This window comes from Elephas maximus, chromosome 9, assembly GCF_024166365.1.
Source record: "Elephas maximus indicus isolate mEleMax1 chromosome 9, mEleMax1 primary haplotype, whole genome shotgun sequence".
Lineage (NCBI taxonomy): Eukaryota > Metazoa > Chordata > Mammalia > Proboscidea > Elephantidae > Elephas > Elephas maximus.
Window position 1 is genome coordinate 124,777,342 of NC_064827.1, and position 144,179 is coordinate 124,921,520.

The 144,179-nt window shown below is 41.0% G+C and overlaps 1 protein-coding gene and 1 pseudogene across 6 annotated transcripts; both read right to left on the reverse strand.

Annotated features, from left to right (window-relative positions):
- Window positions 1-25,194: 25,194 nt before the first annotated feature.
- Window positions 25,195-114,202, reverse strand: SPIN1 (spindlin 1). 6 transcript variants are annotated; one of them, XM_049895587.1, is made up of 7 exons: window positions 113,582-113,792; window positions 109,224-109,395; window positions 77,075-77,282; window positions 47,797-47,845; window positions 32,033-32,286; window positions 29,170-29,403; window positions 25,195-27,972 (listed from the first exon to the last, which is right to left on the reverse strand). In XM_049895587.1, exons 3-7 carry the CDS (start codon window positions 77,124-77,126, stop codon window positions 27,773-27,775), a joined length of 789 nt encoding a protein of 262 aa, XP_049751544.1. In that variant the 5' UTR covers window positions 77,127-77,282; window positions 109,224-109,395; window positions 113,582-113,792; the 3' UTR covers window positions 25,195-27,772. The 6 variants fall into 6 exon arrangements, with proteins under 6 accessions (XP_049751544.1, XP_049751545.1, XP_049751541.1 ...); XM_049895588.1 differs by lacking the exon at window positions 113,582-113,792 and adding an exon at window positions 110,235-113,159; XM_049895584.1 differs by lacking the exons at window positions 109,224-109,395; window positions 113,582-113,792 and adding an exon at window positions 114,118-114,202.
- Window positions 85,429-90,425, reverse strand: LOC126082726 (60S ribosomal protein L35-like; annotated as a pseudogene).
- Window positions 114,203-144,179: the final 29,977 nt, after the last annotated feature.

The window sequence follows — 144,179 nt, forward strand, 5'->3', positions numbered from 1 at the left end:
GGCTGTGTGTTGTTGGGATCCACGCTGCACGGGCTGTGTGTTTGGATGCACGCTGCATGGGCTGTATGTTGTTGTCATGCATGCTGCACGGGTTTCAGCAGAACTTCCAGACTAAGATGGACTAGAAGAAAGGCTTGGCTATCTGAAAATCAGCCAACGAAAAACTTACGGACCACGACAGTCTGATCCACCACTGATTGTGGGATGACGCAGGACCTGGCAGTGTTCCATCTGATGGCAGCTAACAGCAGAAAGCCAAAGGAGATGGTTTACAGCCTCATTCTGCCATTAACTAGCTGTAAGAATGAAGAGTCATTGACCTAGTGGAGATGTAGCTCTTTGAAAAAGGGAAGGACCCAGGAACCACCAAGGATCATCTCCAGATCTGACCCGGTTCTGGGTTCCCAACTGGCTCACTCCAGGCACTGAAGTGAGAAGGAAACACCTCATTTTTTCTTCTTCCAAGCCTCTAGGCAGGTTTTTCTGGAAGTCACTCCACTAGCTTTCTTAATGGATATGGGACACACAGCTGCCCACATAGTGTTGATGCCAGGATACTATTTGACTTCTTGATCCCCAAATCATAGTTGTTGTAAAATATTTTTTTTTTAAAAGAGAACCCCACATTTGTGAGCCTTTCCATTTGATCAATGCTGTAAACCCTGCAGTTGCTACAAGTATACACGTGTTCTTAAGAGTGTGAGCATGACAACCTATGACTGCCCTGACAGGGAACACAACAGAGAACCCCTGAGGGAGCAGGAGAGCAGTGGGATGCAGACCCCAAATTCTCATAAGACCAGACTTAATGGTCTGAGACTAGAAGGACCCCGGTGGTCATGGCCCCCAGATCTTCTGTTGCCCGAGGATAGGAACCATTCCCGAAGCCAACTCTTCAGACATGGATAGGACTGGACAATGGGTTGGAGAGGGATGCTGGTAAGGAGTGAGCTTCTTGGATCAGGTGGACACTTGAGACTATGTTGGCATCTCCTGCCTGGAGGGGAGATGAGAGGGTGGACGGGGTTAAAAGCTGGTGAAATGGACAGGAAAAGAGAGTGGAGGCAGAGAACGGGCTGTCTCATTAGGGGGAGAGTAATTGGGAGTGTGTAGCAAGGTGTATATGGGTTTTTGTGTGAGAGACTGACTTGATTTGTAAACTTTCACTTAAATCACAATAACAATTTTATATATATATATAAAAGGGTGAGCATGGACTCTTTGCGAAAGCAGCCATGTCTCTACGGAATGGCTGAGTTCTGGATAGAGCCCGGTGTGGAGATTTCTCCAGCTGAGTTACATTTACAAACTTTCAGATTTCAAAGCAGTCTCCTTGCAGTTAATATGGCCTCTGGGGGACAGCTTAGGGATGGATCCACCCCCTAATTAGCAGGCTGAGAGGGGATGCTATGAAAAAACACAGAGCCTAGAGCAGTGCTCTTTTTGAAGGTAAGAGAAAAAATCCTAACTGTATTACCTTTTCCTCCTTTTCATTTCAGAAATGCTTGCAGGAGGCTTATTCCCCTTTCAAAAGTCCCCTATTTCCCTTTTCCAACCAGCACCCCCACCCTCCACCACACCCACAAACACATGGAACTTTTCTGCTTTGAAAAAGCAAGTAGGTTGTCAGCGGAAGTGTCTCTAAGGGACACTGGTTTTCCCTGTCAGGATAAAAAGCATCAAAACAAAGGCATTTCTGTCTATTTGCTAGCAACTGACAAGGGGAACTTTTGTTAATTCAACTGACCAATCCTCTGGGGTTTTCCCTGAGCTCTGACTTTGGGCATGGGGGAGGACGCAGGTGTGTAAAGTAAGGAGCAGCTGTCAGCTGTAAGGAGCAGCTGGGGCCTGGCTCATCAATGTGGACCGCTGGTGGGTGCTGGGAGCCAGCACAGACAAGGCCTCCTGCGCACGAGGAGAGAGACTGGGGAGACTCAGGCCAGCCAGGGGAAGGTGGAAGAAACCAGCCAACATCTCAGCCTTGGGAAGATGTTTCAGGTGGATACACAGGCATACATAGCCAGGCCTGCTGGAGAATTAAGTCTAAGCAATTCTGTTTTCGGGACAAAAAGTTTTGAGGTTCATCTTGTGCATTTCCTGCCCCAGGTCCAGAATCAGCCATTTCTCCAAAGAGCCCTGTTCCTTTGAGAGGGAAGTGGTATTTAGCAACCAAACTGGGCATTAGAAGGGCCCATTGCTACTGGGTTATCATGGTCAGAGCAAAGAAATATGCATGTTTTAAAAAAAGAAATATAAATCCCCGAGTTCTTCCTGAAACTTCTAAGTCTGACTTCACATTACAAAAGTTTTACTTAACTTTTTCATTTCACTCCTGTGTCTGTTTTCTTTTGCACTTGAAATCTTTGTTCCTAATGACTGGTTGATAAATTTTCTTTGTTACATCTTCAGACTGTCCTTCATGATGGATCTTGTCTTAGTGTGTTTTCAGTGAGATTGTTCTGGGGAGTCCTGTGGGCCTTGTGTTGAGGAAGAGGTCCTATAACTTGTTTCCTTTTCTCTTTGACTGGGTGCTCCCATGTCCCAGGTTTTTCCCATGTCCTTAGAGAGGTTTTTAATTAATTCCTCATACAAACTCCTCAGTCACAGGTGGTACAGGCCTGGGGCTATCATTTCCTATGGAAGGGTTCCCCACTCACACATACCCCTTCCCCTAGAGGCATGGCCAGAGACAAACTGCCTAGGCCAAAAAAAAAAAAAATTAGGCTAGTGGGTGAAATTTTTCTAATTTATCTTTGAGAAAACAACCCATCCAGTGTTCTGGCTTTGCAAAGGAATCTATTTCCCAGTTTTCTGCTTGAATGGGCCAAGGCCACAGCCCCTGTCCCTGTGAATGCTAACTCCAGTCCCTAGGACCATTGCCCCATCCAGGAAGCCTCAGGGTCAGTCCAGAGCTCACTGCCCTGGCTCTGGGTGTCTTTGTTTCTGGCATGCAAGGATGTCTCTTTCTTCCTTACAAGCTCAGCTATGTATTTTTTAATTGTCCTATTTTATCCAGTTTGTGTGTGTGTATATATATATATATATTTCTCGTAGAAGACAGAGATCACCTGTGCCATCAGAACTGCCAACTCATCATCTTGAAACTCTTTTTTGTTTTTGGTTAAGTTTATTGAAACTCTGGAAAAAAGCATATATCAGAATTTTATTTTCTGACTCTTTGAGGGCAACTTAGTTCATTCAGGTTTCATATAAGTAATATTCTTGGTTTTATTCTTCATATCTTATTTTCTGAATTATATACTATTTATTATTCCATGTTTTCTCTTTTTCCATTTTCCGATTTCTGCAGACTTAATCAAGTTTCTTTTCATTTCTGACCTTATCCACCCCTCTCACACACAAACATACAAGTCCCTGCATATAATAGTGTATTAGTCGGGGCTCTCCCGAGAACAGAATACATACACACACATAACAAAACCATTGCTGTCAAGTTAATTCCAACTCATGGCTGATCACCATGAGTCCATGCTCACGTTCATGCTGGTCACCATGCTTTCTGAAGCAGGTCACCAGACCTTTCTTCCGAGGTGCCTCTAGATGAGCTTGACCCTTAAGTCGGTAGTCAAGCGCTTAACTGTTTGCACCACCCAGGATATACACACTCACATATGTATATGTATGTTATGTGCATGTGTATATATACAGAGAAAGAGCGAGAGGTTTATTTTAGGGAATCGCCTCACCCAGTTGTAGGGTAAGCTGGCAGAATTTCTTCTCTGGGAAACCTCAGGTGGGCCTCAATTGACTGGATGAGGCCCACCCACATTATCGAGAGTAATGGCCTTAAAGTCAACTGATTATAGATGTTAGCCATATCGCAGCAAAACCTAGATTAGAGTTTGGCTAAATAACTAGCCAAGCTGACACATAAAACTATCACAAACAAGAATTGGAAAAGTATTTTTCCTTTTACCCTAAAAAGTTTCTGTTAACACCAGGGGTGTCAAAAACCCCTTCTTAAGACAGCCCCCAAATAACTGGGGGTCAAGCACCCCTTTAGGGCTTATTAAAGTGCAGCTGGATCAACTTTACTTCTCTTGCCCATCATGCCAGCCATTAGCCTCCTTCAAGATAATATAAGCCAAAGGCTACAATGAAGGAGAGGCGTGGTTTACTATCTTGGCAAAAGTACATACTGTGGTTTTGCCTTTCCACTCTCTGCCCTGATCTGTCTCAATCCATTACTAGTTAATCCACCACCTAGGAAGGTGTCCCACCAGAGAATGTCACTTTCCTCATGAATCTAAGTGATCCTTTTGAAGTCTCCATTTTTGGACTTGGGGTGGAGGAAATATGTACCTCCTCGCCCTGTGAAAAGGACTTTTGCTAAGGAGAAGGCAGCCCACTCTCTGTCCACTAGAGGAGCCCACCCAGAAAATGAGGGCAAAAAAGGGAGGAAGGGGCAGACCATGTTTCCTCCCTACTCCAAGACCTGGCTGGAACTCAGCAAAAGGGAGGAAAGTGTTGGGAGGGTGGTCTGCTGGAGCCCCTGCAACTCTCACCAGGACTGCCTAATCAGAAGCCTGGAGCCTGGAGCCTGGAGCCTGGAGCCTGGAGCATTCCCTGATAACAGGGGCTGGGAATTAAGTTTCCCTCTCTCTTTGGTAGCCTGGGTCAAAATTAAATAATAGTACCTCCGTTAAAAATAACATTTGTGGACTCACACCCTCCCACCACACCTAGAGGATACTTTTACTACCTTACATTAGCACTCCCTTCCAAAATACACACAAAACTCTTGGATTTTATTGAAATTGTGTAGGATATTTATTTGCACATTATTGCTGAGTTTTCTTTTAAAGCATACCTCTTCAGTTTTGGGTATGTATCATTATTGAACATGCCTATTTCAAATTTCTTGCCACATATTACCATTCTTTAGATTTAAGTATTTCTATAGCCAGATTCTTTGCTCATTTTTTTTCTGTCTTTATTTTACCTTGGTATCTTCTTTTTGTTTTTTGATATTTGTCACCTATGGGAGAGTACTGCTTTGAGAATTTTTCTGTTGGGTATACGTTGGATGTCTAAAAATACCTTTCCTTTGCCCTGAAGCAACAGTACCTTAGGACTGACGAGGACTATAGGGCCGCTGAGTCAGAATTGACTCGACGGCAATGGGTTTTTGGGGTTTTGCCCTGAAGTCCAAATGTTTAGGTTAGGTATCGAATTCTTGGACCCATGGGCTAGGCAATGAAATTTAGACAGAAATAAGGCCTTGGGTTTATCATTTAGTAGGGAAAAGAGACACAAACACAAACAGTGGCAATACAGGCAGACAAGTGCTTCACCAGGCCCTCAAGGGAACAAAGCAAGGTCATCTTAAGAGGGGACATGAGCTCACCCCAGGCCTGGCATGACCCGGCTCTACCAGGCTGTCTCTGTGACCTGAGCCTGGTTGCTCTGTTCTTTTCATCAGGAGTCTGATGGTTAATTTTATATCCCAACTTGGCTAAGCTACAATTCCCAATGGTTTGGCCAGATAATAGGGTAGTTGGTGTTCCATAATGTAATGACTTTCAATAATGCAATCAAATCAATCAGGCAAGTTTCCTGAGGGTGTGGTCTGCCTTCAGACTATAAAAAAATATATTCTGGCAGATCTCTCTCTCTCTCTTAACTCCGCACTTATCCCATTGCCTGACATACAGATCTTGGGACGCAAGCCTGCAGAAGTCTCCAGCCTACCGTCTGACTTACAGATTTTGGACTTGCTGCTTCCCTGAGCCAGCAGGAGCCTCCAGCCTGCCACCTGATTTTGGACTTCCTAGCCCCTATATTATGTGAGCCAATCTCTTGAAGTAAATCTTTCTTTCTAGGTAGAGAGAGACAAAGAACCCTAAGAAATTTTGGTATCAGGAGTGGTTCTAGAAGAACAATCTTGAGTTTTCTGAATTGGTTTTCGGGTTTCTGGAATTGATTCTCAAATCTGGTTAGATTTAAAGGCACTAATTACTCTAATGGAAACCCTGGTGGCCTAGTGGTTAAGTGCCACAGCTGCTAACCAAAAGGCTGGCAGTTCAAATCCACCAGGCACTCCTTGGAAACACTAGGGGGCAGTTCTACTCTGTCCTTTAGGGTCACTATGAGTTGGAATTGACAGCCACAAGTTTTTTTTTTTTTTCTAGGAGTAAACATGGCACTGTTAGTCCATAGCTTGATGTGGCAATAGAGATACACAAAATTTCACCATTGGACACTGCTAATTAAATACTTATGAGAGTCAAGTTTGTGGATGATCATGTATTTGATACCTTAGAAAACTGTCAAACTTCTAAGTATAATGATGTTGGCTAGTTGTTCCTACTTTTAGTGAACAAAGTAGGAAAAGAATAAGCTCAGGGCTTCAAAGTCCCAGCTTAAGCACTGCATAAATGACCTGAAAGTTGCTATGTGTGCCCTGATGTGCTCTTATCTCCTACAGACACAGAGCTCAGATTGCTGAAAAACCCAGAGTTTTATCTTAAAAGTGGCTGAATTACAATGCCAATTGAATTCCCAGCCTCAAAAGGTGTCTGAGTTAAAGTCATGGCCTTGATTGGGAAGAAATGGGATCCTGAAAATTGTAATGGCAACATATGGCAGATACTAATGAACCTAGGGACATTGAGCCCTTTAAAGTGTGTTGAGTCACCTTTGCTGGTACAATCAGCCTTCTGCCCCCCACCTGATGAAATTAATCTATCTTTGTCTGAGGAATCTTTGCCTAAGGTATCTCCTAAGGCAGATGTCTTACAAGACGTTTCTGAATATTCCCAGGACCCACCCCCACCACCCATTTTTGCTTCTAGACCTATAACTAGATTCAAGTCCCAGCAGGCCCAAAAAGGTGAGGTACAAAGTATGACTCATGAGGAGGTGTGCTACACTCCAAAAGAACTACTTGAGTTTTCTAATTCATATACACAAAAATCCAGGGAGTATGTGTGGGAATGGCAATTAAGTATGTGGGATAGTTGTACGAGAAATGTAAAGCTGGATCAGTCCAAACTTATTGATATGGGCTCACTAAGATTGTGCATTCAATGTTACAGAATGAGGGGTTAGCAAAAGACCTAACAGTTTATTTGGTTGGTTGGCTGAGATGAGGACCAAAAGGTGGCCTACACTAAATGAAATTCAAATGTCATAACTGCCTTGGTATACTGTAGAAGGTTATCCAAAGTCTTAGGGAAAATGGGAATGTTAGAACGGATTTATCATGTCTGACCCACCCACTCACCCACCTGGGACTGCCCAGAAGACACACCTTTCACCATAACAGTGAGAAATAAATTTGTGAAGGGATCCCCAACATCCTTGAAGAATGCTGTGATTGCTCTTCTATGTAGGTCAGATGTTACAGTGAGAACTGCCCTCACGGAATTGGGCAACCTACCTACAATGGAGGTGATTGGATCCAGGGGTGGCAAAGACCCAGTAGCAGCACTTAATCGCTGTCTTAGTCATCTAGTCCTGCTATAACAGACATACCACAAGTGGATGGCTTTAACAAAGAGAATTTATTCTCAGTCCAGTAGGCTAGAAGTCTGAATTCAGGGTGCCAGCTCCAGAATGCATAACTGGAATAGACATGCTCAGCAACTAACAGAACCCCCACATTAGATCCCTGACTGTGGAGTGAGGGCTTGTAACAGGGTAGCGGTAGTGTCGTCCCTTGTCTAACTTCAGGGAGAATGAGAATCAGCATTGGCCTTGGCCCAAAGATGATTCCTATGAGGTGGAGGTCAGACCCTCCTCCACTCTCCAACTTTTTTACCAGTTCTGACAACAGCCATCCTCCCGATGGCAATCTCTATTTCTCTGCTGGGATGAATAATTCATGGCAATGGCCACACAGAACTAACAAACCATACATACAGTTATATGGTTCATTAGGGAAGTAACATGGGATCAGGATTAACTTGGAAGTAATGGGAACAGGATCAATGTCAGAAAGCACTCAGGCAAGGTCTGAAAGTCTCCCCCAAAGTGAAGAGCACATCCTGCCCTTCTTTTGCATAGGACAGCTCCCTCCCTCCCTTCGGTTATGCAGGCCTTCACTAGGCCTCCCTGAGGACAGGTTCCTCTCAGCTCCCTCAGGACAGCCCCCTTTAGGCCCCCTCAGAACAGGCCTCATCTTGATCACCTCAGGACAGGCTTCCTCTTCGCCATACATGCCCCCTCTCAGCCACGCACACTGCTGGACTCTCTCAGCCTCTAACCGTCTTTAGTATTAAGCCCTTGACCTCTATTACAACGCTTTTAGCTCCTCCAGGAAGTCTTCTACCCAAAGGTGCTCAGCGCGCTCTCTCTCTCTGCCTCTTCTCCTCACCTCTCAACTATCTCTGTGGGGTTGGCTCTTTATAAAGCAAGTGGCTCAATACTATTGGACAGATTTTATGTACCTTTTTTGCATCTTAACTGACCAATCCCCTCACAAGTGGCTCCATCTATTTGCATAATAACTAACATTTTCTACCAGCAGGGACTGGCTTCTTCCTTGGGTAACTAATATGGACAACTGTAATAACTCCTCAGTGCCCAGGGGGAAAAGTCTCCCAAGTTGTTTTCTCCTTTCCTCTTTTTCACAGAACCAAGACAAAAGGCCTCATAAAGAAACTCATTTCACCACAGGACTATTATGGTAGGAAAGACCAAGTAGAAACCACTACAACTGCCTCTACCTAGGAAAACAGTAAACCAAAAGTACTATCACATTCCTGGAAGGAATACAGACATTAGCGACCCCGTCAGGGATTTGAAGAACACGGAGTAATGATTCCCACCACATCCCCATTCAGCTTACCTATTTGGCCTGACAGAAGAGATGGATCTTGGAGAATAGCTGTGGATTATAAACTGAAACAGGTGGTGCCTCCAATTGCAGCTGCTGTTCCAGGTCTGGTTTCAATGCTTGAGCAAATTAATACGTTTCTTGGGACCTAGAATGGAGCTGGAGCACTGGTGGCGTAGTGCTTAAGAGCTTGGCTGCTAACCAAAAGGTCAGCCGTTTAAAACCACCAGCCGTTCCTTGGAAACCCTGTGGGGCAGTTCTATTCTGTCCTATAGGGTCGCTATGAGTTGCAATAGAATTGACAGGAACAGGTTTGGGTTTTTTGTGTGTGTGTGTGTGGAGCTATTGAGCCGGCAAATGCCCTTTTCTCAATTGCTGTTTCTAAAGACCATCAGAAACAGTTTCATTTCAACTGGCAAGGCCAACAACATACCATTATTGTCCTACATCAGGGATGTATCAACTCTCCAGCCCTAAAGATAATTTAGTCCAGAGACCTTTATTGCCTTTCCCTTCCGAAAGACATCACAGTGATCCATTACATTGATGACATTATGGTGACTAGATCTAGTTGCAAGAAGTATCAACTGTGCTAGACTTACTGGTAAGATACTTGCATGCCAGAGGGTAGGAAATAAACACAAGAAAAATTCAAGGGCCTTCTACCTCAGTGGTTTCCATGGGTTCAGAGGTGTGGGGCACGTCAAGATATTCCTTCTGTTGTTGTTTGCTGCTATTGAGTCAGTTCCAACTCATTGGGACCCTATATACAATAGAATGACACGCCGCCCAGTCCTGTGCCATCCTCACAATCTTTGCTATTTATGAGTCCATTGTTGCGTCAATCCATCTCCTTGAGGGTCTTCCTGTTTTTCACTGTCCCTCCACCTAACCAAGTGTGATGTCCTTCTTCAGAGACTGGTCCCTCCTGATAACGGCCAAAGAACATGAGATGAAGTCTCACCATTCTCACTTCCAAGGAGCACTTCGTCCAAGACTGACTTGTTTGTTCTTCTGGCAGTCCACAGTATATTCAATCTTCTTCACCAACACCATAACTCAAATTCATCAAGTCTTCTTCAGTCTTCCTTGTTCACTGTCCAGCTTTTGCATGCACATGACACAATATGCATGCAAATATCATGGCTTGTGTCAGATGCACTTTAGTCCTCAGAGTGATATCTATATTTTTCAACACTTTAAAGAGGTCTTTTGCAGCATATTTGCCCAAAGCAATACATTGATTTCCTGTTGTTTCTATGGGTGTTGTTGTGGATCCATGTAAAATGAAATCCTTGACAACTTCAATTTTTTCTGTTTATCATGATGTTGCTTTATTGGTCGAGTTGTGAGGATTTTTTGTATTATGTTGACGTGTAATCCATACTGAAGGCTGTGGTCTTTGATCTTCATCAGTAAGTGCTTCAAGTCCTCTTCACTTTCAGCAAGCAAGGTTGTGTCCTCTGCGTATCGCAGGTTGTTAATGAGTCTTCCTCCAATTCTGATGCCAAATTCTTCTTCATATAGTCCAGCTTCTCAGATTATTTGCTCAGCATACAGATTAAGTTTGGTGAAAGGATACAACTCTGACATATACCTCTCCTGATTTTAAATATCACTAGTATCACACACAAGTTAAATTTTGCTGAAGATTACTGAAAAGCAGTTGCACCAGTACATCAACAGGGAACTGCGAAAAAATTCATGTTATCAGGAGGGACCAGTCCCTGGAGAAGGACATCATGCTTGGTAAAGGGTCAGCAAAAAAAAAGAGGAAGATCCTTAATGAGACGGACTGGCACAGTGGCTCCAACAGTGGGGTCAAGCATAACAATGACTGTGAGAACCGTGCAGAATGAGGCAGCGTCTCGGTCTGTTGTATGTAAGGTTGCTACGAATAATGTCTCAAATTCACTTTGGTTTATCTGACTTCACATTTTTTTTTTGTCAGTCTAGCCAGTGGTTTGTCTATTTTATTAATCTTTTCAAAGAACCAACTTCTGATTTTGTTGATTCTATTTTGTTTTCTATTTCATTTATTTCTGCTCTGATTTTTTTTTTATTTCCTTTCTTCTGGTAGCTTTGGGCTTCTTTTGTTCTTTACTATTTGTTCAAGTTGTCACTTTAAGTTACTGATTTATAATCGTTTTTACTTTAGGCATTTATTGCTATAAATGTCCCTCTCAGCACTGCATTTTCTATGTCCAAAGGATTTGATGTTTTCATTTTATTCTATTTTTTTTATCTCACTTTTGACTTCTTCTATGACCCATGATCTTTTAGTAGCGTGTTTAATTACCATGTAATTTTTTCCCCTTTATTCTTCCTGTTGTTGATTTCTAGCTTTATACCGTTATGTTTAGAGAAGATACTCTGTGTGATTCCAATCCTTTAAAATTTGTTAAGACTTGTTTTGTGGCCCAGCATATGGGCTGTTCTGGAAAATGAACCATGTCCACTGAACAGAAATGTGAACTGTTCTGCTGAGTGGGTGGAGTGTTCTATATATGTTCATTAGGTCATACTGGCTCATGGCTTAAAATCCTCTATATGCTTACTGATCTTTTTAGATGTTCTGTTCAGAATCAAAAGTGGTGCATTGCATCCTTATATCTAAGGTATGTTTCTTTTAAGCAGCAAAAGGATGGATCATGTTTATGTTTTTATTTTTAATCTATTTTGTCATACTGTGCCTTTTGCATGGGAAGTTTAGACCATTTACGTTTAAGGTTATTACTGAAAACAAAGTATCTACATTCATTTCATTCATTTTGCTGTTTACTTTTTGAGCGTATTTTATCTTCTGAATTTTTACTCATTTTTCTATTATTTTTGTGTTTAGCTTTTTTTTGTGTTGAGTCTCTAGATTTCTTCTGTTCATTTTTTTTTTTAGTGGTTACCACACACCTTACATTACACAACTTGGAACTGCAACATTTAACAAACAAAAATTAACATACATTAACACACTATGATTATTCCTGTTTTGCTCCACCCTCCTGCTTTTGTTAGTAAGTCTCCACTGGCATCATCATATTTCTTATATCCGATAGATTTAATTTGTACTTATTTCTTATGCATGTGATGTTGTATTGTTTGTGGAACTTAACTACTTGTATTTATCCCCTGAAAATACCGTATGCTTGGCCCTATATTTGCCCATGCCTGTATTTATTTTTTTTGGAGATTTTATTTTTAATTCCCATGTGTAGAGTCGAGTGTTTAATGTTCTTTCTTTTCCTTTTGGAGAACTCCATTAAGTAATACTTTTGTGCTAGCCTGGTAGTGGCAAATTCCCAGAGTTATTTGGTAATGTTTGGTTTCCCCTTTATTTTTAATAACTAATTTGCTGAGTAAATAATTCTTGGTTGGCAACTGTTTTCATCCAATATTATATACATGTGGCTCCATTGTCTTCTGGCCTCCGGAGTTTCTGGGGAGAAATCTACACTAATTCTTATGGTGGAAACCTTGATATATTACGTTATTCTCTTGCTGCTTTCAGAATTTTCTCTTTGGTTTTCAAGAATTTTTTTATGATGTGTCTTGGAGTGGATCTCACTGTATCTCTCTGTTTGAAGTTCATGTAGTTTCCTGTATTTGCAGGCTTGGTTCCTTATTCAGGTTTGGGAAATACTCTGTGTTTCTTGAAAAATTCTTTCTATGCCTTTAGTATCATAATGCTCTCGTATTCCAAAATCTCTAATGTTAGATTTCTTAATGGACACCTACATTCCATTTGGTTTTGTTTGCTTCTTTGATCTGTTCTCTTTTCTTGAGACAAATTCTGTTACTGTCTTCTAGTTCACTTATTCTGTCTTCTGTCTGCTTGAATTTAGTGTTGGATGTTTCTCTTGCATTTCCTTAGTCTTCGGTTTCCTTTTTTTTTTTTAATGTCTAAATCTCCTTATTGAGTTTCTCTTTTTGTTACCTGATCTCCCTTAGTTTGTGTCCTTTGATTTTATTAAGCATATTAACACTATTGTCTGGAAGTGTCCTATTTTTCCCCATTATCCTGGTCTCTCTCCACTAGCTGCTCCTTGGAAATCCTATGGGGCAGTTCTACTCTGTCCTATAGGGTCGCTATGAGTCAGAATAAACTTGACTGCAGTGGGTTTGGTTTGGACTCCGTAGAACTGTTTCTTCAGGATTTCCTTTTGATTGGGCTTTCTTATCTTGTAATCCTGTATGTTTTATTATTTTTTGTTGACCATGTGGCATTTTAATGTTATTGTGGGCTGGATTCCTTCATTTCCCTTTGTAGGACTGGGGCATGGCTTTCCCTCTGTGACTAATTGTGCATGTGAAGGACTTTTTCGCTGGCCATGGGTAGAACTGGTGGTACTTTTTTTTCCCAAGGTGAGGGAGGGGAAGTCTTTTACATTCTTCCGTAACAGGGAACCCTGAGCACACTCTCCTGTGGTGCCTAGTTTATTTCCTGCTGTGTTGCCCATTTGATGGATTTTTCCTGCTCTACGCAAAAAAAAAAAAAAAAAATTTTTCCCACATGCGATAGATGAATCCTGCAGCTCTTCTGCTGCCCTGGGTCCTAGTGACTGTTGGCTTTGGATCTCAGTGAGATTCAACAGCGCTCACTTGCAGCGTCTTGGTTTCTCTGTGCACCTTCCCAAGTGCATGGCTTCTCAAGTCCCACAGGCAATCTGCGCCACCTTAACTGGACTATACTTACCTCAGTTTAGCTCCCATCCTGCATTCTTTGTTCAGGATGTTATTGGCCCTGTCCCAAAATGGCCCCAGTAAGCCAAGTCCTTCAGATGCCAGCAGCCAGAAACTCCCAGCTTCTCTGCTGGGCCCATTCCTCCTCTCCCTTTTTGTGACTCACCTCAGCTCTCAGACACTTCGACTGCCTTCCAAACCTATGAGATCTCAGTCTGCGCCTGTTTTTACTCGTTGTTCAGTGGGTTAATTTCAAGGGGATAAATAGAATGACTTTTTACTCCATCATCTCACCTTCTTCTCCCAGTATAGGTATTTTTTGGGAGCTTGAATTTTAATATAGATTTTCAAATGAATACCAAGTACTCATGGGGAAAGCAAGTTCTCCCAAGAATAAGTGGGATCTCAAGTTGCATCCGCAAGGACAGCAAACATAGTCACATTAAAACAGGGGTCCACTCACTGTCTTGAAAGTAATTCCTATCCAAACATCTTCCTTTTACTGTGATTCTTGGCTGTATCTCAGAGAAGGGTGCACATTTCAAGTCTGAAGGGAGAGTGTGTCTCCATCAGGCAGTGGTGGTAGAATTCTCACCTTCCATGCAGGAGATATGGGTTCAATTCCCAGCCAATGCACCACACACACTGCCATCATTGTAGTGGTGGCTTGTGTGTTGCTATGATGCTGAGCAAGTTTCTCTGGAGCTTCCAAACTAAGACAGCCTAGAAAGAAAGGCCTGGTGATATACTTCCCAAAATCAAAGAAAACCCTATGGATCACAACAGTCTGATCTGCCATCATGGCAACAGCACAGGACCAGACAGCGTTTTGTTCTGTTGTGAATGGAGTTGCCATGATATTCATGGCAGCAAATACCGGAAGAGCCAGATTGTATTCATTTGGACACCGTTGGTGTCATTTATTAATTTAAGAGTTGTGCAGTGGCCACTGTGTCCAGCACAGTACCGAAAGGGCAACCAGTGCATCAAGGCCCTCCAGGTGCAGGTGGGTATCATGACTTCCTAACATTTGAGTGCCACTTCAGTCAGTCAAGAGCTGCATTTCTTCCTCAAGGACTACAACTGTTACTGGTAATCAGGCCTGAACTGCTCCTTGGAGTTTATGAAGGACTTGATAGGTGATGATACCAGCATTCAGGCCTGTAGCACCAGTTATGACGTTATGGGAAATGCTGTGTTTAACGAACAACTCTGCAATCAGTCAGAGGACCTTGATCTGGGTGGTGGGGGGGGGGGGGGTGGTGGAGGGGGTGGAACTTGACCAGCATGGCAAGCAATTGTAACTTCAACATGAGTCACTGCCTCTGAAGGCCTCATATTTACAGACATTGCACAGGAACCTGGGCTGTCATTAAGATGTTGAGTAGACAGTGTGTTATGGAGAGCTCTTGAAAATCAACTGTTAAGATGAATTTGCTTAAAGTGCTTCTAATGCTTAAAGGCATCCTAGGCACTGTGTGGATTAACTGTTTTTTTTTCCAACAATGTATTTTCACGTTTTCCTTATCTGGGGTTTCCCATCTCAAACACCCTCAAGCCCAGAATTTTTTCAAAAGGTTACTACCCTAGATAGATTACATCCCAAACAATGAACTAGGACTTAACAGTCTGAAAAAATTACTGACACAGGATTTTTAAAATCTAGCCTTTAAAGATCATCATAGTAAATAAATCAAGCACAAAATTATATTAATATGCTTCAGGATCCTTAATGAAGATATGAAGATTTTAATTCATAGACATTATGATTTTCAAAAAGTGCAGATATTTGGTATTGTTAGTTATATAAGGAGCTTCGTTTTCTTAGAAAAATTAATAATTAGCCTCTTAAGATAAATTCATTATTTAAAGGCCCCTCAAATCAACTTTGAAAAATTTCTAATTCGCTTTCAGTTCAGTGCTGAAACAGCATTCAAGCTGGTTAAGTCAAACCCAGGATTCTTTCCACAGGAAAACGAAGCCATTAAAATACACTGGTTCATGAAAGCACCACTGTAATAATTTCTTTCCTCAAAAGATTCTAAAACATTGTTGAGCCTGGGGTTTTAAAAGATTCTAAGTGGCCATCCATGATGGCCTGAAACAGCAGAGGAAGGAGACCCAGAAGTCAGAGAAGAAACTGGGCTGCAGGTCTAGCTGTGTCCACGAACTGCTGCTACTTCCTCAGTCATGAGACCAGACATCCTAGACAGTGCCTGGCTTCGACTACTAAGCATTTTGATCAAGGAATCAACGTGAATTCTGATCAAAAGGGGAAAAAATGTAGAACAAAATTTCAAATTCTTACAGAACTCAGGCTTACTGGATCTACTGAGACTGAAGGAGCCCCCGAATCTAACATTCTGAGAAAATCTTCAAACCTGGAACCAAAGTTATCACCTGAAGCCATCTTTAAGCTAAAAAACTGTTTAGCTAAATCAGTAGGGAATGTTTGCCATGACCATTGCTCTCTAATTTTCAGGAATCATCTATGAGATCAAATTATCAACAGTAACTCTAAAGCACAGGTGAGAAGTTTAGGGGATAGTAAGTGTATGTCAATGGTGGTGAAACAATATGGACAGAGATAGCGAGAATGGTGACACAACATGAAAAATGTAACCAGTGTTACTGAATTGTACTTGTAGAAATTGATGAATGGGTTTATGTTCTGCTATGCATATTTTCAAAAAAATTTTAAAAAGTTTTAGAAATCCACTAATCCCATAATATACCCATCAAAAAGATAACACTGGATTTTTCCCAAGAGGAGGTAGCAATAAGAATACAGCGCATGCCTGAGTCGGTGAATCATCTATCTAGTTGCTTTAAGATGGGGTGCCTAGTCTGTCAACTTAGTACCTCACATTCCCCTATTCTAGCTTGACATGAAAACTAAAGCTGTTTTTAAAGATTAATAAAACTCAGGAAAAACAAATTTAGGAAATTTTAAATTGTGAAGACATAGAAACAAAAAAGGTTTTGAGTTTCTCTGAGAGTAATGAGATACAACTTGAAAGTTCACCTTGCAATTAATGGTAAAACTATCAGAAAGTGTACACATAAAACCTGAGAATTAGCAGACAAAACGTAAGGTCCTGAGCCAAATGGATCCTCCTCCAATGCCAAAAGCACGCTTGTGCTGTCGAGAGGGCAGAAGGCCGCCTCACTTCTCAGGACATTGTGCAGAAACAGCCACCGTGGGTTGCAATGTATTAAAGTTCAGTTTGCTAATGGACAGCTGGGAGAATTCTGGCTGTAAACTGAGATTAGGCTACTGCTTATATTTTTTCTCTACAATATGCTTTTTCATTCCACAAAGAGTTAAAATAGCTAAGAGGCAATCTTTAGATTTTAGCTCCTTGGTGGAGTTTGGAGCAGTGAGGAAGAACCAAAAAACAGCAAATGCCTGTATTAGCTTGATGACCACAGTTCAAAGCCCAGACATAATTTATGCTTTTAAGAAACCAGCAGTGAAAGTACTAAGTGAATAATGTAAAGCTTATGACAGTAATACTTAAAATAAACACCAATGATTTACAGGCAACAAGAGCTTGCTAACTACTCAAATTATCTTCCTAGTTTTACAAACAAAAAGCCAAATGGACTATCACTTATTCTGAGGCACTTTGGAAAAACAAGTTAATTTTTCCAACATGTTTTTAAGAAACATAAAATCATATTATTATTCTGGATTTAAAAAACTGCATCCAGAGATGATAAAAAAGAAAATCACGCAAGGAGGGAAACAGAGGCACAGAGATGTTTTAAAAAGGAAGTGGCAACCTAACTGAAACCCCCACCCATGGCAAGTTCTATCAGGCCTTGTTGATTTACCCAAAAGGTTCAAATACTACCTCAGCACAGCACCCTCATTCCCAGATCCCCAAATCACGACCACCTATATCATCATGCACTGGGGAATTTTAATCATTTAGCAGTGACCACAGATTTTGAACTGCTACGGTAACAGCATCTCTGAGGTCAGGTGGTGGTACACCGTATCAGTTCACATTTAGCAGGGAAGAAAGAACAATGTCAACATTGCTTAAAAATTTATAAAAGTATAAAAGTTCACAGAAGAATGACAGAGAACTTCCAAGAAAGACAAAGTTAACTATATCTAACTTGTTCCGTAAAATATCTTCGCTGGCCTATTTGTACATACTGAAGTTATAAAATCTACTAGAGGAAAAGGTACATTTTTGCTATTATCTGAACAGCATTCAGGCTGAATTAAATTAGGACTGACATGTTTTTAAATTTAATAATAAAGACATGGAAGGTTTCAAAATCTGAAATTACATTCTAAGGAAGTTTAATTAAAACTTCATCTCCAGTCATTTTCTAAACCAGAAGTCCAGAATGTCCCCTAAATTGTTAACCATATAGGATGTCAGCCTACTATCTTCACTCTACCTAGTATCTTCACTTTTGAGAAGGGAAAAAAAAAATGTAGGTTTTCTCCTAGGCGTGTATTACTGTCACAGACACCGCTCTACCACTCTACAGAAAGGCATTCCAGCGCCATAATGTAATCATGATTCTATTACAGTCTGGGTGGTTTTATTTTGAACCCATTAAAATACAATGAGATTCTGTTGCAATTCAAATAGAGCAGTTAGCTTTTACTGAGACACAAAGAGTATGGGGGACCAATGTTAAAAACTCGTACTAGGAATATAATTAATGATGAGATGCCAAAAACTAAAGTGCATTTTAACACGTGCAAACTTTTCCTGGATATAACTTCAAATTATATTAGAAAGGGGGAAACGGTTGTAGTTAAATAAATACACAATGCATCAAAGGTCTAAATGTGAAAATGAGGACAGTGATAGTTACGCTTCCTTATAAAGGGTGCTACTCTTTTTGGCAGCAATACATTCTGAAAGTGGATCTGCTATTTTAATTACTACTAACCAGCCACTGGCTTTACATTACAAACTCAAGTAACATGTTTTATAAAAGCACCAAGGGGACAATTTAGTCTTCACGAATGCTATGACAATGTGAAAGCATAAATACGTTAATGAAATATTGTAGAACAATCTCAGTCACAATAAAATAGAAAATGTGAAGCCTCCTATTAACCTTTCCCACACTGCTTATGACAACAATTTTTACAAATGCTGCTGTTCTAAAGAAACCAACACTGAAATCTTCCTGACTGGTATCGTATCATCGGTGAAACTATGTGGAACTGGAAGTGTGATCTCCAACATCCAAAAGCGATCCACAGTAAGGCCTTCAAAAACAAACACGGTTCTCTCTTGACCTGCATGGAATTACTTTGCTGTGAAACGTGGTGGGACTTGCTCCCTCTGTTTCAGGCTTAAGGTCTCCAGCATCTCACTTGAAACTATACACAGGGCTGCATTCTACTCCATTTTGCAGATGAGGAAACCAAGTCAGAGAGGCTAACGGTTTGCCCGAGATCGCACCAACAGCTGAGCTAGATCTAGAACTCAGCCAAACCATCAGTATTACTAACAATAATTAGTCTCTGTCAAAAACAATGCCCTGCCAATATTCTTTTCCCTTGTAAGGTTTACAATAGGATAGCCCAATTAAATTTTAAAAAGGTGTGCAGACTATGACCACAGAGAACAATTTGTTAGCAGTCTACCACATGTATTTGGTTGGCAGACCACGATCATTTAAAAAACACACAATTACCAATCACAACAGGCCGGTGATAATCAGTGACATATTTCTCTATTTTTATTTCAGAGTGTGTTTGTTAACCCCATGGACACCTGGGTAATGGTTACTGCCCGCAGACAGGTATTAGTTTTCTGTGCGGTAATATAACTCTCCCCATACAGGCCACTTGGAGGCCACGGTTCTAGTCATGGTACCGTGCTGAGTGTGGACTCTACTGCCAAGAACTTGTTCTTTGTTTTTAATATACAGCTCTCCACTTGCAAGACGGCTCTGGAAATGACCACAATCATGTGACAGAGCAGATTTACACTGCGTTAAGAAATGGATTCAGTGGTTAAAACTACTTTATCACAGCATAAGCCAAAGCAAGGTTTTCTTGCAAAAATACACACATACATAAAGAACAGCTCTAGGGAAAATAGCTTCAGTTGATGCCATTTCTATTACGTCACCAGTGACCACCTTCCTTTTGGTTTTCTAGCAACAAAGCCCAGGCACTTTCCAACACGCACGCACAAGTGTGTGAATGCAAGGGAAAACAGTGAAAAGCAGCTATCAAGCTTCTTACAAATCCTTAAGGAGATAAATCCAGGTAAAAGCTCTAAAGGTCTTTTCAAAAACTATATTTGGGGACAATTCAGAATTTTAAAAATTCAATCCTGAGTTATTGATAACTTGTTTATGTTGACCTCAAGTTTTTAAAGGCCTTTTAACTGTTCTTTTCCATAAGCACCATAATCTGCTTCAGCAGTTTCAACATAAAAACAGAATTTTAGTTATATTCAATCTGTCCTATTGTATAAAAGATTTTAGGCAGTTCACATGGTGCATAAACCTTTTCCCCCCTAGAAAGCATACATTTTAGGGAACAAAAAAGCATGATGATAAAAACGGAGCTAGGAATAAGCCTAAAACATACATGTAACCGATTCACCTCTGCTAACAGCCAGAGTAAAAGCAGAATGCAAGGACATACCCCACTTCCACCTCCTTCACAGTCACCAAGGCCAGAACTGGAAGGGATCACCACACTCCCTGTGCAACATGACCAACTAAGGACAGGTGGAGGTTATCTAGGACTGTCTGGAGGATGACTAAACTGTACAGCATGAAAACTTACATGACACAGACCAAACCAAGTAACAGAAAAATCAGACATGAGACTGTGTACTATCAGTATAGGAAATTTAAGTTTTAAAAAATTACTAACTTAATGACATGGTTAAAGTAATCTTTGAAACATAAAAATATATTTTGGTGATGGAAAATCATCACTGAAATTTCTTTCTCTCAAAATAAGGGACAGCATTTATTTTCCCAGGATAAAGTAACTTTGGGTTTTAATTCTTAGGGTACAAATACCAAGACTTCTACCCACCACCTGTCAGTTTGTTGTAGGGTGCTGGCGTGCATGTTGCTGTGATACTGGAAGCTTTGTCTCCAGTTTTTCGAATACCAGCAAGGTCACCCTTGGTGGACAGGTTTCGGCGAAGCTTCCAGACTAAGACAGACTAGAAATGTTCAAAAATGAGATAAAGACCTGGAGTTAGAAAACCAAAAGGAAGAACATACTCGACATTTCTCAAGCTGAAAGAACTAAAGAAAAAACTCAAGCCTTGAGGTGCAATTTGGAGGGATTCTATGGGCAAAATATTGAATGACACAAGAAGCATCAAAAGCAGATGGAAGGAATACACAGAGTCACTGTACCAAAAAGAACTGGTTGGGGGTTGTATGCTTTCACCATACTTACTCAATCTGTATGCTGAACAAATAATCTGAGATGGGCTATAGGAAGAACAGGGCATCAAGATTGCGGAAAACTCGTTAACAACCTGCAGTATGCAGACGCAACCTTGATTGCCAAAAGTGAAGAAGACTTGAAATACTGATGAAGATCAATGACTACTGTCTGTAGTATGGATTATACCTCAGCATAAAGAAAACAAAAGTCCTCACAACTGGACCAATAAGCAAATATCACGATAAACAGAGAAACGATTGATGTTGTCAAGGATTTCATTTTACTTGGATCCACAATCAAAACCCGTGGAAACAGCAATTAAGAAAGCAAACAGTACGTGCTGCATTGGGCAAATCTGCTGCAAAAGTCCTCTTTAAAGTGTTCAAAAGCAAAAATCACACCTTGAGGACTAAGGTGCACCTGACCCAAGCCATGGTATTTTCAATCGCCTCATATTCATGTGAAAGCTGGACAATGAGTAAGAGAGACCGAAAAATTGACACCTCTGAAGTATGGTGCTGGCCAAAAAATACTGAATATACATACCATAGACCTCCAGAAGAACGAACAAGTCTGTCTTAGAAGAAATACAGTAAAAGCCCTCCTTGGAAGCAAGGACGGAAAGACTTCGTCTCACGTTCTCTGGACATGTTATTAGGAGGGTCCAGGCCCTGGAGTCAAGCTTGGTGAAGTAGAGGGTCAGCAAAAAGGGGAAGACCCCCAACGAGATGGATTGCAACAGTGGCTGCAACAGTGGATGGGCTCAAGCATAACGATTGTTTGAGGATGGCACAGGACCAGCAGTGTTTGTTCTGTTGTACGCGGGGTCACTATGAGTTGGAACTGACAGACAGCACCCAACAACAAGATTTCTACATCTTAGTGACCAGTGCAAAACCTTTTATTAGTCAATGTGGAAATAAGAAAACACTTTTTTGCTAACATCGACTTATGAGACAAGGTTACAAAAATTATTAATAGAAAATATTAGACTACAGACTACTCCAATCACCCTACTGAAGTAATTTAATTCAGTGGTGTCAGAAGAGCAGACCGGGCACAATGTGTGGTCAGGCAGCCCGGGTCTGACTGTTAGCTCCACCCGCTTCATCAACCCCTCCCCAGTCTAAAAGTAACGTTGTCCTCACAGCACTGTTAAGAATTAAATGCAACCATGCACGTAAAGCGCTTCGTATGGCACTGATGAGCACTTATTAATGCTTTTATTATCACAGAGCTGTAACTGTACTAAGGCAAAGAAAAAGCCCATCCCTGCAGTTCTCCAATAGAGTGATGACTAAATGCTGACCCAACTCATGAGTTTACAGATGCCAGCCATGAACATCTAACCTTTAAACTTGCTTTGTTGTTTTCTGCAAAAATATTTAGCAAGCTGTACCTTCCGTAACATAGGCAGACAGTGATTAACTTACCTTCAGCAAGGAAGATGAAAAAATCTAGACTAGATTGGAATCTGGGGTCTTAAAAATTAGCGAGCAACCATCTAAGATGCATCAATTGGTCCCAACCCACCTGGAGCAAAAGAAAATGAAGAACACCAAAGACACAAGGAAAATATGTGCCCAAGAGACAAAAGGGGCCACATAAACCAAAGACTCCATCAGCCTGAGACCAGAGAAACTAGATGGTGTCCAGCTACCACCAATGACCGCCCTGACATGGAACACAACAGAGAGTCCCTAATGGAGCAGGAGAAAAGTGGAATGCAGAACTCAAATTCCAGTAAAAAGACCAGACTTAATGGTCTGACCGAGACTGGAGGAACCCCAGAAAACATGGCCCCCAGACTCTCAGTTAACCCAGAACTAAATCTATCACCAAAGCCAAATCTTCAGACAAAGAATAGACTGCACTATAAGACATAAAATGATACTTGTCAAGACCGTGCTTCTTAGTTCAAGTATATCCATGAGACTAAATTACTAGCTCCTGTCCGGAGGCGAGATGAGAAGGCAGAAAGGGACAGGAGCTGGTTGAATGGACATGGGAAATCTGGGGTAGAAAGGGGGAATATGCTATCTCATTATAGGGATTGCAACTAGGGTCACCTAACAATGTGTGTATTCAAATTTCTGTATGAGAAACTAACTTGAAATGTAAACTTTCACCTAAAGCACAATAAAAAAATTTTTCAGCGGCGGGGGGGGGAGGGGGCGCGCGGGTCTAGACTAAACACCTGTGCTTTCGGTCATACAGCAAGACTCCAGTTGTTCATTTCCCGCCCAGAACTGTAGCATTCTACAGGAGCTAGAAAGGCCCTAAAATCATCCCACTCGCGAATTCCACACTCAGCACTTGTCTCAGTCATAGCTACTGGACCACGGACCACAAGCTTAGAAGCCAGTTTCCTGAGGACCCAGTTACAGTTTATTCCATCACCAGGCATCACCCATTCTCATGAAAGCAAGAAAAAAAGTGATCTTTCCTATCCTAGCCTTAACCATGAGTTCCTTAGGCTCAACTGAGAAAGGGAACCAAAAAAAAAAAAAACCTAATTAAAGGCAGGAAACTCTGGTGGCGCAGTGGTTAAGAGCTACAGTTGCTAACAAAGGTCAGCTGTTTGAATCCACCAGGTGCTCCCTGGAAATCCTATGGGGCAGTTCTACTCTGTCCTATATATAGAGTTGCTATGAGTTACAATCGACTTGAGGGCAACAGGTTTGGTTTTTTTTTTTTTTTTTTTTTGGTAATTAAAGGCACATCATAAACTCTACTTTTAACTTTGCTGATTAAAATTACCAAGTAAAATAAAACATAGAACACAAAGGTTTTAATATTACCTTCATTTATCCTTACCACTGAAAAAATGGAGATTTTTCACTATAGAATCTCAAGTGAATGGTACTGAGTATGAATAAAAGTATTACAGGCAATATTCAAAGCAAGAATAGATGTGAAAGTTTAAGATACAAATTATCGCACAGTAAAAACTGCAAAAGATGGAATCCATGTAAGGTGAAAACCTGTCAGAGAAGGAAAACACAAATATTTTCCACTAAAACAAGAGATAAAAAAGTGGTAAGACCACACCTGTCAAAGGCAGAAGGAAAACTTGCGAAACCGGAAAAAACAAGGCAGTCCTGTTGAGTTTCAGCTCTCACAGGTTTCACTGTACTTAATTCTACTTAAAACCACTCTAAGTTTAAAATTTTACGATAAATTTAAAATTCTCATCAATGTCAAACCACAAACTTAATATTTTGGACTATTTAATATATTTAGGATACTGATCATTGCCCCTGTCTGTCCACTTTTAGGTGTTATTTAAATGCTATCATGCGAACTAAAATTCTATTTCTTTCCCTTTCTATCTTACGAGTATCAGACATTTACACGTGGTAAAAAAGGAAAAAAAAAAAAAAAAATGTTACCTGACTTAAAAACTGTCTTCAAAAGCAAGTTTCACACATCGTATTTGCTCACGAGCACAAAATTTACAGTCAGAAGTTGCACATAAAGGGTTTATTTTAAATGTTTTGAGGATAGGATAGGATAGAGTTACATCATAATTATAAAAATTACTTACAGAATTAACAGATTTATATTGTTTATACTTCTAAATGCAGAGAACAGGGAACTGTATACACATTGTATAAAATAAAATGAAAATTAAAAATGGACTCAAGCTCTAAAGATGAGGTCATTTACCTAATTTTAAAATGTGAACACGAAGACCTCTGAACTATACACTCTCATTCAAACTGCACTAATGATGTAAAATACAAAAAGCGCAGCATTTCCAAGGAACCACAAACATTTCAGCCATAATTACTTTTGTTGGAATAATTGTTTCTGTTTCGTCTTTGGAGAACTTTCATTTTTTTTAAGACAATCAGCTTAAGAATGATTTTAGGCACTACAATTTGTGACAATCAAAACAGTCTTCTAATGGGTCTACAGCTTTCAAAAATTCAAGTCCAATGCACTTTGGGGTTTGGCACATAAAACAATAAAAGAAATGAAATCTGTTTTTAGAAGTAACTGTGATTTTTTAAAGAATCCACAGTCCCTTCAAATGCTGCATGACACATACAAGTGGAAAACTACCTTCTGTTGGCACTACATTTGCTTCACCAGTGCATTTTTATCCTACGACCACTAAACGGCACAGTAAGCAAATATACAGAAACTGAAAACAAATGAAAACAAAGAAAACAAAAAACCTAGATATCTTTAACATGCAATTTTAGTTAATTACATTGAACATTCTACTTAGAATAGAGCATGCAAAAAGGATGGTCTGCTTTTAAGATTTTTCTTTGAAGCTTTACATGGCAGCTTGACATCTCTCTCTCTCTCTCACACACACACACACACACACAATAATACTATAGCAGGTAAATGAGAAAGGCCAATAAGTTTCATACACAGATCCATGTCTTGTGTCATCATCACAAGCCCCATGGTAATTTTGGAAGTTAACGCTGAATTCCGAGAACAAGAAACCAACATTCAGACCAGGAAAATGCAAGCAATGCATGCAGATCTGAAACAGGAGCCTAAAATGAAGCCAAAGACGCAAGCGCCATGGAGCAGAGTAAGTCACAGCATTGATAAATGTGGTTTAAGCCACCAAAGGAATGGGAAAAAAAGGGAAAACAAAACAGAACAAATATCCTTCCTCTTCCCTCAACCCTAAAAGCAATAAACGGAACAATTATGAAAATAATAATCACATGTCACATTCATCTACGATTAGCAGATCATGTGGTGTATTAAAGTTGCTCAAGTGGCTTGTAGAAAATCCACAATGCAAGTCATTAGGTAATGCTAAAAACGTTTCAGTTGACCCAACCCTCAGGATTCTTCAAAATGAACTTTATTTTTCACTGTACCATGTTATATACATATTGTGTGTGCTGGATACACTCACTGTTGTGTCACAAATATCAGCTTGGGCTCATGGAGCCAGGCTCAGCCTTGAGATATACATGCAGGGACTCAATAGAAAATGGAGGCAACAGAAAAACACATACCAGATCTGTAGAATGAAACTCGTTCAAACACACATCAAACATTTATGACCTGGATACTTAGTGCTTTCATACTGCATTGAGAAGCTTGCCTTTGGTTACCCAGGGTAGAAAACTGGGCCCAATGGAGCCATGAACAGTAGTAGGTACCCTCCAACAGCATGATGAGACACACACCTTAAGGCTAAAATGGGAGTCAAGCAAAACATGCGTAGAGACCTTTAGACTACTGACTCTCTAACACGAAGCAAGAACGGCCATAGCAAAGAGGCCCCTTGGCCCTCTGATCCAAAACCTTTCGTGTTGGTTGACAGCTCGCATGGTCAGCCTTCTGCACACTAAACGGACAAGGTCACACCTCAGGTCTAAGCCCCTCCATTAGAGAGACTGGTTTCACATACTGCGTTTTCTCCTTGCTTTCAAACCACCAAGGTGCATCCAAAACAAAGCGACATATGGCAATTCTGGTGCTAAACCAACCATTTTTGCAGTTCTATTTCGGCTTAAAACTACTTTGCAGGAACAAACCATAAAAGGATTCTGTGGCTAAGGGCTGCTGCTATCACTGACACCCGGAAGCTAACATAGATGATGGAACCTTATGTGGTAAAATATCACTGACATGCAAAATCCTAGAGTCCACTGAATGGAATCCACATTAACAGCATACTGTAGGCAAGGACATACAACACCACAAAAGGCATCAATATATTTAAGCTGTTATTTGTCAAGACATTCTTTGTGGGGAAAAGCCAGGGTGAAAAAGCTTTCTGACCATAATCATATATCAATAATAATAGTAATAAAAATAAAAGAATCCCAAAGAACTTGTTAGAAGGCAACAATGCCATTCTTAAAACTTACATTTCTAATATAAAAGTATTGTGTTCTTCCAGGAACTCAGAGCACATACACACAAATCACTGATGTAGTGTTACCTTTTAAATTCATATTAAAATCCAGGTTTATAATTTGTACAAATAACGAGCCAAACGTGCCATCCAAAGTACACCTACATTATACTTTGCGGACCAAGTACCTGGGTTTTACTAAAAGTATTTATGATTTAAAATGTAACAACAACAAAAGATTAAAATGCTTAGAATTAAAGGCAGCCTTTTAGCCAGATGGCGGACCAGTCTGTAAAATGTCTAATGTGGGTCATGAACTGTTCATAAGTGATTCAGATTTTGACTTATCATTTAAAGCCTCCAGATTTAAAAGGTGCACTGCACTTTCACCTTTCAAAAAAAGTTGATCATTCCTATGTGCTTCTTGTGTCCAAATTTCAGTTTAAATAAAGAAGAGTGATACAGTATATGACTGACTTGGGTCAAGCACTCCTGTTAAACTGGAGAAAATTATTTAACCCCTTATCCAATCCACAAAGAAAGGACTGCCAATAGAGAGAGAGAGAGAGAAAAAATATATATCTATGTGTATAAATATGTACTCTCTACATATACACACACAGGTATATAGATAGAGAAGTAGGTAGATAGGTATAGATATATATCTCAAAAAGGCAGTAACAAAAAATACCAAACTATACTTGCATTGTGGCAGCAGAATAAGAGAGTTAGGGCGAAGGAGAAAATGATTAAGATCATTACAGTTTTAGATGATTATGATATTAGCTTAACTTTTACCAAATTTGCCTGTAACTCCTCTCCAAAGAAACAGACTTCTTTTAAGAGGAAGGAGTTCCTTACACAAAATGCTTTGTGTTCACATAAATCTGTACTATTGAGAACAAAACAGTTTCGCTGGCAGAGATTGTGGGTTCGCAGGGACATTTAAGCTTTCATAAACTGGAAAGCAATCAAGTCTTTATGTCTACAAATTATACATTTAACAGTTCCACAAATTTGGCAAAGTTCGCGATGACATCTAGGATGTTTTCACCAAATCGTAGACATAAATATGGAAATCATCATCAAACTTGATGAAATAGACAGATGGTTTGGCTTCTACTTGATGAATGACCATGCCAGTCCTTTTCGAGCCATCTTCTTTGGCATATTCCACTTGTTTGCCCACCAGGCTGTCCACAACTTCTCCTGGTTCCCTTTCTGCTGGAGGTGAATCATCTGTATTTAAGGGGGGGGGGGGGGGACGTAAAGTCAATTTATAGACAAACGCCAACTCGTGTATTTCTTGTTAATATCTGAATTCATCCTCGATTATCTAAATATTCAGACGTCATTGCATTCCACATCATCTTCCTAATCCAGTTTCAAAGGACAAGGGATTTCTGATGCTTTAAAAATACAAGCTAGTTGAACTTACTGCACTGTGCAAATCTGCTGCAAAAGACCTCTTTAAAATTTTAAAAAGCAAAGATGTCACTTTGAAGTCTTAAGTGCACCTAACCCAAGTCATGGTATTTTCAATCACCTCATATGAATGTAAAAGCTGGACAATGAATAAGTAAGATCAAAGAAGAACTGATGCATTTGAATTACGGTGTTGCTAAGAATATTGAATGTACCAGGGACTGCCAGAGAACGAACAAATCTATCTTGAAAGAGGTACAGCCAAAATGCTTCTTAGAAGCGAGGATGACGAGACTTCATCTCACATGCTTTGGCCGTGTTATCCGTGTTTGAGCCCTGGAGAAGGACATCATGCTTGGTAAAGCAGAGGGTCAACGAAAAAGAAAAAGACCCTCAAGGAGATGGCCTGACACAGTGCCTGCGACAACGGGCTCAAACATAGCAACAATTATGAGGTGGTGCAGGACCAGGCAGTGTTTTGTTCTGTTGCACACAGGGTCGCTATTAGTTGGGACCAGCTCGATAGCACCTAACAACAACAATAAAATGATGTAAAAGAATAAATACAAAAATGAAATTCAAAACACTGGAGTAAAGGTCTCCAGGAACTGAAAATATAGACACCCGGATCCTTGCTTACCAAGAAGTGCTCTCTGTAAATACTTGACATTAAGGAAAAAGAACCTAAATGCATTTGTATCGCTAGCTGCTGATTATGAAGGAAAAATCACAGCAACGGGAAGCTTCAAATATACACTGAAAAACAGTCAAAAACAACTAACCTCTATTTCAGTACGGAAGTCAAGCAGCAACTGATTATCAAACATTTTCTTATCTACAATTTTTGGCAAGAGGAAGAAAATTTTCACAACCTATGACTAAGAAATAATCACGTCCCTAATAATTAAAATGAAAAAAGAAAGTATTTGTAAAACAGTTAATCAATATCTTGTTCTAAAATCCAAACTCCTTTTAAATGACCAAAGACCAAAGCTGCCAACGTGTACTCACTGGAGTCAGGCATGATGCGCAGGTCGCCTTCCTTATAGTCATCTAGGAGCTGGTACATGTACAGGACGGGGTCCTTCTCGTAGGTGATGTAAAACCACGTGTTCATGATGGGCGCGCGTGCTAAGACCATTCCCCTCCACTCATCTTTAGAACCGTCCTCCGTCTCAAACATATGTTCCACAGCTTTGCCAATCATCGTGTCTGCTAAGTGTGCATCACTGATTCGAGATGTTGCTGGGAATTAAAAGGGGGGGAAATCCCAATGGTGACAAAACGTTTCAATGACTATTTATTATGAAGACTAAACTTACTGAAGAAGACAACCTAATTTGTCTCCGCAATGTATGAGCAGGCATCAGAATTACCCAGAGGGCTTATTAAAAACTGCTGGGCTGCACTCCCAGACGTTGATCTAGGACCCCCGAGGTGAGGCCAAGAATCTGAATTCCTTACAGTCCCAAGTGAAGCGGATGCTGCCACTCCCTGGAACTGACTCATGTCTGAATTTCAGAATACTCTCTTGTAGCCACAGAGACAGCTATCTTCAAAAAACAATTAGAACTCCTATTTCATTAATTAATCAGTGCTTCTACTGCTGTTAGCATAATAAAGCCAAAGGAAGAAGAGAATTCCTTGATAAATGTAATGGGTATCTTAAACATTATGGTAATTTTCTTTATGTAAGTATGTGTTAATTATCATAAATTACATAGAATTAGCTCTTCTCTGTGCCTGGTATTTAAAAATTCCACTGGTTTCTTCATGCCAGAATTTATCAACTTTGTGACCTCAGGACTCCTTCACATTCTTAAAAGTTACTGAGGACCCCAAAGTGTTTGTTTCTATAGACTATTCCTATCAGTGTTTACTATTTTAGAAATAAAATATGAGAAATTTAAAATTACCAACGTAAAGAATGTACTTTTAATGAAAAACATTGTTCCTAACAAAAAAAAAAATTTTTTTTTTTCAGTAAGAATGGCGCTGCTTTACATTTTTCTCTCTTTAATGTTTAGTTTAAAAACCAGCTAGATTCTCATATCTGCTTCTGCTTTTAATCTGTTATAAAATCCAGCCTCTCAAAGATACACTGTTAAAAAAAGAGGAGTATCTTAACAGTCTTTCAGATAATTCTGGATAGTCTTCTATGATACTACATCAAAGCTCAGTTAAGTGACAGTTCCGGTAGGGTTCATTGCAATGCGTAATCTAGAACTATTATCAACAAGTGTGTCCCACTCTGTTACATTAAAAACCATTAGTCTGTCTTGTATTCTGAATGGATCTTTTACCAGGACATAATTTGGCAACGTTTGAATTATTCGTGTGGAAAATATCGTGTCTGCAGAGTTAGCAGATCTAAATGGACAGCAGAAAACCTCACTGTACATTTGTGAAACAGGTAGATTATGTAGTATTATTATGAAAACAGCTTTGACCTCACAGCCCCCTGAATGGGCTTCATGGAACTCCAAGGATCCCCAGAACTTGTTTTGGGCATTATTACTTTATGCTACCCCATGCTTTTATGTTGATTAACTTGTTACTCCCTCTCTCCTCCACCTTTAGTTTAAAAAAAAAAAAAATTATAACTATAATCTAATGTACTACCTGAAGCAAATAAGGAAGACTGTTTTCTTTCTATACGGAATATAAAGGCCAAAAAATGTTTGTTTGTTTTTTTTTTGTCATGAGGAAGAATGACGTGTCCAGTCATGCTTAAAATAGATAAAAATGTTAAAAATGTCAAGATTTATACTCCACAATTACTTTTGAGAACAATAAAGATTTCTGTGAAAACTGAACTATGTTTATATAAGATGACAAAGACTCAGCATTTGATATTTCTAAAGGGAAGATGAAGTAACAAAACAATTCACTGCTACGGCGAAGAACGAGCTTGCCGGGCAGATACGTCGGTCCTAGGAGCACAACGGCACGGTCTCGAGACACACAGAGGGAACAACTGGACTGGTTTCTTCCATAGACAACTTGATTCCAAAATTTCATTTTAAGAAAGAAAAAAAAATTTTAAGTTTTTATGATATCCAATCTCCCCTCAAAGTCTAGATCTGCTGAATCTTTCTTTTTTTAATGGTACAGGCTTCTAAAGACAATTCTAAAACCAGAAACCATTATCTTAAGCAATAGCAGCATCACTGAAATAATAATAAAACATTTCAAAGTAAATACTCTGAAAAAATAACATTAATTTGACTGTATTCTACATGATTGAATAATAAAATTCAGTTGTTATTTTTAAGTTTCACCTTATGCCTTCAGAATATTTGCCAGGCAAAACTAATAGTGTATGACAAAAAAAACAAGCTATTCATTTCCATGAGCACTGTACAAACAAGCCCTAAGTTATGTATAATAAAGCTCATGTGTTTTAGCTACTTAAGTTGTGGCTCGAAGTATAGACAATACACTGTGTACTGTCATTTATGTACTACAGAATGAAATCAACCCTTCGCGGACTCTGTAATAAGCACGTAATTTTCTTAGGTATCACAATATGATGAAACTGACACACAGCACGTCTCAGCTAATGGTATTCCTACCCATCAGAATCCAGACAGTGAGCAAAAAGTCTAGAAATAACCATACTAGGAATTATTACATTTACATTGTAAACTTCTTTGGGGAACAACTATATGCATCTTTACGTCCCTCACAGTTCCCTGACCTGTGGTTTTCAAACATTTACTCATCAATTTTTGTGGTTTCTAGGTGGCTAACTTAAACAGAGTCCTTGAATTCCAATAAAAATAAAAATACCAGTAATGCAAAAGAATGGTAAAAAGCATCCATTTCAATGATTTTTAAAGCATATACAGCACAAATAGTGAAAAGAACTTACCAACTCTATCAGGGAGGACTTCAAGTGCAGAAACTCTTTCATCTTTATTAAGTTCTAGTCCATAAACACAGTCAAATCCATCGTATTTTATAAGATACAATGAAGGATTTACGGGAACCTGATCCAGAACTGTTCCTTTCCACTGTGTGACGGGTCCATTCCCTTCTTTCCACCCATGCTGAATTCTGCAGCCCACGATGTTCCGCCGGGGCTGGGAAACAGGTTTGCTGGGCCCCACACTGCTCCGATGTTTTCTGTATTCACACATATATACACACAATGGATAATCTCAAGACCATGCATTTGTCGAGGCCACAAAACTACTGGCTGGCATGCTCTCATTACAGACAGCCCTGAATTATACGCGAACTAACGCTTGCCACATTCATCTTTCAGATGGCTCAAGGTGTTTATGCTCTAGCCCCACAACAGTGGTGTTCCAAGGTGGAGGGCCTTCTCCATCATGTGACCCTCCCACACAAACATGTGTAACATGACCTGTCAGCAACAGGTGCTTGCTGCGCACCTGAACTGTGTACACATAGAACAGCAATGTAGAACTACTCCTATTCAATAGCAACTTAAGCCTTGACATTAAGCATCAGTTTTCCAGCTTTCTGAGTTTCCTTTAATTTAATCAACTTGCCATTATTATCCAAGTTAATCAACGAAAGAAAAGGGCCAACCATATGAAATATTTCTTTTGGTTATACATAAAGTGGTTATACACTGTGAGTTGGAGCCAACTGAAAGGCAGTAACAACAACATGACTTTATATAGTATGAACCCATTTCAAAAGAAATGTGTAACTATTCAATTTTCCCCGTACTAATGACTGAATAATTCTGCCCCCACTAACTTAAACAGGAACACACTAGACATGTGAAGAGTCCAGACAGCTTATATTTATGTGTTATATCATCATCACTCCCCTAGCAAACATATAGTTAAACACTTAAGAAGTTTACAACACGTAATTTAATATTAAAAACCACTGACACTAAATGGAACTACATTCTTTCTGGAGTTATTAGCAATTAAAAATCCTACATATAATGTTTAGAAACAATACACCTGGCCCTTGGTAAGAGGATAAATCCTTGCTTCATCTAGAAATCTAGTGACATAGGACAAATCTTGACTTGAATGCAACCTGAAGGCCAAAACTGACAAGATAGATGTTTATAAATGCCAAGGATTAAAAAAAAAAAATCAAGAGGGCAAGACAATTTCCTTCCCAGTTTTCTAAGTATAAAGCTCCCATCTGGTACGCCATGAATAAAAGTGATTATCACCTAATATATTATTTTGAAAGCAAATTATTATAAATTATAATACTTAAAACTATAATTATACATATTCTAAGTAGAATAATTTATTCTGAATTGGTTAGGTAAATTTGTTTGCGAAACAGAAAAACCGGTTACAGCAAATTATTGGGGCTGCCTCAATGAGGCCTTAGTGCAGTACTCAGACCTAATGGACAGAGCAGTTGAGATGGTAGTAGTATCATAGTTTTGTCATCTCCCCAAATCTCACAAAACAGAGAGTGATTGGGATACCTACGAACTCCACCCCCAGAGAATCACCTTTAATACAAGTAGGTGTCAGGGATCCTCAGAAACCCCAGAACACAGGCAGGTGCGGCCAAGTTGCCAACTTCATCAAGAACTATGGTGGCAGCAGCCATGTCAGAGGTGTTGGAGAGAAGGAAAAGGGAGCTTCCTGTAATCCTGAGAGCTGGGGAGCACCAAATCATGAAGAAGTACTCACCGCAAAGGAAAACTTCTCCACGTGCAGTGGAAAATTCAGCAAGCGGATCTGAGAACAACCAGGGCAATGGCAAAAGGGGTTACAAAGGTTAGTAAGTGCAAGATGGTGAGGCCAGAAAATGCTGCTTCTGCCTAAGCTCTCCCAACTCCTGGAACATCCAACAAGAGTTCCTTTCAGGAAGGTTGAGCCCTGCACCGAGGACACACAGCTGGGAATAAAATTTAACGGAGCAGGGCTGGAACACAAGGGTAAAGAAGACAGAAGTTCAGACACTCACGGAGTGGGGGCCCAAAAGAGGCAGATCTCAAGAAGTATGACAGAAGTGACTACGCATACAGGCTATATTTTTAAGTATGTCACAGGACAACAAAAGAGGCTACCCTAGAGCTCTGAAGCTAGGTAAGCTGTCCTGGAACACTCTTGCCACTTAAAACAGAAAAACCTTAAAGGATAGGAAAAATCTATCTCATTTGCATGAGTATCAGAAAAGGAAAGAGTCTGACAATCTGAATGATGTCCTGAAAGGCAGACCAGAAAAATATGCCCACGAAGCAGATGAGAACTATTACCCCGTGTTAAACAAACAACAGAAGCCACGAAAGAGGAACATAAGAAACCGAAATGCTCAGAAATGAGATAAATGAACAGAACACAAGGTAAGGAAAAAAACTAGACAAGGGAAAGAAACAATTAGCAATTTGAATACTTCTCAGGAATGAAGACTACACCAGAACATAAGAGCAAACAGACACCATGGGAGCACACAGATGTGAGATCAAAGGAAATACTGTTCTCATAAATGCTTCCCAAAAAATTTATAGGATGAGCTTCAGATAGTCAAGGAACAACTGGAAAAGTCTCAGCATAATAAGCAATGAATGTATTTAACTGTAAAACTAAGACAAGTGGTGGAGATAGGAGATTGTTATATGCTCTGACAACGTGGATTAAACTCAACTCTCAGATATGGGAAAGGAACCCTGGCAGCACAGCAGTTAAGCACTCAGCTGCTGACGGAAAGGTTCAAACCCACCAGCCGTTCCAGATGGGGAACGATGCGGCAGTCTGCTTCCTTAAAGATTACAGCCTTGGGAACCTTAGGGGGTGGTTCTGCTCTGTCCTGTAGGGTCGCTGACAATGCAGATTTAACTCAACTATCAAATAAGGGAGGAACGAATATGGAAAGCAAAACATGCTTGCTGACCCGTGATACAAAGAAATTGTTTCGGCCTTTGTCTTTGGTTCCTGATGGTCCTTGGAATTCCCCAGTAGTTGCGGTGTCTTTGTCTTCTAAAACACCCAGGCAACCCTTCTACCTGTCCAAATGAGTGGGGACCACACAGGCCCCACTAGTCAGCTAACCTCAGAAAGGGAGGGGGCACGCCGTCTCCCAATCTTCCTCACAGTGAAGTCCTAATCCTGACTCCGCATCGAAGCCAGTAAAAAGCCAGGGACACAGAAGTTTGGGGGCTTCCTGGATTGGCGAGAGCATCTGCCAGGGAGGGGGCATGTCCCTAGGGACAATGGAAGTCTCACAGCCGGAACCCTCCCAGAAGGCACCCCATGGGTCTCTTCCTTTGTACCCTCTCTGGGTATAATAAATGGGTAACTGTAAATTTACTCTGAGAATTCTGTGAGCGGTTCCAGAGAATTAACAAGCCCACGGGGCGCGGGGGGCGGGGGGCGGGCAGTGAGAGCCAGCAGGAGCTGGTGACCGCCTATCTGGAAGTCTGAAGTACTATGTCTTTTTAACTCGTGTGTTCTAGCTTGGGGTGGCTAGGATCAGAGAAAAGAGACTGGTCTGAAGTGGAGGAAATCATGTGGATTTCCCAATTTGCTGCCAATGCCCACTGTCCTGAAATGCAGAGAGTCGTGTGGATCCCTTTGTTTGCAGCTGTTACCCTTGACCTGGCCCAGGGTGGCTGAGAATGAGCTTGGAGCTGCTGGACAGAGATGTGGCAAGGCAAGGACTGGATCCACTTTCAGTGGGAACTGGATTCATGCTGGTCCTTAGCAACAAGGGTGGGATTTATCATAGGGTCGCTACAAGTCGCAATGGACTCCACAGCAGTGGGTTTGGTTTTGGCTTTGGCCCTTGCTTAGTGCAGTTGGCACACTCCCTTATAAAACTTCTAACACAAGACAGAGAACGAAGGAGAAGGCAAAAACCTAAATTCAATACTGTTGATGGTTAAGAAACCAATACACACTGTCTAAAAAAAATAACAGAACATGCAAAGTAAAACTTAAGAGAGAAAAACATTTAACAAGGCACAATAAAGTCTGTCAAAGGAATGCAACACATACTCAGAACCAAAAGAATGTGACCTTCAAGACCTTTTCATAATTTATGGGAATATGCAACTACGTCCGATTGGCCCTCTGTGGGAAGATCACTGGTGAAGGTAAGTTTCTCCTCTGGAAAAGAACGTAGGAATTCTTTTTTAGCATTACTTTTTTCTTCAAGTAGACAATCAAGTATGTATCTTATTTTGATCATTCAGCAAAATTCCCAGTGATTCACAATTCCCTCACACCTTTAGCAAAGGTTCCTAAACCTCACTGAGGAAAGTATTCAATCACACATGCTATTTTGTAATTTACAGACATTTAGTTATTACTACCAAAATTATAAGCAAATACAGCATGTGCACTAGAAAAGGTTCTTTTCTACACTTACTGGAATGCATTTTTCTACCACCTTCATTTTCAACAAAACCAATATAAACTTAGCCAATGATAGCAGAAAAGGGCAATCAACAGGCTCAGAATGGTGATTTTCTGACTCACTCATTACCTTCAATACGTTAAAGAGGAGTAAGATAGAGAGAGGCTTGATTCTTTCCCCTTTTTCTTTACCAAATTTAAAAATAAGCAGTTTTCATAATGTTCACCTCCAATGGTATTAACTAAAGCTTTCGTCCGTTTTTTGAGTATTAAATGGACTCAAACATGCCTTGTAGGAGTTCTTTTAAAACCAGCTCCTATGTCCTTTAATTCTGAAGATATGTGATCCTTTCTTTTGAGGTGGGTTCTATTTTCTCTTTTAATAAGGGAATTTTCATCACTAACTTTTAGCTGCGATAGGTGATATATGTATGTTCAGTCTTACTGACTTGGATGAGGTTTCTCTGCACCAAATGAGGCTTCCAGTGGAAGCTGTGTTTTATTTGTAGTTTTCCAGCACCACCTTTAACTTTCAAAGCAACATATTTAAACTTATATTTTTTTACTATAATCTACAATTAATCAATACTTTCCCGTTCCCACCCTAAGAAAAACTAAAAACAAACAAGAAGCTTTCATCAAAAGGAGAGAAAGGGGTAAGGAAGACGGAAAACCACCACAGCACATTTTAAGTAACCTTACCTGGCCGCTTCCATTGTGCTGTGGAAATTTAAGCTTTGTTCCAAATTGTTATTTTTCATTTTGCTACTTTCTTAAGAATGATTATTTTTAAAACAATTGCCTTATTTAAAAATAAGCAAGGAAGGCTTTTTGTCTCAGGTATATTTAGTCTTTCTAGATACACCCTCTGGTGATTCTTTCAGATGCCATTGTTAGACGCCGGTGAGCTGCACAACAGGACGGAACACTGCCCAGTCCTGCGCCATCTTCACAATCCAATACGAGCCAATCCTCACTGGCTACATTTGGGCCACTGTGATACCCAAAATATAACTTTCTGAACTCTTGAAAGCCCCAATTATTATTTTGCCCTCAGTCCTGAACTGGCTAGGTATATAATACAGGTTTAAAGTCACTTTCCCCTCAGTACTTGAGGGGGAAATGTATTTCCGTCTTCTTCTATGATCCAGAGCTGCAGATTACCAGATGCCAATCTGATCTCTCTTCCTTTGAGGGTACTCTTTGTTTTTATCTTCTTATTGTTTTTAGGATTTTCATTATTCTTGGAGTTCTGACATGTCACCATGACTTGTGACATATTTTTAATTATCCTAGCAGTTAGTCAATCTAAAGATAGCTATACAAACTTATCTTCCATTATTTATTCTGATTACTTTTCCCTTACTAGATGAAAGCTAGAATTTCTAGAGTTATTCTCCATGATCAACTTCCCTCTCATAATTTTCATCTTGATTAAACCCTCAATTTTTCTTGAATTAGGTAAAGCCCTACTTTCATACTTGCATAATATTTTTAATTCCTAAGAACTCAATGTTTCTTTTTAATCCCTGCCCCCGCCCCCCAATTCTTCCATTAACTCTTTGTGTTAAGCCTGGTGCCGTTCTGAGTGTTGGTTTCTTTACATATTTGGCAACTCCTGGTTAGTTCTTTGTTATATTTAGTGACTTTCATGCTGTCAGTTTTCCTTGGATGTTTAGTGATTCTTGGTGTTCATATTTGTGGATACAAGTCAAGATTAAGTGCTATTTGCAGCTACAGTGCATTTCTTTAGCCCAAGTGAGAGTTCCTGGTCTCTTAATAATCTATGTAGGGTCTGATCACAGCATCCACGACCCAGGTTGCTGTGTACTACCAAGGAAGTGCTGACCTTAAGGGAAGGTGAACTCAGCATCTTCCATTTCAACACCAGCTCTGTCCAACTAATGTGGCTATTTTATTACCCTTCAACACCTTTGATTTCACCCCCACCATTCCATGCTCCAGTCCTTCCTACCTCTGCTCGCAACAGTCTCCCAGCTATCCACTTCGAATATTGTTTGGCGGTCTTGTCTGTCCTTTGTTAAGTGGCTAAGAGCACCTCAGCTCAGATGCTTTGTTCCTATCTACTTTAGAATTTCCAGAAATTTCTCACTGCCCTTGTCTGCTGGTAGGATGGCTATTCTACCTCAATAGAAACCAAAACTGCAAATTGTGAGGATTTATTTTAATGCAAAGTATGGTGAGGTACCATGTTCTATCTGCTTATAGATACACCCTTTCTAGAGAACAATTCAGCAATATGTATCCAATGCCTTGCCATTTGGAACATCCACTGTCCCAGTAATTCCACATTTAGGATTTTAACAAAAGAAAATAACAAACATTCTTTACATCGTTAAGAAACAGAAAATATGTTCAGTAATCCCCACTGATTAAATAATTAATAGTATATATGATGAAATTACTATTAAAATCATGGAAAAGAATTTAAAGCAATTTTAAAATCCCACAATTTAAAAATATGATCCAGTGAAAAAAAAATTTATACATACACAATTATCCACACAGGTGTGTTGAAAAAATACACATTATATTATTAACAGTTGCAATCTCTGGATGATGACATGAGAAATAATTTTGTTTTCTTCCTTTGTGTTCACCTGTTTTCAAAATTTTCAATAAGTATTTCATTTTTACAGTCAGATAAAACACAAGTTGTAATTTAATTACTACTAAAGTAATATGATGGATATTCAAATTCTACAACAAATTATATTAAAAAAAATCATGTGTTAAATAATATAAATCCCTACATTTTATTTCTATTGCCTTTTTTTGGTCAAAAGAGTTCTACCTTTAGAATGTCATTTCATTAGTTCTAAAAGGAGAATCAAAGAGTATCTAATCTAGATACTGGAGCCCTGGAGGTGCAATAGTTAAAAGCTGGGCTGCTGAGCAGCAGTGTGAATCCACCATTCACTCCTTGGAAACCCTATGGGGCAGTTCTCCTTTGTCCTACAGGGTCCCTGTGAGTCAGAACAGACTCGAAGGCACGTAACAACAACAATCTAGATACTATTTCCAACCAACTTATTTAATGAAGGGAGCCTCTGGGTGGTACAAACAGTTAATATGCTTGACTGCTAATTCAAAGGTTGGAGGTTTGAGACCACCCACAGCACCTCAGAAGAAAGGTCTGGCAATCTGCTTCCAAAAAACCAGCCACTGGAAACCCTATGGAGCACCGTTCTCCTGTGACACACATTGGGGTCACCTTGAGTTGAGACTGATTTGATGGCAACTGGTTTTTACTTAATGCAGAACTTTAGATGACTGCAAAGGCGGAGGAAACAAAGTAAGATTTCACAGAGAGCAATCTCCTCCACCTCCAATGAATACTGAAGGTAAAGACTTGAAAATCAGGAATCTAGCTTTTCAATTATTGGGCTTTGAAAGCCTAAACTGCTCTGTAGCCAAAGTTTATAAAGAAGAGTTTAAAGAACAAATAATAAACAGGCCATACTCAGTACTGACAGTCTAGAACCATGTAAGCTGTTAAGAATTAGCTTAAGCTCTTCTAACCAGCATCTACTTGAAGACAAGGTTTAGAACTTCCCTAAATAACAAGTCGTATTTTGAGAATATCTAATATTTGCAAAATGTCGATAGTTGATGAAGCTGGGTGATAGACATGCAAGATTTATCACAGTATTCTATTTCTGTGCATATTAAAATTTTTTCTATATTAAGAAGTTAAAAATTATGTATTAGGTAAGTTCTTAAATTTCATTTAACTTCTAATGCTAGGTAAGATTTAAAAAACCAACAAGATACACTCTAATAATAAAAATTAAAGATTGCTTATATGAGTTAAAATAATACACAGAAATGCAAACTAATAAGACTATGTCAAATTACTGGAAACGGTATAACGTTAAAACACCCTTTGGTCATTACTATTCAGTTCAATCTAAGAACATCAGAAACAGAGAATTGTGATTAACAACTTAAGATAACTTTTTTTAATTAAAAATGAGGGCTTCTTAAACATACTGATTTTGATTTAAAACAACTCCCTGCACATACGTATTTTTTAAAATAATTTTTATTGTGCTTTAAGTGAAAGTTTACAAATCAAATCAGTCTGTCATATATAAGCTTATATACACCTTACTACATACTCCCACTTACTCTCCCCCTAATGAGTCAGCCCGCCCCCTCCATCCAGTCTTTCCTTTCGTGACAATTTTGCCAGTTTCTAACCCTCTCTACCCTCCTATCTCCCCTCCAGACAGGAGATGCCAACACAGTCTCAAGTGTCCACCTGATATAATTAGCTCACTCTTCATCAGCATCTCTCTCCTACCCACTGTCCAGTCCTTTTCATGTCTGATGAGTTGTCTTCAGGAATGGTTCCTGTCCTGGGCCAACAGAAGGTTTGGGGACCATGACCGCCAGGATTCCTCTAGTCTCAGTCAGACCATTAAGTATGGTCTTTTTATGAGAATATGGGGTCTGCATCCCACTGTTCTCCTGCTCCCTCAGGGGTTCTCTGTTGTGCTCCCTGTCAGGGCAGTCATCAGTTGTGGCCGGGCACCATCTAGTTCTTCTGGTCTCAGGATGATGTAAGTCTCTGGTTCATGTGGCCCTTTCTGTCTCTTGGGCTCTTAGTTATCGTGTGACCTTGGTGTTCTTCATTCTCCTTTGATCCAATTGATGCATCTTAGATGGCCGCTTGTTAGCATTTAAGACCCCAAACGCCACATTTCAAGATAGGATGCAGAATGTTTTCATAATAGAATTATTTCGCCAATTGACTTAGAAGTCCCCTTAAACCATGGTTCCCAAACCACCGCCCTTGCTCTGCTGACCTTTGAAACATTCAGTTTATCCCGGAAACTTCTTTGCTTTTGGTCCAGTCCAGTTGAGCTGACCTTCCGGGGGAATTGAGTATCGTCCTTCCCTTCACCTAAAGTAGTTCTTATGTACTAACTAATCAGCATATGCGTACTTTTAAAAGTCCTTCAATCTATTTTCTCAGGAAAGTATCTAAAATGCTCTTAATTACCACTATACACCAGTTAGTAACACCCCTTCACAAGGCAACATTGTAAAACAAATACTAATATACTTCAGTCAATCTAGGAATGCCTAACTTATAGCTAGCTGCAAATAAAAGGCTACGTCACGTCACAATTAAAACAACCCAAATGGTGAGAGTAGAGAAACCAGAATCAAACATCTGAAATCTCTTTACTTGTTGCTCATCGTCAGAAGCCAGTGTCTCCAACAAAACACTGATTCAAGAAGAAGGATAAAATGTTGAGAAGGTATTAGAGTCCCGAGTGATGAAATGGTTATCTGTAACGAAGAACAGCTTTTGAGTAGTTTGAATGCAAAAAAGTGGTGACCACAGCAGGACTTTTCATTGCTACAATTTTCTGTACTAATTTCCACACAACCTGATTTAGTTCTCCATCCAGTTCCCTAAGAGATCACTTCAATGATGGTTTGGGCCAGAGTTTCTCAAGATTCACAGACATCGCCATCACCTGAAGAACTTGCTGAGAGAAGTCCAGGCACCACCCTAGGGGTTCTGACTCGGCATGTCTGGATGAGAGATGCCCAGGCACCACCCTAGGGGTTCTGACTCGGCATGTCTGGATGAGAGATGCCCAGGCACCACCCTAGGGGTTCTGACTCGGCATGTCTGGATGAGAGATGCCCAGGCACCACCCTAGGGGTTCTGACTCGGCATGTCTGGATGAGAGATGCCCAGGCACCACCCTAGGGGTTCTGACTCGGCATGTCTGGATGAGAGATGCCCAGGCACCACCCTAGGGGTTCTGACTCGGCATGTCTGGATGAGAGATGCCCAGGCACCACCCTAGGGGTTCTGACTCGGCATGTCTGGATGAGAGATGCCCAGGCACCACCCTAGGGGTTCTGACTCGGCATGTCTGGATGAGAGATGCCCAGGCACCACCCTAAGGATTCGGACTCAGCATGTCTGGATGAGAGATGCCCAGGCACCACCCTAGGGGTTCTGACTCGGCATGTCTGGATGAGAGATGCCCAGGCACCACCCTAGGGGTTCTGACTCGGCATGTCTGGATGAGAGATGCCCAGGCACTACCCTAAGGATTCGGACTTAGCATGTCTGGATGAGAGATGCCCAGGCACCACCCTAGGGGTTCTGACTCGGCATGTCTGGATGAGAGATGCCCAGGCACTACCCTAAGGATTCGGACTTAGCATGTCTGGATGAGAGATACCCAGGCACTACCCTAGGGGTTCTGACTCGGCATGTCTGGATGAGATGCCCACGCACCACCCTAGGGGTTCTGACTCAGCATGTCTGGATGAGAGATACCCAGGCACTACCCTAGGGGTTCTGACTCGGCATGTCTGGATGAGAGATACCCAGGCACTACCCTAGGGGTTCTGACTCTGCATGTCTGGATGAGAGGTGCCCAGGTACTACCCTAGGGGTTCTGACTCGGCATGTCTGGATGAGAGATGCCCAGGCACCACCACCCTAGGGGTTCTGACTCAGCATGTCTGGATGAGAGATGCCCAGGCACTACCCTAGGGATTCTGACTCAGCATGTCCTGAGAGGGACCAAAGAATTTCTAACAAGTTGCTGCTGCTAATCGTGATTGCACACTGAGACCAAACACTAATTTCCATGTGTCCTTGTTCCTGAAAAGGTAAGCCAGACTATGTGGGACACATATGTATTTAAATAAGCTCTGGAGCATACCATTCTAATTATTTTGTCATCAAATAAAAAACAATCCTTTTTTGAAAGATCTTTTATCTAGACTAATGGCTTAGAATGGCTGCTATTCCTCATTAATATTTAAACTTTGGCTGTCAATATATAAAGACACCATGTTCATTAGCTTTTCAACTACTAGAATTCCATTACGAACTAGTAAACGCCTATCACACACAGAATGGGCTCTGTTGTACGAATCAATTATTGACTGACAGTCTCTTTCCTATTCTATGTTGGTACTCTGATATGTAGAAACAGTTCTCTACCGTTTCGGCAAATTTCTGAAGCAAAAACTGATTAAATCAAAATAATTACTTTTGTTCTTGCAAGGTGGAAACCAACACAACTAAATAAAAGTCATATAACTGATACTGTCATTTCCCAGCTCAGAGTGAGAACATAAAAACGGGATGAAGGAAGCCGTCAGTCTTCCATCCAAATTACTATAGTTTCTTATTCCATCTAAAGTATTGCGTACTCTGAGAATACCAGATGTCCATGGTAAATATTCAAATGCCTTGAGGATTTCCAAAGCACTATTCATGCTGATTTATGTGAATAACAGTAATTGCACATTGGTTAAAAAGTATTATATCCTTTGAAAAATTTAGGATTGTCAACACCATGATTACACTTAGATGCATGGTCTAATACTTTTCCAATTTGCAAGTTTATGACTGAAATAATTCATTTTTCAGGTGTGAGCTAATAAAACATGCGCTTCAGTAAATATGCTGTGGTAGTTAATACCATGGGTTCTAGAGTAAGACTGCCCTGTTTTTGAATCCTACCTCAGTCACCTGTTAGTTGGTATGACTTTAAGCAAATTAATCTCTTGGATGACTTAATCTCTCTGTGAATGAGTTTCCCAATCTGTAAAAAGGGCTCCCAGCTCCTACTTCACAGGATTTCATGAAAACTAAGTGTGACCACACAAGGGAAACAACAGTGATGGTGGTGGTGATGGGTACAATGACACCGTCAATGAACAATATTTTTATCTTGTAAGAGAGAAGCAAAATCCCTGGAAATGCATCTATTTGGTATTTAGTAGGTCCTGGTCCATTTTCTAGGAGCCCTGACGGCACAGTGGTTAACAGCTTGGCTGCCAACCAAAAGGTCAGCAGCCTGAATCCATTAGCCGTTCCTTGGAAACCTTTTGGGGCAGTTCTACTCTGTTCTACAGGGTTGGTATAAGTTGGAAGTGACTCAATGGCAATGGTTGTTTTTTTTTGTGTGTTTTTTTTTTTCTGGTCCATTTTCTAAATATTAGTGTGAAATATACTGAAGTACACTCAGTCCTTGGAACAGTACCTTTAAAGGGAAATCAACCCACTATTCAAATTGGGGGGTAGGGGGGAGCACATTAAATTTGAAAATGAAAACTAAGAGCAGCTCTAGCTAAATTCACCTTAGACCCTGCCCCTCAACTGTATTTTTCCCTTCAAGATGTACTTTTAAGGCAGAAGCATTTCCCAAGCAACTTCATGGCAATGTCAGAAAGGCTTGTCTAGCAGCTTGTGTCCATAGCACAGCGTGATTCCTGATCCACAAAAAGCACTCAGGTTTTTATTTACTTAACAAAAACCACATCCAGCCACGTGTGTACTCTCAGCTAGAGGCACTGGTCTGATGCTAGTCTAGGCATTTAATTTACATGAGCGAGCCATTAGCAGTGATTAACTGAATCTTCCTAACAGCCACAGGGATGGGTGCTCCTCCCATCTGAGGTGATGGCTCTGATGAAAGGACAGGTCTCCAGTGTAACTCTCAGCTTTTTTTCAAGCAACCAGAAGCATGTGCAAATGAATTTCCCAGCATCCTGTAAGAGCACAGAAAGGCAGGAGGCTTGAGCAGTCTCCAGGCACCAATCTTCAAGTCCACGGTCAGCTGAGGAGCTTTCATACTCTTTGCAGCTTCCTCAAGACCCAGATAATAGGAAGCAACAGAGGTGAAGATATACTTCTGGTTATTTTTTTAATATAGCTGATGTCCATAAAAATTTCATCTGTAGATACAGATCTTTTGGTTAAAAGGCGAAACTCCACTGCTGTAGTTCAGCCCCATTATTTTAGACATGAGAAGGTAGAGACCCAGAAGGATTAAGTAGCTTGCTGTAAGGTCCCACAATGGAGCTTAGCTGGGTCCCAAACAGCCCCCTAGGAGCGGCTGCCTCTCAACCACACTGCCTCATATAAGCTCAACTCGTCCATCCCTGCTTCTTCTATTTGAAAGGGAAACATTAATAACCATCATTTGTAAATGCAGTAGCTTGTTTCTGCCTTTTTTTTCCTCTTTTATCCATCTTCAGATTTATAGTTATAATATAAAAAAACAGGAAAATGAGGAAAAATTGAATTTATAACTTTTCAACTTCTCCCTTTTGCTCCATACCAAGTTTCCCAAAGTTGGAGCCATGGTGGTACAGTGGTAAAGGTGGTACATGGTGGTACCAAAAGGTCAGCAGCTCAACCCCATCAGCTGCTCCTGGGAAACCCTATGGGGCAGTTCTACTCCGTCCTACACGGTTGCTATGAGTCAGAACCAACTCAATGGCACCTACCAAGAAACAAGTTCCCCAAAGTGTGAGACATGCAGGAGTAGAGATTCTTTTGGTTGTATACATATGAACTTTTAAAAAATTTTAATAGTTATGTGTTTATTTGTGTTTTAGGAATAAAAGTCTAACTAGTCCATCAAACCAACTCGTGAGTTAAATTAATGAATATAATTGCTTAGGATGTTTGTCATAGGGCGGTGGCTTGTGTGTTGGTGTGATACTGGAAGCTATGCCCCTGATATTTCAAATACCAGCAGGATCAGCCATGGTGGACAGGTGTCAGTGGAGCTTTCAGACTAAGACAGACCAGGAAGAAAGACCTGACGATCTACTTCTAAAAAAACTGGCCAGTGAAAACCTTACAAATAGCAGTGGAACACTGTCTGAGCTCTGTTGTACACAGGGTCACTGTGAGTCAGACCCAACTCAACGGCATCCAACAACAGGATGAGGCACATGAAATCCCCCTTGCATAAAATGCACAAACGACAGGCCCAGTGTACAAACCCACGGAATTTAATCACAGCCCTTGGAAATATGTGAGGATGGATTAAAAAAGACACATTAACATCAAAGCCTTTTATTTTAGCCTATTTTAGAAAAATCTACTTGGAATTAATTGTTTTGGTTTAGTCTTGCAGGTCAAAAAGTATTTAACTTGCTTTTTTTGCCTACTGTATTTAAGTTTTTATCACTACCTAATATTTATGGCTTACACTTGTTTTTTCATTACCTTCTATTTATGGCTACAGAGGAATTACCACTTATGGCAATGATATGGTAATGAGTAGAGACAGACCACATAAATTATCAGCTCACTGGATACAGCCAAACTGAAGGTGATGGGCAAATGGATGAATTTCGAGAAAAACTTTATCAAACCTCAGGGATATAAGGGAGTACTTATTTTACCTTCACATTTTTTCTTCCCAAGTCATTTCTTAAACTGAATATTACAAATATTTACATTATGTATTCACGTATTCATGTATTCACTTAAATGGAAGACGTGATTTGATCATCAATTACTTAAGGGCACTTTTATTCACCCGGGCTTTCCTTGAGGCCTCTCACAGTCTTCACCCACCAGACACAAGGCTTTCAAAAAAATGGATAATTTGGAAATAACTGGTATAATGAGAGCCTGAGGAATGCTAGGGTCAAGGAGGGTCTTTTCCATATTTAACAATATAATATTAATAACATTCTAATGATCAAAACTCATTATTAGAGCAAAATTCCCAGGGAAGAGCAGCAGAGCCACAATCCACATGGTGGATACTTGTAAAATCACTTAAATACAGTAAAATAAAAGCTGATATTTAATTTAAGATAGTGCCTACGTTTTCTTTTTGGATGAAACTCACTGAAAAAAAAAGATTTCAAGTAGAAAATACATTCTGGAACCTATGGAATTTAGGATTTTAACATGTTTATCACTTAAAATATATGGCCACTTAAGTTACCTGTTAGCAAGTATGTATACGCTTTTCTAACTTACATGCTTTTCACTCGTTTAAGAATGTTATAAAGCAGTTAGAGTGTGCCAGACAGGCTCTCGCAGTGTAAAGCTATGGTCTGTGTCTTCAGGAGCTCATCATGGGACAGGGGACGTAAGACACAGAAAAAGGACCGCTGCACAGCAAGAATGGGCAACTTCTCCAAGGAGACCAGTGAGCAAAGTCACACTGTGCCTCCCACTCTATGACTGATATTTCCTCCTGTGGCACCCAGCTCCCATTAAGCTATAGTGAAGAAAAAAAATTCCTGACTCAGAGGCTTTTAAAGGCTGAAAAAGAGACCTAGGCTGACTGAGGTCTAGTCAAGAAAAAGAGAAAAGACAGGGAATATGATTACACACCACTACTCAATGTACACTGAGGCTATGTGAAGCCCCATCTCCTGTGAGCTAAGAACCCTCTCACTCACAGGTGCTAGAGTCTCATACAAGTGGATCTTGTATCCTCAGTAACAAAAGGTCACTGCATTGTATCTAAAAACAAATTCCAGAATTGCTTACTTGTGGGAAGTCCTTTTCTTCATCATGTTTGCAGACACACCAGCATGTCCTATAAGAGAGGGAAGTGTACAGTCAATGAAAACAATAAAAATACATTGGAACTGAGGAAAATATTAATTTCTGGAAAACTATTATATAAAACACTAAATAAACTGTTAATCAGCAAATCAGGAATACAAAGAAAGTCCTCAGCATGATAAAAGACACACTGGAAAAACCCACAGCTAACAGCATACTCAATGGTCAAGGTCTGAAAGCTTTTCCCCTGTGATCACGAACAAGTCAAGGATAACCGCTTTCACCACAGCTATTCAACACCACAGCTATTCAACACTGTACTAGAAGTTCTAGCCAGAGTAATTAAGCAAGAAAAGGAAACAAAAGGTATCCAAACTGGAAAGGAAGAAGTAAAACTGCCTCTAATAGAAGATGACATGATCCTATACACAGAAAATCACAAGAATCCACAAGAAAGTTACTGGATCTAATAAATGAATTCTGTAAAGTGGCAAGGTCCACGATCCATACACAAAAACAAAAACAAAAAAAATCTGAAAAGGAAATCAATAAAACAATCGCATTTACAATAGCATCAAAAAGAATACCTAGGGATAAATTACTTAATGGAGGTGAAAGACTAGTAAACTGGAAACTATAAAACACCGTTGAAAGAAATTAAAGAAGACCTAAATGAATGGAAAGATATTCTGTGCTCATGGATTAAGAAGGCTTAATATTGCTTAGATATCAATACTACCCAAAACAATCTACAGATTCAATACAGCCCCTATCAAAATTCCAATGGTCTTTTACGGAAAAATAGAAAGGCCAATCCTTAAAATTCGTATGGAATTGCAAAGGAGCTTTTTATGGATTGAACTGTGTCCCCCAAAACTGTGTCAACTTGGGTAGGCCATATTCCCACTATTATGTGGTTGCCCTCCGTTTTGTAATCTGATGTAATCATCCTATGTGTTGTAAATCTTAATCTCTATGATGTTAATAAGACAGGATTAGAGTTAAGTTATGTTAATAAAGCAAAACACAATCTTCAGGATTAAGGTGTATCTTGAGTCAATCCCTCCTGAGATACAAAAGAGAGAAGTGAGCAGGAGGAGAGGGACCTCCTACCACGAAGAAAGAAGAGCTGGGAACACAGTGTGTTCCCTGTGCTGAGAAACTTCTAGACCCAGTAAAAACTGATGCCAAGACCTTCCCCCAGAACCAACAGAGAGAGAAGTTCTTCCTCTGGAGCTGGCGCCTTGAAGTCAGACTTCTAGCCTCCTAGACTGTGAGAGAATAAATTTCTGTTAGTTAAAGCCCTCCACTTGTGGTATTTCTCTTACTGCTGCACTAGATAACTAAGACAGGCCCCAAATAGCCAAAGCAATTTTGAAAAAGAACTCACACTTCCTGCTTTCAAAACATACTATAAAAACTATACTAATCAAAATAATGTGGTACAGGTATAAGGACAGACATATGATGGGAACGTAAAACGGTATATCCCCTGTGAGAAACATTTTGGCAGTTCCTCAAAAAGTTAAACACAGAATTACCATAAACCAAAAATCAAACACATTGCTGTTGAGTCTATTCCAACTCATAGGGACTCTGTATGACAGCGCAGAACTGCCCCATAGGGTTTCCAAGGAGCAGCTGGTAGATTTGAACTGCCAACCCTTTGGTTAGCAGCCAAGCTCTTAAAACACTGTGCCACCAGGCTCCAGAATTACCATATGACCCAGCAATTCCATTCCTGGCTATACATGGAAAAGAACCGAAAGCACAGACTCAAACAAATACTTGCACACCAGTGTTCACTGCAACGCTATTCACAAGGCCAACGGGCTGAAACAACCTAAATGTTCATCAAGAGATGAAAGGATGAATAACATGAGGTTTATACACACAATGGAATATTACTAGCCCAGAAAGAGAAATGAAGTCCTGCTACATGCTACAACACAGATGAATCCTGGAAACACGCCAAGTGAAAAGGCAGTCACAAAAGGACAAACATTGTATGATCCCATTTATACAGAACAAACGAAACATACAGAGACCCAAGCGTATTAGTGGTTCCTAAGGGTAGCACGGAGGAAGAAAGGGGGGATTGCTGCTTGGAGGGCACTGAGTTTCTGTTTTGGCGGTAGAAAAACCTGAAAAAGGATAGTGGTAATGGTTGCACAACATGATGAATGTAATCAATGTCACTGAATGTAAAAACTGTTGAATTGGCAAATGTTTTACTATATATATTTTTACCACAATAAAGAAGAAAAACTGAGCTGAAAATTAAGGAGTCATTAAAGGTCTACTGGACCAAACAATAGATTAGCTTAACTAGGAAAGCATTATGCTCTTAAGATATATATGTGACAACATCAACTCACAAAGTTAGTTATCTTAGGGGGCAGTGAGTTTATGTTAATGGGAGAAAAACAACTCAGAGAAGGAGGGTGCGAATAGTTGTATAACTCAGAATGTCATCGTCACTAAACGTACGTGTAGAAACTTGAACTGGCGTACGTTTTTGCTGTGTATACTGAACAACAAAAATAATTTTTTTAAAAAAAGGTATATTAGAACTGCACCACCCTCCCCACTTTGCCTTATTACTCAAAGCACACATAGCCCCACACTGAATATAATGAGCACCGGTTACCAGAAAAGGCCACCTTAGTTTAGCATTTGGGCACAGCCAGTTAACAGACTGCTCCCTGTCCCTACAGCCTAAAGCACAGCCTGTCAAGCCTCCACACCCCCACAGTAAGTTCCCACAAAGCTGACTTTCCAATTTAGGAGATTATCATGGCAGCAAGAGAATCTCCTATGTATCAGTCAAAGAAATGTAAGCCACTCGTAATCAAATAATCCTTTAACAATAAAAAAAAAAAAAGCCGTGTTTAAAAAAAAACTTAGGATAACTGGGAAGACCCAAACAAGCAGCACCACTGTCCTCGAAATGATCAGAGAACTAAAACTGGTAAAGAACTGACAACCTTAAGGAAACTGAAGGTATTGTATTACAACAGGAACAATAGGTTATGAAAAAAGGAAAACAAGAGCTCTTGAAAACTAAAAAATGAATACAAGTACTACCTGTGCAACTTCTGTAAAATCTAAAATTATTTCAAAAGAAACAGGTAAAAAAAAACTTAGCCTAGACTCATTCTTCCATCATCAACACTGAAGACAGGAGAGCGAGTGATATCTTCAAAGTATGTGAAACAGGCTGAAAGACCTAGTACAGATAGGAGTAAGAGACCAGGAACCAAGGAATAATGCCTCCAAGGAGCTGAGGCCACACAATAGAAGGTCCAAAACCCGTTGCCACTGAGTCGATTCCGAATCATAGCAACCCTATAGGACGGAGTAGAACTGCCCCATAGAGTTTCCAAGGAGTGCCTGGTGGGTATGAACTGCCAACCTTTTGGTTAGCAGCTGTAGCACTTAACCACTACGCCACCAGGGTTTCCAATAGAAGGTCTAGGAAGATAAATAACTTACATCACTGACAAAAGGCTAATAATATTAACAAAGATACAGCTTCTAAAAGTAGAGAGGAAAAATAGAAACTGAAAAAGGAAGAGAAATTAGCCCTTACACGTAAAACAAGGTATTAGGCTCACACATAAAACTACACTCAATACTGGTGAGGAGTGAGCTTCTTGGATCAAGTGGACACTTGAGACTATGTTGGCAACTCCTGCCTGGAGGGGAGATGAGAAGGTGGAGGGGGTTAGAAGATGGCGAAATGGACACAAAAGAGAGAGCGGAGGGAGTCCCATTAGGGGGAGAGTAATTGGGAGTGTGTAGCAAGGTGTACATGGGGTTTTGTGTGAGAGACTGACTTGATTTGTAAACTTTCACTTCAAGAACAATAAAAATTATTTTTAAAAACAACACTGAGACACCATCAGGCACCATTTCTCACCTACCAGGCTTACAAAAATCTGCGTTTGACAACATACTATACTGGCAAGACTGTGGGGAGAGTCTTACGTATTGCTGGGAGGAATGTAAAATTTCAGGAAGTACATGGAGAAGAATCTAGTGGTATCTCACGAAATTACATGTGCATTTAGTATTAGACTCAATTCTACTTCTACAAATCTAATGATTCACTGGCAAGACTTATGGATAAACCTATTCATTGTGGCTATTACTTATAATCATGGAAGAGGGCGGGGGGAAACAACCCAATGTCCAGTAATAAGGGACTAATGAACCAACTAACAGGGTACATCCACACAATGGCGCACTGTCCTTACCTGTTGTCATACCCAAGTGCGATCTGATAGCAACCCTATAATGGCACACTAGTCAGCTGTAAACAGCAATGACGAAGAGTTCTCAATACTAGTAAGGAGTGGTCACTAATACCTACTGTTAAGTGCAAAAATAAGGTACAGAAGAGTAAGTAGGTACGCAAACATTCAGTGGGCACTAACGTATCTTTGTCACTAAGTGGGGTGATACCACACCTCTGAGAATCACTGATTTTCCAGTGGAAAAACAGTAAGATCCTTTGCTAAGTAGCTACATCTACATCTATTTGTTTAGTGAAGAGAGAAATGAAAGAGAACCATAATTTACAATATGAACCGTTCTATGATTCTCAGATAAGCTCTATTAAACCATGACATCCAAGAGAAATTATATACATTCAAACTGTTTTAACAGAGACTCATCCAGACACATTCCAAAATAAGACCAAAAACGAAATTTTAACTTAATTTCTGTGGACTCAGATATTCCAAAGACAAAAACCAATGACCGTTCAGCAACTCGCTGAGATTAGAAATTCCAACCAAGCCCCATCCAGACCATACTTACTGACGCCCACCTGAAACCACACAGTAACTAGTGTTCCTCCTCCATGAGTACATTTCCCTCTTTTGACATTCCACTGAGACTCTCTCTGTCAAGGTAGTATGCTCCCTGTTGCTCTGCAAATTTAATAAACCCAGCTCTGAATCGACTTGATGGCACTGGGGGGCTCTGAACGAGCAGGTTTCCCTGGTGGTCTCTAGGGGTACATCCTCAACAGAAAGTAAATGACCATGACTTACAATTTTAAGACAAATCAGAGGGGCAGGGCCAAGATGGCAGAGTAGTCAGATGCTTCCTGTGGTCCCTCTTACAGCAAAGACCCCAAAAAACAAGTGAATCAATTATATATGACAATCTTGGAGCCCCGAATATCAAAGGAAAAGTTGACGAATCTGGCCAAGCAGCAGGGGGAGGGACAGATGGTTCAGAAGCAGCAAGGAGTTGCCAGACCTGACCCGGAGGGAACCAGCACCCTGTAGTCTGGGGTCGTCTGGCGCCAGCCATGAGACAAGCAGTGGCGTTTACGACGTGTTTTCCACATCAGGACAGACAGTGGCATAGAGTTCACTCACGCCCCAAGATTCAGCGAAAAGCAGCGCTCGATCGGTAAAAGGTAAGTACATGCGTCTAACCTACCACACAGATCAAAAAACATCCCTTTGGGAAAAACCTCTCTTCCATTTACCTGATCCCTCACCACCCTTCATTAGGTCACGAGGCGACTTCAGCAATAGCCACGTTCCCTGGGCTGGAAGTAGGACCCGTGGCGTGCCCTGAGCCATTCTCCCAGCCTTGGAGAGGGAACAAATTAACAAAAAGGGAAAAAATAATCTGCCGGCTCCCCTAAGCCAGGAACGTAGGGCAGAAACACCTCCTTTGCCTAGGCACAGGCATAAGGGGCCACGGACTCTGAATGCCTTGTATCCCTGCGTACACCAGTGTCGGCCCATTTCAACAGCGCAGGCCCTCATTAACACAGTACAACAGGATATATACTTGAAGTCTAACTGTTTCAGCTATATGGGACAGAGGCAGGTTTGTGATGTTTGACACTGCTCTGCATATAAACCAAGGTCCTCACCTACTCACATCAGGGGGCTGAACACTGGTGGTTCCACCCATGACAACTAGCCACTTGTGACAAGGAACCAAAATAAGTGGTGCCTCCCAGGCTTACAGCCAACACCAATGGGTGCCCATACTCCGGCTGCAAAACACACCCAACTACACGCTCTAGGGAACAGGGGCATACTTTACTCAGACACTAAGGGGTGGTTGTCAGCCCCTTGTCTTGCTCAGGATGTGACCCCCTGCCTACACCAATCACCCCTGCTCATCTAGGACTGTAGGTGGAGAGCCTGCACCATACACTGGTGACCTATTACCTGGACACTTGAGCTGAATCCACACAAGTAAACAGGCTCCTGGGCTCACATAGCTAGTAAATGCCTCTAACCACCTGGTGACAGGATGACAGAGCTTCAAACACACCAATAATCAAACTAGCTCACTTGAGCAGCCTATTTGAGCATATCACAACGAAACAAAACAAGAAGTTAGGACAAGTAAGCAAAGATAACATAAATTAATACAATAACATATTAATGTCTGTGAGCAACATCAAATCACATAAAGATGCAGACCATGATGGCTTTAGCAAGCTCCCAAAACAAAGAATCGAGAAATCTTCCAGATGAAGATAAATTCCTGCAATTACCAGAGGTAGGATACAAAAGATTAACATAAAGAACTCTTCAAGAAATCAGGAAAGAGATCAAGCAAAACACAAAACAAGCCAAGCAGCACAAAGAAAAAGCAAGAGGAAAGTTAAGATTAGAGAAGAATACAATGACAATTTTAATAGGCTGAAGGAATACAAAGAGAGATGGCAAACAGAAATCCAGAAGATTAACAATAAAATTTCACAATTAGACGACTCAACAGGAAGTCACTGGAACAGAACTGAGGCAACGGAAGCAGAATTAGTGAGACTGGTGATAAAGCAATTGAAACCGATGTATTTTGAGTAAAAATAGGAAAAAGAATTTTTTAAAAATGAAGAAACCGTAAGAATTATGTGGGACTCTATCAAGAGGAATAACCTAGGAGTGACTGGAGTACCAGAGTGGGGGGTTAACAGAAAAAACATAGAGAATTGCTGAAAATCTGCTGCCAGGAAACTTCCCTGATATCATGAAAGATGAGAAGATATCTACTCAAGATGCTCATCAAATCCCACATACGGCAGATCCCAAAAGAAAGTCATTAAGACATGTTATAAATAAACTTGCCAAAACCAAAGATAAAGAGAGTATTTTAAGAGTGGCTACTGGGTAGGGATAAACAAAAAGTCACTTAACAAAGGAGAGTCAATAAGACTAAGCTTGGACTACTTAGCAGGAACCATGAAGGCAAGAAGGCAATGGGAAGATATATATAAAGGCCTGGGGGACAAAACTGCTAGCCAAGAATTATATACCCAACAAAACTGTATCTAAAATATGGAGGCAAAATTAGGACATTTCCAGATAAACAGGAGTTTAGGGAATTTGCAAAAACCAAACCAAAACTGCATGAAATACAAAAGGGAGCCCTCCGGTTAGAAAATCAATAACATCAGATAACAACCCAAGACCAGAACACAGGCCAGAGTAACCAAGTATCAACCCAGATAGGGAAATCCCAAAAATGAATCAAAGCTAAAACACTCACAACGGGGAAATAGAGACGTCACTATGTAAAAGATTACAACATTAAAACAAAGAAGAGGGACTAAAAAATGTAGTCATAGATCTTTCATATGGAGAGGAAGTCAAGGTGATATAAATAAAAGATTAAACTTAGAAAAATAGGGGTATATATTAAGGTAACCACAAAGGAAACTAACATTTCCTACACATTAAAATAAAAAACAAGAAAAACATAAAGACTCAGCAAATACAAAATCAACAGCAATGAAGAGGAAGAGAAATATATAAAGAAAAACAGCTCAGCACAGAAAATTAAGTGGAACAAAGAAACTGTCAACAACACCAAAAAAAAAAAAAAGAGAGACCAGAATGACAGCACTAAACTTATACTTATCAATAATTACACAGAATGTAAAAGGTTTAAATGTACCAAGAAAAAGACAGAGAATGGCAGAATGGATAAAAAAACATGATCCATCTATATACTGCTTACAGGAGACACACCTTAGACTTAAAGAAACCAACTAAGACTCAAAGGATGGGAAAAATATTTCAAGCAACAATCAAAAAAGAGCAGGAGTAGCAACATTAGTTTCTGACAAAATAGACTTTAAATTAAAATCTACCACAAAGGATACGGAAGGACAACTACATAACGATTAAAGGGTCAATGCACTGAGAGGACATAACCATAATATTTACACACCCAACGACAAGGCTCCAAAATACATAAAACAAACTCTGAGCAGTACTGAAAAGAGAGAGAGACAGCTCCACAATAATAGTAGGAAACATCAACACACCACAATTGGTGAAGGACAGAACGTCCTGAAAGAAGCTAACTAAAGACACGGAAGCTCTAAATGCCACAAATAACCCATCTGATCTCACAGACATATACAGAACACTCCACCCAACAGCACCCAAGTATATTTTCTTTTCCAACGTACATAGAACATACTCCGGAATACAACACATATTAGGTAATAAAGCAAGCCTTAACAGGATCCAAAACATTGAAATGTTACAAAGCATCTTTTCTGACCATAAATCCATAAAAGCAGAAATCAGTAACACAAAAAGAAGGAAAAAAAATCAACCACATGGTAACTGAACAACAACTTGCCCAAAAACTACAGGGTTATAGAAGACATTAAGGACAGAATAAAGAAATTCACAGAATCAAAAGAGAATGCAAATACATCCTACCAGAACCTTTGGGACACAGCAAAAACAGTTCTCAAAGGTCAATTTATAGCAATAAATGCACACATACAAAAAGAAGGACCAAAATCAAAGAATTAACCCTACACCTTGAACAAACAGAAAGCAGCAAAAGAAGCCCTCGGTCACCAGAAGAAAGCAAACAATAAAAATTAGAGCAGAATTAAATGAAGTAGATAATACGAAAACAACTGAAAGAGTTAATAAGACCAAACGCTGGTTGTTTGAAAACATCAACAAAATTGATTTAAAAAAATGGCCAAACTGACAAAGGCGGGAAGCAAATAACCTCAATAATAACTGAGATGTACGATATCACAACAGACCCAACTGAAATTAAAAAAATCGTAACACAATACAATAGAAATTGCACTCTAAGAAATTTGAAAACCTAGAGGAAATGGACAAATTGCTAGAAGCTCACTCCCTACTGAAACTAACACAAACAGAGAGAGAACAACTAAATAAACCTATTAACAGAAGAAGAGATTGAAAAGGTAATTAAAAAACTCTTCAACGACAACAACAAAAAACCCCTGGCCTGATGGCCTCACTAGAGAATTCTACCAAACTTTCACACAAAGTTAACACCACTACCACTAAACATATATCAGAGCACAGGAAAGAATGGAATACTCCCTACTCCAAAACTCATTCTGTGATGTTAGCATAACCCAGATACCAAAGCCAGATAAAGCCACCACAGAAAAGAAAATTACAGAGAAATATTCCTCATGAACTTAGATGGAAAAATCCTCAACAAAATTCTAGCCAACAGAATTCAACAACATATCAAAAAAAAATAATTCACCATGGTCAAGTGGGATTCATACCAGATATACAGGCATGGTTCAACATTAGAAAGACAACCAATGTAATGCATCACTTGAATGAAATAAAATACAAGAACCACATGATCTTAACAATTGATGAAGAAAAGGCATCTGAGAAAGTCCAACACTCATTCATGATAAAAACTCTCAACAAAACAGGAATAGAAGAAAAATTCCTCAACATAATAAAAGGCATTTATACAAAGCCAACGACCAACATCATCCTAAATGGAGAAGAGTCTGGAAGCATTCCCACTGAGAATGGGAACCAGACAAGGATGCCCCCTTTATTACCATTCTTACTCAACACTGGGCTAGAGGTCCTAGCCAGAGCAATGAGGCTAGAAAAAGAAATAACGGGCATCTGAATTAGTAAGGAAGAAATATCTGTATTTGAAGATGACATGATCTTATACAGAGAAAACCCCAAAGAATCCACAAGTAAACTACTGAAACTACTGAAAGAGTTCAGCAAAGTACCAGGATACAACATACAAACATCAGCTGGATTCCTCTACACCAACAAAGGGAACGTCAAAGAGGAAATCACCACATTGATACCATTTACAATAGCCCCCAAGAAGATAAAATACCTAGGAATAAATCTAACCAGAGATGTAAAAGGCCTATATAAAGAAACTACAAGACACTACTGAAAGAAACCAAAAGACACCTACATAATTGGAAAAACATACCTTGCTCATGGTTAGGAAGACTTAACATTCTAAAAAAGTCTATTCTACCCAAAGCGATCTATACATACAATGCAATCCCGATCCAAATTCCAATGGCATTTTTTAATGTGATGGAGAAACAAATCACCAACTTCATAAAGTAAAGCATTACTGAAAAAGAAGAACAAAGTGGGAGGCCTCCATACTACCAGTACCAGCCTGGTACTGCTACAACACCAGATACATAGACCAATGGAACAGAATTGAGATCTAGTCATAAATTCATCCACTTATGAGCAGCTGATATTTGACAAAGGCACAAAGTCAGTTAACTGGGGTAAAGACACTCTCTTTAACAAATGCTGTTGGCATAAATGGATACCCATCTGCAACAAACTAAAACAAGACCCATACCTCATACCACGCACAAAAACGAACTCAAAATCGATCAAAGACCTAAATATAAAATCTAAGAGGCCTAATAGATGGCATAAACAGCATACAAAACATTATTAATAACACACAAACACCAGAAGAGAAACTAGGTAACTGGGAGCTCCTAAAAATCAAACACTTATGCTCACCCAAAGACTTCAAAAAAGGAGTAAGAGGACAACCTACACACTGGGCAAAAATTTTTGGCTACAACAAATCCAATCAGTGTCTAATCTCTACAAGATACTGCAAAACTTCAACAACAGAAAGACAAACAACCCAATCCAAAAATGGGCAAAATGATATGAACAAGCACTTCACCAAAGAAGACATTCCGGTCACTACCAGAAATGTAAGGAAATGCTCATGATCATTAGCAATTAGAGAAATGCAAATCAAAACTAAAATGAAATGCCATCAAACCCCAACAAGGCTAACACTAATCCTAAAAAACACAAAATAATAAATGTTGAAGAGGCTGAAATGCTTATAAAATGCTGGTGGGAATATAAAATGGAACAACCACTTTGGAAATCGATTTGGCACTTCCTTAAAAAGCTAGAAATAGACACACCATACAGTCCAGCAATCCCACTCCTTGGAATATATCCTAGAGAAATAAGAGCCCTCACATGAATACATATATGCATACCCATGTTCACTGCTGCTCACAATAGCAAAAAGACAGAAACAATCTAAGTGCCCATAAACGGATAAAATGGATAAACACATTATGGTTTAGTCACACAATGGAACACTACACAACAATAAAAAACAATGACTCATTAAAACATTTCATAATATGGATGAAACTGGGAGGCATTATGCTGAGTGAAATTAGTTGGAAAAGACCACTATTGTAAGAACTCAAGAAAAGGTTTAAGCACAGAAGAAAACATTCTTTAATGGTTTTGTGGGTGGAGAGGGAGGAAAGGGAGTATTCGCTAACAAGATAGTAGACAAGAATTGTTTTAGGTGAAAGGCAGGACAACACACAATACAGGGGAACTCAGCACAACTGGGTTAAACCAAAAGCTAAGAAGCTTCCTGAATGCAACCAAACAATTGGTGGGATGGAGAACAGGGGTGGGGACCTGGGGACCATGTTTTCAGGGGATATCTACGTCAGTTGGCATAACAAAGCTTATTAAAAAAATGTTCTGCGCTTCAAGACATCAGAAATGAAATCGGGAATGTACAGAAAAAGACAAGAAACACACAGACAAAAGAGTTCAAGAAATTAAAAAGATTATTCAAGAACATAATGAAAAATTTAATAAGCTGCAAGTATCCATAGAAAGACAGCATTCAGAAATTCTTTTTTTTTTTTTAAGAATAAAATTACAGAACTAGACAACTCAAAAGGAAGTCAGAGGAGCAGAATTGAGGAACTAGAATGCAGAACTGGGGAGATGGAGAATAAGGCAATTGGCTCCAATATATTTGAAGAAAAATCAGATAAAAGTATTTAAAAAAATGAAGAAATGCTAAGAATCATGTGGGACTCTATCAAGAATAACTTGCGTATGACCGGAATTCCAGAACAGGGAAGGATAACAGAAAACAGAGAGAGAATTGTTGAAGATTTCTTGGCAGAAAACTTCCCAGACATCATGAAAGATGAAAGGGTATCTACTCAAGATTCTCGTCGAACCCCATACAGGGTAGATCCCAAAAGAAAATTACCAAGGCATATTATCATCAAACTTGCCAAAACCAAAGATAAAGACAAAATTTTAAAAGCAGCCAGGGATAAAAGTCATCTACGAAGGAGAATCACTTAAGTCCTGACTACTCAGCAAAAACCACACAGGCAAGAAGGCAATGTGATGACATATATAGAGAACTGAAAGAGAAAAACTGCCAGCCAAGAATCATATATCCAGCAAAACTCTCTCTCAAATATGAAGGTGAAATTAAGTCATTTACGATATACACAACCTTAGAGAATTTACAAAAACCAAACCGAAGCTACGAGAATTACTAAAGGAAATTCTTTAGTCAGAAAATCAATAATATCAGATATCACCACAATACAATGGCACAGAACAGAGCATCCCGATATCAACTCAGACACGGAAATAACAAAAATAAAGGAAAAAAAAAAAAAAAAACGCTCAAAACAGGGATTCACTGATGTCATTATGTAAAACATGACAATAGTCAATAAAGAGGAACTAAATACAGGTTGCATAGATCTTCCATATGAAGAGGAAATCAAGGCAATATACGGAAATACAAGTCAGGTTTATACTTAGAAAAATAGGGGTAAATATTAAGGTAACCACAAAGAAGACTAACAATCCCATACTTCAAAATAAAATCCAAGATAAACATAAAGACTCAGAAAAAAAAATTCAACTACAATGAAAAAGAACACACAATTTACAAAGAAAAACTTCTCAGCACAAAAAAGTGGAAAAATAAAATAAATTATCAATACACAAAAAAAGGCATCAAAATGACAACACTAAACTTATACCTATCTATAATTACACTGAATGTAAATGGACTAAATGCACCAATAAAGAGAGAGTTGCAAATTGGTTAAAAAAATAAATAAATAAACTACCTATATGCTGCCTACAAGAGACACACCTTAGACTTACGACAAACAAACTAAAACTCAAAGGGTGGAAAAAAATATATCAAGCAAATAACAATCAAAAAAGAGCAGGAGTGGCAATATTAATTTCTGACAAAATAGGCTTTCAAGTTAAATCCACCAAAAAGGATAAAGGAGGACACTATATAATGATTAAAGGGACAATTTACCAGAAAGATGAAAAAAAAAAACAAAACCAGCGCCGTAGACCATATTAAATATTTATGCACCCAGTGACAGGGCTGCAAGATACATAAAACAAACTCTACGAGCACTGAAAAGTGAGATAGACAGCTCCATAATTATAGTAGGAGACTTCAACACACCACTTTCAATGAAGGACAGGACATCCAGAAAGCTTAATAAAGACGCGGAAGATCTAAATGCCACAATCAACCAACTGGACCTCATAGACATATACAGAACACTCCACCCAACAGCAGCCAAGTACACTTATTTTTCTAGCGCACATGGAACATTCACTAGAATAGACCACATATTAGGTCATAAAGCAAGCCTTAGCAGAATCCGAAATATTACAAAGCATCTTCTCTGACCATAATGCCATAAAAGTAGAAATCAGTAACAGAAAAACCATGGAAAAGAAATCAAACACTTGGAGACTGAACAATATCCTGCTCAAAAAGAGCTGGGTTATACAAGACATTAAGGAGGGAATAAAGAAATTCACAGACTCCAATGAAAATGAAAACACTTCCTATCAGAACTTTTGGGACACAGCAAAAGCAGTGCTCAGAGGTCAATTTATATCAATAAATGCACACTTACAAAAAGACGGGTCAAAATCAAAGAACTGTCCCTACAACTTAAACAAATAAAGAGCAACAAAAGAAACCCTCAGGCACCAGAAGAAAACAAATAATAAAAATTAGAGCAGAACTAAATGAATTAGAGAACAGAAAAACAATTAAAAGAGTTAACAAGACCAAAAGCTGGTTCTTTGAAAAAAATCAACAAAACTGTTAAACCATCGGCCAAATGGACAAAAGAAAAACAGGAGAGGAAGCAAATAACCTGATTAAAAAATGAGATGGGCAATATCACAACAGTCCCAACTGAAACTGAAAGAATCGTATCAGGTCACAATGAAAAACTGTACTCTAACAAATTTGAAAACCTAAAAGAAATGGATGAATTCCTAGAAACACACTACCTATCTAAACTAACACAGAGGGAGAACAACTAAATAGACCCATAACAACAAAAAAAAAAGAGACTGAAAAGGTAATCAAAAAACTCCCAACAAAATAAAGCCCTGGCCCTGCTGGCTTCACTGCAGAGTTCTACCAAACTTTCAAAGAGGTTAACACCACTACTACTAGAAAAGGACGGAATATTCCCTGACTCACTCTATGTAGCCAGCATATCCCTCATACCAAAACTAGCTAAAGACACCTTAAAAAAAGAAATTTACAGATCTATATCCCTCAAGAACTTAGACGCAAAAATCCTCAACAAAATTCTAGCCAATAGAACTCAACAACATATCAAAAAAATAATTCACCATGACCAAGTGGGATTTATACCAGGTAAGCAGGGATGGTTCAACATTAGAAAAACAATTAATGTAATCCACCACACAAATAAAAGACAAGAACCACATGATTTCATCAATTGATGCAGAAAAGGCACTTGACCAAAGTGCAACTATTCATGATAAAAACTCTCAGCAAAATAGGAATGGAAGGAAAATTCCTCAACATAATAAAGGGCATTTATACAAAGCCAAGAGCCAATATCATCCTAAATGGAGAGATTCCTCTTGAGAAAGGGAACCAGACAAGGATGACCCTTATCTCCACTCTTATTCAACACTGCGCCGGAGGTCCTAGCCAGAGCAATTAGGCTAGATGAAGAAATAAAGGGCATGAGATTCCTAAGGAAGAAATAAAAGTATCTCTATTTGCAGATGACAGGATCTTATACACAGAAAACCCTAAAGAATCCTCAAAAAAAAAAAAAACTACTGAATCTAATAGAAGAGTTCATTAGAGTATCGGGATACAAGATAAACATACAAAAATCAGTTGGATTCCTCTACACCAAGAAAAAGAACATCAAAAATGAAATCACCAAATCAATACCATTTACAGTAGCCCCCAAGAAGATAAAATACTTAGGAATAAATCTTACCAGAGATGAAAAAGACCTATACATAGAAAAGTACAAGACACTACTGCAAGAAACCAAAAGAGACCTACACAATTGGAAAAACATACCTTGTTCATGGCTAGGAAGACTTAACATTGTAAGAATGTCTATTCTACCAAAAGCCACCCATAGATACAATGCAATTCCGATTCAAATTCCAACGACATTTTTTAATGAGATGGAGAAACAAATCACCAACTTCAAATGGAAGGGCAAGAGACCCCAGATAAATAAAGCATTACTGAAAAAGAAAAACAAAGTGGGAGGCCTCGCTCTACCTGATTTTAGAACCTATTACACTGCCACAGTAGTCGAAACAGCCTGGTACTGATAAAACAACAGACACATAGACCAATGGAACAGAATTGAGAATCCAGACATAAATCCATCCACGTATGAGCAGCTGATATTTAACAAAGGCCCAAAGTCAGTTAACTGGGGAAAAGACAATCTTTTTAACAAATGGTGCTGGCATAACTGGATATCCATCTGCAAAAAAAAAAAAAAAAAATGAAACAAAACCCATATCTCACACCATGCACAAAAACAAGCTCAAAATGGATCAAAGACCAAAACATGAAATCTAAAATGATAAAGATTATGAAAGAAAAAATAGGGACAACGTTAGGAGCCCTACTACATGGCATAAACAGTATACAAAACATTACTAAAAATGCAAAAGAGAAACCAGATAACTGGGAACTCCTAAAAATCAAACACCTATGCTCATCCAAAGACTTCACCAAAAGAGTAAAAAGATTATCTACAGACTGGGAAGGAGTTTTTAGCTATGACATTTCCAATCAATTCCTGATCTCTAAATCTACATGACTGTGCTAAATCTCAATCACAAAATGCAAATAACGCAATTAAAAAATGGGCAAAGGATATGAATAAGCACTTCACTAAAGAAAACATTTGGGCCGCTAACAGATACATGAGGAAACGCTCACGATCATTAGCTGTTAGAGAAACGCAAATCAAAACTACAATGAGATTCCATCTGACTCCAACAAGGCTGGCATCAATCAAAAAAAAAAAAAAAACACATAAATGTTGGAGAGGCTGTGGAGACACTGGAACACTTCTACACTGCTGGTGGGAATGTAAAATGGTATAACCACTTTGGAAATCGCTAGCAAGCAGCCATCTAAGATGCATCATTTGGTCTCAGCCCACCTGGCGCAAGGAAGAATGAAGACCATCAAAGACACAAGGTAATTATAAGCCTAAGAGACAGAAACCAAACCCGTTGGCGCTGAGTCGATTCTGACTCATAGTGACCCGACAGGACAGAGTAGAACTGCACCCAGAGTTTCCATGGAGCATGTGGTGGATTACCTGCCACCCTTCTGGTTAGAAGCTGTGGCACTTAACCACTACACCGCCAGGGTTTCCAAGAGACAGAAAGGACCACATAAACCAGGGACTACACATCAGCCTGAGATCAGAAGAACTAGATGGTGCCCGGCCACAACCGATGACTGCCCTGACAGGGAACACAACAGAAAACCCCTGAGGGAGCAGGAGAGCAGTAGGATACAGACCCCAAATTCTCCTAAAAGGACCAGACTTAATGGTCAGACTGGAACTAGAAGGATCCCGGAGGCCATGATCCCGAGACCTTCTGTTAGCCCAAGACAGGAAACATTCCCAAAGCCAACTCTTCAGGCAGAGATTGGACTGGAATATGGGATGGAAAATGATACTCGTGAAGAACAAGTTTCTTGGACCAAGTAAACACATGAGACTATGTTGGCCTCTCCTGTCTGGAGGAGAGTTGAGAGGGCAGAGGGGGCCAGAAGCTACCCGAATGGACATGAGGAGAAAGACTGGAGGGAAGAACTGTGCTATCTCATTAGAGGGAGAGCAATCAGGAGTGTATAGCAAGGTGTATGTAAATTTTTGTATGAGAGGCTGACCTGATTTGTAAACTTTCACTTAAAGCACAATAAAAATGAATTAAAAAAAAGATAAAAAGAAAACATTCTGCATCCCACTTTGGTGTGTGGCATCTGGGTCTTAAAAGCTTTCAAGTCACCAGCTAAGATGCATCAATTGGTCCCAACCCACCTGGACCAAAGGAGAATGAAGAACACCAGACACGGGGAAAATATAAGCCTAAGAGACAGAAAAGGCCCTATACACCAGAGACTCCATCAGCCTGAGACGGGAAAAACCAGACGGTGCCTGGCTACCACGAATGACTGTCCTGAAATGGGACATAACAGAGAATCCCTGATGGAGCAGGAGGAAAGTGGGGTGCAGAACTCAAATTCTCGTAAAAAGACCAGACTTTATGGTCTGGCTGAGACTAGAGGAATCCGAAAGGACACGGCCTCTGGACTCCCTCTCAGCCCGTAAGTAAAACCATTCCCAAAGCCAACTCTTCAGACAAACATTAGACTGAATTATAAGACATAAAATGATACTGGTGAGGAGTGCTCTTCTTAGCTCAAGCACCTCATGAGACTAAGTGGACAGCTCCTGTCTGGAGGTGAGAGAAGGCTGGGGGGCACAGGAGCTGGTTGCACGGACACAGGAAAAACAGGGTGGAGAACAGGAGTGTGCTGCCACATTATAGGGAGAGTAACTATGGTCACATAAGTTTTTGTATGAGCAACTGACTTGAATGGTAAACTTTCACTGAAAAAATAAAAAAGTGCAATAAAAATAAAGAAAAGACAGAGAGAAATCAGAAGACTGGAGAGGTGAGCCTATTCCGGGCATACGGTTATTCTCAAGGATTCTAACTCCTGGTCTTTTTCTGGGATCAGAGAGATACACAATCCTGATTATGTGGTTAATGAGCCTTATTCCAGGAACTTGGAAACCAAAAGAAAGTCTGCTGGATAGTAATTGAGAATCCTCGATGTCACTACGCAATAACAGCCAGCACCAAACTGCCACCCGTGTTCTCTCTCCATTTCTTCCCAGCACTGACAGAGGATCACTGCTCAGAAAGGCAATGATTCTCATGACTCTCAGCCAGGCTCCACCTCAAAATGTGCAGAACGGGCGTTAAAAACGACAGCACGGACCCTATCCTTACCTGCCACCCCAACCCTGGGCAATGTTGTACTGCAAGATGACTAGGAAGGTGAGAAAACAGCTATATATAAAACAATTCTTGTCTTATACAGGATTTTGATCTATTTTGCTAATTACGTTTTTATTCAATTTCATTTACATCTGCCTGATCACTTGTGAGACTTGAGCATCTTTTCATAAGTTTATCGGCCACTTTGGTTTCTTCTGACTCTATGGGGCAGTTCTATTCTGTCCTATAGGGTTGGTATGAGTCGGAATTGACTTGACGGCACTGGGTTTGGTTTTGGTTGGTTTCTTCTAAAAATTGCCTTTTCATCCCTTTTTTTTCAACTGGGCTTTTTGTCTTTTTTTTGATTTGTGGGAGAGTTTATGTATTCTACTATATAAATCCTTTGCTGATGTGCACTGTATATATAACCTTAAAGACAACCAGGAAGAATGTCACTGAATTATTACTTGGGATAGTAATAGCACTCATCAAAAAAAAAAAAAAGAGAGATCAAGTTTGATCATACAATGAACATAACAGTTTAAATAAACTACTAACAAGGAAAAATCACAAAAACAATGAGAAACGAAAAGCAAGTTGCAAAGTATGTTCGGTATGATACCATTTCTGTAAATTAAATCACTCTGGCAATATATATATATATATATATATATATATATATATATATATATATATATATATATATATAAAATATATAAAGTATAAAAGTGATACACTCCCCAGCTACAGAATACAGTTACTTCTGGGAAAGAACAGAGGAAACAGGCTGGGTTCCTTAACAAGGGACTTCCAATTTCAAGATTCTTCCAACAACTTCTGCTCTCAAAAATTACCTCTACACAACAAAGAAAAACTGAAAAATGAGCTTCATCTTCACTAAAACATGGATTTAACTCTGAATCATAATACATGAAAATGAAAGCCAACTGAGAAATATAAAATGTCCCAGTGAACTCGAAGGTCAATACTGATGAGAAGATGATTCTTTCCTACAAAACCCAGAGAGGCTCAGAAACCAGCAGCACCAAATGAAGGGACCTTGCAGGTACTGAAAATAGGGCAAGTTTTGGAAGTCTGCATAAAGAACAAACAATGCCACGTCCTCTCCCTCCCTCCTCAGGCCACTCAGCTGACCACCGTTCAACGCACCCGCCAGGTAGGTTCCTGCAGACATTAAAGTGGAGTGTTGAGACTCATGGGCAACAGGCACAAAGAAGTTCAGGGACGAGGCTTGGTACTGAAATTCCAGGGATCATGTGAAATGCTGTACACTAAATAGTGAGACACCCCTCCAGCCAGGCCCTTCTCCAGCCTATCTTCAGAAGACCAGCAGCAAGACTTGTCATTACCCAAGCCGGAAATCTGAAAATTGGCCTTTGGAGAAAATACCCGTAAATACTGACTCCTTGAGTCCTCAGTAATGTCTAAGTGACGTCCACCAGGCAACAAAGCCCACTTCAATACATAAAGCTTCTAGTCAACTTTTTAGTATCTTGTTCTATTACACAGATGATCAGCCAATGATCACCAGAGACTGGAGGAAAGCTTTGGAAAGCTTCCAAAAGGAACACAGAAGCCAAGAAGTAAAGAAATACAAACTCATAAGATGCAGCGCTCATTCAAGAAACTTTCAAAAAAATATAATATATATCCTCAAAGATGTAAGCTACTTGCATCTATGAAATGAAGAAAGTATGAGATCATAAAAGAGTTCGTAGAGAACCCAGATGTAAGCCCACCCACCTCTAGTCACCTGATCTCTGACAAAGGCCCAAACCCCATTGAATGGGGGAAGGACAGTTTTTTTTAACAAATGGTGCTGGCAAAACTGTATGCCCAACTCCAAAAAATGAAACAGGACCCACACCTCACACCATACACAAAAACTAATTTACAATGGGTCAAAGACCTAAATATGCAACCAAAAGCTATAAAGGTCATAGAAGAAATAACAGGGTCAACGCTAGAGGTCCTAATACACGGCACTGTTGCTGTTAGGTGCCATAAAGCTGGTTGTGACTCATAGCGACCCTATGTACTACAGAACGAAATACTACCTGGTCCTGTGCCATCCTCACAATCATTGTTATGCTTGAGCCCACTGTTGCAGCCACTGTGCCAATCCATCTCATTAAGGGTCTTCCTCTTTTTTTGCTGACCCTCTACCTTACCAAGCATGATGTCCTTCTCCATGGAATGATCCCTCCTGACAACGTCCAAGATATGTGAGACATAGCCTCACTGTCCTTGCTTCTAAGGAGCACTCTGGTTGTACTTCTTCCAAGACAGATTTGTTCGTTCTTTTGGCAGTCCACGGTATATTCAATATTCTTCGCCAACACACAATTGAAAGGCATCAATTCTTCTTCAGTCCTCCTTATTCATCATTCAGCTTTCCATGCATATGAGGCAACTGAAAACAACATGGTTTGGGTCAGGCTCACCTTAGTCTTCAACGTGACATCTTTGCTTTTCAACACATCTTTTGATTTCTTGACTACCGCTTCCACGGGTGTTGATTGTGGATCCAAGTAAAATGAAATCCTTGACAACGTCAATCTTTTCTCCATTTATCATGTTTACTTATCGGTCCAGTTGTGAGAGTTTTTGTTTTCTTTAGGTTGAGGTGTAATCCATACTGAGGGCTGTGGTCTTTGATCTTCATCAGTAAGTGCTTCAAGTCCTCTTCACTTTCAGCAAGCAAGGCTGTGTCATCTGCATAACGCAGGTTGTTAATGAGTCTTCCTCCAGTCCTGATGCGCCATTTTTCTTTATATTGTCCAGCTTCTCAGATTATTTGCTCAGCATACAGACTGAATAGGTATGGTGAAAGAATACAACTCTGACACACACCTTTCCTAACTTTAAACCACACAGTATCCCCTTGTTCTGTTCGAATGACGGCCTCCTGATCTACGTACAGGTTTCTCATGAGTATAATTAAGTGTTCTGGAATTCCCATTCTTCCCAATGTTATCCATAATTTGTTATGATCCACAGAGTCGAATGCCTTTGCATAGTCAATAAAATGCCAGTAAACATCTTCCTGGCATTCTCTGCTTTCAGCCAAGATCCATTTAACATCAGCAATGATATCCCTCGTTCCACGTCCTCTTCTGAATCTAGCCTGAATTTCTGGCAGGGCAGTTCTCTGTCAATGTACTACTGCAATCGCTTTTGAATGGTTTTAAGCAAAATTTTACTTGCATGTGGTATTAACGATATTGTTCGATAATTTCTACATTCTGTGGGATCACCCTTCTTTGGAATAGGCACAAATATGGATCTCTTCCAGTCGGTTGGCCAGGCAGCTGTCTTCCAAATTTCTTGGCATAGACAAGTGAGCACTTCCAGTGGTACATCCATTTGCTGAAACATCTCAACTGATATTCTGTCAATTCCTGGAGCCTTGTTTTTCGCCAAAGCCTTCAGTGCAGCTTGGACTTCTTCCTTCAGTACCATCAGTTCCTGATCATATGCTATCTCCTGAAATGGCTGAATATCAACCAATTCTTTTTGATACAGTGACTCTGTGTATTCCTTCCATCTTCTTTTGATGCTTCCTGCTCATTTAATATTTTCCCCGTAGAATCACAACTCAAGGCTTGAATGTTTTCTTTAGTTCTTTCAGCTTGAAAAATGTCGAATGTGTTCTTCCCTTTTGGTTTTCTATCTCCAGGTCTTTGTACATATCATTATAATACTTTACATTGTCTTCTCGAGCCACCCTATACACACCATTACCAGGATACAAACCATAATTAATAATACACAAACACCAGAAGATAAAATAGACAACTGGGATCTTCTAAAAAGTAAACACTTATGCTCACCAAAAGAGTAAAAAGAGAACCTACAGACTGGGAAAAATTCTGGGCTATGACAAATCCAATAAAGGCCTAATCTCTAAAATCTACAGGAGAATCCAACACCTCTACAACAAAAAGAGAAATAATCCAATCAAAAAATAGGCAAATGCTAATGACAGACACTACACCAAAAAAGACATTCAAAAAAGAGTTTGTAGAAATAAAAAATGCTGACTAGAGTTTATGGGGGAAAAAAATAACAGGAAGTTTGGAAAATAAAGTCAGTAAATTCCCCCAGGAAGTAGACGGATAAGAAAAAGATGAAAATTAAGAAAAATTTAATTAAAAAAATAAAAGGATTCACCTAAGAAGCCTAATATCCAACCTAAGAGGCCTAATATCCAACTAGCATGCATTCTAGAGAAGAAAGAAAAATAGAAGACAGGCTAAAATAGCAACACAAGAAAAATTCACACAAACGGTGGAGCCAAAGATTGAAAAGGCCCAGAACAATGACTGAAAAAGGCGTACACTAAATGTGTTGCTATAAAGTTTCAGAACACATAAAATGACAATTCTAAGTCCCCCAGAAGGGGAAACCACCGGGCACATACAAAAATCGGAAATAACAGCATCCAACTTCTCTGAACAGCAACACTGTAATCTCAAGGACAATGGAGCAACACTTTCAAAATTCTGAAAAACAGCTGCTAACCCAGAATCTTATACCCAAAGCACAGAACATAACAAAAGAACGAAGACCACTCCAAAGCAAGGTCTCAAAAAGCTTAACCTTCTATGTACATTTTGAAAAAATATTACAGAAAATTCCAAGCATATACAAAAGTAGAGCAGAAAACATAAATGAATCACCATATACCCCATTCACTGCTTTAACAACCGAGTCCTTCACTGCATACTCTTGAAAATTTACTGAAGATGTACATGCTTCACCAACACAGGAGTACCCACCGACACAGGAGCGCCCAACACAGGAGTACACGACAACACAGGAGTACACGACAACACAGGAGTACCCACCAACACAGGAGCGCCCGCCAACACAGGAGTACACGCCAACACAGGAGTACACGCCAAAACACGAGAAGGCATGGGATCCAGTAAACAAGAGAATCCAACACAGAGAAGAGACAAAAGGAATTCCTAGAATGACAGTGTTGCAACAGGTCTACAGAGCATTCAGTAGATACTAGAAAGGGACAAAAGGCACCAGAAAAACACCTTCAAGGAATACATGGACCAGATGATGTATTATCTAACACATTTGAGACATCTGGCTATGCAGAAAGTATATCAAGAGTTGTTTTACAAAGTTGCTGGAGGGTACAAGAAACTTCAAATTTCATAAAAAGTAATCGTACTGTGTTACTTGGCTAAACAGTGTCCAATAGTTATACAGTAACTATAATAGACACAAGAAATACAATTTAGCTAAAGACTTCAGTGGGAGGTTAGTAGGAGAGGAAGATGTTAAATGAAATAGCCAGTATCCTCAACAGAAGTCAATACATAGTATCTAAAATTAGTGGGTTAAGAGAAATTCATAGACCCATATTATTTGCCAGTTATGAAGGTAAGAATCAGAAAGAGTTAAAAAAAAGTATTACCTCTGGAAATACTGTTTTTTTGTTATAAGCCTTCTAGCACTTCTTTACATTTTCAACTATGAGATTGTATTACTTCACTAAAAGTAAAATCAATTTGTTTAAAAAAAAAAAAACATTCAAAATAAATATGGCAAAAGTTAAGGTTTGTTAGATTTGAATATTAGGTACATGGATATCTATTATTATCATTCCCTGTACCTTTAAGTATGATTAAAGTATGCCATAAGTTAAAAGAGACAGAAAAAGAATATTGCTGCCCTTGATAAACTAGGAAGAATGGAGACTAACACCGTGAAAAAATGACAGTATAATAGCACTTGCCACTCCACGCTTTAGGAATATATAAACTACCATTCTAGAAGTCAATTAAATTCCAATATACAGTTATAATATACATAAACCTAAGTTATTTTCAAACTAGAAATTCTAAACTCATATAAATAAATATATACAGAGAATGCAATGATTCAAATTTTTATTAATCACTTATGCTTTATGTCAAACACAGTGTCAGGTACTGGGAGTTGGGGCAGACATCAGGAGCTGCCGACCCAATCTATTCACCATCGCGGTGCCTCTGAGTCAAACAGTGTCAGGTACTGGGAGTTGCGGCAGACATCAGGAGTTGCCGACCCAATCTATCCACCATCGTGGTGCCTCTGAGTCAAACACAGTGTCAGGTACTGGGAGTTGCGGCAGACATCAGGAGCTGCCCACCCAATCTATTCACCATCGCGGTGGCTCTGAAAACATGGCCACATCCCCTCAAGTGGCAGAGTCTACGCCCCGCCCCTTGGCCCTGGGCTGGCCTGTATGACTGCCTCAATGAACAGAGCAGAATGCTGCCTCCCCCTGGCCCTGGGCTGGCCTGTACGACTGCCTCAATGAACAGAGTAGAATGCTGCCTCCCCTTGGCCCTGGGCTTGCCTGTATGACTGCCTCAATGAACAGAGCAGAACGCCCCCCCCCCCCGGCCCTGGGCTGGCCTGTATGACTGCCTCAATGAACAGAGCAGAACGCCCCCTCCCCTTGGCCCTGGGCTGGCCTGTATGACTGCCTCAATGAACAGAGCAGAACGCCCCCTCCCCCTTGGCCCTGGGCTGGCCTGTATGACTGCCTCAATGAACAGAGTAGAATGCTGCCTCCCCTTGGCCCTGGGCTGGCCTGTATGACTGCCTCAATGAACAGAGTAGAATGCTGCCTCCCCTTGGCCCTGGGCTGGCCTGTATGACTGCCTCAATGAACAGAGTAGAATGCTGCCTCCCCCTTGGCCCTGGGCTGGCCTGTATGACTGCCTCAATGAACAGAGTAGAATGCTGCCTCCCCCTGGCCCTGGGCTGGCCTGTATGACTGCCTCAATGAACAGAGTAGAATGCTGCCTCCCCTTGGCCCTGGGCTGGCCTGTATGACTGCCTCAATGAACAGAGTAGAATGCTGCCTCCCCCTTGGCCCTGGGCTGGCCTGTATGACTGCCTCAATGAACAGAGTAGAATGCTGCCTCCCCCTTGGCCCTGGGCTGGCCTGTATGACTGCCTCAATGAACAGAGTAGAATGCTGCCTCCCCTTGGCCCTGGGCTGGCCTGTATGACTGCCTCAATGAACAGAGTAGAATGCTGCCTCCCCTTGGCCCTGGGCTGGCCTGTATGACTGCCTCAATGAACAGAGTAGAATGCTGCCTCCCCCTTGGCCCTGGGCTGGCCTGTATGACTGCCTCAATGAACAGAGTAGAATGCTGCCTCCCCCTTGGCCCTGGGCTGGCCTGTATGACTGCCTCAATGAACAGAGTAGAATGCTGCCTCCCCCTGGCCCTGGGCTGGCCTGTATGACTGCCTCAATGAACAGAGTAGAATGCTGCCTCCCCTTGGCCCTGGGCTGGCCTGTATGACTGCCTCAATGAACAGAGTAGAATGCTGCCTCCCCTTGGCCCTGGGCTGGCCTGTATGACTGCCTCAATGAACAGAGCAGAATGCTGCAGGGATCTCTCTGCCTGATTTCCAAGGTTAATAGAACAGGCCATGTGGCTTCTGCAAGTCACTCCTGGAACACTCACTCTCTCACTCTGGGAGCTTTCAGCCTTAGTTTAAGAAGTCCCACTAATCTAGAGGTCCGATGTGAAAAGATCACATAAGAAGACAGATGCCCTAGGAGTCTCAGCTGTTATTAAAGCCTCCAGTTATTTTAGTCTTCCCACCCCAGGGGCCAGACAGTGAGTGAAGAATCCCTTGAGATGGCCTGAGCCTGGCAGCATAGTTAAGCCACCGTATCAACTCTGGAATGCCTGCTGCGACTTGTCACATGAGAAAAATAAACCCCTTGTTGAGTTAATTTTCTTTTACTTGCAAATGGGTACATCTCTAACTGATATAAGGGATAAAAAGCAACACAGGATTTATCTCTGTTAACAGAAAAAATGATGAGCCATAACTTTAAATAAACAAGACTGAACAAAAGGTCAGCAATCTTTCCAAAATAGGGTATAATATGTGATGTGCAGTCTGCTTCCGTAAAGATTACCCAGACCCAGTGCTGTCAAGTTAATTCCGACAGCCTTGGAAATTACATAGGGCAGTCCTACTCTGTCCTATAGGGTCACTATGAGCCGTAATGAACTTGACGGCACATAAGAATAAAAACAACATGCAACAGTGAAAAAGAATAAATTACCCCACGGTATTACACACAAATACCTATCAATGGGTCAACTAGAATTTACAAAGCACTCCTTTGTCTTTAGCTCTATGCCACATGCTCTAAAAAATACTGAAGAATAAGAAAACATAAGATCAAAGTACTGGATAGGATTAACATTCCCCTTAAAAATTAACATATCCTGGTTTTTAACTCCTTCAGTTACTTACAGGGAGCCCTGTTGGCACAGCGGTGAAAGGCTCGGCTGCTAATGGCACAGTTGTTAAAAGCTCAGCTGCTAACTGAAAGGTTAGCGGTTCAAACTCACCAGCCGCTCCGCAGAAGAAAGGTGTGGCAGTCTGCTTCCATAAAGGCTTACAGCCTTGGAGAGCCTGCGGGGCAGTTCTACTGTCCTACTGAATTGCTAAAAGTCAGAATCAACTCGATGGCAATGAGTTTTTGGTTTCTTCAGCTACTTACGGACTCCCTGAATGGTGTGCTTGCTGCTAACTACAAGGCTCGAGGTTCAAGTCCACCCAGAAGTGCCTTGGAAGAACGGCCTGACAATCTACTTCTGAAAAATCAGTCACTGGATATCCCATGGAGCGTAATTCTACTCTGACACACGAAAGGTCATCCTAAGTTGGAGTCGACTCAACAGCAGCTGGTTTATTGTTTTGTTCTCTCCTTTCAGTTACTTATATTATACTACGCACCGCTTTCATCAGTTTACTTTCCTCTTAACAAGAAAATGACTTCAAAATCAACGAACTGGAATACTGAATTGCGTAGAAGAATTTTGGAAAATAAATTACTATTTCAAATGACAGAGACCTACAAGGCTTCATTAGTCTACAAGAACCCGACAGCAATTTTTTTTTTCAATTAGTAAGATGAAATAAAAACATTTTATTGTAAGCAGTATAATCAACAATAATAATGCTATCTGCAGAGCAGCTATAATGTGTCAAGAGCCCAGCTAAGTACCCGGCACACGTTACCTCATTCATTCTCCATTAGGTACATACAGTTCCGTTTGCTGGATGAGAAAAACCAAGGTTGAAGAAGACAAAAAAATGTACCCAAGGCTACACAACCAGTAAGACAGAGCTGGGACTCTGAATAACATGCTCTTAGCTGACTTACGCTTCAGTCAGTGATCGCTATCCCAATTCACTCTTACTGATAAATAATGAACAAATAGTTAAGTCAGTAGTATCTTTACCTTATAAAAGAGGAACTAAAATCAGAAAAAGGTAAACAAATATCAAACTCACTGCTGTCGATTCCGATTCATAGCAACCCTACAGAACAAAGCAGGACTGCCCGATAGGGTTTCCAAGGAGAGGCTGGTGGATACAAACTGCCGACCTTTTAGCAGGTTTAGTTAGCAGCCAATCTCTTAACCACTGCACCACCGGGGCTCCAGAAAAAGGTAAGGGAAACTTACAATCTTAATGCCTGTGGCTCTTTTACAAAGAAACTACAAATACAAGAAACAATTCTGAATCACCTAGCAACCATTTTTCTAAGATTAATAATTTTGCTAATGATTCTCAGATTCATTTATCAAAGAACCTCAAAATGTCAGGGCAAATTTTTTCCATATTCAAATTTGTCTCTGGGATGAACACAGATCCCAAATAAAATATCACATACCTATTTTATAGCGTATCCTGTAAGTTTTTTTTTTATTTTTGTTTTTTGAGGGAGTGAAAAAAAAAAAAATCAGGCCAAGTATGAGCTTCTAATTCTATTAGCTATGTGCCACACAGCTACCGAGCCCTGGTGGCGCAGTGGTTAACAACCTGGCTGCTAACGAAAAGTTTGGCACTTTGAATCTACCAGCCACTCCTTGGAAACCCTATGGGGCAGTTCTACTCTGTCCTATAGGGTCGCTATGAGTTGGAATCAACTAGACAGCAACAAGGTGTTGTTATGTGCCATAAAAATGAGAATTAACATAATCTCTAGTAAACATTCATTTTCACACCAGTATAAGGAGCCCTGGTGTTGCAATGGTTAAGAACTCGGTTGTTAACCAGAAGGCTGGCAATTCTATCCCACCCAGCAATGACGGAAGAGAAAACATCTGGTGTTCTGCTCCTGTCAAGATCACAGCCTAGAAAACCCTATGGAGCAAGCAGTTCTACTCTGTCCCAGGGGTTCACTATGAATCAAACTCAAAAGCTCCTAACATTACTCCTTCAAATAAACATGCAAAAATTCCAAGCTTATCTTTTTTCCTTAAAACTGCTATCTATCAGCATCCCAAATCTCATTAAATCTAAAACTCATCTAGTCAACTCACTTTTATTTCTTCTTTCAAAATAAATCCTTTGTTTTACTATAATCACATTAAACAGGTATTTACAATTCACTTAGCAAGTTTACTGGGCATCTGTAACTTGCCGCAAGGTGAGAGACTACAGAAAAAAAAGATTAATATGATTCCTGCCTGAAGACATTAAATCTGGATTTTTCACGTTTTTGTAGGTATACGCAGATTACTAAATTTGTGGTTTCTCATGAAATCCTGTAAATTACAAAGCTTCAAGAACAGCTAACTGCTAGATAGGATACAAAAGTGCTCAACTTTGCATGTGTTGTGAATTTATTACCCTCAAATGTGCTTAGGCACACAAGCGCTGCACAGTCCGCCCATACTCGCGCTGCCTACCTGCATCAGCTCTGGACCGCTGGCCAGGTGTCTTTCCGAATGGGGTCTTCATTCATCTGTATTTAAGTGAGCAGCACAGCTGCCTGACTAGGGTGAAAATTCAGTATTCTCCAATTTGAAACTTCTCACAAAATTTCAACCTTCTTGTTAATCCACCATCCAAGTGTCTCTTAGAGATTCAGCAAAAATACTTGAAATCACCAGTGCTCTGCAAAATAGTGAAATAATAGTTCATTACTCAAAAGAGCAAGATGAGGGTGAGTGAGCCACGGAATGCATCACAAAAGGTAAACAGTAGTAGTAGCTAAAATGTGTTCTGCCCCAAAGCATTTAACTTTTACTCCTTAAGAGCTGGATTCCTAGAGCAGGACAAAGTAGAGGGGAAGAAAAGAGGTGCTAAACCCTTAGAGGAAGCCTGTGACATCTGCAGGACACAAAAGTAAAGTTCCTCAGAAATCAACTGCAATACAGCACAGCTCATGGTGGCCCCATGTGTCGCCCTGAGTGGAATCGAATAGACAGCAAGTAACAATAACAACGCAGTACAGCTGCTTGGCTTCCCCCACTGTATCCCAACCTATTTTGCTGCTACAAGTCAGAAAAGCATGGATTTAGACTGCCATGGTCCCATCTCCTTGACTGAGTACAAAGAATGACTGAGCAGGGTAGGCGGTGGGAGGTGCAGGCTAACTGGGGAAGGAAGAGTGCAGCACAGCGAGTCAAGTTGAAGACAGGTCAACAGCCAGGCTGAGGGTCAGCAGGCCAGTAAGTGGCCTTCTCCAGCCTCCTTGGGCAAAAGAAAGGACTGTCACCAACGAGAGTTTGCTTCTCCCCTTCTGCTTCCAAGCTTCCAGAAAGCAGGAGAAGTCTCAAGAAAAACTTCCTCATCCATGTAAATGTGTAGTCATTTTATAGTACAGCTCATCATTTAAACCAAATTTGTTTCTAAAAGTTTATAACCCACACATTTTCATAAATATCCTCATAAAGCATGAGAATGTCTACTACAAATTTCACTGAACGACATGGCTGCATTTGGTTCTTGTGTATCATTAGTCTTCATGTCCTCAACTTACGACTATGTGTTCACAGGTTTAAGAATAGAAGGGAATGCTGAATTAGTTTTCTAGAGACTAAAATGTAACAAAAATGTAACTAAAAGGTTTAATTACAGAAGGAGAAAGGCGTCAGTTCAACTGGTCAAAATTCTTAACTAAAACTCTTTTAATGCTTTATTATTCAAATCTCAACAACTATTCAAATTTTCATTCGCCAAATAGTCACTGAATAGGCAATAAGTTTAGGGCAGGAGGCGGAGACGTTACACAAATAATTTAGGAAAATATACAGTATGTCTAACGGCAATAAATAATACTGAGAAAAATAAAGGGGTAGCACCTTCTCTGGCATCAACACTTCCCAGTGCAGGGGTTAAGAGAGGTCTAAAGTGCTCCGTGGTGGTGTAGCAGTTAAGTGCTACAGCTGCTAACCAAAGGGTCCGCAGTTCGAATCCGCCAGGTGCTCCTTGGAAACTCAATGTGGCAGTTCTACTCTGTCCTACAGGGTCGCTATGAGTCAGAATCGACTCAATGGCACTGGGTTTGGTTTTTTTGCAAAGTACTCCAAGTGCTCCCAACAAGAGTTACGCCCAGCCTGCCTCACTCCCCAAATGACCTAAGGAGCCCAGGGCCAAGGTGAAGGTGATCATGACCAGTTGGTTATCATTCTTCTCCACACAGCAAGCCTGACATCTATCTCTATCTCATTCATCACTAGACATGCGAGCTTCCTTCATTCAACTCTCAATCTCTTAGGTGACCCTATCACTCTCTCCCTTACTGCCTGCCCAAACCTCTCCAGTGTCTTCTGGAACACAAAGTCTGCCTTTATATGCAAAATGTTGCCTGGTGGCACAGTGGTTAAGAGTTTGGCTGCTAACCAAAAGGTCAACAGTTCAAATCCACCAGTTGCTCCATGGAAATGCTATGGGCAAGTCCTACTCTGTCCTAACAATGACAACATAGTACCCTAACTCTTCTCCCCAACAACTCTCTCAAATGGTGGTAGCTTGTATTCCTCCTCACTGCATATACTTAGCAATTTCTCCAACCTAAAAATAATAGCTATCCCTTTTTCTTACAGTCATCTATAATCTCCTAGTCACCTGCACACATTTACTGAAGATTTTGGTACCTGGTTTACTTCCTCTCCACCACTACGAACATCAATACCCTTGGCGATCTCAACATTCCCATATATAAGCCATTCAATGCCCTGCTTCCCAGGTTCTTCAACATACTCATTTCAAACTACCTACCTCACTTCAGCCACTTATTTTCATGGCAATGATCTGTTGCAATGATCTGCTGTTCTTTTTGCTAAGTGCTGCCGAGTCAGTACCAACTCACAGTGATCTTACCGACAACAGAACGAAACACTGCCTGGTCCTGTGCCATCCTCACAACCATTGTTATGTTTGTGTCCAGTGCCATTCTCCTAGTCCATCTGAGTGGTGACCCCACCACCTCGGCCGGCCCCTGTAGGCCCCGAACTTCTGCCCTTTGGGCACGACAACTTCAACACCCCCCATCTCCCCGCACACCATAACAGCAGCCCCACACTCCGGAATGGAGTTGACAAAGATCTGACTTTGAAACCTAGGAGGCGGCTGTGGCCCCAGCCTTTGAGATCCAGGAGACCAGTGGCCCCACTCCTTGAAACAGAAAAGGCCCAGCTTCCTGAACCCCTTCCAACAGTTCTGCTGATCTCTGAGCTACTACAGGGATGGTTCTTTTCTCTTCTTGGAGGACAACAGTGCGGTGCCTTTGGCCCGTTTTCTGCCTGTACAATTCCAAGAGGCAGAAAGCGTTCTCTCCTTTCAACCTTCTGTCCCCTTCAGTCTAAACTGATGGGTTTTCTGCTGCGGTAGCTGGTTAGATTCATCAGTCACAGGCTTAGTAACTGTAACCAAAAATTCATGTAGCAACGTCTTTGGTGAACATTCTAGGACACGAGTCCTTAGTATGTACAAGAGAATTTTCCCAATCTTTAAGTTCTGTTTTCATTTTGTGCAGTTCATTTTTAAGTCCATCTCTTTCCTCTTGTATTTTACTATGAGTGACAAGGACAAACCACACGGCCCCTTTAAGATCTGGCTTAGAAATCTCCTCAGCCAGATATCCGAGTTGATCACTTACAAGTTCTACCTTCCACCAAACACGTGAACAGATCTCAGACAGGTTCCTTGGCACTGCATAAAAAGCATCGCCCTTCCTCCACCGTCCAATCACACGTTCACCATTTCCTTTTGAAGCCTCGCCTGAAGCACGTTTAGCTTCCACATTTCTAGCCACATTCTGTTGCTGGCACCATGTGAATTTTCTAAAACGACAGGCTTTCTCTATGGCCCTCCTCACTTCCTTCTGAGCCCTCACCAGAATTGCCTCTGATGTCCAGAGCTCTACCAATAGTCTCTTCAACGCAATCTAGGCTTTTAGTATTAGGACTTTAAAACTCTTCCAGCCTCTACCCATTACCCAATTCCAAGACCACTCCTACAACTTATTTACTGGTTTTGGCAGCACCCCCACTTCTCAGGACCCACCTAGACCTTATCATCCCCAATAACTGCAAAACCTCCAAAATATTTCAAATATCCCACACTCAAAACCACCACCTGTCATCCCAGCATTCTTACTGTCACACTCCCACTCCAACCATTCTTAAAAGCCATAACACCTGCCTGAAGGTGCTCAGCTCTCTCCCTCTACGGGTCTGCATACCCACTGAAACCACCTTGCTCCGTGGCCCTGGAAGTCCACCGTGCCTTCTCACGCTGGTCTCCTGGTTCTGCTGCCCATTTCTCTGCTGCTGCTTCTCACCAGCTTGCGCCGTCTCCAGTGTTACAGCTCTCTCTCTGTCTCCAGGGTCTGGGAGGTTCTCAGCACAGGGACCCTGGGTCCAAAGGATGCACTCCGCTTCCACCTCTGCTTCTTCTTGGTGGTACAGAAGTTCCCTCTCTCTGCCTCTATGATGGCTCATTTCAAGCTTAACAGCATGGCAAAACTAACGAATCCCCTTGCTCTGATTCCGTACACCTTATTTACATTATTAGCAGGCTATCCAACCCTCCTGGTTGGCCATGAGCATCTCATTTGCCCAGTCCCATCCAATCATTTGGCAGGAGTTACAAAGACTATGGCTAGAAGGGCCACATTAAGTAATTCACTGCATAGCAGGCTAAAACCTCAAAGATTAACACGAAGTACCTAATTCTAGTAAAGCACTGTAATTACATGGTGTTTGGCAATTTACAGACACTGGCAAAACTGCTATAATACATATCAAGTGAATATTCCAAAGGCCTATGGGGCCCCCAACTCTCATATCAACATAAAATTAGTGAACAATCTAAATCACTAACCATCAACATACCAAGTTTTAATACAGGAGCCCTTAACTGTGAACAAAATTCACAGGGACCATGAATTTAGATAACGAAAAAAATTCCATCTTCAGTTTTCCTATTATTCATCTTTCCTAACATCCATCATGTAGCATTCCTGCCACGGTTCTATCAATAATACTTCTAACTTCCTCAACAATAGAAATCACAGACTTTTTTTATTCCACTGCATTTGTTGCAGATGCCAAAGTATCACTGAAGCTCTCAACTACTTCTAAATATGATCATTATTAAACCTACCACTAGAACAAACTTGACCACAGTCTTTTCACCTACAGATACGCATGCACAGAGCAGACCAACCATCAGGCCACCCTGGGCCCAGTCATTAGTCACCAAATTGTGAGAGCAGAACTGGTGATCCACACACCTTCAGTGCTCTCTAATATACCTGATTGACAATTATGTGTTCATCAATATGTAAAAGGAGATGAGCCAAAGAGTAGCCCACTATTTAATTTTTTCAATTAAGCAACAAAACCTTCATCCTGACATCTTAAAACAAACTTTAAGTTATTTACATTTTCACTATATTGTCTTGTCACTTAAAGTACAATATTACCACATTAAAAACCGTTTTCGCAATATTTTAATAACCGTTTTGATGTAATTTGTTTACTCTGTGATCCCAGGTCTTTTATTTATTGTGTTCAGAAACATTCCAAGAACGTATCCACAGGTCTCACTAGACTGCTGTAAAGATCGCTTCGTGGCTGAAAATTGACAAAAAGCCCATTCCCAGAAGGGAGATTAATCATATCTCTGCTTTCCCATTTGGCATCACTTCTGACACCAGTCGCCGTCACGGCGCTCTCTCTCTCTGTCCTAGCCACCTACACCGTTTAACTCAGATTCCTGGAGCCCTGCTGGCGCAGTGTATCCAGCACTCAGCTGTGAACCCAAAGGTTGGCAGTCTGAACCCACCAGCCACTCTGGGGGAGAAGGTTGTGGCGGTCTGCTTCAGTAAAGATTACAGCCTTGGGAAGCCTACGGGGGCAGTTCTACTCTGTCTTACAGGGTCGCTGTGGGTCGCAATCGATTTGGCTTGAGGTTTTTTTAGGGGGGTGGGCCAAGAGGTTAAAACACATAGAGAATTAAACCAGCACAACAATGGCATGTAAATAAAAATGAGATAAATGGAGTTTATAAGTGTCCACAAAGAAAGGAAAAGCACCAAATATTAGATTTTGAAAGTCAACAATGCATTTTTTAATCTGTAGGTACAACTAAAAGGACAATAAGAATAACTTCCATGTTAACAAAAGAAAAAAATAAAACAATCAAATAATAAAAAATAAGCATCCAAAAGAAGGCAAGAAAAGAAAGGAAAAGGCACATAAAACAAGACTTCATTAATAAGGAAAATACACAATTCTAATTTTTTATGCACCTAGTAACACACCCCCAAAATTGTCAGAACTAAGCCAACAAGTGCAAAATCAGAGTATTAACACATCTTTTTTTTTTTTTTAACACATCTTTCCCAGTAACTGACAGACTAAGCAGAACAAAAGGAAAAAAGAGTAAGTAAGGATATAGAAGAAGTGAACACGATTAACCAATTTAACCTGACAAATACATACCACCACACCCAACAAGTGTAGGCCTAACAGTCTTTGCAAGCACACACAAAACATTTAAAAAAACAGCCCATGTTAGGAGTCCCTGGATGGCACAAAAGGTTATTACACACCTTCTGTTAGCCCAAGACTGGAACCGTTCCCAAAGCCAACCCTTCAGGCAGGGATTGGACTGGACTATAAGACAGAAAATGATACTGGTGAGGAGTGAGCTTCTTGGCTCCAGTAGGCACATGAGACTACGTGGGCAGCTCCTGTCTGGAGGGGTGGTGGAGGGCAGAGGGCAGAGGGGGTCAGAAGTCTGCTGAACGGATGCAGGGATACCAGGTGGAGGGAAGGAGTGTGCTGTCTCATTAAGGGGAGAGTAACCAGGAGCAGATAGCAAGGTGTATATAAATTTTTGTATAAGAGATTGATTTGTAAACTTTCACTTGAAGCACAATAAGAATAAATAAATAAATTTTTAAGAAAGTTAAGTGCTTGCCTACTAACAGAAAGGTTGACAGTTCAAACCACCCAGAGGCGCTTCAGGAGAAAGGCCTGGTGACCTGTTTCCAACAGGTCGCAGCCTCGAAAACCCTACGGATCACAGTTCTACCATGCAACACACGCGGTCACCGTGAGACTCAACGGAACACAGTTCTACCGTGCAACACACGCAGTCACCGTGAGACTCAACGGAACACAGTTCTACCGTGCAACACACGCGGTCACCGTGAGACTCAACGGAACACAGTTCTACCGTGCAACACACGCGGTCACCGTGAGAATCAACGGAACACAGTTCTACTGTGCTACACACGCGGTCACCGTGAGACTCAACGGAACACAGTTCTACCGTGCAACACACGCGGTCACCGTGAGAATCAACGGAACACAGTTCTACTGTGCAACACACGCGGTCACCGTGAGACTCACCTTGGCGGCAACTGGTTTTGGGATATGATGGGTCATGAAGCAAGCCTCAATTTTTTTTTCAAAAACCTTTATATATACTGTTATATTTTCTCACCACGATGGAATTAAGACAGAAATCCATTTAAAACAACAAAAAAACCTAGAAAAAGCATGTTAGGAAAAATTTTTAAATAAACATCTAAATAATCTATAGGTTAAAATGAAACTAGAATTTTTAGAAATTTTAACTGAACAATGATGACATTAAAATCTGTAGGATAAAAAAACTTGTGGTGCATAGTTAAACTGTGCTTAGAGGTAAATTTATAGCTTTAAATGAGTATTCGGAAAAGACGACTTAACAAAAAAAAAATATCAATTTCTTAAGAAGTTAGAAAAAGAACAGCAAATTACACCCAATAAAGGGAGAAAGCAGAAGCAATTAACTACGTTAACAAATTAAGAGAAAAATAAATATCTCTATAAAACCAAAAACCAAACCCAACGCCGTCGAGTCAATTCCAACTCATAGCGACCTTATAGGACAGAGTAGAACTGCCTCACAGAGTTTCCAAGGAGCGCCTGGCAGATTCGAACTGCTGACCCTTTGGTTAGCAGCCGGAGAACTTAACCACTACAGTACCAGGTTTCCAAATATCTCTACAGAGAAAAAAATGTTTGAATATCCATCTGTAAAAATATTACTCTTAGCAAACCAAATGTAACAATTTGAGGAACAGTTTTTAACTCTCCTGGAATCCAGATTTTCTGGAACCATAGAAGTAGAAAATGACCCACCCAAAGACTACCCTGAAATAATCTTTGAACCTTAAACCTCAAGTGACTTTTAAGCCAAAGTCTAGCTTAATTAGTAAAGAATGCCTTGGGCATTATGCTCTTTTACAAAATTATCTATGTGCAATCAGTTTCAACTCCAAAGGTCAGACTAGAAATTAGGTTTTAAGGTATATCAGTCTGAACTGATCTTCAGAAAAATGCTACATGTCTACAAATTATTATGTAAACATCACTCTGGCCCTGTTGCCCCGACAACGTATAATCACACAGGATAAGCTGGAATATAAGGATCTTCAAAAGCCCTTTCTTCTCTGGAATATTTCTGACTCTAATCAGAAATGTTTCACTCATTTGCAGATTGTATATTAAATAAATGTCAATCAATTTCCATTACTGGCTTTTTTTGTTGTTTTAAAATTGTTAAAAAAACTATCTGTAGACTGACAGAAAATAATCAATTATTTTGAAAATTATAGATAAAAGATGCAAATTTAGCAAGGATAGATGCATGTAAGGTCAATATGCAAAATCAAAATTATTTCTATTCACCAGCAATAATTAGAAAATGAAAAATTTTAATGGGCACTATCCCTTAATAGAATGAAAAACTCAGAAATAAATCTAACAAAAGATATGCAAGACCTCTTCTCAGAAAAATACAAATGTTCTTGAGAGAAATAAAAGACCGAAGACTCAATATTGTAAAGATGTCAATTCTCCCCCAAAATGATCTACGTAGTCAGTGCAATCCTTACAAAAACCCAGTAGGTTTTTTGAAACTGACAAGCTGATTCTAAAATGTATATGGAAATTCAAGGAGCCAAGAATAGCCAAGATACAAAATAGCCAAGATGCAAAAAAGAACAAGGTGAAGAACCTACTTCACCAGATACCAAGCCATGTTATAAAGCTGAAGTAACTAAAACAGTTTAAAACACTGTCACAAGAATAAACAGAACTCAGAAATACAAACATACATACGGACACTAGATTCCTAACATTACAGAGCAGCGGGGAAAAGGACAAGCATTTCAAGAAATGATAGTGGGACAGCTGGAATCACGGGAAGGAGGGTAAAACCTGACGCTATCTCTCCCACATCACACACAAAATCAGATTTAAATGTGGAAGGCAAAACGATAAAAATCCCAGAAGATAAAATAGGAGACTATCTTCATGACATCTGTGGAAGAGAAAACTTCTTAAACATAACACAGAGGGTACCAATCACAAAAGAAAGGCCTAAGGTTAGGCTGAACTGCATGAAATTAGCATTTCTGCAAGTCCACAGCATCAAATGTCATCAACTGCATATGGTTCAAACTAATAAAGCGGGACAATGTTAATTAAGAACTTCTCATCGAAAGCCACCATTAAGAAAGTGAAAAGGTTTATCTATCAGAGTAGGTTAATTACAAACCCACAAACAACCCCAGAAATCTTAGTTGCTTAAAATTTAAAAAAAAAAAAAACCTCACACTTTCAATCTTCCATTCCCCCTCCACCTTTAAAAGTCCCATATGGGTAGCCAGAGGGGATCTCTCTGCTCAGTGTAGAACCCCACACTGCAGGAAGGTCCATCCAGAAATATGATCACTCTGGCAAAATAAAGGGGATGTGGTAAATCCCACCATTACTCTTTTTTTTTTCCCCAGCCTGTCTGTGTTTTTATTGACCGGAGAGGCTCAGGCCTCGACTGCGTATTTCCGCAGTGGGTACGGCCACTCCTTCTGCTGCTGTTTCTTGGTCTTCAGGTCCTCCTCACGCTTGCTGAGTCTGTGACACGTGGAAGGCGTTTTCTTGGGCCACAGATCCAGGGGCTTGTACTTCTTTGCCCTTGTAGAACTTCCTGAGGTTGTCCTTCTTAGTCGGGTTGATACTGGTGAGAACTCAGGCAATGGATTTGTGGATAACTCAGATCTGGGAGAGCTTGGATGCCACACCACATGACACTCTGCCGATGCGCGGCTGGACAGCTGCACCTTCAGATCCTCCAGCTGCTTCAGCAGCTGGTTCTCCTCCTTGCCACGAAGGTTCAGGGCGCTAGAAGCCCTCACCATCACTCTTAAAGTGTGTATGGCAAGTCTCCTCTTCTCACAGTTCACTGACCAAGCTAAACCAGAGAGCCATACCTAACTTAGAAGGCAGGAACCATAAGATACTGTCACACACCCGCTGGAATGACTACAATTAACAAAGCCGGTAATACCTAAGAATGATGAGGATGGGAAGCCACAAGTATGCATTCACTGTAGTAGGAACGAAAACCGTACTTCCACTTGGGAAGTGTGGCACTGCCTATTAATGTCACAGGCTTAACAGGCATATTACATGACCTGGCAGTTCTACCCCTAAGTCTACCCAACAGAAAGCAGGCAAGACACATGTGCACGAATGTTCACCACTTGTACCAGCCCTATGATGGCCATGAAAATGAGGCATGGGACGCGGCACTGATGAACTACTCGGCTCTGCACTCAGGGTCCACCATGTCTTTCCCCAGAAGCCAGACTTCCCAGAGGCTGTTTCCAGCCTATGACTGAGTGTCTAAAGGAGGCCTGTTCCTGCAGGACAAGGAATAAGCACTCTTGGAGGGCCGGCTGGAATGCTCCTCACTGGCCCTGCCAAAATGTTCTTAGAACTGTACCGCAGTCTTAAGGCTTCGTCTACTCAATCTTCTTTCCTTCCCCGGGTCTGATGGATCTCTCCCCATTTTCCCTCACAAGTGCTTCTCTGCTGCCTTCTTGCTCTCAGAGGACCAAAACTAATAGTCCCAAATTGGAAACAGCCCTAATGCTCATCAATAGGAGAACAAATAGCCACGTAATCATACATGAACAAACAAACCTCAACTCTATGTAACCACACAAATGAAATTTGTGATGAATGAGTGGTGGTTACACAGTTGGTGTTTGTCTCTTTTTTTTTAAGTGGCAGAATATTCCAGTATATTAAAAAAATCAAAAACTCATTGCTGTTGAGTCGATTCCAACTCATCGCGACCCCACAGCATATAAAGATCATTTAATTTACTCAGCCCCATGATCAGTTGTTTCTAATTTTTCACTGTCTCAAACACGACTGTAATGAACAACCTCGCACACGCGTATCCATGTGCTCAGGCAAGTGCATCCACACACGAAATCCCTAACAGTGGAATTACTAAGTCAAAAAGTGTGTTTTAAATTCTGATTACGCATCGTGAAGCCACCCTCCAAAAATGTTCTACCAAATTATAGTCCCACCAATTATATTTTTTTAAAGGCTATGTGTTTTAGGTGAACCTTACTTTATGGACCAATTATTCTTCTACTGTGGTAAGACATATAACAAAACTTGCCATTTTGATCATTTTTTAAATGTACAGTTCAGTGACATTACATTCATTTCCATCACCACCATCCATTTCCAAAACCTTTTCATCACCCCAAACAGAAACTCCATACCATACAAGGGTTACACCCTACATTTTCTCTCCCCAGCTCCCAGTAACCACCAATCTACTTTTGTCTCTATGCATTTGCCTATTCTAGATACCCCGTATCAGTGGGATCTTATTCGTCCTTTTCTACCTGGCTTATTCGCCGTACAGTGATTAAGAGCTACGACTGCTAACCAAAAGGCTGGCAGTTCAAAACCATCAGCCACTCCTTGGAAAACCTATGAGGCAGTTCTCCTCTGCCCTACAGGGTCACTGTGAGTCGGAATCGACTCCACAGCAACAGGTTTTATTCAGTTATTACGTTTTCAAGGTTTATCTATGTTGTAGCATCTACCAAAACCTCATTTGGGACTGAATAATATTCCACTGGTATGTCTATACCACATTTTGTTCACTCATTTGTTGAACACTCCGGTTATCTCCGTCATTTGGCCATTGTGGATAACGCTGCAATGAACGTTGGTATACAGTCCCCAGGTTACGAACATCCAACTTACATACAACCTACATGTAACTAACCAGTAGTTACTCATCAGCCCCGGTAAAGTCTGTTATATTAATCTGAGAAACATACTACAGTTCATGACAACAAATGGGTGTTACTTGGCAGTGAGCATCAAAATAATATTACTGAGTTATTATGTTAAAGATATTTTAGTGTATCGGGATGTGTTTCTTTAATGTTTTTTATGCATTGAAAGTACACTATACACCAGGACAAACACTTGACTGAGGTTAGATAAAAACAGTGCCTAACTGTTCCAACTTACATACAAACTCCACTTAAAAACAGACTTAGGAACAGAACTCGTTTGTCATCCAGGGACTGCCTGTACAAGCATCTGTTTAAGTCCCTGCTTTCATTTCTTCTGGATATACATCTAAGAATGGAATTGCTAAGTCATATGGTTATTCTATGTTTAAATTTTTGAGGCACTGCCAAACTATTTTCCACAGGGACTGTACCATTTTACATTCCCACCAGCCATGCAAGAGGGTTCCAATGTCTCAACATCCTTGCTGACACTTGTTAATTTCCTTTTTCATTTTCTAATACCCATCCTAGTGGGTATCAAGTGGTATTTCACTGTGGTTTATATTTGCATTTCCCTAACAACTAATGAATGGAGTCTCTGAGTGCTGCAAAAGGTTAAGTGCTCAACTACTATCCTAAAGGTTAGAATCCATCCAGAGGTGCTTCAGAAGACAGGCCTGGAGACCAAAAGGTCACAGTCTTGAAAACCTATGGAGTACTTCTACTCCAGAGTCACCATAAGTCGGAATCAACTAGACAGCAACTAACAGACTAATGACGTTGAGCATCTTTTCATGTGCTTCCTGGTCATTTGTACATTTTCTCTGGACAATGTCCATTGAAGTCCTGTGCCCATTTTTAAAATGCGATTGTCTTTTTCTTGAGTGGGTTAATATTATTTTCAAAATTACGGTGAAGAATAATCATGAATAAAAAGATTACTTTTAGAGGAGGCAGGGCCAAGATGGCTGACTAGGTAGAAGCTACCTCGGATCCCTCTTGCAACAAAGACTCGGAAAAACAAGTGAATTGATCACATACATGACAATCTACGAACCCTGACCATCAAACACAGATCTAAAGAGTTGACCTGAGTGACAGACAGAGAACAAGCAACCACGGGGAAACAGCGACCGTTTTCGGAGCCTGGAGCCCGAGTCCCAGTTAGAAAACCTTGGCACCGGGCTTTGGACTGGGCGCAGGGGAGCTGAGCACGGCATCCTGAGACGGCGCAAACACAGGCCGCACCCTAGCCCCCAGAAGTGACCTTGGGGGAAGCCCAGCCAGTGCACGCACACAGCACAGAGACGCTGCTGACAGGAGGAGAAGTTGCCGGGAGGCAGAGACTGGTTTTGGAGCCTGGAGTGTGGCGTCCCAACCAGGGAACCTTGGTGCTGGGCTTCAGACTGGGAGTGGAGGAACTGACCACAGCTTCTGAGACAGCACGTGCACAGGACGCGGCCTGAACCTCGGGGGTAATCTCGACCCAGCCAACGCACACAGGCTACACACCCCTTGGGAATCTCAGATAAAACAGTCATCTCGAAGCAAGATAAGCAACTTTGTCTATAATCCGGGGTGCTACTCTCTCCTATCTATCTGAACCCTCCCCTCCCCTCCCCTTCCCAGGCAACTTCATTAACACTGGAATTTCCAGAGCCAGAGAGTGAAGTGCTCTGCGGTTTTTTTTTTTTTTTTTGCTCTTTTCCTAACCCATTCTCCTGGCCTGAAAGAAGCAGCTACAAAAAAACCAGGGACCAAAAATCCTTCCCTGACTTCCCGAAATTGGACTAAAAATATAGAACCAGCTCCAGCCAAGCATTATGAGATCCACAGTCTTGGGCTTTCATCCCTACAAGGAACAAGGTGGCTATTACAATGCAAAGACAATTCTGATAGGGATCTGACTGTAATCGTTTTAGCGGATTACTGGAAAGACAACTTTCCCAGGTCTGATATCTGCGTATTAAACAAAACCCTCACTGACCCACAACAGGGAACTGAGGGCTGAAGCTCCCCCCAGACCACCTAGCCTCCTGCCTTAGGGGTCTAAGGAGGGTGACACCTACCAATCTGTAGAGGTACTTGCACTGGGTGCATAAGGTACAGCGGCAGAGCCCACCCACAAAAGTGCTTTAGGAATAGAGACACACCTACCTCACTGGCACTTGGGGGAAGCCTGTCAGCATCCTGCTCCTCCTGGAGTGTGACCCCCTGCTGCTACTAGAATCTGGTGCACACAACTATCACCACTACTTCTCTAGATGGATAGGTGACAGTCTGCACCACACACCTGGTGACCCAAAATCAGATCCTACTCAAGAATAGTGAATGGACTCTTAAGCTTATATATCTGGCAACAGCCCAAACCAGCTGGTAATAGGACATAAGTGATTCAAGGGCTACAACAATCAAGATGGCGCAATCTAGTAGCCCATCCACGTATATCGAAAGAAAACAAAACAAGATTAGACTCAGTCAGCAAATATAAAATAAATAACTACAATATCTTAGAGATAGCTCGGAGACAGCAGTCGATACCAAACCACATAAAGAAGTACACCATGATTGCTTCTACAACTCCCGAAACTAAAGAATCAAAATCTTTCCCAAATGAAGATACAATCCTGAAATTGCCAGATGCAGAATATAAAAAACTAATTTACAGAATGCTTCAAGACATCAGGGATGACCTCAGAAATGAAATAAGGCAATCTACAGAAAAAGTCAAGCAACACACTGATAAAGCAGTTGAAGAACTCAAAAAGATTATTCAAGAACATACTGGAAAAACTTATAAGCTGCAAGAATCCACAGACAGACAGCATTCAGAAATCCAAAAGATTAACAGTAAAATTACAAAATCAGACAACTCAGTAGGAAATCAGAGGAGCAGACTTGAACAATTGGGATGCAGAGTGGGGGATCTGGAGGACAAGGGAACTGACACTAATATAGCTAAAAAAAAATCAGATAAAAGAATTAAAAAAAAAATGAAGAAACCCTAAGAATCATGTGGGACTCCATCAAGAAGAAGAACTTGCATGTGATTGGAGTTCCAGAACAGGGAGGGATAACAGAAAATACGGAGAGAATAGTTGAAGATCTGTTGGCAGAAAACTTCCCTGACGTCATAAAAGACGAAAGGATATCTATCCAAGATGCTCATCGAACCCCATTTAAGATTGATCCAAAAAGAAAATCACCAAGGCATATTATCATCAGGCTTGCCAAAACCAAACATAAAGAGAGGATTTTAAAAGCAGCCAGGGATAAAAGAAACGTCTCCTACAAAGGAGAATCAGTTAAGTTCAGACTACTCAACAGATATCATGCAGCCAAGAAGGCAATGGGATGACATATATAGAGCACTGAAGGAGAAAACCTGCCAGACAAGGATCATATATCCAGCAAAACTCTCTCTGAAATATGAAGGTGAAATTAAAACATTTACAGATAAACACAAGCTTAGAGAATTTGCAAAACTTGGTCAGAAAATCAATAATATCAGATACCAGCACAACACAAGGTCACAGAACAGAACATCCTGATATCAACTTAAATAGGGAAATCACAAAAACAAATTAAGATTACTTTTAAAAAGAAAAAAATGCTCAAAACACGGAATCATTGAAGTCAATATGTAAAAGATCACAATAACCAAAAAGAGGGACTAAATACAGAAGGCACAGAACTGCCACATGAAGAGGGAAACAAGGTGTTACAGGACAATACAAGTTCGGTTTTTACTTAGAAAAATAGGAGTAAACATTAAGGTAACCACAAAGAGGTATAACAACTCCATAACTCAAAATAAAAACCAAGAAAAACGTAACAACTCAGCAAACATAAAGTCAACTACTATGAAAATGAGGAACACAATATTTACAGAGAAAATCATCTCGGCCCAAAAAACCAAGTGGAAAAATGAAATTGTCAACAACACACACAAAAAGGCATCGAAATGACAGCACTAAACACATACTTATCTATAATTACACTGAATGTAAATGGACTATATGCACCAATAAAGAGAGAGTCTCGGACTGGATAAAGAAATACGATCCATCTATATGCTGCCTACAAGAGACACACCTGAGACTTAGAGACACAAACATACAAAAACTCAAAGGATGGAAAAAAATATATCAAGCAAACAAGAAGCAAAAAAGAGCAGGAGTAGCAATATTAATTTCTGACAAAATAGACTTTAAAGTTAGATCCACCACAAAGGATAAAGTAGGACACTACATAATGATTAAAGGGACAATAGACCAGGAAGATATAACCATATTAAATATTTATGCACCCAATGACAGGGCTGCAAAATACATAAAACAAACTTTAACAGAACTGAAAAGTGAGATAGACATCTCCACAATTATAGTAGGAGACTTCAACACACCACTTTCAGAGTAGGATAGGACTTCCAGTAAGAAGCTCAACAGAGACACGGAAGACCTACTTACAACAATCAACCAACTTGACCTCATTGACTTATACAGAACTCTCCACCCAACTGCTGCAAAGTATACTTTTTTTTCTAGCGCACATGGAACATTCTCTAGAATAGACCACATATTAGGTCATAAAACAAACCTTTGCAGAATCCAAAACATCGAAATATTACAAAGCATCTTCTCAGACAACGCCATAAAAGTGGAAATCAATAACAGAAAAATTAGGGAAAAGAAATCAAATACTTGGAAACTGAACAATACCCTGCTCAAAAAAGAGTGGGTTACAGAAGACATTAAGGAGGGAATAAAGAAATTCATAGAATGCAACGAGAATGAAAACACTTCCTATCAAAACCTCTGGGATACAGCAAAAGCAGTGCTCAGAGGTCAATTTATATCGATAAGTGTACACATACATAGAGAAGAAAGAGCCAAAATCTGAGAACTGTCCCTACAACTTGAACAAATAGAAAGTGAGCAACAAAAGAATCCATCAGGCACCAGAAGAAAACAAACAATAAAAATTAGAGCTGAACTAAATGAATTAGAGAACAGAAAAACAATTGAAAGAATTAACAAAGCCAAAAGCTGGTTCTTTGAAAAAACTAACAAAATTGATAAACCATTGGCCAGAATGACTAAAGAAATACAGGAAAGGAAACAAATAACCCGAATAAGAAACAAGATGGGCCACATCACAACAGACCCAACGGAAATTAAAAGAATCATATCAGATTATTACGAAAAATTGTACTCTAACAAATTTGCAAACCTAGAAAAAAGGGATGAATTCCTAGAAAAACGCTACCTACCTGAACTAACACAATCAGAAGCAGAACAACTAAATAGACCCATAACAAAAAAAGAGATTGAAAAGATAATCAAAAACTCCCAACAAAAAAAAGCCCTGGCCCGGATGGCTTCACTGCAGAGTTCTACCAAACTTTCAGAGAAGAGTTAACACCACTACTACTAAAGGTATTTCAAAGCATAGAAAATGATGGAATACTACCTAACTCACTCTATGAAGCCACCATATCCCTGATACCAAAACCAGGTAAAGACACCACAAAAAAAGAAAATTGCAGACCTATATCCCTCATAAACATAGATGCAAAAATCCTCAACAAAATTCTAGCCAATAGAATTCAACAACATACCAAAAAAATACTCCACCATGACCAAGTGGGATTTATACCAGGTATGCAAGCCTGGTTTAATATTAGAAAAACCATTAATGCAATCCACCACATGAATAAAACAAAAGACAAAAACCACATGATCTTATCAATTGATGCAGAAAAGGCATTTGACAAAGTCCAACACCCATTCATGATAAAAACTCTCAGCAAAATAGGAATTGAAGGAAAATTCCTCAACATAATAAAGGGCATCTATACAAAGCCAACAGCCAACATCACCCCAAATGGAAAGAGCCTGGAAGCATTTCCCTTAAGAACGGGAACCAGAAAGGATGCCCTTTATCACGGCTCTCATTCAACATTGTGCTAGAGGTCCTAGCCAGAGCAATTAGGCTAGACAAAGAAATAAAGGGCATCCGGACTGGCAAGGAGGAAGTAAAATTATCTCCATTTGCAGATGACATGATCTTATACACAGAAAACCCTAAGGAAGCCTTCAGAAAACCACTGAAATTAATAGAAGAGTTTGGCAGAGTCACAGATTATAAGATAAACATACAAAAATCACTGGGATTCCTCTACATCAACAAAAAGAACATCGAAGAGGAAATCACCAAATCAATACCATTCACAGTAGCCCCCAAGAAGATAAAATACTTAGGAATAAATCTTACCAAAGATGTAAAAGACCTACACAAAGAAAACTACAAAGAACTAGTGCAAGAAACTAAAAAGGACTACGTAAGTGGAAAAAACATACCTTGCTCATGGATAGGAAGACTTAACATAGTAAAAATGTCTATTCTACCAAAAGCCATCTATACATACAATGCACTTCTGATCCAAATTCCAATGTCATTTTTTAGTGTGATGGAGAAACAAATCACAAACTTCGTATGGAAGGGAAAGAAGCCCCGGATATGTAAAGCATTACTGAAAAAGCAGAACAAAGTGGGAGGCCTCACTCTACCTGATTTTAGAACATATGTTACAGCTACAGTAGTCAAAACAGCCTGGTACTGGTACAACAACAGACATATAGACCAATGGAACAGAACTGAGAACCCAGATATAAATCCATCCACATATGAGCGGCTGATACTTGACAAAGGTCCAGTGTCAGTTAATTGGGGAAAAGATAGTCTTTTTAACAAATGGTGCTGGCATAACTGGATATCCATTCGCAAAAAACCAAACAGGACCCATACCTCACACCATGCACAAAAACTAATTCCAAGTGGATCAAAGACCTAAACATAAAGACTAAAAGGATAAAGATCATGGAAGAAAAATAGGGATAACGCTAGGAGCCCTAATTCAAGGCATAAACAGAATACAAAACATTACCAAAAAGACGAAGAGAAACCAGATAACTGAGAGCTCCTAAAAATCAAACACCTCTGCTCATCTAAAGACTTCACCAAAAGAGTAAAAAGACCACCTACAGATTGGGGAAAAAAATTCAGATATGACATCTCCGACCAGCGCCTGATCTCTAAAATCTACACGATTCTGGTAAAACTCAACCACAAAAAGACAAACAACCCAATCAGAAAGTGGGCAAAGGATATGAACACGCATTTCACTAAAGAAGATATTCAGGCAGCTAACAGATATATGAGAAAATGCTCTCGATCATTAGCCATTAGAGAAATGCAAATTAAAACCACGATGAGATTCCATCTCACTCCAACAAGGCTGGCATTAATCCAAAAAACACAAAATAATAAACGTTGGAGAGGCTGCAGAGAGACTGGAACTCTTATACACTGCTGGTGGGAGTGTAAAATGGTACAACCACTTTGGAAATCTATCTGGCGTTTTCTTAAAAAGTTAGAAATAGAACTACCATACAACCCAGAAATCCCACTCCCCGGAATATACCCTAGAGAAATAAGAGTCTTCACACGAACAGATATATGCACACCCATGTTTACTACAGCACTGTTTACAATAGCAAAAAGCTGGAAGCAACCAAGGTGTCCATCAACGGATGAATGGGTAAATAAATTATGGTATATTCACAAAATGGAATACTACGCATTGATAAAGAACAGTGAGGAATCTGTGAAGCATTTCATAACATGGAGGAACCTGGAAGGCATTATGCTGAGCGAAATTAGTCAGAGGCAAAAGGACAAATATTGTATAAGACCACTATTACAAGACTTTGAGAAACAGTATAAACTGAGAAGAACACATACTTTTGTGGTTAAGAGGCAGGGAGGGAGAGAGGGTGGGAGAGGGTTATTTACTGATTATTTAGGAGGTAAGAACTACTTTAGGTGAAGGGAAAGACAATACTCAATACAGGGAAGGTCAGCTCAACTAGACCGAAAGCCAAGAAGTTTCCAGGATAAAGTGAATGCTTGGAAGGTCTGCAGAGCAAGGGCAGGGGCTTGGGGACTATGGCTTAAGGGGACTTCTGAGTCAACGGGCAAAATAATTCTATTATGAAAACATTCTGCATCCCACTTTGAAGTGTGGCATCTGGGGTCTTAAATGCTGAAAAGCGGCCATCTAAGATGCATCAATTGGTCTCAACCCACCTGGATCAAAGGAGAAGGAAGAACACCAAGGTCACAAGATAATTATGATCCCAAGAGACAGAAAGGGCCACATGAACCAGAGACCTACATCATCCTGAGACCAGAAGAACTAGATGGTGTCCAGCCACAACCAATGACTGCCCTGACAGGGAGCACAACAGAGAACCCCTGAGGGAGCAGGAGATCAGTGGGATGCAGACCCCAAATTCTCATAAAAAGACCATACTTAATGGTCTGACTGAGACTAGAGGAATCCCGGCGGTCATGGTCCCCAAACCTTCTGTTGGCCCTGTACAGGAACCATTCCTGAAGACAACTCATCAGACATGGAAGGGACTGGACAATGGGTTGGATAGAGATGCTGATGAAGAGTGAGCTACTTGTATCAGGTGGACACTTGAGACTGTGTTGGCATCACCTGTCTGGAGGGGAGACGGGAGGGTAGAGCGGGTTAGAAACTGGCAAAACAGTCATGAAAGGAGAGACTGGAAGGAGGGAGCGGGCTGACTCATTAGGGGAGAGTAAGTGGGAGTATGTAGTAAGGTGTATATAAGCTTACATGTGACAGACTGACTTGATTTGTAAACTTTCACTTAAAGCACAATAAAAATTATTTAAAAAAAAAGATTACTTTTAGCTTATGCTAAAGGAAAAAATTACAGATAAAAGATACATAAAAAATATTACCAGAGTAAACCAAAAAATTACTAGTTTCAACCCAGAGATTAATACTAAATAAAAAAGGTCATTCAATAGAGCTTTACACTTATTCAACAAAAATATTCTTTTGACAGCGTGCTTAGGTGCTTAATCAAAATTTAGTTTTTATTTAAATAAAATTTAGGATGTTTGGGAAAAGGGTAATAAGTCATGTTTCAAGTACTCAATGAGGCTGCCACGAAGAATGCTTTCATTGAATCATCAGCTGCACTGATCTGTGCATCACTACTACAACTGAAGTGGTTCTGCAAAAATTAACCTTCAAAAATATTAATTTACCAAAATGGAACAAAGAATTAAACTCAGCCTAAGAATGGTTTTAAGAATTAGTAACCCCCTGAAGCTCACCAACCAAGAAATGATGATCCTAGCTTTAGGAGGGTCACTATGATTCACAATCAACTCAACGGCAACGAGTTTGGTTTTTCTTTTTTTTTTTTTTTAAAGCTTTCGTGCCCATCTATCCAAATTGTGGGTTAGGGAGGGTCTGGAAATGTTGTGCGAAGCCACTAAGCCTAATGATCTTGGTTAATTTGGAGTTTATTTTCTATGTGTTTTTGGCAAAGAGTTGAATAAAATGTTTCATGGTAATTACTAACTTCATCTACAGCAACACTTCAAAAAAATGTATTCTTAGAAATAACTTTCAGAAGAAAAAGCAGGTAGATTAAAAACACAGTATTGGCTCAACAAACACTGAGCAAATGAGGAGAGCAAAACACTTCTAGCAGAAGGAAATCAAGAAAATGTCAAGGAAGAAAGGGTCTCTACACTGGGTCTCAAAAGGCAGGTAGGACTCCCAGCTTCCTGCCTACATTCTTTGCCTGCTGAGATTACAGGCAGTATTTTCTTGCCACCCACAATGAACACCATCAATCTTGCCCAGGTAAGCTTCTCAGATCATCAGTGTTCTGCAGAACACGGTCATTTCTTTCATAAACAACAATGACCTGCGGAGCTGTCAACTAAGTCAAGCACTGGGGAACTTTTTAGCTTCTCCCCTTCCACTTCTTCCCATTACCTAAAAATGAGTTCAAATTTCCATTATTCTTTAGCCAAACAAAAAGAATCATTCATTTGTGCTGCCCTACTGAAATCTAACCTATCTGCCATTAAAACAATGACTTTCGTATTATCAAATTCAATGAACTCATCAGGCACCAGTGGATTTTACTCTTGCAGCATTTTTTGTACTTCCTTTGTGTTTGGGACCATATTTCTCAGCTTTCCTAGCTTTTCCTTCCCCTTGACCTCTACTCCAAAATCCCATCTCAAAGCTATTTCATTCAGCCTTAGTGTTACCTGATGCCACAGACAACTAAGTTCACTGCATACAAAATTGAGAATGTCAAACCTAAAAGTTATTATGCTGCCATCTAAGAGAAAAACTTGGCTAAGACGAGGTTCCTAAAGATGCTCTTAAGGGGTATCTGTGGATTCCCTGATACCATGTAAAACTGTATGCATCTTTCTTTGGCACTTCAAAATGAAATATGATCAAAAAGAAGTTAAGAATTACAGAGAATGTTGTTGCTGTTGTTAGGTGCCCTCAAGTCAGTTCCGACTCATAGTGACCCTACATACAACAGAACAAAATGCTGCCTGGTCCTATGCCATCCTCACAATCGTTATGCTTAAGCCCATCGTTGCAGCTGCTGTGTGGTTGGGGTCTTCCTCTTTTCCACTGACCCTGTACTTTACCAAGCATGATGTCCTACTCCAGGGACTGATCCTTCCTGACAACATGTCCAAAGCATGTGAGAGGTAGTCTTGCCATCCTTGCTTCTAAGGAGCATTCTGGTTGTACTTCTTCTAAGACAGATTTGTTCATTCTTTTGGCAGCCCATGGTATATTCAATATTCTTCACCAGCACAATTCAAAGGTGTCAGTTCTTCTTTGGTCTTCCTTAGTCATCACCCAGCTTTCACATGGCTATGAGGCAACGGAAAACACCATGGCTTGGGTCACGGGCATCTTAGTCTTCAACGTGGTCTCTTTGCTTTTCAACATTTTAAATAGGTCTTTTGCAGCAGATTTGCCCAATACAATGCATCTTTAGATTTCTTGACTGCTGCTTCCATGGGTGTTGACTATGGATCCAAATAAAATGAAATCCTTGACAACTTCAATCTTTTCTCCGTTTATCATGACGTTTACTGGTCCAGTTGTGAGGATTTGTTTTCTTTATATTGAGGTGTTATCTATACTGAAGGTTGTCCTCTTTGATCTTCATCAGTGTTTCAAGTCCTCTTCACTTTCGGCAAGCAAGGCTGTGTCATCTGTGTAATGCAGGTTGTTAATGAGTCTTCCTCCAATCCTTATCCCACATTCCTCTTCCTATAGTCCAGCTTCTCGGATTATCTGCTCAGCATACAAGTTGAATAGGTATGGTAAAAGGATACAACCCTGACACACACCCTTCCTGACTTTAATCCATACAGTATCCCCTTGTTCTGTTCGAATGACTGCCTCATGAGCACAACTAAGTGTTCTGGAATTCCTGTTCTCGGCAATGTTATCCACAATTTGTTATGATCCACACAGTCGAATGCCTTTGCACAGTCAATAGAACACGGGTAAACATCTTTCTGGCATTCTCTGCTTTCACCCAAGATCCATCTGACACCAACAATGATATCCGTGGTTCCACGTCCTCTTCTGAATCTGGCTTGAATTTCTGGCAGTTCCCCATCGATACACTGCTGCAGTCGCTTTTGAATGATCTTCAGCAAGAGAAAAGTATCAAGAAATCAATTAGCAATGTTTTCTGGAACCATCAGAAGAAATTTTGGTATATTTTTACCATATTTTATTAGTGGCAATATAACTGGAAAAAAATGACCCCTACAGATAAGGGCAAAGATGGGAACAGACAGTACACAAATGATGAAATAACCCGTAATTAAAGAACAGAAGGTTGTATTCTCCCCACCTCAGTCCATCCCCAAACATACTCTAGTAATTAAAGGGAAAAAAAAAAGGTCCTTAGGATACCAAGCTTCAACTCCTTCATAGCAAGGCCTCTGGGTATTAGAACTGGTTTAAGTCTGGGAATGATTGGGGGCGCTGGAATTCTCTTGTTTTGATGACTGAAGTCAGATTTCTGTTCACTAGATCTAGTTATTCTGCTTATACAGATCAAATAAGACTTTAGTAGCCCATCTATTTCAGTTCTAGGAGACACCATAATCTCCTTAGCCAATACCAAAGACCTCTGTGAACTAGACTATTCCAATTACTGCTTTAGCTATGCTGCCTATTAGAGGAATTAGGTCCACCATGTCTTTCGTGAGTAAGTGCTGCCACTTGGCTCCTGCTACCCCAGAGTCACATCATCCCCACTGAGTTTAGGGATCCCAGGAATCTGTTATCTGCTAACTCACCTCACTGCTGTGAGGCCGTGATTGGGCCTACAACTGCTGCAACTACTCCACCATCCCCTGGATCCTCTTTGAGAGTCTGTCTCCTAGGCCAAGTGCATGGGATTAACTCCGTGACCAAGTACTCAGTTCTTGCAGGACACCTACATCACCAAGGTCAGAGGCAAGAGGAAATGACCCAGGTTTCAGTCCATCCTGCTTGTGGCTTCCAGCTTGTTCCTGTTCTTCCCCACTTTACATCCATCTTCCCTTCCCTAATGATTGCCCTATGGACTTCAAGCTCGAGCATCAGACACAAAGGCTGTTTAGCCAGCTCCCCCATGTTAACTCAAACCTCTGTAACAAATCCCTTCAATAAATACACACACACACACCCCTTTCTTCATCCATCCTAGCGGTTCTGCTTCCTTGATCAAACCTTAACACACTCTATGATCCTGAATAAATGCAATTAAAATTCAACAAATGTTTACTCATTCAATAATGAAGAATTAACTTTGCCCAAAGAAAGGTCTGGCCTTCCTCCATGTTCCTGAGAGATAACCTCTGAACTCTTGGAATTCCCCAAGTGACTGGAGCGTGCTTGTTATTCACAGTGAGGCTCTCTGAGCACACCTGACAGTTTATGCTAAAGAGGTGACTTGTGGGCGGCCCCTCGATAGTTTATGCCAATGAAATGACTCAGGATGGGGGCTGGCCATGCCAGAAGATCAAAAGGTGATCAAAGGTTTGGACCCCTGAACCAGGTGACTTCTGGGGAGGGACAGGAAGCTGGAGACTGAATTCAATCACATGGCCAATAGTCCAACCAATCATGCCTCTGCAATGAAGCCTCAATAAAGCCTGTCGACACTAAAGCTCCTGCAGGCTTTACTGATTCACAATATTCTGCGTACTGTGACACATCAGTGTGACAGGAGAATGATGTGTCCTGACTACACTGGGACACCATCCCAGACCCAGCCCTATGTCTCTCCCTTTGGCTGATTCTGACTTATATTCTTCTGCTGTAATAAAACTGCAATCCTAAGTACAGTGTTAGTTCCTGAGTTCTGTGAGCCATTCTAGCAAATCATCAAACCTGAGGGAGTAGTGGAAACTCCCAAGTTTGTTGATCGAAAGTGAGGGTGCCCACTTGGGAGCAAAGGAGAATGAAGAACACCAAAGATACAAGGTAATTATGAGCCCAAAAGGCAGAAAGGCCCACATAAATCAGAGACTACATCATCCTGAGACCAAAAGAACTAGATGGTGCCCAGCTATAAACGATGACTGCCCTCACAGGGAACACAACAGAGAATCCCTGATGGAGCAGGAGAGCAGTGCGATGCAGACCTCAAATTCTCATAAAAAGACCAGACTTCATGGTTTGACTTAGACTAGAAGGACCCCGGAGGTCACGGTCCCCAGATATTTTTGTTGGCCCAAGACTGGAACCATCCCCAAAGCCAAGTCTTCAGACAACGATTGGACTGGACTATAAGATGGAGCCCCGAGGTGTCTGTCAGTCTGTCATACTGTGGGGGCTTGTGTGTTGCTGTGATGCTGGAAGCTATGCCACCGGTATTCAGATACCAGCAGGGTCACCCATGGAGAACAGGTTTCAGCTGAGCTTCTAGACTAAGATAGACTAGGAAGAAGGACCCGCTTCTAGACTAAGACAGACTAGGAAGAAGGATCTGGCAGTCTACTTCTGAAAAGCATTAGCCAGTGAAATTCTTATGAATAGCAGCAGAACATTGTCTGCTACAGTGCTGGAAGATGAGCCCCCCAGGTTGGAAGGCACTCAAAAGATGACTGGGGAAGAGCTGCCTCCTCAAACTGGAGTGGACCTTAATGACGTGGATGGAGTAAACCTTCTGGGACCTCCATCTGCTGACGTGGCACAACTCAAAATGAGAAGAAACAGCTGCAAACGTCCATTAATATTCGGAACCTGGAATGCACGAAGTATGAATCTAGGAAAATTGGAAATCATCAAAAATAAAATGGAATGCATAAACATCGATATCCTAGGCATCAGTGAGCTGAAATAAACTGGTATTGGCCATTTTGAATCGGACAATCATATAGTCTACTATGCTGGGAATGACAACTTGAAGAGGAATGGTGTTGCATTCATCACCAAAAAGAACATTCCAAGATCTATCCTGAAGTACAACACTGTGAGTGACAGGATAATATCCATACGCCTACAAGGAAGACGAGTGAATACGACTATTTTTCAAATTTACACACCAACCACTGGGGCCAAAGACGAAGAAAAAGATTTTTATCAGCTGCTGCAGTCTGAAATTGATCAAACATACAACCAAGATGCATTAATAATTACTGGCAATTGGAATGCGAAAGTTGGAAACAAAGAAGAAGGATCAGTAGCTGGAGAATATGGCCTTGGTGATAGAAACAATGCCGGAGATCGAATGAAAGAATTTTGCAAGACCAACGACTTCTTCATTGCAAATACCTTCTTTCACCAACATAAACGAAGACTATACACATGGACCTCACCAAATGGAACACACAGAAATCAAACTGACTACATCTGTGGAAAGAGACAATGGAAAAGCTCAGTATCATCAGTCGGAACAAGGCCAGGGGCCAACTGTGGAACAGACCATCAATTGCTCATATGCAAGTTCAAGCTGAAACTGAAGAAAATCAGAGGAAGTCCACGAGAGCCAAAATATGACCTTGAGTATATCCCACCTGAATTTAGAGACCACCTGAAGAACAGATTTGACCCACTGAACACTAGTGACCGTAGACCAGACGAGTTGTGGAACGACATCAAGGACATCATCCATGAAAAAAGCAAGAGGTGACTGAAAAGACAGGAAAGAAAGAAAAGACCAAGACGGATGTCAGAGGAGACTCTGAAACTTGCTCTTGTGCGTCAAGCAGCTAAAGCAAAAGGAAGAATTCATGAAGTAAAAGAACCGAACAGAAGATTTCAAAGGGCCTCCCAAGAAGACAAAGTATTTTAATGACATGCAAGAGGTGAAGATGGAAAACCAAAAGGGAAGAACACGCTCGGGTGTTTCTCAAGCTGAAAGAACTGAAGAAAAAATTCAAGCCTCGAGTTGCAACAGTGAAGGATTCCATGGGGAAAATATTAAATGATCTAGGAAGCGTCAAAAGAAGATGGAAGGAATACACAGAGTCATTATATCAAAAAGAATTAGTCGATGTTCAACCATTTCAAGAGGTGGCATATGATCAGGAACCGATGGTACTGAAGGAAGAAGTCCAAGCTGCTCTGAAGGCACTGGCGAAAAACAAGGCTCCAGGAACTGATGGAATATCAATTGAGATGTTTCAACAAACAGATGCAGCACTGGAAGTGCTCACTCGTCACAAGAAATATGAAAGATAGCTTCCTGGCCAACTGACTGGAAGAGACCCATATTTATGCCAGTTCCCAAGAATGATGATCCAACCTAATGTGGAAATTAGAGAACAATATCATTAATATCACACACAAGCAAAATTTTGCTGAGGATCATTCAAAAGCGGCTGCAGCAGTATATCGACAGGGAACTGCCAGAAATTCAGGCTGGTTTCAGAAGCGGATGTGGAACCAGGGATATCACTGCTGATGTCAGATGGATCCTGGCTGAAAGCAGAGAACACCAGAAGGATGTTTACCTGTGTTTTATTGATTATGCAAAGGCATTTGACTGTGTGGATCATAACAAACTATGGATAACACTGCGAAGAATGGGAATTCCAGAACACTTAATTGTGCTCATGAGGAACCTTTATATGGATCAAGAGGCAGTTGTTCAGACAGAACAAGGGGATACTGATTGGTTAAAGTCAGGAAAGGTATGCGTCAGGGCTGTATTCTTTCACCATACCTATTTAATCTGTATGCTGAACAAATAATACGAGAAGCCGGACTATATGAAGAAGAGTGGGGCATCAGGATCGGAGGAAGCCTCGTTAACAACCTGCGTTATGCAGATGACACAACCTTGCTTGCTGAAAGTGAAGAGGACTTGAAGCACTTACTGATGAAAATCAAAGACCACAGCCTTCAGTATGGATTATACCTCAACATAAAGAAAACAAAAATCCTCACAACTGGACCAATGAGCAACATCATGATAAACGGAGAAAAGACTGAAGTTGTCAAGGATTTCATTTTACTTGGATCCACAATCAACAGCCACGGAAGCAGCAGTCAAGAAATCAAAAGACTCGTTGCATTGGGCAAATCTGGTGCAAAGGACCTCTTCAAAGTGTTGAAGAGCAAAGATGTCACCCTGAAAACTAAGGTGCACCTGACCCAAGCCATGGCGTTTTCAATCACATCATACGCATGTGAAAGCTAGACAATGAATAAGGAAGACCGAACAAGAGTTGACACCTTTGAATTGTGGTGTTGGTGAAGAATATTGAATATATCATGGACTGCCAAAAGAACGAACAAATCTGTCTTGGAAGAAGTGCGGCCAGAATGCTCCTTAGAGGCAAGGATGGCGAGACTGTGTGTTGCATACTTTGGACATGTTGTCAGAAGGGATGAGTCCCTGGAGAAGAACATCATGCTTGGCAGAGTACAGGGTCAGCAGAAAAGAAGAAGACCCTCAACAAGGTGGACTGACACAGTGGCTGCAACAACGAGCTCAAGCATAACAACAATTCTAAGGATGGCGCAGGACCGGGCAGTGTTTCGTTCTATTGTGCATAAGGTGGCTATGAGTCGGAACCGACTCGACGGCACCTAACAACAACAACCACAGAAGATGGAAAATGATACTGGTGAGGAGTGAGTTTTTTGACTCACACAGACACATGAGACTATGTGGGCAGCTCCTGTCCGGACAGGAGATGAGAAGGCAGAGGGTGACAGAAGCTGGCCGAACGGACACAGGGAATACAAGGTGGAGAGGAAGTGTGTGCTGACTCATCAGGGGGAGAGCAACTGGGCGTACACGGGAAGGTGTACAAAAATTTCTATATGAGAGACTGACTCGAACTGTAAACTTTCACTTAAAGCACAGTAAAAATAAGTAAATAAATAAAGTGAGGATATTCTAAGGACCCCCTAAGCTTGTGGCTGGTGTCTGACATGAGGGCAGTCTCATGAAGGACTGTGTCCTTAACCTGTGAAGTTTGGCCTGCCTCAGGCAGCTTATGTCAGAAGTCATTTACACCCACTTTATGATAGACACCTGTGCCGTAGACAAGCTACTTAACTGCACGGTCTCCATTTCCTCACTGGGTAAGTCTACCTAGCTCACAAGTAGTTTGAACACTCACAATTCAGACACTGAGCTAAGTACTAGGAGAATAATTACGGGCAAAAACTGGTATAGTCTCCACTTTCATGAAGATCAGCTTTTCTGGAAAAGTAAAATTACTTAATGTAAACACATGTAACACTGTAATTTTGATAAGTACCAAGAAGGAAAAATATGCATCACTAATATTAGGACTTGACTTCAGGGAGGTCAAGAAAAGCTTTGTAGAAAAATTAATATTCGACAAGAACTGCTAAAAACTGATGGTTGCTGAAGCTCTATGATAGATACACGGGGGTTCACTGGACTATTCTCCCTACTTTTGTTCTGAAAATTTTCACTCAAACACAGAAAAAAAATTTTTTTTAAAGCGATGCTTGAGCCAAGCTCTTAAAGGCAGACTAGGAACAACTGAAACAAGGAAAGAAAAGTTTTCCAGGCAGAGATAACACAATTAACAAGACCCCTGACGGAAGAGAAGATGGTATACTGGAAATCAAAGACAGACGAGTTTGGCTGGAGCAAAGAAAGCAAGAGAAAACATGGTACAAGCCAAGGTGGAGGCCCAAAAGGAGTTATATATACCTTTGAGGCCACTTTATGAAGTTCTGCTCTTAAAGCAGTAGAAAGCCATCGAGGGTTTTAAGTAAAAGGGTAACAACCAGATCTGCCTTTAAAAAAGGTAATTTTTTGGCACTAACAAAAGTACAAATGTATTTATTTTTACACAGCAATCCACTATCTTAAAGCTATACCTACACAAATATAAAATACATGCAAAAGGTTATTCACCGCAGCTACATATTTAACAGCACTAAAATATAAAAACCCAAATATTCATCAATAAGAGACAAGTTGGAACCACAAAGGAATGAGGAAGAACTTACGTATAAATGCGGAGTGATCTTCAGAATATATTAAGAAAGGGAAATAAAAATGTACCTGATTGCTTAAAACCCAGTAACCCAGTGCCGTCGAGTCGATTCCGACTCGTAGCAACCCTACGGGACGGAGGAGAACTGCCCCATAGGGTTTCCGAGGAGCACCTGGTGGATTCGAACTGCCGACCCTTTGGTTAGCAGCCGTAGCACTTAACCACTAAGCCACATTGCTTGTATTTGCAAAAATGAAACACAGAAAGAAGAAACCGGAGGGGAAGGCGGACGGTAATGAGAGGAGGGGACAGGAATGGAAGCAAGACTGTGAACACCCACACCGTTTAAAATCAGTTTTGACTTCTGAACGACATAAACGTTTTATGCATTAAAAAAAAGTCCCCCAAATACAAAATGAAAGTAATTCTCAAACGTGACAACTTCATGCAAATAAAACAAATTAGTTATAAAACTGGTAACATCATCATAAAAAGAGACTTTTTGAATCCCTTACACGGATACCTTCTAAGAACGAAAAAAACTACAACCAAACACCAACCAGAAGTTAACTCCCTATTATCACTGGCCCTTCTGAGCTCCTTCGCATTTACAAAACAGAGCAATTATGCTAATGCTGCTGGAAATGCAAGTTTTCAACGCGAAAGAAAAAAATGCTATGTAAATCTGAACTGGAAATACCAATACAAAACAAGATTTATATTATTTCCCGAGTTTGTCTAAGGAAAACTGCGGCATTCCAGTCGCAAAGACAGCATACCACACCCATACTTTGGTATCTAAATTCTACTTCCCAAAGAAAGGAGTGAAAAGAAATGGCTAAAGGCAGATATTGGGCAGAGACCATCTACCGTGAGCCTCTGACATTTCACATCAAAAAGCACCAGATGTTTCAAAGATTAACAGAGTCCTGAAGAGCCCTGGGAGAAGCCCTAGCAGCGCAGTGGTTAAGCGCTCGAATGCTAACCAGAGGGTCAGTGGTTCGAATCTACCAGCTGCTCCACAGGAGAAAGGTGTAACAGTCTGCTTCCTTAAAGATTACAGTCTTGGAAACCCTATGGGGCAGTTCTACTCTGACCTATAGGGTCAGGATGAGTCAGAAACAACTTGAGGGCAATGGTTTTTTTTTTTTTTTTGGTCAAAGGAAAGAAAAAAAGCTTGAAGGACTCCCATAGGCCCATAGCTGGGACAAACTGAGCAAAATAATGACTATTTGATTAAAATACAATGGATATATAAAAAGTCATGGATCCGCAATGATTTTCAAAAAAGAAACCCACAAAAACAAGACAAAACCACACCTGCACAGGGGCATTCTTCCCTCTCCTTATCACTTCTGTCAGGATCCAAAACTTGGTCTAGTAATATTAATTCAGGTACATGATTAATAATCACTTGCAAACAGGTCCAAAAACTAAAAATAATCTATAAAGATATAACTACAAACAATTTAACTATAAACGAATAAAAATAAATAAATAAATAAATAAATAAACGAATATAACCTACGTTAAATAGACTTTTTTTTTAAGACAATAGCACAATGTAAACACACCACGAATGGTATAAAAAATATCAGTCTCTTCATTCACTCTTTCGACATTTTAATAAAATATAAATGTTGAGTTTACCTCCCCACCCCCAATAAAGTCAACATATTTAGCATTCTAGTGACCCCAAACTGATCCCCTCTGCCTTCTCTGACAGGTTAAACTGAAGACTAGCGAACTAGTGAACTAGTGATTCTACACTGGCCAAATTCTCCTACCCATCTGTCATGGATTGAATTATGTCCCCCTCAAAATGTGTGTTAAGCCAGGATTCCTAGTATTCTGTGGTTTCCTCCATTTTGTGTTTGCAATTTCATGTTAAAGAGGATTAGGGTGAGATTGTAACACCCCTACCAGGTCATCTCCCTGATCCAATATGAAGGGAGTTTCCTTTGGGTGTGGCCTGTACCACCTTTTCTCTCTCTCTCTCTCTCTCTCTAGAAAGAGATAAAATAAAAGGGAAGCAAACAGAGTTGGGGACCTCATACCTCCAAGTAAGCAGCACCAGGAGCAGAGCACGTCCTTTGGACCTGAGGTTCCTGCACTGAGATGCTCCCAGACCAAGGGAAGACTGATGACAAGGACCTTCCTCCAGAGCCGATAGAGAGAAAGCCATCCCCTGGAGCTCGCACCATGAATTCAGACTTCTGGGCTACTGCGCTGTGAGAGAATAAACTTCTCTTTGTTAAACTCATCCACTTGTTGTATTTCAGTTATAGCACCACTAAATGACCATAACGTCACCTTTCATACTGTTCTAATAATTACCCTTCTTTCGATGGCTTCCCCCTACCTATAGAACAACCGCCAACCACTCTAATGTGGTGTGCAGAATTACTTAAAATTCAACCCCAGATAGACCAGCCATACCAAACTACAAGTGGTGTTATGCCAGGAGCCCTATTAATCACTTTATTTAATTACCTCATTTAAGCATACATCTGATGAGATAGGTGTTCTTCCGCTGTCACACAGAAGGAAAATGTAATAGACGAGATACATTCAAATTCAGGACCATTCTTCATGCCTCTGCTCCTGCTGCCCCCGCCCCCTCCATCTACACTTCCTTCCCTCTCCTCCTCTAAAATTCCTGACCCTACTACAGCATCATCTTTTCTTCCAAGATACCATTCAGCATCGAACTTCCTCATTACGTGCACATAGCTTCCCTACTAGGCTGTAAAAGGTATTTACAAATAAATCTTTGTTTATGTATGCACATGACTCCTCCCAGAAAGGATTTATGGTAGTTTCAAGGCATAAAATAGGCACCCGATAGATTTAAAATTAAATTGAACACTGAGGCTCAACAAGTTGTTTACTCCACCATGACCCAAAAAAAAAAAAAAAAAATCACTCTAATGACTATAAAAAACCTGTTGCCAAGAGCCCCTGAGGGAGCAGCAAAGCAGTGGGATGCAGACCCCGAAATTCTCGTAAGACCAGACTTAATGGTCTGACTGAGACTAGAAGGACCCTAGTGGTCATGGCTCCCAGACCTTCTGTTGGCCCAGGACAGGAACCATTCCCGAACCCAACTCTTCAGACATGGATTGGACTGGACAACGGGGTGGAGAGGGATGCTGGTGAGGAGTGAGCTTCTTGGATCAGGTGGACACTTGAGCCTATGTTGGCATCTCCTGCCTGGAGGGAAGACGAGAGGGTGGAGGGGGTTAGAAGCTGGCGAAATGGACACGAAAAGAGAGAGCGGAGGGAGAGAGCAGGCTGTCTCATTAGGGGGAGAGTAATTGGGGGTATGTAGTAAGGTGTATATGGGTTTTTGTGTGAGAGGCTGACTTGTAAACTTTCACTTAAAGCACAATAAAAATTATTAAAAAAAAAAAACAAAAACCTGTTGCCGCTGAGTAGATTCCAACTCATAGCCACCCTAAGAAAAGAGCAGAACTGCCCCCGGGGGTTTCCAAGGAGCTGCTGGTGAATCCGAACTGCCAACCTTTTGGTTAGCAGTCAAAGACAGCTCTTAACCACTGCACCACCAGGTCTAATGACTATAAACCAAACCCACTGCCATCAAGTCAATTCTGACTCATAGCGACCTTACTGCCTACAGCAAAGCACAAAAGTAGGAAGGGGAAGGAAATCAACATTTATTGTCATCAGCTACTATACTTCAGTAACTGTACTGGGAATTCTATGGATCCATTTCCTGTAATTCTCAAAACAGCCTTGTAAGTTTCATCCCTGGTGTACATTCTGGGGAATAAGAGGTTAAAAAAAAGGATACATGATGAATTAGTTCTGTGGCTTTGGACCAGTACTGGAGCTCAATTTCAACCCAGGTTCTTCTGATATGAAAGGCTATGATAACTTCAGAACCCACAACTTTTTAACAAAACCATAATGCCTTTCAAGCTGAGTAAAATAATTGGGCAAAATTATTCTCTTCTAACTTCTTTTCATTCAAAGGAAAGGGAAAAAAACATTCAATTTAGCATCCAATAAATAAAAGGATTTACATAAATATATATTAACTGCCCTTTCCCAACAAATTAAGAGTCTGCTAACAGCTAACGAAGAGAAATGCCCAACAGCATTCTTTTTAACCTCTAAATCATCTGAATGATTAGCTCTTCAAAAACCGTAGTATTCTTAATTTCTAGCATACCAGGAAAAAAATCGTAACAATTGGTAACCTTATTACTGTTAACAGTGTGTGCAATCATCTAAGTCATTGGGAAGCGGGAACACTGTAACTAGTTAACGTTTTCTAGTTTTAAGATTTTGGATTAACAAATTTCATAAATACAGTAAGAGCCAAATTTGGGGTACTGCTCATAAAATCCACAGGACACACAAACCACATCAACCTCATGATCCCTCAGTTCAAAATTAGTTCACTGTAGTGCTCAACATTTCAAAACGTATGTTCCAGGCAACAACCTCTGTTTCCTGAATTCTGGGCGCTAAAAAATATTACACCAAAACAGAACAAAAAAAAAGAGTTCTGGGGTCAGATATAGAAAACACTACTAGAATATTTACCAGAACTTTTGACATGATAATCTGAATGGTGACCCCGAGAAGAGATGAAAAGGACACAGCACTGTTTCCCAAACTTATTTGGCCAAGGCACCCCTTTTTCCTGCAGCATCTCCTAGAATTACTGCCACAAATGGCACATTCAACAACACTGCTTCAGATAGTCCAAAACCGAGTTACTGACATCTTGTAGTGTTATTCTGTTCTGAATTGGTAATTAAAGGCACTGTCAGAAACCACTACTGAAATTCCAGGGAGCAATGCAAGTCTTAATAAAAAAATCTTAAACATAAAGAGATGACTACAGACTTATTCTGGCCCTCTCACCTTATCCACTTCATATCATAACAGTAATCATTTCACTACACAAAAGATTAAAAATAAATTCAATTTTATCTCTCACAATAAACTAATACCTCTATCCATAAAAACACTATGCAACTTCAATACATAATTATCAAATATGGATAATGGGCGTTCTCTAAGTTATGTTTATCTCGTTCCTGTCTTTTTGGTTTTTACCCATTAGCTAAAGCTGGACGGACAAGGGGAAAGCCGCCTCATTTCACGTGATCTCTTTCTGAAATTTCACCTCTCTTAAAGAATCTTCACAAATGTATGTCCTGGCATAAATCCTTGGGTTTAGATTTTTCACTTCCTAACAAGAGTCACGTAGAAAGCACTATACTCTCTATCAATCCTCTCAGAAGATATACAGTTCCTTCCAGAATATTCTACCAGAAAAAAAGTTACATAGGTATTCACATTTTGGTATGTATGTTTTCTTTGGCACAAGTCATATTATCCGGAGACATCCTTTAAAACACTTTAGTGCGTCCTGTATTGCTTTTAACATACACAGTAAAATAGCCAAACGAATTATTTCAGCCAGAGTAAAAACACCTCGATATGTTTGGAAAATCCTCTTCAAAACTTGGAATCCCAGCTCAATTATAAAAAGTAAATATAAAAACAATTGAGTAAATAAGCTGAGGAGCCTATTTAATATTTACTACTGAAGCCATTACTAAAAGCCAATCCCGTAAAATCCAGAATGCATAATCAACACAAGAATCTAACAGCGAAAGCCAAACCAAAAAGCACTGCGTAGCTTCCGTATCATAAAATTCATCCGAACAGATTCCTTACAGGATACATTCAAGGTCACTTTGATGGATTAAAAAAAAAAGTGTCAAAAGAAATGCATATTCCCACCGTCGATTTCATGCCCAACAGAAGGCTGCCGAAGTGTTTAACGGAGCCAGGAGAGGGTGCTGCGAATGCCGGAGCACCGCATAGGGTCGGAAATGTGCTAGTGGGCGTCACTGGAACGACGAGAAAACACGCCTTTTCGGTAAATTCAACAACTTCCAAGGGCTAAGGGCTCTCCACGTGAAAAGCAACGCTATTGTGAGCATACAATATCCCTCACCCTCGAAGGAGCAGCGAAAAGTGCAAGTTGACCCATTTACTGAAACAACCCGCCGCCGCAGGAGGCGCGGCAACCCCCCACGCGCCGCTGACACCGGTCCAGAAGCCCCACCGCAGCGCCAGCCCGGGCTCCGCGCGAGAGCATCCGGTGTTCCGCCCGGCCGCTCGGGGCCCAGGTAGTGCCGCTTCTCTTCCTCCTTCCGGTGCCCAGCCTCGTCGGGCGCGGACAGGCCCGGGCTATTATGCAACACTGAACATCTTGCCGCCGCCAACGATTTTGGCGCATCGTCCCCTCCCCCACCGCCCTCGAAAATACGCAGCGCGAAGCCCTCCCGCCCCACGCGCCGCGTGGCTCTCCGTCCCGCTCGTTTGCCGCCGCCAACAGCTGACACGGCCTGGGCCCGCAGAGCCTTACCGGAACCCTGCCGGGCGCGCAGCGCAGGCGGAGCACTGGCTCCGAGTAACAAAAGCGGGCGCTAAGGGACCGGCGGTGCGGGGGACGCGGGGCGCGCCGCGGCGGCGGCCATGTTGGCAAGGCGGGGCGGGGCGCGCAGTGCCGGGACTCGCAGGGCGTCGGCGGCCCAGGGCTGCGGGGAGGGACCGGCGCGCGGCGGCGGCGAACAAAGGAGCGCGCGCTCGGCGCCAGAGGCCCCGGCGGCCCCCGCCCCGCGCAGGCGTCCCGGCCGGCAGGGGGCGCTGTGCAGGCGCGGCCCGGGCACTGGACAATGCGACGCCGGGGAGCCAGGCGGGCGTCGGCCGGCCGGGCGGTCCGGCAGCTCTCACCTGGGCGCGACAGGGCGCCGACTGCAGCCAGAGTAGCCTTGCGGCCCGCCCGCCTGCGCCTGAGGCCAAAGAGCGGCGCCGACGCACGCTTCACGCCCGCACACCTCTCATGGCAGCGATGCTGCTCCCCAGGCGCCCCTGCTTCCGCCCGCGGCGGAGAGGCCTCACCTGCCGACCCGCCAGAGGCCTGCCGTCCGCAAACCCCACACGGGCTCCCGCCGTCCCTCTTCTCAAGCTCCCCGCCCCGGCCCAAACCCGAGCCAGACGGCGCCTCCCCGCCCCCCGGCCTCCGCGGCGCACGCGCACTGGGCCCGCCGAACTGCGGCGGCCCCGCCAGCCCGGCGGCCCGCACCGAGCCCGGAAGAGCTGCGCACGCGCCGCCGGGCCGGCTCGGGAGGGGCGGGGCCTCGCGGCTGCTCACCTGAAAAGATGGGCGGAGTGTCCGCACAGCCTGCCAGGCAGTCGGAGCCTCCAGGTGCGAGCCGCGAGCTACCGGCCAGCATCGCCTCCGGGTCGAGGGTGGCGTGAAGAGTGCAGAGCTCCCGGAACCTTGGAGTGACATCGTTTCTACGGAAAGTTAGGCCGCCTTGGAGGAATTTGGTTCCTGTTTCCTACGAAGACTTTCTAAGAAATGATGAGGTGCTCTTTGTCCTTAAACAGCACACCCCAAAGATTTATGGAACTGGATAAAATAGCAAGAATATCCGGAAAAAAGGTGAGTTTTGAACGACGGACGCTACACCAGCTAAATTTCAGTAACGTAGGTTTTAGGTTCAAGACTGCAGAAGTTAAGCTCTTTATAAAAGTAAATTTGTTTCCTGTGATTCGCTTGATTACACAGCTTCGTACCTCGGGTCACCTCACAATGCTACTGCCGTGTAAAAAAGCCTCTCTCTACATATCTCAGGTTAACGTAAACCCCAAATCCTCATCTACAAAATATCTGGCCTTCCCGAGGTTGTGTAGGGAGTTGTGAGTTCTGCAATGCTAGAAACCTTTTCCCAGCCCCCTCCACGAAAACAAGGACTAAATCAGCTCGACTTGCGAGTCTAGGAGCCAGAAACTCCCCCTATTGCACTTTAATGCCTTTGACTTCAGCTTAAACGAAGACGTTCTTTTGAATAATTTATTTGTTCCTTGCAGGAGTAGGGGGAGAGGAAGCATTCAGAACATTTTACTAGTTCCGACTTGACAGCAGAACTCGGAGGCTTAATCTAGGTCTGAATACCAGCGCCCCCACCTACGCCTCCACGTGAATCCCCCACCCAGTCACTAGCCCTGTGTGTCTTCCAGTCAGTCACCCTGCTTCCGTGTTTCCTAGAGCGCGAAAGCGCTGCCGTAGCAGCCCAACGGTAATAAACCTTCCCCCAGAATGTTGTCAGGTCGAATTACAAAACGGATTGTTGGAAAGCACTTTGTGCACTCTGAATTGCAGGACAGTTGTTAGTAAGCAGTGCTCTTTGGGATTATACTGGCACATTGTCTTCCAAGCACGATTGATATGCGCTGGCTTTAAGCGCTCATCTCCAAGGACACGTTTGGCAGGAACAGGAAGTTTACACGCCAACAAAAGGGCCAAGATACCTATATACATGTATACGTATGTTGTTGTTAGGTGCTCTCCAGTGGGTTCTACCTCATAGCCACCCTGTGTACAACAGAAGGAAACACTGCCGGTTCCTGAGCCCATTATTGCAGCCACTGTGTCAATCCATCTCCTTGAGGGTCTTCCTTTTTTTCCGCTAACCCACTACTTTACCAACCATGATGTCCCTCTCCAGGGACTGGTCCTGATAACATGTCCAAAGTATGTGAGATGAAGTCTAGCCATCTTCGCTTCAAAGGAGCATTCTGGCTGTATGTCTTCCAAGACAGATTGGTTCATTTTTAAGGCCTCAAATCCTCAGTCTTCCTTATTCGTTCTCCAGCTTTCCCATGGATATGAGGCAATTGAAAACACAATGGCTTGGGTCATGCACACCTTAGTCCTTAAAGTGACATTTCTGCTTTTTAACACTTCAAAGAGATTTTTTGCAGCAGGTTTGCCCAGATGAATGCGTCACTTGATTTCTTGACTGCTGCTTGCATGGGTGTTGATTGTGAATCCAAGTAAAATGAAATCCTTGGCAGCGTCAGTCTCTTCGCTACCATGATGTTGCTTGTTGGTCCAGTTGTGAGGATTTTTATTTATGTTGAGTTGTAATCCACAAAGAAGGCTATGGTCTTTCATCTTCAGTAAGTGCTTCAAGCCCTCTTCGCTTTCAGCAAGCACGGTTGTGTTGTCTGTACACATCACAGGTTATTAACGAATGTTCCTCCAATCCTGATGCCGTGTTCTTCTTCATATAGTCCAGCCTCTTGGATTATTTGCTCAGTATACAGATTGAATAAGTTTGGTGAAAGGATACAACACTGACCCACACCTTTCTTGACTTTAAACCATGTTTCAAAAAAATGCCTCCTGGTCTAACTACAGGTTCCTCATGAGCACAGTTAAATGTTCTGGATTTCCCATTCTTCTCAATGTTATCCGTAATTTGTTACGATCCACAGGGTTGAATGCCTTGCGTAGTCAGTAAAACACAGGTAAACATCTTTCTAGTGTTCTTTTTCAGCCAGGGTCCGTCTGACATCAGCAATGATATCCCTGGTTCCACATCCTCTTCTGAATCTGGCTTGACTTTCTGGCAGTTCTCTGTCAATGTACTGCTGCAACTGTTTTTGAATGATCTTCAGCAAAATCCTACTTGTGTGTGTGATATTAATGATATTATTCAATAATTTCTGCATTCTGTTGGATCACCTTTCTTTAGAATGGATACAAATATGGATCTCTTCCAGTCAGTTGGCCAGGTAGCTCTCTTCAAAATTTCCTGGCACAGTGCTGTATCCGTTCGTTGAAACATCTCAGTTGGTATTCCCTTAATTCCCGGAGCCTTGTTTTTCGCCAGTGTCTCCAGGGTGGCTTGGACCTCTTTTTTCAGTACCAGCAGTTCTTGATCATACGCTACCTCCTGAAATGGTTGAATGTCAACTAATTCTTTCCGGTACAGTGACTCTGTGTTCCTTCCATCTTTTGATGCTTCCTGTATCGTTTAGTATTTTCCCCATAGAATTCCTTCAGTATTGTAACTCAAGCCTTGAATTTTTTTTTCAGTTCTTTCAGCTTGAGAAATGCCAAGTGTGTTCTTCCCTTTTGGTTTTCTAACTCCAGGTCTTTGCACATTTCATTGTAATACTTTACTCTGTCTTCTTTAACTGCCCTTTGAAACCATCTGTTTAGCTCTTTTACTTCATAATTTCTTCCTTTCCCTTTAGCCACTCTGCATTCAAGAGCAACTTTCATAGTCTCTTCTGACAACCATTTTGGCCTTTTCTTTCTTTCCTGTCTTCTTAGTGATCTCTTGCTTTTTTTATAAATGATGTCCTTGGTATCGTGCCACAACACATCTGGTCTTTGGCCATTAGTGTTCAGTGCATCAAATCTATTCTTGACATGGTCTCTAAATTCAGGTGGGATATACTCAAGGTTGTACTTTGGCTCTCATGACTTGTTCAAATTTTCTTCACCTTCATCTTGAACTTGCTTATGAGAAATTGATGGACTATTCCACTGTGAGCCCCTGGCCTTGTTCTGACTGATGATTTTGAGCTTTTCCATCATCTGTTTCCACAGATGTAGTTAATTTGATTCCTGTGTGTTCCATCTGGTGAGGTATAGTCGCCATTTATGTTGTTAAAAAAAGGTATTTCCAGTGAAGAAGTTGTTGGTCTTGGCAAAATTCTATCATGTGATCTCAGGCATCATTTCTATCATTAAGGCCATAATTTTCCAACTACCGTTCCTTCTTTCCTGTTTCCAGTTTTCACATTCCAAGCACCGGTAAGTATCAATGCATCTTGATTTGATCAATTTCAGACTGCAGAAGTTGGTAAAAATCTTCAGTTTCTTCATCTTTCACCTTAGTGGTTGGTGGGTAAATTTGAATAATAGTCGTATTAACTGGTCTTCCTTGTAGGCATATGGATATTATCCTATCACTGACAACATTGTAATTCAGGATAGGTCTTGAAATGTTCTTTTTGATGATGAATGCTACATCGTTCCTCTTTAGTTTCTCATTCTCTGCACAGTAGATCATATGATTGTCTGATTCAGAATGGCCAATACCAGTCCGTTTCAGCTCACTAATGCCTGGAATATCGATGTTTATGTGTTCCGTTTCATTTTGGACGATTTTCAGTTTTCCTGCATTTGTACTTTGTACATTCCACATCCTGGTTATTAATGGATGTTTGCAGCTGTTTTTTCTCATTTTGAGTCGTGCCACGTCAGCAAATGAAAGTTCCAAAAGCTTGACCCCATCCTCGCCATTAAGGTCAACTCTGCTTTGCGGAGGCAGCTCTCCCCCAGTGATATTTTGAGTGCCTTCCAACCTGAGGGGTTCGTCTTCCGGCACTATATCAGACAGTGTTCCCCTGCTATTCATGAGGTTTTCACTGGCTAATTTTGTTCAGAATTAGACCGCCAACTCATTCTTCCTAGTTTGTCTTAGTTTAGAAGCTCCGCTGAAACCTCTCCACCAAGGGTGACCCTGCTGGTATTTAAATATTGGTGACAAAGCTTCCAGCATCACAGCAACACGGGAACCCCCACAGTATGACAAACTGACAGACTCACAGGGGTACGTACATACATACGTTATGTGCGTGTATACATATAAACCAAAAAATGAATAAATAAAACTCGCTGCCGTCAAGTTGATTCTGACTCTTAGTGACCCCGTGTAACAGAAATAAAAGCTGACAGTTCCTCAGAACTCACTGTGGTACAGGCACAGCGATACACCTTTGTACCACTGCTTACACCATCGAGAGTACTAAGAAATTGTTAGCTTTTATTTGTTTCGTTTTTTATCATACAGAGAATTGACAGCAAGTCTGGATCAAGCTGGGAACTATCAGGGTTCTCGCACTTAGTGAACGGACCAGATTGGCACTAAATACGTTTGGGGCTTAGGCTGACTCTGCCACTCCCACCGAGGATAATAATGTAGATTTGACAACCCTTGCATGTGAATCCTGATAAGATGGTGGCCCAAACTAGGCCAGAGGCTGCTGTTCAGTGTTAGTCCTAATAAGGTACCCTGGCCAAATCTGAGATCCACAATTGATTCACACACTCTGTAGGAGGAAACATGGGATCTAGGGCTGTGTCCATGGCCAAGGTGACCAGAGCCAGCCTGGATGGTCAGCAGTGGGACCAGAAAGAGAGGGAAAGGGATTAGGGGGGCACAGGAAGGAGCTGGGTCAGAAACAAGCCAACTGTGATGCCTAGCTTGGTCTGGAACCTCTCCAGGTATCCAGTCCACCCCAGGTTACAGGAAGTGGGCATGGATGAGAATGCATTCCCCATGCCTCTTATTACCAGCTGACACATTATCTCTCATCTAAGCTCCCAGAAGGCAGATGGTTTGTTTTCGTTCTCTTCCATGTATGCCTAGAGAGAAGGGGTTCATTGAAGACTTTGTGGAAGACCATTGAGGGTCTGTAGAAGGATTTACCCAGACAAACATGGTTAGAAAGAAACCCAGGAGTACTGAAATGATAACATAGGCTCTGGCAGGGGCCTCACCTGTAGGCCCAATCCCCTGGCCTCTGACCCCTTCTACTACCCCAATCCCCTGTCTAGTCCCATCTCAACCAGGAGGGCTGTAGAGACCCCACCCCTTCAATTCTGGAGGGAAGGGCCTGGCCATTTATCGTCCCAGGGGCCTCAGAGCACTAAGACCACACACTGAAGCAGCCCATCAGTTTCCTCTACTCCCTGAAAGTATGGCACCAGAGAGACTAAAAGGGCAACACAGGGCCTCTGTCTTACCAAGAACATGTTTCTTAGAAGACACCTTTCCACAGTCTTTTTCTTTTTTTCCAGCTTAACAACTTGCTCCTGGAGCCTCTGCAAAATCACAAATTACAATGCCATGTCCCTTCGAGCTTCTCTCAAGCCATTGAAACTGTCATTTTGGCAGCACTGCTGGATGTAGAGGAGATCCAGGAGAACCCTCCACTCACTTGCCCTAATGGACATCAGCTGGACTCCAAGGAGCACAAGGCACTGCATTTTAGCCTCTGGAGGGGACAGCATATATGTTTATACTTGATGGAGGGAACATCATGCGGTGCTCAGAAAATGTTCACTGAATGGAGGACTCAAAGGGAGAAACAGCCCGAGCAGCCATCTGGTTAAACTACTTAGGTTCCTATCACTCTCTCCTGGTTCACTCCTACCTCTCCCTCCAGGTCAGGTTCTGCACAGGAGACAGACAAATGCTTTTAAATATTTCCGCCTCAGAGAAGCCTTCCTGACCACCTGCACAAGCAGATTGCCAGCTCTCTTTCTCATACCTACATCCCTGTTGGTTTTCCTTCACAGCATCCATCCCCCTCTGTAATTACAAACAGTATTGATTTGTTTGTTGCCTTGTGTATTGTGTTCCTCCATCCCATGAACTACTGCTAACCAAAAGGTCAGCAGTTCAAATCCACCAGGAGCTCCTTGGAAACGCTGTGGAGCAGTTCTACGCTGTCACTGTGAGTCAGAATCAACTTGACAGCAATGGGTTTGGTTTTTTGGTTTTTTCATCCCATGATAAATTCCAGAGGGCTTTATCTGGCTTCACTATCAGTATAATCCCTAGAGCACAGTAAGTGTTCAACAACTATTTATTATAAATTAATGTCTGACTTGTTCTCAGAGTGCTGGGTTGTCTGGATTTATATGAGCTTTTAAAGGGCCTTGAATACCAGGAGACTGGGGGATTTGAATTCTCCTTAGCCACTCTTACAGGGGTATTCAGAGAACAAAAGGAATAATATAAGCTGCAGAATTACACACATGTAAGGGAAAGTGTTCAGTCAGGCTTTGGGGGGATTTTGTTGAATCAATCAGGTACTATCTAGGAGAGAATTTAGAATAGAAGATCTGAAATATAGGCAATCTCCTGAAAAGGCTAATGTCTTAGTTATCTAGTGTTGCCATAACAGAAATATCACAAGCGGATGGCCTTAATGAAGAGAAATTTATTTCCTCATGATAAAGTAGGCTAAAAGTCCAATTTCAAGGCGTCAGCTCCAGGGGAAGTCTTTCTCTGTCTGCTCTGGGAGAAGGTACCTGTTCTCAGTCTTCCCATGGTTGAGGAACTTCTCAGGCTCAGGGGCCCCAGGTCCAAAGGACGCACTGTAATCCTGGTGCTGCTTTCTTGGTGGTATGGGGTCCCTGACTCTCTGCTTGATTCCCTTTCCTTTTATCTCTTCAGAGATAAATGATGCAGGCCACACCCCAGGGAAACTCCCTTTACCTTGGGTCAGGGGGGCGACCTGAGTAAGGGTGGCGTTACAATCCCACCCTAATCGTCTTTAGCATAAAATTACGATCACAAAATGGAAGATAACCACACAATACTGGGAATCATGGCCTAACCAAGTTGACATGTATTTTTGGGGGGACACAGTTCAATTCATGACAGCTACTGTAATAAACTTTTGGGAAAGGATAGGAACAGACTGTAGTGTCATGAAAAGGAAAAAAATGATTTCTCAAACAGCAAGCAACCCAAATACTTGATAATGGGAAGCCACTTTTATTGGAGAGGCAGCGGTGGCATGGCGTTAGGTTAAGAAGGCTGGAGTCCTCTTCCTTTAGAGACATATTCTGAAGAATTGTGATGAAATGATACCATGTCTAAGATTTGTTTCACATCCCCTCCCATTGAATCTGGGCTTGTCTTAGTGACTTGCTTGACCAATTTAAATATATCCGTGGAATCTCTATGATAAAGCCGTTTGATTCCCACCAATATTCGTGTAAATAATTCTTGAACAAGCTCTTTAGCAGTAGAAAATTTTTTCATTCCTTGTTCTTTTTGAATCTCAATTTCTATTCACTTCTAAGAATGTTATGGCTATGTGATAATTTTTTATGCTTGAAATTGTTTCTTGATCACCTTTATCATCTCTGCAACAAAGATAGGACAAAAATGCAGTATTTTTAATCTTTTGTGACCAGGGCTCTACATGTTAAAAAATAATTCTAGGTGGAATATAACTACAACTTTTTATTGGTACATAATTTGTTGAAACAAAATTATATCACAAATTCTGATAAATGATTGCACGTACAAATGTAAAATTTTATCAAAAAGGCAGCTCTTACAATTAGATGTTATCTGAGGCTGAATATGGAAACCCTGGTGGCATAGTGGTTAAGTGCTACGGCTGCTAACCAAAGCGTCAGCAGTTGGAATCCACCAGGCGCTCCTTGGAAACTCAGTGGGGCAGTTCTGCTCTCTCCTATAGGGTTGCTATGAGTCAGAATTGACTCAACTGCACTGGGTTTGGTTTTTTTTGGTTTGGTGGCTGAATATTGCCAGAATGAGAGCGCATCTGGCATTATTCCTTATATGTCTTAGGAATGTAAGTGTGAGGAAAAATTGGTCATACAGCAAGATGAGAACAGTAGAAGTGTTGTTATAGCCAAGTCCTCAACGTATCAAATATTTTCAGATCATCTGTCCCAGATTCCATAGTGATCTAGCACCAAAAATTATTTTTCATAATTCATCCTTAGTGCACAACTTGATTAGGTTGTCCTTCAATTTTGTTGAAAGCAAGGATTTAGATATCACCTGAATCGCAAAAGAATTCACTCAGCTAAACCAAAGAAAACCAAACCCGTTGCCTTTGAGTCGATTCTGACTCATAGTGACCTTGTAAAACTGCCCCATCGGGTTTCCAAGGAGTGCCTGGTAGATTCGAACTGCCAATGTTTTGGTTAGCAGTTGAGTTCTTAACCACTGTGCCACTGGGCTCCATTTGCTCAGTGGTAGCCCCAATATTTGACATTGTCCCTGGTGCACTAGAGGTTTGTAACCCAGCACCGTGGGAACAGTCAGGTGGGGCCTGGGAGAGATGGGCCTTTCTCCTGTGTAGTAGGAGGGTGGTTGTGAAGAAAGAATAGCAAATTGCAGGTACATTCTTAAGCAGATCAGTTTTCTGGAAAAGCACACATGAGAGTTGAGGATCTAGAAAATGATTCCCTTAATATTTAAAAAAAGTTGAGGTATAATTTTCAGACAGTACAATACAAATCTTAAGCATACAGCTTGATGAATTTTTATATTTGTATACACCCACAAAACCACCTTCTAGAACAAGCTATAGAACATTTCCTTCACCCTGAAAAACTCTCCCTGCCCTTCCTGGTCACTGTCCCTAACCCCACGTAACCATTATGCTGATTAGTTTTGCCTGTTTTCAACTTCATATAAATGAAAACAAACAGCGGCATGCCTGCATATCACATATCCTTTCCATAGTGTTTTTGAAACCCTGGAATTACTGTACCAGGGTTTGAGGACAGCTGCTGTAGGATAATTTCATAGCAGTAGAATTGCTGAGTGAATAGACATATTTGTTTTAATAGACATCTATACAATGATACCAAATTTTAGATCTTTGCCAGTTTAGTAGGTGAATAAAATCATATCCCATGACAGTTTTCATTTCTATATCTCATTATAAGAGGTTGATCTCTTCAAATTTTTGAAATTCGTTTAATCTGAAGGTATCCTCTAAGAAACTAGTAAGTTCAGCAAAGTTGCAGGACACAAGATCAATATACAAAAATCAATTGTATTTCTACACAGTAGCAATGAGCAAACAAAATGAAATTAAGGAAACAATTCCACTTACAATAGCATAAAAAAGATTAAATACTTAGAAATGCATCTAACAAAAATGTGCAAAGTTTATACTCTAAAACCTATAAAACAAACACCAAATGCTGACTGACGAAGATGTGAAACAACGGGAACTAATTCATTTCCTTGTGGGAATGCAAAATGGTACAACCACTTTGGAAGACAATAAGGGAGTTTCTTACACAGCTAATCATTGGGTTACCAGATGATCTAGCAATCATGCTCCTATGTATTTATCCAAATGAGTTGAAAATGTATGTCAACGTAAAAATCTGCACAAAAATGTTTATAGCATATTCATAATTGCACAAAATTGGAAGCAACAAAGACATCCCTCAGTAGGTGGATAGCTTTAAAACAACTGGTACATCCATACAATGGAGTGTTGCTCAGCAGTAAAAAGGAACGAGCTATCAAGCTACAAACAGATGTGGAGGAATCAGAAATGTGTACTGCTAAGTGAAAGAAGCCAGTTAGAAAAAGTTACATATTGTATGATTCCAACTATATAACATTCTGGAAAAGGCAAAACTCTGGAGACAGTGAAAAGATCAGTGGCTGCCAGGCGCTGGGAGGCAGAAGAGGTCAATAGTGGAACACAGGGAATTTTTAGGATGATGAAATTATTCTGCATGATACTGTAATTGTAGACACATGGCATTATGCATTTGTCCAAATCCATAGGACTGTACAATTACAAAGAGTGAGCCTTAATGCAAACTATGGGCTTTAGTTAATAATAACGTATCAATATCGGTTCATCAATTGTAACAAGGGAACCACATGCAAGATATTAACGGGATAGATTGATGGACCCCACATACCACCACCGCCACCAGACTGAGTCCAGCACAAGTAGATGGTGCCCAGCTACCACCACTGAGTGCTCTGGCAGGGATCACAGTAGAGGGTCCCAGACAGAGCTGGAGAAAAATGTAGAACAAAATTAAAACTCACAAAAAAAGACCAAACTTACTGGTCTGACAGAGATAGGAGAAACCCCAAGGGCATGGCCCCCATACACTTTTAACTCAGTGCTGAAGTCACTTCTGAGGTTCACCCTTCAGCCAAGGATTAGACAGGCCCATAAAATAAACAGTAATACACGTAGCTTGACCACATATATGAGACTAAATGGGCACACCAAGCCCAGGGGCAAGGACAAGGAGACAAGAGGAGACAGAAAAGCTGGACGAATGGAAATGAGGAACCCAAGGTCAAGAAGCAGAGAGGGTTGACACATCGCAGTGTTGGCAACCAATGTCACAAAACGATATATGTATTAATTGTTTAATGAGAAATGAATTTGCTCTGTAAATCATCTAAAATGCAATAAAAATTTTTTTTAGGAAATTTAGAAACTAAGTTAATTTTAGAAGAATTTTGAGTTGATGGCAAGTTCAAACTCAAGGGAGAAAATGCTGATTTGAAAATAAAGTAGTATTAACATTAAAAAATGATATAAGATAAGTAGCATGCAGGATGAAAAGGATATCTGGGCACTCTATACTTTTCTGCAGTTTTTCTGTAAACCTAAAACTGCTCTAAAAAATAAGATCCATTAAAAAGAAAGAAAAAATTGTCAAAGAAATTAAAGAACATCTAAATAAATGGAAACACATCCCATGTTCGTATTAGATGGTGATACTCCCCAAGTTGGTCTATAGATTCAACACAGTCCCTAGCAAAATTCCAGCTGACTTCTTGGCAGAAATTGAAAAACCAGTTCTAAAATTCATGTGAAAACCAAGTGACCCAGAATAACAAAACCATCTTGAAAAGGAAGGACAAAGTTGGAGGAGTCGCTTCCTTGTTTCAAAACTTATTTATTACAAAGCTACTTGTGGGATTTACATAACATTAAAAAAAAAAAAAAAACATTGTCATTGAGTGGATTCTGACTCACAGAGACCCTCTAGGTTAGAGTAGAACTGCCCCATAGGGTTTCCAAGGCTGTAAACCTTACAGGTGCAGACTGCCGCATCTTTGTCCCATGGAGCAGCTGGTGGGTTCCAACTGCCAACTTTTAACCACGGCACCACCAGGGCTCCTGGATATTAACGTTACCCAAAATATTTGGTCTGTGTCCTTGGTTCCTGACAGGTAACCTCTAAAACTTTGGAATTTCCCCCAGTAATCATAAGTGTCTTTGATGAGGGCTCCAGATCATACCTAATCTGACAGGTTATGCTAATGAGGTGACTTTTGGTGGGGAGCTGGCCAGGCCAGAACCACCCACCTCATGATATTGTGACCTCAGGAGAGAGAGGCTGGAGACTCCCAACGAAGGCTCTGGGCACAGAAGCTCCATGGGCGTCCTGGCTGGTGAAAGACAAAGATGCACAGGGAAGGGATCATGTCTTTTGGGACCTGGAAGCTGTGCACTGAGGACCCTCCCAGACCTTGCCGTATGTGTCTCTTCATTTATATCCTTTATGCTGTAATAAAACTGTAATCAGAAGTGTAGCACTTTCTGTGAGACCTATGAGTCATTCTACCAAAATATCAAACCTGAGGGAGTAGTGGGAGCCAGCAAGTGAAAAGTGAGGGGAACTGGGGCCCCCCTCCTGAGCTTGTGGCTGTCATCCTAGAGATAAATAACCCAATTTAAAAAATGGGCAAAAAATCTTGATAATTCTTCAAAAAGATATACAATTGTCCAATTGTTTATTGTTTTTGTTGTGTGCCATCGAGCCGATTCCTGCCCCCTCCTGTCCCTGGTCCTCAAAGCACTGGGTGTGGCTGAAGCCAGTCAAACCCAGTTTACTAGCCTACATGCCAAAAAAATAAAATAAAATAAATGCAATTTGTCTTACTGCACCTGTGCCGCCATGATAACCTACACAGTCCGTAATGTTTGTATGTACTTCCTTGTGAGAGACTGTATAAAGGGTTCTGCCTCCCTTTGCTCGGGGAGTTTGATTTGAGGTATACACCTCCTTGCTCCTTGCCTGCACACTTGCAGTAAACCCTCTTCCTTCCTCCTCACCTCGGTGTGTCTTTATTGACGAGAGGCTGCACCGAGCAGAACCTGCTTTGGGTAAGACTTAGGACCCTTGTCTGACTTCCAGACCACATGCCCCTCCCTGCCAATTCATTAATTGTAATTAACACTTATGGGTTCGTACACAAATTTAATCTTGTGGAAATTTTATTTTCAAGAATCCCCATGTGTGAATACGTATTGGTATTAATTTCCTAGGACTACTCTAAAAAAATACTACAAAATGGGTAACGTAAAACAACAGAAATTTATTATTTCACAGTTCTGGAGGCTAGAAGTCTCAATTCCAGGTGTCAGCAGGCTCTCTGAAGGTTCCAGGGAAAGCTTCTTCCTTGCCTGTTCCCAGCTTTTGGGGGTTCCTGGTAGTCTCCACGGTCCTTGGCTTGTAGATGCATCACTTCAATGTCTGCCTCATCTTTACATGGTCGCCTTTTCTCTCTCTCTGTCTCTTCTCTTTTTTATAAGGGTACCAGTCATAGTGGATTAGGGCCCATTCGACTCCAGTTTGACTGCATGTTAACTAATTACACCTTCAGAGACCCTATTTCCAAAGTCACATTCATAGGTACTGGGGTTAGGACTTAAACATACCTTTTGGTTAAGGGGATATCATTCAACATGTGACAGTACTTTTAAAATTTGTAAAACTTAAAAATTTCTCTGCTTTAGATGTCAACTAAATTAAACATAAGTCAAAATTCTCATTACCTTTTCCTCCCAGCTTGCATCATTGTAAAATTACTGCTGCAGGTCCCTGTGTTGAGAGAGGACTACTGCAGCAACTGGGAAGTCTGGGGCTTTGGTGGGGATACGTCAATTAATACTCGACAGTGGCCAGAGACGTCTAGCTTGATTAGCTGCATTGACTTTGACCTAATGTTAGTATTGTGTCAAAAGGAGGTGGACCCTCATCCATTGCTGGTGGGAATGTAAAATGCTGCAGCAACTGTGGAAAATAGTTTGGTAGTTTCGCAAAAAGCTAAACAGAATTACCATATGACTCAGCAATTCCTCTCCTAGGCATATACCCAAAAGACTTGAAAGCAGGGACTCAAACAGATATGTGTACGCACATGTTCATAGCAGCACTATTGACAATAGCCAAAGGGTGGAAACAACCCGATTGTCCATCAAGAGATGAGTGGATAAACAAATTGTGACATAGCCATACGATGGACTATTACTCAGCCATGAAAGAAATGAACATACGAGAACACAGATGAACCTCAAAAACAAGCTGAGTGAGAGATGCAAGACACAAAATGTCACATAAGGTGTCATTGCATTTATTCGAAATATCCAGAACAGGCAAATCCATAGAAACAGAAAACAAATGTGTGGCTGCCAGGAGCTCTGTCAAGTCAAGCCCCACTCGTGGCAACCCCATGCATAGCAGAACAAACGCTGCCCAGTCTTGTGCAGCCCCTGTAATCGGCTGCAGGTCACTCCATTGTGATCCATGGGGTTTTCGCTAACTTTCAGAAGTAGATCCCCAGGCCTTTCTTCCTAGCCTGTCTTCGTGTGGAAGCCCTGCTGAAACCTGTTTGGCATCATAGCAACATGTGAGCCTCCCCTGACAGCGGGTGGCAGTGCGTGAAGTGCGTGAACTGGGTGTCCCTCGCAGGAGGCGACAACCTGCCACTGAACCACCATACCACTGGCTCATGTTGCCTTTAGGGTTGATAACAATGTTTTAGAATTAGATAAAGATGGTGGTTACCCAACATTGGGAATGCACTAAATGCCTCTGAATTGTAAACTTTAAAATGGTTAATTTTATAATAGCCTAGGCCTCCTCTTGGGAGGAAGAATTTGTTGATGTGTCCAGGAGAGACGAATTCTGGTTCTCGAGAACAAATGTCAACTGGCCTCTCCAAGCTCTTCTAGGAGTGGAAAAAGGCAACTTGTGCAATAATCACCATTGTTCAAGGCCGGGGCTCCAGCAGCAGTAGGGGGAGGGTGTCCTGTATCCCTACCCCCACCACTGTAAATGGATAGCTTGACATTATGAGTTATTAGTCATCTTTGGGAAGTCAGGAGAGGTAACAGATTTTGTTTTGCTAATGCATTTTCTTACTACCAAACTGATACATACTTGCTCTAAAAGGTACAAACAATACCAGAATTGTATAAAATAAGCTCCCCCACCCACCCCTTTACTGCTCAGGGAGGGCTACTGTTGACCTACAAAGTATTTCTTTTGATGGACAAGCTCTTTCCAAAGCACATTTTTGTATACTCTTGAGAGTAGCTTTTTGTACACACTCAAGCTACTTTGGGGGCTTTGTGTTTTAAAATAAATATTTGCTTTATCAAAGTTACCAATTTAGAATAAGTGACTAAAAATGTAAAACCCTAGTTCTTATTTAAGTTAAACTTATAATTCTAATTATCCCATTCATGTATATAGCAAATCTTAGGAAATTAAAGCAGGAGCTTTCACAACTTAAATTTCCTTGAACACTTTGTGTTTGATTTTCTTTGTAAGAACTTCAGTTGTTTGAGTAGTAAACAAAATTTTCCCATGTATTGAATAATCTTTTCATTAATCAATTCACATTAATTAAATAATCTACAGGAGCCCTGGTGGTGCAAGGGTTAAGTGCTCGGCTGCTAAATGAAAGGTTGGCAGTTCAAACCCACCCAGGGGCTCCAGGGGAGAAAAACCAGATTATCTACTCCCATAAGATTAAAAGGAAACCCTGGTGGCGTAGTGGCTAAGTGCTACAGCTGCTAACCAAAGGGTCTGCCGTTCATATCCCCCAGGCGCTCCTTGGAAACTCTATGGGGCAGTTCTATTCTGTCCTGTAGGGTCGCTATGAGTCGGCATCAACTTGATGGCAATGGGTTTTTTAATAAGATTAAAAACCAAACCAAACCCACTACCATCGAGGCAATTCCAACTCATAGTGACCCTATAGGGCAGAGTAGAAATGCCCCTAGAATTCCCAACGTTTTTATGGAAGCAGGCTACCACATCATTCTCCGCAGAGCAGTTGGTGGGTTTGAACCACCCACCATCTGGTTAGCAGCTGAGTGCTTAACCACTGCACCACCAGGGCTCCTTTCTATGAAGATTACAGCCTAGAAAACCCTGAGGCAGTTCTGTTTGCTGGCACAACAACAATTAATTTAATGAACTGTAAGTTCTTTTAAATTCCCTTTTAAAATCACAAATCTAATCAGTTATTTAACTGTGTATTTTAAACTGAAACCACAAGACTACTGAGCCCAAACTGTCTTAAACTTTATAAATACTTAACAAATATATACAGGGTATTCCTTAACATGAAAATATTAATGTCATGGGTTTAATCAATATTCATAGTAAATATTAGTAATATGGGCTTGATTTACTTCATCAAGTCTACACTGGGTCTGAAATCTTCCAGGATTAAAATACACCTACACAACAAAGACACAACCCTGTGATCCCATCTAACTGTTGCAGGGCTTTCCCTCAGCTCCAAAACATCCAGGGTGATCATTGCCACAACAACCAGGGAATGTTGCTAGGCTAGGGGGTCTCCCAGTCCTTATTCTGAGGATTCAAGGTCCACGTTGACTAGTCCTCAAGTCTGGAGATTCTGCAGCATCCCCATTAAGGAGGCAGCTACAAAACAAACAAAACAAAAAACACAAAGCCGCTTGCTGTCCGGTCGATTCCGACTCATAGCATTTTGCTTTTTTTATTTTAAGATATTTAAATGACATGTGCTTGGAACCTGTATTTCCTCTAGGCTCCCTCTGACTCTTTCCAAGCACAAATATTGTTTGGAAAGATACACACAGCGTCCAGGAAGGAAGGTGACACATTCTTAGCCTGCCAGACGTGTAGACTGAGCTTGGCCATCAAAGGTGGGCAATCAAAGCCCTGTCCTTCACAGAAACTGCCGTGGAAGAGCCCTGGGGGAAGAGCTTTCCTGGCAGAAGTCGGGCGGGCTCCCCAGGGCTGGGGAGGGCCAGCTTCCCTCAAGGTCACAGGCTGTTCCTCTTTGTCATTCTTAAACTTGTTACTCTGTTCCTTAGGGGTCCTTTGTTTTCAGGTTGCTTTGAAGATTTTCTCTTTATCACTGATTTTTAGCATTTTGATTATGATGTGCCTTGGTGTAAGTTTCTTCATGTTTCTTCTTGGGTTGTCGAGTTTTTACAGCCATGAGTTTACAGTTTTCATCAAATCTGAAAAATTCACGACTATTTTTTCTCAAAGTATTTTCTGCTGCCCACCCCCCCCCCCCGCCATCCCCTACTTCTGGGTCTCAAATACATAAATATTAGACCAGTTGATACCCCATAGCTCACTACTGCTGTGTTTTTGGTGGTGGTATTATATGACTATTAGGATTGTTGCTGTTAGTTGCTGTGGAATTGATTATGACTCGTGGCGACCCCAGGTGCGTCAGAGTAGAACTGTGTCCCGTAGGATTTTCAAGGCTGTGACCTTTTGTTAGCAGATCACCGGGCCTTCCTTCTGAAGCACCTCTCGGTGGCTTTGAACTGCCAACTTTTCAGTTAGTAGCTGAGAGCTTAACTATTGCACCACCCAGGGACTGATGCTCTGCTTTTGTTTTTTTGGCCTTTTTTTTCTGTTTCATTTTGGACAATGCCTATTACTAGGTGTTCACATTCATTGTTTTTTTTGCATTGTCTCTGATGCTGTTAATCCCATCCAATGTATTTTTAATCTAATTTTATTTTACATTTTTCAAGCTCTGTTTGTGTCTTTTCTCTATGTTCCGTGTCCCTTTTGTTTGTTTATTTATTTATTTTTCTTCATATCTCTTTTTATACATATGCTTTCTTGAGCATTTGGAGTTGTAACAACAAATACAAATGGAAAATAAGAGGTTTTGAAAATGAGAAGCCCCCTTCCTCCCTGTTCTTTCAGAATTCTCTTTAGATTACTGCAATTGTGAACTCTGTCTCTGTCTCTCTGAAAATAATGTAAATCAAGGCTGTTTCCCCAAGGACCTGGGAACCCTTTCTTTTGAAATGTAGGCATCAAGGAAGATCACGTCCCTACCTCCCAGTTTCCTGGAAGGAGATTAGCATAATTTCAAGTATCCTGCCATAAAACCAAAAAACCAAACCTGCCTTCCAGTCAATCTGGCCTCACAGCAATTGTATAGGACAAAGGAGGGTCTCCATAGGGTCTCCAAGGAACAGCTGGTGGATTCGAACTACCGACCTTTTGGTTAGCGACTAAGCTCTTGGTTAGCAGCTGAGCTCTTAACCACTGCACCACTAGGGTTCTGATATTAGAAAATTAGCAATTTTATCTTGAAAACATGAATGTAATGCGGTGTCTCCACCTAACTACATAAAGGATCATATTCCTTTCTGCCTTCACAGTCTGTTTAGCAGGTTGTTTGTGATGTAACACATTCTAATTTAATGCTTATTCAATAATAAAACTTACTTTTCTATTTTTGTGAAGAGGTTTTCTGGGTTGGGAATAGATTGCTTTTAACTATATTTCCCTAACAGAGTACATTTATAAGAGCTGTTTTAGCATTCTTGTCTAATAATTCTATCATCGGTATCATTTCTGGGTTTGTTCCTGTTAGTCTGTTAGTCAGGTTTTCTCTTAATCATGGCTCACATTTCCCTGCTTCTTTGCATGCTTGGTAATTTTTGATTGGATGACAGATATAGTGAATACTATGTTATTGGGTACAGGTTTTTCTTTTTTTTTTTTTTTTTTTTGGTATTCCTATAATTATTTCAGGGCTTTGTTCTAGAACACATAAGTTTCTTTGAAATAATTTGATCCTTCCAAGGCTTGTTTTTAGTCTAGGGTTAATTTGGCCCTGCTCCTGAGGCAATACCATTTTGAGTACTCTACTCAATGCTCTACTTGTTAGGAGTCTTTCTACTCTGGCTAATGGAACATGAAATATTTCTAACCTTCTGTGAGCCTAGGAATTTTTCCACTTGATCCTTTCTGGTGATTTTTCTGTGGCCTCAGTTTTTCTACCCACTCAGGCTTTTCAGCACTCAGCTCAAGTCTCCAGGGAGCTGTCTGAAGATTTTGGTAGTTCTCTTTTTGCAGCGCTCTCTTCTAGGGTACTCTGCCCTGTAGAGTCTAGCCTCCTTGCCTTTCCCCCATCTCTGTCTCCTTAACTCAGGGAAACCACCAGCCGCTCTTTGTGCTGTGTGGCCTGCCGACTCTTTCCAGGCTGTCATCCAGGGATCACTCCCCTGCCTGTCTTAAGTTTGACCTAAAGGGGTATTGTAGCAAGGTACCAGTTTTACACTCTGTTAGAAGTGAAGGCAAAAAAAGTTTTATTGCGGAAGAGAGAGATTTGTGAATTGGAACACACCACAGTCCCCAAGGCAGGGTACAATAGTGTTCTGAAAGCAAGAGGACAGTGAGGTTTGCATCAGATGGGGTCTACCAAGACTGCGTGCTCTCAGGCACAAGGGGAGTCATTAAGCTACAGACCTTCTTAACATTATCAATTCTATTTTCTAACTTCCTGCAGCACATTGACTAAGACTTCCTCCTGGATCAAGTTGCGCAAACATTCTTGACAAACATCTTTTAACAAACAATTCCTTGTACAAGCTAAAGTGTTGACCCTTGCTCCTTTTCTGTGTTACAAGAAGTTAACCTTTTACAAGAAACTGAGTTGTCTATTCAGAACAGCAGGAGCAGAAGCACAGAAAAGCTGCAGTTTAATTCAAAATAGAGTTTAATTTAGGTCTGGGTCAGCCATCTCAGTCACGCCAAGTTCCTTAGTTTGGGGTCCACATACAGGGGTCTGTAGGTATTGTGAATCGTCTGTCAGCTGCAGCCTGGACTTGTGAAGTATTGATGTTTTTTCTTTAAATCTTTGATAGAATCTACCAGTAAAGCCATCTGGATCTGGGTCTTTCAATAGATGGAAGGTTTTAATTATGAATTCAATTTCTTCATAGACAACAGGCTCTTGAGATGTTCTGTTTCATCCCGTGTTGCATTTGGTGATGGTATTTTCCAAAGAATTTCTCTAAGCTTAGTTAAATCTTGAATGTTAGTTACACACTGAAAGACGAACAAATAAAGATGTGTATGAGTGTGTGTGTGTGTGTGTGTGTGTGTGTGTGCGCGCACATGCAAACACAGTCAATTTTTTATTACTGGAGCATAAAGTGAAGAGTGAGAAGTAGTGGAAATGGAGATTGGAGAGGGGTTGTTTGGACTGAATCTTCCAAGCTTTGAGAGGTTTTAAGCCGTGGTTAGATTTTTCAGTTGTTGTTGTTAGTTGCGGTCAAGTCAGCTCTGACTCATGGTGACCCCAGTTACAACAAAGCAGAACATTTCCTGGTTCTTCACCATTTTAATAACCGTTGGTGTGTTTGAGACCATTGTTACGATTGTTGTGTCAACCCATCTCATGGAAAGTTTTCCGCATTTACCCTGACCCTCTACTTTACCAAACGTGATGTCCTTTTCTAGCAATTGGTCTTTCTTGATGCTGCGTACAAAGTAAGTGAGTCAAAATCTTGCCATCCTCACTACTAAGGAACATTCTAGTTTTATTTCTTCTAAGACTGATTTGTTTGTTCTTCTGGCAATTCATAGTATATTCAATATTCTTTGCCAGCACCACAGTTTGAATGCATTAATTTTTCTTTTGTCTTCCTTTTTATTGTCCAGTTTTTCCAGCATACGAGGTAATTGAAAAGACCCTGGCTGGGTCAGTCAGAACGTAGTCATCAAAGTGACATCTTTGCTTTTTAGAACTTTAAAGAGGTATTTTGCGGATTTTCCTAATGCAATACATTGTGTAAGTTTTTAACTGCTGCTTCCATAGATGTTGATTTTTGATCCATATTTTTCATTATAAAGCTTAAAATGGTAATTATTTCCTTAGGATAGATGTATCATTTAGTGCTGTGTGTGTGTTTTGTTGTTGTTGTTATTATAAGCTCATAAGCAAAAGGAAGTATAACGGCAAGATACCATTCCCAAAATTGAAGGAAAGGTAAGAGAACCAGACTTAGAAAGGAAGACAGAGCAACCCTGGAGGCATCTGGAGCAGAAAGAATGGACAGTGCCTTCAGAGTGAACTCTGCCATTTCTCTTCTTTTTGTGGCTCTGCCCAAGACTCCGATTCCAGAGAGAGTGTGTGCCTGATTGGTTTGTTTGGCCCTCCTAGAGCAGCAAATCTTAGTGTGCCTGCACACTGGAATCACCTGGGGAGTTTAAACAACAACAACAAAATGTTGATTCCCAGCCCTATCCCTAGAAATTCTGACTTGTAGTAATTGGTCTGGGGTCATGCTTGGCCCTGCCTGGTCTTTTCTGGAGTGCCCGTGGTGCTTCAGTTGTGCTTCATGTTTGCAGAGAATTCAAAGATTTGAGGCGCCTCTGGGTGGATTAACCAAAAATCTATTGCAGTTGAGTCAATTCCAACTCATGACAACCCTATAGAGTAGAGTAGAACTTCCCCATAGGGTTTCCAAGGCTGTAAATTCTATGGAAGCTAACTGCCACATCTTTCTCCCCTGGAGCAGCTTTTGCATTTGAACCACCAACCTTTGGGTTAGCAGCTGAGCAATTAACCACTGAGCCATCACATCAAATCACAAAGTGGTAGACAACCACACAATACTGGGAATCATAGCCTAGCCAAGTGACACATATTTTGGGGGGACACATTCAATATATAACAATCCTGTTATATTGACAAACATTATTCTCTCCCATATAATGAAAGGTGTTGATAAGGAAGAAACCAACAAGTGTCCCCCTGTGAAAGGTTTTCACATACTTAAGAAAAATCTCTTCACAAGACAGCATGGCAGTAACTTCTTTTATCTTAAAACCCTTTTCCAGCTCTAATTTAGCCATTAAATAAGCAATGGACCTGGCTCTCAGACCCTCAGAGAAATGTACAACAATCTAAATAGCAGTAGGAGACTCAAAGAAAGGTATTTTGTATGCTTCTCATTTACCACCTGACCTGTTTGTATTTGGATCATAAATTACTAGAAAAGTCGAGTATACTTGGGTGGATTTTCCAGATGGTTACTTAATCGCTGAAGAGTGTTGTGCAGTCCTATTCAATGTGGTTTCAAGAGGGCATTTGCTGGATTCTGACTCTATGGCAGAAGGGTGCCCAAACCAGATTTGAGTACAACAAAATGGAAACTTTTCTAATGAAGGGATTGATGCTCAGGCGGCAACTTGGATCCATGGATGAGGGCGCCAAGACGAAGTCTCAAGTAAAAGACAATGCTAACATACACCTTTAAAAATGATTAGCAACATTTTTTTTTCTTTTTAAGCTCTCCTCAGAAATGATTTCTCCACATCTTTTTCGTATTTTACCGAAGGATTAAAAAAAAAAAAAAAAAGATGGTTTTTCTAGTCAATGTGCATATATCTTAATATCATGCTAACTTTGAAATAATTCACTGTATTTCTGACACAAATCCAACTTGTTGGCACTATCACTACCAAGAGCTATTTTAACACATAAAATTACTTTCTAACATACTCAATTTTTTTAGTCCTCACAGTAAAAGAATGAGGAAATAGGGACAGTACATATTATTGGGAGGAGGGACTTTATGTGTTTTCCTTCTTTTTGTCTTATTTCTCAGTGTGTTCAAAACCCCGCTGAAGAGGTGGGTTGTAGTTTATTGGGTGATGTTCCTATTGTTAATAGACTATTAAGTGCCTGGCTCCCTCCACATTCAATTTAAATAAATTAATCCTACAGTGTTTCCTTTTAGTTTCTTTTTTCTCCACACCCTTCCTCATAAATTATATTTGTGTGATATTTTCTTTGTCCATGCTTTTGTGTCTGTGACTAAATAAAATATATTGTTTCTTTCAGTAAGACTGTAATTTCCTTAACCATATATGAATGAGTACATTGACAACAAAATGCACAGGGCTTCTGTAAGTACCAAATTACTCTAAGTTCTTTTCATGGGTAAATAATAATGTTGTCGTTGTTAGATGCTGTCCAGTCATTTCTGAGTCACAGCGACCCTATGTACAACAGAATAAAACATTGGCAATTCCTGCACCATCCTCACAATCATTGCTACATTTGAGCCCAGTGTTGCAGCCCCTGTGTCAATCCATCTCATTAAGGGTCTTCCTCTTTTTTGCTGACCCTCTACCTTACTAAGCATGATGTCCTTCTCCAGGGACTAGTCTCCTGATAACGTGTCCAAAGTAAACAAGACAAAGTCTTGCCATCCTCACTTCTAAGGAGCATTCTGGCTGTACTTTTTCCAAGACAGACTTGTTTGTTCTTCTGGCAGACCATGGTATATTCAATATTCTTCACCAAGACCATAATCCAAATATGTCAATTCTTCTTTGGTCTTCTTTATTCATTATCAAACTTTAGCAGGCGTACGAATCAATTGAAAACACCATGGCATAGGTCATGTGCACTGTCTTAGTCATCTAGTGCTGTAACAGAAAACCACACGTGGTAGATGGCTTTAACAAAGAGAAGTTTATTGTCTCACAGTCCAGTAGACTAGAAGTCCAAATTCAGGGCACTGGCTCCAGGTGAAGCGTTTCTCTCTCTGTTGGCTCTGGAGAAAGGTCCTTGTCATCAGTCTTCCCTTGGTCTGGGAGCATCTTGGCACAGGAACCTCAGGTCCAAAGGACACGCTCTGCTCCCGGCACTGATTTCTCGGTGATATGAGGTCCCCATGTCTCTCTGCTCTCTTGTATCTAATTTGTAGACCTCATCAATATAATTGTTGCTAATCCACCTTATTACATCATAGTGATAGGATTTACAATATATAGGAAAATAACATAAAATGGCAGACAATCACACAATACTGAGAATCATGGCCCAGCTAAGTTGAAAGATATTTTGCGGGGACACAATTCAATCCACGACATTCCATGTTTTGGCCCTCAAAAATTCATGTTCTTGCCTCATGTAAAATATATTCACCCCATCATGTTACAGCATAAGTCTTAAATCAACTCCAAGTCCAAAATCCAAAAATTCTTCCTCATCTGTGAAACCTAGAACAATTCTTGAAGTTATCTGCGCCCAAAGGTACAATGGCAAAACAGGCACAAACTGGACATTTCCATTACAAATGGGAGAAACGGAGGGAAAGAAGTAATAACAAGCCCCAAGCAAGTCAGCAGAACATATTACATTAGCCCTCAAGGCTTTGAAAATAATCCTCTGGTCTCTGAGACAATTTACACAATCACCCTGCCCTCCAGACTCTAGGTCTTAGCCACACTTTCCAGATTCTGAGTGGAGGTCCCTCTACCCTGGGCTTCAGCTCTGCTTTCCATGCCCACTGGGACAGCAACTTTGCTCCCTTGGTGCACCTAAAGTTGCCATCTGAATGACAACTCCACCCTTAGAAACACCAGAGGCCATGGCGCCACCCTTGAAACCCCAGAGGTCACGGCCATAACTTTTGAGACTGAAGCGGCTCAGCTTCTTGTGTTCCTTGACTCTTCAGCTTCTGTTTCCTGATTTCTTGGCCTCTCGGCTCCTTGGGCCTCATGCCGACATCTCCCTTGCTGGGGCAAGTGTGCTAAAGCTCTGTAGCTCCACAGATAAGTCCTTGGAGGCACCCCACTATGCCAGGAAGCCTCCTACACACAGGCATTCAGCTTTTTTGCTCTGTGGGTTGGCTGGTATCTTGTGCTGGTATCCTGGTTCTGCTGCTGCTGGCTCTCTGCTGCTGCCACTTCTCTGGCTGCTGCCGGTCCTCTGCCACTGCCACTTCTCTATCCATTCATAGTTTCAAAACTGCTTCCACATTTAGGTACCTGTTACAGCAGCACCCCACTCATGGTACCAAATATCTTAGGCTGGGTTCTTTAGAGAAGCAAAACCAATAAAGAGTATAAATATATATAGAGAGAGATTTATATCAAGGAAACGGCTAACGTGATTGTAGAGGCTGAAACGTCCCAAATGCATGTATCAGGATAGAGGCTTCTCTCAATTCACATAGCCTCAGGGGCTGGCGAACTCAAGATTGGCAGGTTGGAGAGCAGGGTTCCTGCTCTCAGGCTGTGAAGATCGACAAATTTCAAGATCTGCAGATAAGCTGATAACTCAAGTTTCAAGAGCCAGAGGTCAGACAAACGAGGCAGTGTAGGATCCAGGGTAAGCAAAAAAGCCAGAATGTCTGCTTATGTTTGGATGCAGGCCACACCCCCAAGAAAACTCCTTTTCAACTGATTGGCTATTTACAGCAGATCTAATCATGTGAGTGATTACATATAAACACTGAGAATCATTGGCCCAGCCAATATGGCACACAATCTTAACCATCACAAGCACATGAGTCCTCAAAGTGACATCTTTGCTTTTTAACACTTTAAAGAGGGCTTTTGCTGCAGATTTTCTCAATGCAATATGTCATTTGCTTTCTAGACTGCTGCTTCCATGGACATTGATTATGGATCCAAGTAAATAATAATAGGTGTGATAGTTAAGGTTGCATGTTAACTTGACTGGGCCATGATTCTCAGTGGTTGACAGTTATGTAATGATGTAATTATCCTCCATTTTGTGATCTGATGTGATCAATTGTAAGAGGAATCTCCTCAGGGGTGTGGCTTACATCCAATACATATAGATGTTCCAGCAAAGCTCACTGGCTTTTGCTCACTTTGGATTCTGCATCAGGCTCATCATCATCTGACCTCTGATTCTTGAAACTTGAGCCAGCAGCCTCCTGTATTGTCTGCAGATCTTAGGATTCATCAGCTTCTGCCACCTGTGAGCCTACAGACTGCCATCTTACCTGATGATCTTGAATTCATCAGCCTCCTCAGCCCTTGAGCTAGTGCAGTCTGTCGTCTGATCTGCTGATCTTGGCTTTATCAGTCCCTGCAGCTGTGTGAGTGAGGAGAAACCTCCAGCCTGATGCCTGACCAAGGACTTGGTACTTGCCAGCTTCTACAGTGTGTAAGCCATTTCTTCAAAGTAAATTTATCTGTCTGTCTCTCTCTCTATATATATAAGCTTCACTGGTTTTGCTTCTCTAGGGAACCCAGCCTAAGACATTTGGTACCTAGAGTGGTCTTAGAGGAAAAAAATTGTAAGGATAAGCTATCTAAATTGGTTCTCAAGTCTAGTTAGTCTTAAAGATGTTGATGATTCTGCTTCCAGAAGTAAAAAGGGCATTGCTAATTCATGGCGGGAGGTGGCATTAAAAATACACAAAATATCACCACCAATAGATCAAATATTGGTGAGTGGAGAGGCTCTGGGTAATCGCAGGTTTGATACTTTTCTACAATTTTGTTAGAATTAGAAATATAAGGAAACTGGTTGGTTGGTTGTACTTTCACTAGATAAAGTGGTGAAAGAAAGAGAAGAGATCAGGGCTTCAGAGTCACAGCTCAATCACCACATAAACAACCTCAAAGTTGTGACTTGTGCCTGAAAAAAAGCCTTATTTCTTGTAGTAATGGAGATGATATTGCTGAAAACCAAACCCAGAGCCTTATCGTAAGAGAGGCTGAATTAAAATGCCAGTTGAATTTCTACCTTGAATTGTGTCTGAAGGTAAAGTGACGGCATTGATTGGGAAGAAATGCGATCCTGAAACTTGGGAGAGGGAATAACAGCAGATAATTAGGAAGCTGGGGACACCGAGCCCCTAAATTCCATTGAATCATTCCTGAAAACAGAACCAGCCCTCTCACTCCCATCTGAAGAGATTACTCCATCTTGTCAGCACAGTTGAATGCCTTTGTGTAATCCATAAAACACAGGTAAACATCTTTCTTGTATTCTCTGCTTTCAGCCATAATCGATCTGACATCAGCAATGATATCCCTTGTTGCACATCCTCTTCTGAATCCAGCTTGAATTCCTGGCAGTTCCCTGTCAATGTGCTGTTGCAACGGATTTTGAAAGATCTGCAAAATTTACTTGCATACAATATTAACGATACTGTTCAATAATTTCCGCCTTCTGTTGGATCACTTTTCTTTGGAATGGGTACAAATATAGGTCTCTTCCAGTCAGTTGGCCAGGGAGCTGTCTTCCAAATTTCTTGGCATAGATGAGTGAGCACCTCCAGCACTGCATCCATTTGTTTTGAACTCCCAGTTGGTATTCTGTCAATTCCTGAAGGTTTGTTTTTTGCCAATGCCTTCAGTGCATCTTGGACTTCTTCCTTCAGTACCATCCATTCTTGATATGGGACCACTGAGCAGAGATTCTACAGGTTAGGCAAGGATCTCGTAGTTTATTTGATTGGCTCACTGAAGCATGGATTATGCAGTGGCCTACACTAAATCAAGTTGAAGTACTAGGCCTGCCTTGGTATACTGTAGAAGAATGTATCGTAAGGCTTAGGGAAAATTAGCATGTTAGAGTGGATTTATCAGGTTATACCCACAGACCTACACACAGAGTGCCCAGAGGACACACCTTTTACCACAACGGTGAAGAACATATTTGTGAAGGGAACCTCAGCATTCTTGAATACTGCTGTGATTGCTATTTTACGTAAGTCAGATTTGACAGTGGGAACTGCCCTACGTCAATTAAGACATCGGACTACAATGAGGCTGATTGGACCCTGTGGTGTTGGGGCCAAGTGGTGGTACTCAATTGACAAAGACAAGGTGGGCATGGTTGCCATAATGAACAGTGGGGTCTAAGCAGTAATCAGAATAATCCGACTTGTATGAACTTATGGCTTTGACTACTTAGTCATGAAGTCCCTCAGAGTGAAATAGATGGGAAATCTACTAAATATTTACTTGATCTGTACAAGTGGAAGAATCCTAGGTGAAGTGAACAGCAGTCTAACTTGAATCACCAGAAGAGGCAGTCATGGCCCCTCAGTCAAGTCCTAGACTTTATCTAGTTCATGGACCCACAACTCCTTGAATGAAAGGGAGGCCAGGTTCCCTTACGGAAGGACCCCACTACACTGCCAAAAATTTATATTGTTAATCTTTCTTCCAGCCTTCCCTAAAGGAACCCACCTCCTTTTACAAGAGTAACAGTTCATTCAGGAAAAGGAAATAATCAGGCTTCTCAGGGACTACTGGATACCGGCTCTGAAATGACACTAAGTCCAGGAGACCCAAAACATCACTGTGGCCCACCAGTCAGGGTGGGGATGTATGGAAGTCAGGTTCTTAATGGAGTCTTATCTCTGGTTTCTCTCATAATGGGTCCAGTAGGTTACTAAACCCATCCTGTAGTGATTTCCTTAGTTACAGAATGCATAATTGCAATAAATATACTCAACAACTGGCAGAACCCCCACACCGGATCCCTGGCGAGAGGAGTAAGGGCTATTATGGTAAGAAAAGCCAATTGGAAGCCATTAGAACTACCCATACACCTAGGAAAATAGTAAGCCAAAAGCAGTGCTGCACTTCTGGAGGGAATGCATAGATTATTGCCACCATGAAGAATCTGAAAGATGCAGGGGTAGTGATTCCCACCATAATTCCATTCGACTTGCTTATTTTGCCTGTGTAAAAAATGGATAGGTCTTGGAGAATGACTGTGGTGAGTCCAATTGCAGCTGCTGTTTCAGATGTTTTCATTGCTTCAACAAGTTAATACATCTCCTGGTGCCTGGTAAGCAGCTATTGATCTGGCAAATGTCTTTTTTTTTTTTTTTTAGTTCTTGTTTGGAAGGAATACCAGTAGTATTTTGCCTTCAGCTGGCAAGGTTAGTAACACCTTCACTGTCCTACCTCAGGGCTATATCAACTCTCCAGCCCTATGTCATAATTTAGTCCACAGGAAACTTGATTGACTTTCCCTCCCACAAGACGTCACACTGGTCCATTACATTGACAACATTATGCTAATTGAACCTAGTAGGGAAGAAAGTAGTTCTAAACACCAGTTACAGCCTCATGACCAGTTGCAGAAACAGGACTATAATTATTATGAGTGTTCCTTTCTGGTATGTGTGCATCAAATATGTTTGTTTTCTTCACTTAAAAAAATGTAAGATTTAAACAGGGCTAGTGTGTTTTCATGAGTGACCCTGCTGGTATTTGAATACTGGTGGCATAGCTTCCAGCATTACAGCAACACACAAGCCCCCACAGTACAACAAACTGACAGATGTGTGGAGGAATTCAAATACCAGTCAGTATTCAAATACCAGTAGGGTCACCCATGGCAGACAGGTTTCAGCTGAGTTTCCAGACTAAGACAGACTAGGAAGAAGGACCCAGTGGTCTACTTCTGAAAAGAATTAGCCAGTGAAAACCTCATGAATAGCAGTGGAACATTGTCTGATATACTGCTGAAAGATGAGCCCCTCAGGTTGGAGGGCACTCAAAATGTGACTGGGGAAGAGCTGCCTCCTCAAAATAGAATCAACCTTAATGACATGGATAAAGTCAAGCTTTCAGGACTTTCATTTGCTGATGTGGCACAACTCAAAATGAGAAGAAACAGCTCCAAACATCCATTAATAATTGGAAAGTGGAATGTACGAAGTATGAATCTAGGAAAATTAGAAATCATCAAAAATGAAATATAATGCATAAACATTGATATCCTGGGCATTAGTGAGCCGAAATGGACTGGTATTGGCCATTTTGAATCATACAAGCATATAATCAACTCTGCCAGGAATGACAATATAAGAGGAATGGTGTTGCATTCATCATCAGAAAGAACATTTCAAGATCTATTCTGAAGTACAACAGTGGTAGGATAACATCCATACGCCTACAAGGAAGACCAGTTAATACAACCATTATCCAAATTTATGCACCAACCACTAAGGCCAAAAATGAAGAAATTGAAGATTTTTACAAACTTCTGCAGTCTGAATTGATCAAACATGCAATCAGGATGCACTGATAATTACTAGTGATTGGAATGCGAAAGTGGGAAACAAAGAAGGATCAGTAGTTGGAAAATATGGCTTTGATGATAGAAACGATGCCAGAGATCACGTGATTGAATTTTGCCAGACCAACAACTTCTTCATTGCAAATACCTTTTACACCAACATAAACAACAACTATACACATGGACCTCGCCAGATGGAATACACAGGAATCAAACAGACTGTATCTGTGGAAAAAGACGATGGAAAAGCTCAATATCATCAGTCAGAACAATAACAGGGGCTGACTGTGGATCAGAGCATCAATTACTCATATGCAAGTTCAAGTTGAAACTGAAGAAAATTACAGCAAGTCCACGAGAACCAAAGTATGACCTTGAGTACGTCCCAGCTGAATTTAGAGACCGTATCAAATAGATTTCATACGTTGAACACTAATGACCGAAGACTAGATGTGTTGTGGAAGACATCAAAGGCATCATACTTAAAGAAAGAAAGAGGTCATTAAAAAGACAAGAGAGAAAGAAAAGACCTAAATGGATGTCAGAAGAGACTCTGAAACTTGCCCTTGAACATCGAGTAGCTAAAGCAAGGAAAAAAAAAATGAAGTTAAAGGCTCAACACAAGATTTCAAAGGTGGCTCAAAAATACAAAGTGAAGTATTA

Excerpts from the sequence above, each read along its gene's own strand:
- SPIN1 (XM_049895584.1), bottom strand. The coding sequence starts at position 77,126 with ATGAAGACCCCATTCGGAAAGACACCTGGCCAGCGGTCCAGAGCTGAT. Across the intron at positions 47,846-77,074 it reads GCGGTCCAGAGCTGATGCAG|GACATGCTGGTGTGTCTGCA; the intron begins GTAGGCAGCGCG and ends CCTCTCTTATAG. Across the intron at positions 29,404-32,032 it reads AGTCCTCCCTGATAGAGTTG|CAACATCTCGAATCAGTGAT; the intron begins GTAAGTTCTTTT and ends TTTAATTCCCAG.